We start from the raw sequence: 144179 nt of genomic DNA on the forward strand, positions 1-144179 counted from the left end.
TACCTACACCCCAGTACGTTCGAGTCGTACCCCCACCCCTGTATGTGTCATACCCCCGTGTACCTACACCCCAGTACGTTCGAGTCGTACCCCCACCCCTGTACGTGTCATACCACCGTGTACCCACACCCCAGTACGTTCGAGTCGCACCCCCACCCTTGTACGTGTCGTACCACCGTGTACCCACACCCCAGTACGTTCGAGTCGTACCCCCACCCCTGTATGTGTCGTACCACCGTGTACCCACACCCCAGTACGTTCGAGTCGTACCCCCACCCCTGTACGTGTCACACCCCCGTGTACCTACACCCCAGTACGTTCGAGTCGTACCCCCACCCCTGTACGTGTCGTACCACCATGTACCCACACCCCAGTACGTTCGAGTCGTACCCCCACCTCTGTACGTGTCGTACCACCGTCTAAGTACACCCCAGTACGTTCGAGTCGCACCCCCACCCCTGTACGTGTCGTACCACTGTGTACCCACACCCCAGTACGTTCGAGTCGTACCCCCACCCCTGTACGTGTCACACCCCCGTGTACCTACACCCAGTACGTTCGAGTCGTACCCCCACCCCTGTACGTGTAGTACCACCGTCTAAGTACACCCCAGTGCGTTCGAGTCGTACCCCCACCCCTGTACGTGTCATACCCCCGTGTACCTACACCCCAGTACGTTCGAGTCGTACCCCCACCCCTGTATGTGTCATACCCCCGTGTACCTACACCCCAGTACGTTCGAGTCGTACCCCCACCCCTGTACGTGTCGTACCACCGTGTACCCACACCCCAGTACGTTCGAGTCGCACCCCCACCCCTGTACGTGTCGTACCACCGTGTACCCACACCCCAGTACGTTCGAGTCGTACCCCCACCCCTGTACGTGTCGTACCACCGTGTACCCACACCCCAGTACGTTCGAGTCTCCCCCCACCCCTGTACGTGTCGTACCACCGTGTACCCACACCCCAGTACGTTCAAGTCGTACCCCCACCCCTGTACGTGTCGTACCACCATGTACCCACACCCCAGTACGTTCGAGTCTCCCCCCCACCCCTGTACGTGTCGTACCACCGTGTACCCACACCCCAGTACGTTCGAGTCGTACCCCCACCCCTGTACGTGTCGTACCCCCGTGTACCTACACCCCAGTACGTTCCAGTCGCACCCCCACCACAACCTCCTAAGTACGGAGCGCACCCCATGCCCCAACATCACAACCGCATGTACGAGTCGTGCCAAGCCACACACAAGGACAGCACCGTACAACCAAATGGCCCATCTACACACCGTACACACGCTCAAAACGCATGTACACAACCAGGACAAAACAATACAACACAAGAATACACTATACGAATGGCACAAAGCCACTAAACATGGCCAGCAAACACTCAAAAAACACACATTCACTGACCTGCAACTGCCAAAAACAAACAGAGGCCCTAAACACCACCACTCCTTATAACACACCCACCCAAACTTCAAACACAGCCACACCCACCAATGGACCAATAAAAAGGGCCCACACACACAAACCATGAGCCTTTGCAACAGACTCACTGCTGCCAGACACCACAGACAACTTACAGCACCTTACTACAAGCTTCACCACACCTTACACTTGCACATCTCCACACAACCACCTTCACAAACACACCCTCATCACATTCACACACACACCTGCACAACCACACCCACACACCCACAACCATCCACACCCCCCCCACCATCCACACCCCCCCCCACCATCCACACCCACACCCCTCACCATGCCCACTACCAAGAATCCAAAGTTCAGTAACCGAGAGTTGGAGGTTCTTGTCGATGAAATCCTCAGAGTCGAGCCACAGCTCTTTGGAACATTGGTCAGAAACACCAGCATGGCAGCTAAAACAGCCATGTGGCAGACCATCGTCGATGCTGTGAATGCTGTTGCGGACACCAGAAGGACCAGGCAGGAATGCCAGAACAGGTGGTACGATCTGCGGAGGAGGGTCCGAGCCAAGAGGCAGGAGGAACACAATCAGGCCAACGCCACAGGAGGAGGGCCCTCCCGCAGACCCGTACACTACCAGCCCTGGGAGGAGAGGGTGATGGCCATACTGCCGGTGGAGGCAGTCGAAGGATTAGAAGGACTCCGAGACCCGGGTGAGTACACAAACAACGCACCTCACATGGGGGGAACGGCATCCACAACCAAAATCACTAACAGGCACGCAACCACCCCAAGCCATCGCATGACTCAACCACACTCCATGAGCACGCACATGCCACTGCTGCCACCATGCCCCATGCACCCAGCTGGACAATGTCAAGTCACAGGCCACAGAAGACACCAACACATGACACGGTAACCCGGATGGCGGGAGGCTGGGCCCCAAAAATCACATAGTGCAACTCCGAAGCAGACAAAAATGCCCTCTGCCCATATGGCCTAGGTCACAGCCAGACAAACAGTGTGTCCCAACACAGGAATGACTTGCCAGCAAATGGCGGACGCCTTGCATCAACACATGGGGGTGAAGGCACTGTTTTGCACATGACAGCAGCTAATGAACAGCCAACATTGTGAAAGAGTGGCAGCACACACCACCACAGCAGCAGCGCACAGACACACATCACACCCAATGGGTGCCTGGAGATCAGAAACAAACTCACATCAACAAGCCAAGGGCCACTCAAAGATCTGCTAACAGTGTGTGCCCAGGAAGCTGGGCTGAGGTGACAGAGGGTGACACACAGAGAGAGGGAGAGGGGGACAGAGAGGGAGGGAGACGGACAGAGGGAGGAGGCTGACACACGGAGGGAGGGAGAGGGGGACAGAGAGGGAGGGAGAGGGGGACAGAGAGGGAGGGAGACACAGGGAGACGGACAGAGGGAGGAGGCTGACACACAGATGGAGGGAGAGGGGGACACAGAGGGAGGGAGACACAGGGAGACGGACAGAGGGAGGAGGCTGACTCACAGATGGAGGGAGAGGGGGACACAGAGGGAGGGAGACACAGGGAGACGGACAGAGGGAGGAGGCTGACACACGGAGGGAGGGAAAGGGGGACAGAGAGGGAGGGAGACGGACAGAGGGAGGAGGCTGACACACGGAGGGAGGGAGAGGGGGACAGAGAGGGAGGGAGAGGGGGACAGAGAGGGAGGGAGACAGACAGAGGGAGGAGGCTGACACACGGAGGGAGGGAGAGGGGGACAGAGAGGGAGGGAGAGGGGGACAGAGAGGGAGGGAGACGGACAGAGGGAGGAGGCTGACACACGGAGGGAGGGAGAGGGGGACAGAGAGGGAGGGAGAGGGGGACAGAGAGGGAGGGAGACACAGGGAGACGGACAGAGGGAGGAGGCTGACACACAGATGGAGGGAGAGGGGGACACAGAGGGAGGGAGACACAGGGAGACGGACAGAGGGAGGAGGCTGACACACAGATGGAGGGAGAGGGGGACACAGAGGGAGGGAGACACAGGGAGACGGTCAGAGGGAGGAGGCTGACACACGGAGGGAGGGAAAGGGGGACAGAGAGGGAGGGAGACGGACAGAGGGAGGAGGCTGACACACAGATGGAGGGAGAGGGGGACACAGAGGGAGGGAGACACAGGGAGACGGACAGAGGGAGGAGGCTGACACACGGAGGGAGGGAAAGGGGGACAGAGAGGGAGGGAGACGGACAGAGGGAGGAGGCTTACACACAGATGGAGGGAGAGGGGGACACAGAGGGAGGGAGACACAGGGAGACGGACAGAGGGAGGAGGCTGACACACGGAGGGAGGGAAAGGGGGACAGAGAGGGAGCGAGACACAGGGAGAGCAAATCAGCCGTGTGGCGTGTGCGAATGTCTGCTCGTCAGCAGGTAGACTGCGTGCATGTAGACAAGGGTGGCCAGTCCCAGAACCCCCCCTCTTCCCCATGGCAAAACACAGGGCCATGTCACAACCTGTTCACGAGCGCAACGACAGCTACCTGGATCATATAAGTGTGTGGATCCACTCCATGTGCACATGTACAGTGCTACACGGAAGGCGCCAATGCATGGCTCGCCACACCTGCCCACTCCACTGCTGACTGCAGTCACACTTGACGCAGCAAGTAAGACCATGCCACACATAGTTAAAGGGGCCAAAGTGGTGCCCAAGGGACACACCCATGCACAAGTGCACTGTGAGTGGAATGCAAGACAGATCCCAATTCCAAGAGGAAATGTCCCAACTTTGAAACAGATGAAACATGGATGTTGCATGGACCAAAATTAACATTGTTTCTCTCACACACAGGTCAACGTCGTGGTTCACCCCCCAACACTGGGGGGGAAGACTCACAGGACCCGGATCTGCGGGAGCCCGATCCCACCGGCAGCGACCACTCTCACCACTCTGTGGACGACCCCGACCGACCTGGCCCCTCTGGTGTCCAACCACCTGCAGCACCTGCGTCAGGTACAACTGTGCCAACCACCACCCCCACTCCTGCCACATCCCAGGAGACACTCAGGATCCCTGCCCCAACACCACAATGCAGCCAGGCTGGCCAGGAGGGACACGGTGTCCCGGGCACCCAGGAGGAGGCAGGCGACAACGCCAATGCCACCCCTCAGGGGTCCCGGAGACCCGATGTACCCACAAGGGCAGGCCAGGTGCAAGTGGGCAGGGGTGGTGGGAGTGGAGGACGGCGGAGGCGCGAGCCTGACCAGTTGGCTGGGGAACCGGTATTTGCCCATGTCCGAAACATCATGGACACATACCGGCAGGACACCACGGGCATGGCCCAGGTTGTGTCCACCCTCAATGAGATCAAGGGGACCCTCGATGAGATAAAGACCCAGCAGGCCCAGCAACATGCGGAGCAACATGCCTGTCTACTGCGACACCAACGGAGGATGGAGGACAGACAGGCTGAGCAAGTGACGGCGTTCCAGGGGATTCACGATACACTCCGTCAGATGGCCGACAACATGGCCGACCCTCCCTGTGCCAGAAGGCGGAGAACATCACCACCCACAGGGAGGGATCAGGAGGAGGAGGAGGAAACATCCGATGGAGCATCCCAGACGTCGTCACGGCCTGCTGCTGAGGGTCCCCGCAGGAGGCCGGGTCGTCCACGGAAAGGACCGTGAGGGTTGGCGCTACATCACCATCTCCCAGGACACCTGGCCTGGCACCTGGCCCACTGGAGCAACAGCATCACAGCATCAAGAGACATTCTCTGCCACATGGCCCTGCTGGTCACTGGCTGACCAATGTTGACAAAGACTGTGGCATGGACTCTGAGGATTTCAAATGGCAAGGACACCAACTCCCCTACTGAACTTTGGATTCCAAAATCCCGGAAAGCCCCTCACTTTGTCCCCCCCCCCCAATAATAAATCACACTATGAAGAGTAGATGCCTGCTGGTTGCATTATTACCTAACATGTGCCTTGTAAAGTCTAAACATGCCTGAGTCATCTTTTGTCTTCAACCATCCACACCCTGGGGCCTGAGTCTGGCACAGGACACATGGGTCACAGTGTATTAGGCAAGACAGACATGGAGCACCATACACACCCGTGATGGGCCCAACCAGCTGAGGGGGTGGCCGAACAACCGTGCTGACAGACACATTGAGTACAGCAACAGTCATGCGCAGAGTCAGGGATCCAGTCCAGTGTCCTGGGGGGCACCCAGGTATGTGTGGACAGGTGGCAGAACCATGTCCTGCAAGCTTGAGTCCGGTGGATGCAGAGAATGGGGTCCTGGACAACGTTGGATGCATGGGGATGGCACATGTCACAATACCCACACAGTCATGGACATCATGCCCAATACACAGTCTCAGCCCACACACACAGCTTGCATCTTGCTACTCGACACATTGACACATAGCCACAATCAGGGAATACCATGCCAGACATGCTGGATGCACCGTGGCAACACACCAGCATTGACTGAGAAGAGGCACCTTGGAGGCATAGGGACACCTTTATTAGTCATGTTTTCGGGATTGCAGAGGCAACTTGAAGTACACATGAACACATCATGTGGAGTAACATGTGGGTCCAACACTGGCACCCCCCTTCTGCAGCACAAATGCGTGTTCGCCATGGAACTGGCACACAAGCGTCGGCTAACAGCTAAACACCCACAGATGCTCACGGAGAGCCTGCCATACACCATAGATCCGCTGATGTGGAAGTCCCACACCATGTCAAGCCAATGCTAACCGTATGTGTCCGAGGGCAGTGTCACACACATTGATGCCATCATCACAATCCCCTATCCCATCACTGATGACTGTCAACCAGGCAGACCATCTATTCAGGTGTACACAGCTGCATGTCGTGTCCCATGGTGATGCTACATGGCTGCAGAGGAACCAAACATCGACAGGGGCAGTGTGCATACATCGTGAACAACTGCCACACCCAATACACCCCAGATGCATCCCTTACCCTATGGAGACTTCCAAACGTGTCCGTGCCTGTAACGCTGAGTCAGCCCACGATGTCATGTCCATGAGGAATAGCAGTGCCACAACAATGCAAGCAGCAGACGGCATGCGCAAGTACCTGGGTAAGAGAGACACACAAGAAGTCAGCCACAAAAAGCACAGCCACTTGCATGTGCATTTACTCGACACATGTATGGATGACAACATGCTAGGTCACAATTATGACTGGGGAAATACAACCATCACTGGCACCATCACTCCAGTGACACACCCACACACACCTCTGACTCACGTGCCATACATGCAGGTGGAGACACACATCACAACACATGCCACATGGGGACCAATGCGTGCACACTCAGACACTGGTACTCACCACTAAGCAAAGAAGTCGCGTATGAGCCGAGTCCGGATGTCCTCTTGCGGCTCCACATCCTCCACATCAATAGCCCCATTGCCAAGCCCTTCGTCCTCCACGGGTGGATGGTCCTCGTCATGTTGATCCAGGATGAGTGGCACAGCTCTTTCAACTGCCATGTTGTGCAGCATGCAGCAGACCATGAAGATCTTGCAGACCTTCGCCGGGGCATATGGGAGTGCGCCGCCGGTCTTGTGTAGGCACCTGAATCGGCTCTTCAGCAGGCCAAACGTCCTCTCTATCACTCGCCTTGTCCGGCCATGGGCGGTGTTGTAGCGGAGCTGGGCCGGCGTGATGGGGTTGCGGAGAGGTGTGAGCAGCCAAGGCATGTTGGGATAGCCAGCGTCCCCTACATGGGAAGCACATGGACATCGTTAGAAGTGGTGAAGCGGTCGTGCTGGTAGGCTATGCAAATACAGGACAGACAGACTGTACCCACCAACAACACATGCCCGTTCGTTGCGCAGCTGCATCATCATTTCAGGCATCCTGCTACGCCTCATGATGTAGGCATCGTGTGCTGATCCTGGAAAACGAGCACAGACATGTGAAATCACCATGTTGGACTGACACACCACAAGGGCATTGATGGAGTGGTAGTGCTTTCGATTGCGGTACGCCACCTCCCATGCGTGTGGTGGTACCAAAGCTACATGTGTCCCATCTATGGACCCAATGACATGGGGCATCCCTCCCAGGGCATAGAATTCACGCTTGACCGCAGTCATCTGTTCAGGGGTTGGGAACTTGATGAAGTCATCCAGGTGAATCAACATGGCCTCTAAGAAATCATGCAGCACACGGCAGAACATGCTCTGGGACATGCCACCAACATGAGCTATGGTATATTGAAAGGTACCCATGGCAAGAAAATGTAGGGCAGCCATTACCTTCAGCTGGGGTGTCAGTGCCGTAGGATACCTGTGCTGCGGTTGCAGGTGTGGTGCCAGTCTCGCCGTCAACTCCAGAATCAACGGTTGGGTGAAGCGGTAGAGCCGGATGCTGTCATTCTCCTGCATGGCAGCCAAGTCCGGAATTGGTCGGGCAAGAGGCGGCGCTCTGCAGTAATTTGGAAGTGACAAGGAAGAGTGAGTGCACTATGACAACAAATCATGTGTACTGAGCACATGTTAATCTGTCAATACACATATGCTATATAGGGAGTCAGGTATGTGCTACATGCCCAGGACATGTATGGATGCAAGGTGACACTCCTACCAAGACCCAGCTACACACGGAGATTGAGAACCTCCCCATGCCACGCCATGGGAATAGCTGTGTCCCAGTGCAAGTGAACAGCCAGACACAAGACAGGAGTGACATACGCCCACACATCAGCAGCAGTAGGATGCCGATTGCAGAGACTGGTAGCGGAACACTGGAGCCACAGGTCACATGACATTACACTAGGACAGCCCACACACCTTGCCATGAAGGTGCACATGTCATGACTCACCACACATTCCTTGTGAGGATGCTGACATGTCCTTGTCACGCTACTCCGTGTCCCATGCATACATGTGCACCTCACATCCGATACCACATGTGGCATGGTGTGCGGAACAGTGTGCAATGACAATCTACACACAGACACATGTTGGTTGCTGCAACGGCTGCAGCTTTTGAGGGTGCTCCAACATCAACCTGATGGGAAGCCCCCACACATACATGACATAGTCACATTGTGCACCGTGGGTAGTGACAAGTCAGGTGTGATAACCCCTGTACCGGGCATCAGGGGACACTTCCGTGTGTTGGTGTCCGTGCCATGCCAGTGATGCTCACCCCAAGTGTGCAGTACGACATGCACACATGTCAAAGGAGTCAAGGGCATGCCTGGCACACATTGCACCATCACACAGTACATCTGTACACATCTCATCATACATCTGGTGCCTTCTCGACTCAGGAGTAATGTTCCACATCACAGGCCGTCACACCTGTGCCCCACACATGTAGTAATGCACAGACGATGCCTTGATGTCAATTAATGGACAAGTATGTCCATTCATGGACAAGTATGTCCATCCATGGACAAGTATGTCCATCCATGGACAAGTATGTCCGCCCTATCCCTACCTGTGTGCCGCCTGTCACCACTGTGATGTGTGAAAACCGCTGTACTGCTGCGAAGAGGGCCTGTGTACGTTCCCATATCACTATGGGAGTGCTGCCGTATGTGTACCCATCGTGATTGCGAGCGTACAGGCATGTGTACGGCCCGTACCACTACGAGTAGGCATACGCAAGAACACCCATAGTGGTACGGGCCGTACACACGCCTGTACGCTCCCTATCACTACGACTACGCCTACGCGAGGCCACCCATAGTGATAGGGAGCGTACAGGCGTGTGTACGGCCCGTACCACTATGGGTGTTCTTGCGTATGCGTACACGTAGTGGTACGGGCCGTACACACGCCTGTACGCTCCCTATCACTATGGGTGGCCTCGCGTATGCGTACTCGTAGTGGTACGGGCCGTACACATGCCTGTACGCTCCCTATCACTATGGGTGGCCTCGCGTATGCGTACTCGTAGTGGTACGGGCCGTACACACGCCTGTACGCTCCCTATCACTATGGGTGTTCTTGCGTATGCGTACTCGTAGTGGTACAGGCCGTACACACGCCAGTACGCTCCCTATCACTATGGGTGTTCTTGCGTATGCGTACTCGTAGTGGTACGGGCCGTACACACGCCTGTACGCTCCCTATCACTATGGGTGGCCTCGCGTATGCGTACTCGTAGTGGTACGGGCCGTACACACGCCTGTACGCTCCCTATCACTATGGGTGTTCTTGCGTATGCGTACACGTAGTGGTACGGGCCGTACACACGCCTGTACGCTCCCTATCACTACGTGTACGCATCAGCGAGGCCACCCATAGTGATAGGGAGCGTACAGGCGTGTGTACGGCCCGTACCACTACGTGTACGCATACGCAAGAACACCCATAGTGATAGTGAGCGTACAGGTGTGTGTACGGCCCGTACCACTACGAGTACGCATACGCGAGGCCACCCATAGTGATAGGGAGCGTACAGGCGTGTGTACGGCCCGTACCACTACGAGTACGCATACGCGAGGCCAACCATAGTGATAGGGAGCGTACAGGCCTGTGTACGGCCCGTACCACTACGAGTACGCATACGCGAGGACACCCATAGTGATAGTGAACGTAGGCACGCGTGTACGGTCCGTTGCAATGCATTTGGGGTGCCCTAGGGCCCCGGAACACACCGTACCTGTGTGTGGAGCTCCAAATTACATAGGGGACACATGAGGGACAAGTATTAAGGCCTACATGCATGCTGGTTGTCATGGAGACCAAGTTCAAAATTTGAATGTGTTCTGGAAGGTGCACAGCAGTAGTCAGTTGGAATTCTTCTACTTTGTTGCAATGTGTTTGTGGGGCTGACATCATGCAGGAGAATGAAACCGATAGAGAACCCACAGACTGCTAGGTTTGAAGGGATTGGAGGAAACATAGGATGCAAATGTGAGTGACCAATCACTCTGTACTCCTGTGCATGAGATGGGCCAGCAAGGCAGATATAAGGCAGCCAGGTCCCATGAGGGAGCACTTAACTGCACATCTCTGTATTCCACGACCCAGCTGCTGCTACTGATTCCCTGGAACCATGTCAAGGGCTGTGGAGAGGTCACAGCCATTCACCCTGGAGGAGAACATGGCTTTGGTGGATGTGATCCTCCCACGGTACCCCATACTGTATGGGCGACCAGGTTATCAGGTGAGTGCAGTGTCCACTGGCACAGACTGTGTCCCTTTTTAGTGACTGTGACTTCTGCCATTGTGTCCAGGTGTGACACACATGCTTTGTACTGCAGGGGGGGTCCCAGGGGGGGAATGCCTGATGTCTCCCAGCAGTGCCCTGAGACAGGAGGGGTGGGGGGCTATCACTCCCAGCAGTGCCCTGAGACAGGAGGGGTGTGTGCAGAGTCCTCCCAGCAGTGCCCAGACACAGGAGGGGTGGGTGCAGAGTCCTCCCAGCAGTGCCCTGAGACAGGAGGGGTGTGTGCAGAGTCCTCCCAGCAGTGCCCTGAGACAGGAGGGGTGTGTGCAAAGTCCTCCCAGCAGTGCCCTGAGACAGGAGGGGTGTGTGCAGAGTCCTCCCAGCAGTGCCCTGAGACAGGAGGGGTGTGTGCAGAGTCCTCCCAGCAGTGCCCAGAGACAGGAGGGGTGGGTGCAGAGTCCTCCCAGCAGTGCCCTGAGACAGGAGGGGTGTGTGCAGAGTCCTCCCAGCAGTGCCCTGAGACAGGAGGGGTGTGTGCAGAGTCCTCCCAGCAGTGCCCTGAGACAGGAGGGGTGTGTGCAGAGTCCTCCCAGCAGTGCCCAGACACAGGAGGGGTGGGTGCAGAGTCCTCCCAGCAGTGCCCTGAGACAGGAGGGATGTGTGCAGAGTCCTCCCAGCAGTGCCCTGAGACAGGAGGGGTGTGTGCAGAGTCCTCCCAGCAGTGCCCTGAGATAGGAAGGGTGTGTGCAGAGTCCTCCCAGCAGTGCCCAGACACAGGAGGGGTGGGTGCAGAGTCCTCCCAGCAGTGCCCTGAGACAGGAGGGGTGTGTGCAGAGTCCTCCCAGCAGTGCCCTGAGACAGGAGGGGTGTGTGCAGAGTCCTCCCAGCTGTGCCCTGAGACAGGAGGGGTGTGTGCAGAGTCCTCCCAGCAGTGCCCAGACACAGGAGGGGTGGGTGCAGAGTCCTCCCAGCAGTGCCCTGAGACAGGAGGGGTGTGTGCAGAGTCCTCCCAGCAGTGCCCTGAGACAGGAGGGGTGGGTGCAGAGACCTCCCAGCAGGGCCCTGAGACAGGAGGGGTGTGTGCAAAGTCCTCCCAGCAGTGCCTTGAGACAGGAGGGGTGTGTGCAGAGTCCTCCCAGCAGTGCCCTGAGATAGGAGGGGTGTGTGCAGAGTCCTCCCAGCAGTGCCCAGACACAGGAGGGGTGGGTGCAGAGCCCTCCCAGCAGTGCCCTGAGACAGGAGGGGTGTGTGCAGAGTCCTCCCAGCAGTGCTCTGAGACAGGAGGGGGGTGTGCAGAGTCCTCCCAGCAGTGCCCTGAGACAGGAGGGGTGTGTGCAGAGTCCTCCGAGCAGTGCCCAGACACAGGAGGGGTGGGTGCAGAGTCCTCCCAGCAGTGCCCTGAGACAGGAGGGGTGTGTGCAGAGTCCTCCCAGCAGTGCCCTGAGACAGGAGGGGTGTGTGCAGAGTCCTCCCAGCAGAGCCCAGAGACAGGAGGGGTGGGTGCAGAGTCCTCCCAGCAGTGCCCTGAGACAGGAGGGGTGGGTGTGATGCACAGTGTGAGCCAGGATCATTGATTGTGTAGTTGCCCTCATTCCACCTGTGTCCTTCCAATGGCACGTACTGCTTTTGGCCTTCGACCACAGGATCATGTCCCTATGACAAAGTTGCAATGCGTTGGATGCATACTATGCCTTGTTGTAAACTGCAAATGTGTTCTAATCTGTGTCCCCGTGACATGTGCAAGGTGTATTGATGTAGTGTCACTTGTTCATCCTCACAGGTAGACGCCTCTGCCAAGGAGCAGATATGGCTGGACGCCGTCAGCGCCGTGAGGAGTGCGGATGGTCGGAGGCGGCACCTGTCCCAGGTGAGGAAACGCTGGCAGGATATCCGGTGCTGGACACGGAGGATCGCACGGCTCCTGCTGGGGGACTCACCTGAGAGCCACAAGAACCGCGGCGCCGCCGTCTCTCCCACATCCAGAAACGTGTGCTGGCGGTGGTCTTTCCTGACTTGGACAGGCGTCTACAGGACATGCAGCAGCCAGAAGGGGGTAGGTACATGTGTGTGTTTGTTGTGTTTCACCAGCATTTGTAAGTGCACTGTTCCATGGATACACTTCCAGGGTTTATGGTGTTGTGACGATCCTGTTACCCACAGTGTTGCAGGCCTCACCTGCCTCCCTTCCCAACCTTGCAATGTGTTCCCTGGTCTCTGTGTAGTCACTCCATCACAAAGTAATGTAGCCTGACACCTTCTCCAAGTGTACAATGCCTGCAGCGTCATGTGTGGGGGTGGTGTGTAAGAGGTTTAGTGACCTTGCCTGTGCCCTGTCCAGTTCTGGACTTGTGGGTTCCATGTCAGTTGGCACTAATGCTGATTTCAGACATGGGAGTTAATCTCTTGAGTGCGAGGCCTTCCAGCAGGCATGTCCCATGTGGTGGCCTGTGACATGATGTGCATGAGTGTGCGTTACGCATAGTGCAGGGATGTTAGCGTGTGTTGCAGTCATTTCCATTCAGGAGCATGGAGTTGTGTGGCCACTACTGTCCCCAGGGGAATCTTTTCCTAGGTATCATGTGTGTAATCCGAGAATGTCGACAATCTCTGTGTCTACAGCATCGCTTGTGCTCTGTGCCATTGTCCCCTGGCACCATGTTTATTGACGTGAGATGTATTACAAGTGTCCACTGTCCAGCCTGACATGATTTTCCAAGTTCATACTCACGGTGGCCATTGCCTGTGTGTCTTGTAGCAATCATCTGATGATGGCCATTTGTACATGATTCTTTGGACAGCCGCACCTTAGTTATTTTATGTGCAATCTTGAATTATTGCATCCCATGTGTATTTCACCCAGACTAAGAGATGTAAGTGCTTCCTGTGTCTCCACAGATGTGTCTCATGTAGGGGGTGGGTGGGGCGGCCATGGCCTACATGTCAAGACCTGTCATCTCCTTGCTCGGACTGGCCAGTGTGTGGTGTTTGTCTGGACATACACTCAAGGTGCAGCGTGCCAGTCAGGGTGGGCATGTTCTCAGTATTACCTATGCTGCATGTGCCTCTAGTTCCTGGATTTGGTCCCTGCTCATCCCAATTTCCTGCCACGCTGTGTGGTGCAGATGCAGTGCTGTATTGTCCCCAGGGCCTTGCTCCTCAGTCAGAATACCATGTCATCTCATTTGCTATTGTGTCATGCTCTCCATAGTTTTTCCATGCCATGGTGGGTCACACAACTGTGTCTTGCAGGGCCTACGTATGTACCTTGTTTTGTAGTTGTAACTCATCCTTTGTTTCAGGCTATGCACTGTAACCTACGTAGATTGTACTCATGTGACATATGTATACAGGTGTATGATTACTTTCTGTCTCTTCACCCTGCCCACAGCATCGTCGGGGGACACGGTGGGAGACATGGACACAGACGGCGCGGAGGGACCGAGCACCAGTGCCAGCGGTGACATCGGGACTGGCACTTCGAGTGGGACAGAGGCGGTGGAGAGTGACCCCGGGGACCTGTCGACTGGCACAACAGACTATGAAGTGGACGGGTCCGAGGATGATCACTCCGAGTGGGCGGTGGCTGCACCACCATCTGACAGCAGCCCTACATCTGGCACCGCCCCCTCCATTGGCATCAGCCGCCTCCCACGTGCTCGTGTCCCTTCCCAACGGGCCCGGTCACCACATGTCTCCTTCCTGCCAGGCACCGCACCCCCTGCCCCTGTCTCCACTGCTGCCGCCAATGCTGAGTCTGTGGACATCCAGTGGCAGTTGCAGATTGGTCAGACTGCGATCCTTAATGTCCTCCATGGCCACAGCCAGGTCCTCAACAACATGGAGGCATACTTGGAGGGCATTCATTCATCGCAGGCTGACCAACGCAACTTGCTGAGGTCCATAGACTCCACACTGACTGCAGCAGTGGGTCTCCTGCAGCGCTACGTCCCACCCCCTACCCCTGCTCCTTCCACACTTCCCACTCCCATGCCTGTCCAACATACACCCAGACGTAAGCATGCAACCACCACAACAGACACAGGCACCACACAAGCAGGGAAGATCCGCCGCACACCTCCTGACACGCACACACAGGGTGCAGTAGGCACACCCACTGGGTCGGGGGCAAACGTGTGACACGCAGCCAGAGTGGGAGTCCGCATTCCACCCAATCCACTCCCTCCAAATGCCCTCCCCTCAGCTCTCCTGGCCACATCTCCCCCAAAGACTCCTTCATGGCCGCTCTGTCCCTGAGCCCCACAGTGACACCACCCCGCAAGCGGTCAAGGAGGTCCCCGGTCATGGTGCTTGATTCCCCCCCCCTGTCCACACCCTCCCACAGTGGCGCTGCGACCCATCCCTCTGACTCCCCCCCTCCTTGGGGCCTGTGGTTCCTTCGGGTGCAGGGGAGTCCCTGGAGGACCTTGCTAAGGTGTGCAGCGAGATCCTGGCCTCCGCCTTTGGCCCTGCCCCACCCCCTGTGGTGGAGTCCTCCATCCCTGCACCCACGACACCTACCCTTCACCCTCCTGTCCCTGCGGTGCCTGTTTCTTCCCCCCCACATGATGCCCTGACCCCTGTGGAAGACGACGGATTGTAACTGTGCAGGCAAGCTAGGGGACACGCATCCCACTGTGTCCCCCATCCAGTTGGGACTCCTGGACTGCCCTATGGGCTTTGTTGAAATTGGACTCACGTCATACTAGTTTTTTTCTCATGCTGAATAAAGCTATTTATTTTTGCCCTTGGAACACTCCTGCATTGCGGGCCTTGCTGTTGGTGGGGCTGCTACATGGTTGTGGGTGTTGGTCATGTGTTGGGTGTGTGGGAAATGTAGTAGTGTGCTGCTCATAGGGGGGACCCTGGGATCTGTGTGCCATCACACGGTGTTAGCTACCTTTCTCCATTCATGTATGCAGTTGCTGCATGTTGCAATTGTCCCAAGGTGTATTCCTTCCTCTGTGTACCCTGACTTCTTCCCTGCAGGGTGTCCCCTGACTTTGGCACAGAGCTGTGTGTCCATTAGCTGGGTGTGTGACGTAGTCCTTCACCTTTGCACATGCATGCTGAGCGATGTCTCCACCTGCGTCATTCGTGGCATCCTTGGTAGTCATTGTACTTGTGTATGTGGCCTATTGACATGACTTCATGTGTACATGTTTTCTTTTCTGCGCTATGCATGCGTATACTCCCAGCCTCGAACACATGTGGTACATGTACTGCAGGGTCTTTGTGCACCTGACTGACATTTGTGGGCATGGTATCTGTGACTACTCCACCCTTTGCGTTCCATGGGCACTGCTGGGAGTGATAGGCACCCACCCCTCCTGTGTCTGGGCACTGCTGGGAGGACTTTGCACCCACCCCTCCTGTCTCAGGGCACTGCTGGGAGGACTCTGCACACACCCCTCCTGTCTCAGGGCACTGCTGGGAGGACTCTGCACACACCCCTCCTGTGTCAGGGCACTGCTGGGAGGACTCTGCACACACCCCTCCTGTCTCAGGGCACTGCTGGGAGGACTCTGCACACACCCCTCCTGTCTCAGGGCACTGCTGGGAGGACTCTGCACACACCCCTCCTGTGTCTGGGCACTGCTGGGAGGACTCTGCACCCACCCCTCCTGTCTCAGAGCACTGCTGGGAGTGATAGGCACCCACCCCTCCTGTCTCAGGGCACTGCTGGGAGGACTCTGCACCCACCCCTCCTGTCTCAGGGCACTGCTGGGAGGACTCTGCACACACCCCTCCTGTCTCAGGGCACTGCTGGGAGGACTCTGCACCCACCCCTCCTGTCTCAGGGCACTGCTGGGAGTGATAGGCACCCACCCCTCCTGTCTCAGGGCACTGCTGGGAGGACTCTGCACCCACCCCTCCTGTGTCAGGGCACTGCTGGGAGGACTCTGCACACACCCCTCCTGTCTCAGGGCACTGCTGGGAGGACTCTGCACACACCCCTCCTGTGTCTGGGCACTGCTGGGAGGACTCTGCACCCACCCCTCCTGTCTCAGGGCACTGCTGGGAGTGATAGGCACCCACCCCTCCTGTCTCAGGGCACTGCTGGGAGGACTCTGCACCTACCCCTCCTGTCTCAGGGCACTGCTGGGAGGACTCTGCAACCACCCCTCCTGTGTCAGGGCACTGCTGGGAGGACTCTGCACACACCCCTCCTGTCTCAGGGCACTGCTGGGAGGACTCTGCACACACCCCTCCTGTGTCTGGGCACTGCTGGGAGGACTCTGCACACACCCCTCCTGTGTCTGGGCACTGCTGGGAGGACTCTGCACCCACCCCTCCTGTCTCAGGGCACTGCTGGGAGTGATAGTCACCCACCCCTCCTGTCTCAGGGCACTGCTGGGAGGACTCTGCACACACCCCTCCTGTCTCAGGGCACTGCTGGGAGGACTCTGCACACACCCCTCCTGTCTCAGGGCACTGCTGGGAGGACTCTGCACACACCCCTCCTGTCTCAGGGCAATGCTGGGAGTGATAGGCTCCCACCCCTCCTGTCTCAGGGCACTGCTGGGAGGACTCTGCACCCACCCTTCCTGTCTCAGGGCACTGCTGGGAGGACTCTGCACCCACCCCTCCTGTGTAAGGGCACTGCTGGGAGGACTCTGCACACACCCCTCCTGTGTCAGGGCACTGCTGGGAGGACTCTGCACCGACCCCTCCTGTCTCAGGGCACTGCTGGGAGGACTCTGCACCCACCCCTCCTGTGTCTGGGCACTGCTGGGAGGACTTTGCACCCACCCCTCCTGTCTCAGGGCACTGCTGGGAGGACTCTGCACACACCCCTCCTGTCTCAGGGCACTGCTGGGAGGACTCTGCACACACCCCTCCTGTCTCAGGGCACTGCTGGGAGGACTCTGCACCCACCCCTCCTGTGTCTGGGCATTGCTGGGAGGACTCTGCACCCACCCCTCCTGTCTCAGGGCACTGCTGGGAGGACTCTGCACCCACCCCTCCTGTCTCAGGGCACTGCTGGGAGTGATAGGCACCCACCCCTCCTGTCTCAGGGCACTGCTGGGAGGACTCTGCACACACCCCTCCTGTCTCAGGGCACTGCTGGGAGGACTCTGCACCCACCCCTCCTGTGTCTGGGCACTGCTGGGAGGACTCTGCACACACCCCTCCTGTCTCAGGGCACTGCTGGTAGGACTCTGCACCCACCCCTCCTGTCTCAGGGCACTGCTGGGAGGACTCTGCACCCACCCCTCCTGTCTCAGGGCACTGCTGGGAGTGATAGGCACCCACCCCTCCTGTCTCAGGGCACTGCTGGGAGGACTCTGCACCCACCCCTCCTGTGTCTGGGCACTGCTGGGAGGACTTTGCACCCACCCCTCCTGTCTCAGGGCACTGCTGGGAGGACTCTGCACACACCCCTCCTGTCTCAGGGCACTGCTGGGAGGACTCTGCACACACCCCTCCTGTCTCGGGGCACTGCTGGGAGGACTCTGCACCCACCCCTCCTGTGTCTGGGCACTGCTGGGAGGACTCTGCACCCACCCCTCCTGTCTCAGGGCACTGCTGGGAGTGATAGGCACCCACCCCTCCTGTCTCAGGGCACTGCTGGGAGGACTCTCCACACACCCCTCCTGTCTCAGGGCACTGCTGGGAGGACTCTGCACCCACCCCTCCTGTCTCAGGGCACTGCTGGGAGTGATAGGCACCCACCCTCCTGTCTCAGGGCACTGCTGGGAGGACTCTGCACACACCCCTCCTGTCTCAGGGCACTGCTGGGAGGACTCTGCACCCACCCCTCCTGTGTCTGGGCACTGCTGGGAGTGATAGGCACACACCCCTCCTGTCTCAGGGCACTGCTGGGAGGACTCTGCACCCACCCCTCCTGTCTCAGGGCACTGCTGTGAGTGTTAGGCACCCACCCCTCCTGTCTCAGGGCACTGCTGGGAGGACTCTGCACCCACCCCTCCTGTGTCAGGGCACTGCTGGGAGGACTCTGCACACACCCCTCCTGTCTCAGGGCACTGCTGGGAGGACTCTGCACCCACCTCTCCAATTTCACAATATGTACGCTCATGACATACACGGATGTGGGTACGCTCCATGCATTCAAGGTGGGGGTACGTGTCGTACTTACACTGTTGTGGTGGGGCTACGCTCCATGCATTCGAGGTGAGGGTACGTGTCTTACTTACACTGTTGGGGTGGGGCTACGCTCCATGCATTCGAGGTGGGGGTACGTGTCGTACTTACTCTGTTGGGGTGGGGCTACGCTCCATGCATTCGAGGTGAGGGTACGTGTCTTACTTACACTGTTGGGGTGGGGTGGGGCTACGCTCCATGCATTCGAGGTGAGGGTACGTGTCTTACTTACACTGTTGGGGTGGGGGTACGCTCCATACATACGCGGGTGGGTACGGGTGGTACTTACACTGTTGGGGTGGGGGTACGCTCCATACGTACACGGGTGGGTACGGGTCGTACTTACACTGTTGGGGTGGGGGTACGCTCCATACGTACGCGGGTGTGGGTACGGGTCGTACTTACACTGTTGGGGTGGGGGTACGCTCCATACGTACGCGGGTGTGGGTACGGGTCGTACTTACACTGTTGGGGTGGGGGTACGCTCCATACGTACGCGGGTGTGGGTACGGGTCATACTTACACTGTTGGGGTGGGGGTACGCTCCATACGTACGCAGGTGTGGGTACGGGTCGTACTTACACTGTTGGGGTGGGGGTACGCTCCATACGTACGCGGGTGTGGGTACGGGTCGTACTTACACTGTTGGGGTGGGGGTACGCTCCATACGTACGCGGGTGTGGGTACGGGTCGTACTTACACTGTTGGGGTGGGGGTACGCTCCATATGTACGCGGGTGTGGGTACGGGTCGTACTTACACTGTTGGGGTGGGGGTACGCTCCATACGTACGCGGGTGTGGGTACGGGTCGTACTTACACTGTTGGGGTGGGGCTACGCTCCATACGTACGCGGGTGTGGGTACGGGTCGTACTTACACTGTTGGGGTGGGGCTACGCTCCATACGTACGCGGGTGTGGGTACGGGTCGTACTTACACTGTTGGGGTGGGGGTACGCTCCATACGTACGCGGGTGTGGGTACGGGTCGTACTTTGACTGTTGGGGTGGGGCTACGCTCCATACGTACGCGGGTGTGGGTACGGCTCGTACTTACACTGTTGGGGTGGGGCCACGCTCCATACGTACGCGGGTGTGGGTACGGGTCGTACTTACGCTGTTGGGGTGGGGGTACGCTCCATACGTACGCGGGTGTGGGTACGGGTCGTACTTATGCTGTTGGGGTGGGGGTACGCTCCATACGTACGCGGGTGGGTACGGGTCGTACTTACACTGTTGGGGTGGGGGTACGCTCCATGCATACGGGTGGGGGTAGGGTCCGTACATATCCATCCCCACGCTATGTGATGCTTGTGCGGGCCGTACCAAGGCCTTTGCCACGTGGGTACGAGCCGTCCCGCCATTGTTGGGGTGACGTGGGTGTGGGCGTGGTTCGACTCGTACCCACGCTCTTCAGGCGTGGGTACGGGACGTACCTGTCTGGTTGTGTTGCCTGTTCGCGTCGTGACGGACTTCCGTTGTGGCGGTCGCTGGCTTATCTGGACACGCCCCCACCCCCTCGTAGTGACCAGGGCATGGGAGTCAGGTATGTCCAGGGCATGTGTGCTGTGTGACTTTGGTGGGGGGTTTGTGGCCTGCCCTGGTCCTGCCACCGCCACCCCACCCCACTTTCCCCCCTCCCTTAGTTGTTCTGACCTTCTGCGGCGTCTGCGTCGGAACCTGTAGAGGAGGTCGACTGCTATGAGGGCCGGGATGACTTGTAGGTTCGGGTCCATGTCTGTCCGTCGCGTACTGGTCCACCTTGTTCGCGTCGTCCTGTCGCGTACTGGTCCTCCTTGTTCGCGTCGTCCTGTCTGTCCGTCGCGTACTGGTACTCCTTGTTCGCGTCGTCCTGTCGCGCACTGGTCCTCCTTGTTCGCGTCGTCCTGTCTGTCCGTCACGTACTGGTCCTCCTTGTTCGCGTCGTCCCGTCTGTCCGTCGCGTACTGGTAGTCCTTGTTCGCGTCGTCCTGATTTCCCGGCAGTTTTTGGCAGCCGGAAAATATTCACCGTGCGGGATGACGTCGGTGCGAATCGTAATTCCTGGTTCGTGAATGGCAGGCTGCGTGCGTCCCGACGTCAGGTCGGCGCTTTCCCGGTTCGCATTTGTATGTTTATTTTGTTTGGTCGGGGTTTTTTACGATTCGTACGGAAATGGTGTTCCCGTGCGAATCGTAATTCCATGTTTGTATTTTTGTACGACCGGGTACGCGTCGGACGGAGAATATGCACCGTCCGACGGATCGTACCCGGTTTTTACAGGATCGTAATCGGCACCTATGCGTTTTACCCACCGCCCAATTAGGATGGCGGTGGGTACCGCAGCAGACGCAAAGTCCGTCCGCCGCTTCACCGCCAAAGGCAATCGTACCGATCGGACGGTGCAGGGAGCATAAAATGGCGGTGGTGCCTAGCAGGCACAATTTACCAAATTAGGATGTGGGTAAAGAAAGGCCTTTACATGGCGGCAATGCCGCCATGGAAAGGCTGGCTGGGATTGGGTTTAGGGGCTCTTTGCGGGCCCCCCTTATTTGGGGGGGTGTTGCTGCACTGGGGGATACCCATGGTACCTCCATGCATTTCCCTGTACTCCATAGCAGGCACAGCATGGTGCCTGCCACACAGTGCAGGGAAATGCAGTGCATGCCATTTTGACATTGCAAACAGTGATCCAGCAGCACCGTCCTCAATGTTAAGGGCCCAGGATGCGCCCGCCATACTGGCGGGCGCATACTAATATGTGTGGTGGGACCACCGCATTACTGGCGGGCGGTCCCAACCACCGCAACGATGGCAGGCAGACTCATGTCTGCCCGCCATTGTAATGAGTCCCTAAGTGTTCCTAGCATGTATGTAGGTGTGAAGCCAATAATCCTCCTAGGAAACAGCCAACACCATTACCTGATGGGAAAGAACGAAGGACCCTGTCGTGGTCCAGTGTTGGACACCCCGCAAGGAATGTCAGACCACTGTGTGCTCGTGTTTCTGAGTGTAGGGACTCTAGCATCATGTGTCAGCATTGTAGCTTCCCCTCTGGTTTTCCCAGTGAAGATGTGGTGCTTATATACCCAAAAGGTACGCTCAGGGGTTCTATCTAGATGTGTAATGATACTGTGGGCCTGTCGTTCAAGGATGACGATAGCGGTGACTTTTGTACAGAGTTATTATACAGAAGATGGAAATCCTGCTGTGTGATACTAAGAATCCTCATGCATAATAAATGAGGCCAGTTTTCAAAGTAAAACCACACAACCTTCACATAACTAGTCAAAAGGTCAGTGCCAGAGCCGTTATGTAGAGCAAGGTAGGACAAATGTAGGTAAAAGGTCGCGCAGCGACCTAGGCCTATATTGGGGTACATTGGGGTTCATAACAATGGGCTAGTTATTGGCCAAAATCCAGGAAATGAAGGAGCTGCAGATGGACACAAATATCGGGGAGGTTGCAGACATACACACTGAGGTGGTTGGTATTTGAACTGAGGTGGCTTCCCTTGTTGGGGTGCTGCGGGACATTGACATCACCCTCTGGAGGACTTTTCCACATCTTTCAGAAAGGCTGGAAAGACTTGGATATTTAAATCAGTGTAACTCTTCTGGTAGTGTTTCATCTACACTCGCAGCTGAAACAAACAGCGCTCAGACGCCCCAGGACATTAATGCACTATATAAATAAAATTAACAAAACATAACCTGAATCTACCGCTTCCTGTGGTCCAAGTACAACCACACCATCTACACCTGGTACAGCTACAGGAAGGGAGGTCCTGCCAGAGGACAACATGCCTGGATGCGCCCTTCTCTCAGCAACTCCAGATCTCCCCTCTGTCAGAGGAAGGGGTAGTCTACGCAAAAACCAAGGAGCTCAGGATGGCAAGACACCCACCCCCACCATTAAGAGACCTCAATCCTAATGTCTTTCTGTGTTAGCTACACATTCGCTTTGTTGGACTAATCCTGCCCACTTTCCCATTTATGATGATAGGAGTATGTTGGACTGTAAACCTCTGACCATTTGGAGTCTACTACAATGGTTTAATCCACCATGGGTGAAGATTTCAGTTTTTGTTTGCAATGTTAAATTTAAGTTCATTCCATTATCCCATTATAGTTCACTTCATTAGAAACACACTTCACCGAAGCATTCTCCCTGTTGTAATTCTCACATATAACAATGGGAATTTTACTGTCAGATAACCTTTCAATGTCAAAACTAGGGACTTCTGGAAGCATATGTATTTTGTACGTAAACAATGTTCATCTCAGGATAATTACCAAGTCACAACACATACATACAATTGTCTGGTCTGAGAACATCTTTATTCCATTGTTCAAATCATAGGCTGACATGATGTCAGAACCATAACAAATAAGACATGACTCAGCTGTTCTGGTTCAGTAGTCACATAATCACTTCCAAATTTTCACAACATCGATACATCTCACTATATCCTATGCAATAGACAACAGTAAATTAGGTCTACGTCATCAGCTGGAGCCATAATGCCAACCTCACAAAAGTAATCCCACATCAAATAAACAAACAAAAAGACGCATGTCAGAACAACAGTTTCTGACCACAGAGTCATTTCAATCCAGTTAAATTTTTAGTAGTTATCAATCTTATTTGAATACAATATAGCGTTTTTTTGGTTCCGTGGTGGGTTATGGGTTTATAGGGGAATAGGGTGGGAAGTAATTTAATTATAATAAATCAATGATTATTTTTATTTCTTAATATTTATTTAATTGAGATTTCATAGCGTTAACTGTGGAAAGTAATTTATTATTAATTAATTATTCTTTGGTTGTTAATTTATATTAATTAATTGGTAATTAATTATGGTAATCACATAATTTTTTTAGGTGCAGGTTGTGGAGTTTATAGAAGTAAAGGAAGGGAAGTAATTTATTTTTAATTATTTGATAATCAGTTGTTAATTAATATTAATTAATTAGCTGAAAATCAAATATGGAAATTGTGTAATTAATTTTAGGAGTGGGTTGTGGGGTATATGGGGTAACGGGTGGGAAGTAATTTATGTTTATTAAATTACTAATTAGTTGATCATTACTATTAATTAATTAATTGATAGTTAATTAGTGTAATCGTTTATTTTTTGGTGTGTGGGTTTTGGTTTTATAGAGGTAGAGAATGGGAGTAAATTAATTTTACATACTTTATAATTGGTTGTTAAATACTATTAGTTTTTTAATTAAAAATCAATTTTAATTTTAGCTCTGGGTTGTGGGGGTTATCGTGGTAAAGGGTGGAAAGCTGATTAATTTTGATGTGTTGTTTTAATTTGTTTTTTAATTAATAATATTTCTTTCATTGATAATTAATTATTTTAATTAAGGAAGTAAATTATTTTTTTAATTTAGATGTGGGTTGTGAATTGTGGGGTGTTAAAGGGTAGGAAATTAAAAAAAAACTACATTTATGTAATACTGTCTAATTAAAAATACTTAGGTGCCGATTCCGATCCTGTAAAACCCGGGTACGATTGGTCGTACGGAGCGTATTCTCCGTACGACTCGTACCCGGGAAATCCACCTTACAAACCAGCAAGTACGATTCGTACAGAAATACCATTTCCGTACGAATCATAAAAAACACCGTACGGTTAAAAAATACCTACTATTCTGATCCTGGACAGCCGGTACGCGACGTCCGCACGGAGTCAGGCAGTGTTTATGGACCAGCAAGTACGATTCGTACCTACATCACTCCACACGGCTATTTTTTTACGGGAGCCAAAAAGTGAAGGAAAAGCTAAGTACGCTGCGATGCACGACGAAAAGGGGGCCCGGTACGCGACGTACACGCCATCAACCACATCGTACGTGTCATCATGTATGATGCGTACCCCAACATTGCATATGTACGGTGCGTACTTACGTGCTGTTGGGGTACGCACCGTACATAGGCCAACAGTGCGTATGTACGGTGCGTATGTCTGCACCGTACCCCCCACCCGCGTATGCCCGCCCCATACCCCCCACCCACGAATGTCCGCACCGTACCCCCCACCCGTGTATGTCCGCACCGTACCCCAGGTGTACCCCAATCCTCGCGTATGTATGGTCCGTACATACGCGAGGATTGGGGTACGCCTGGGGTACAGTGCAGACATACATGGATGGAGGGGTACGGTGCGGACATACACGGGTGGGGGGTACGGTGCGGACATATGCGGGTGGGGAGGAGGCTTGGGGGGCCGTACGACTCATACCCCGGGCGCAAGTGTACCCGGGGTAGGGGTCGTACAAAGTTCGCTCCATACGGGACGTTTTCCATACGCTTGTGTATTCGGAATGCCGGTACGGATCGGACTTGTGCGCTCGGACTTCAGTTTTACGACTCGTACGTAAAACTGTCCGGGGACGTCTCGTAGACCTTTTCCAGATATGATTTGTATGTATTTTTTTACGTACGAATCGTACTTCACCGGTTGTACGGGACTTGTACGATTCGTACGTAAAAAAATACAGATACGAGTCGTACGGTCATTTTTTTTAACGGATCGGAATCGGCAACTTAATTGTTTGAAAATTATTTCTTTATTTTATTTAATATAATATTTGTAGTTATTTGTCATATGTATTTAACATTATAATATGTTTGCATTTTTTTAATTTGCAATATTAAATATATTTTTATTTTAATTTTTAACATATTTATATATTTTTTATTGATTTTGTTTTTTAAATATTTTGTTGTTGATATTTTGTTTGTTTTCAATTTTGAACTGACTGGAGTGGGAATACAAATTTGTACCCCTCCCCATTCCAACACTTTCCTTACTGTTGCACTGACTGGAGTGGAAATATAAAATTGTATTCCTCTGCTATCCAACAGTTTCTCTACTGTTACATTGATTGGAGTGGGAATAGTAATTTTTACCCCTCCACTATCCAGCAAGTTTTCTAGTGTTGCACTCACTGGAGTGGGAATAGTAATTTTTACCCCTCCGCTAATCAAACAGTTTACCTACTGTTGCACTCATTGCAGTCGGAATAGCAATTTGTACCCCTCTGCTATCCAACACTTTCCCTACTGTTGCACTTATTGCAGTGAGAATAGTCATTTTTACCCCTCCACTATCCATCACTTTCCCTAAGGTTGCACTCATTAGTGTGAGAATAGTAATTTTCACCCCTCTGCTATCCGACACTTTCCCGACTGTTGCATTGACTGGATTGGGGATAGTACCTTTTATCCCTCCGCTATCTAACACTTTCCCTGCTGTTGCACTCACTGGAGTGGGAAGTCATCCCCCCCGCTATCCAACACTTTTCCTAATGGTGCACTGACTGGAGTGGGAAATTTAAGTTTAAAGATTTTCAAATAGATTAATGTTTTAATTTATAAAGAATGTTTTTTAACAGATTTTATGTTATCGGTATCTGTATATATGCATATATTTAGTTGTTACATTTTTATCTAATTTCAAAATTATAAAATAAATACATAATTATTAATTGTTTTAAAATATATATATATATTAATTATTAAGGTGCCGATTCCGATCCGTTAAAAAAAATTACCGTACAACTCGTATCCGTATTTTTTTACGTACGAATCGTACAAGTCCCGTACAACCGGTGAAGTACGTAAAAAAATACATACGAATTGTATCTGGAAAAGGTCTATGAGACGTCCCCGGACAGTTTTACGTACGAGTCGTAAAACTGAAGTCTGAGCGCACAAGTCCGATCCGTACCGGCGTTCCGAATACACAAGCGTATGGAAAACGTCCCGTACGGAGCGAACTTTGTACGACCCCCACCCCGGGGTACGAGTCGTATGGCCCCCCCAGCCTCTCCCCCACCCGCGTATGTCTGCACCGTACCCCCCACCCGCGTATGTCCACACCGTACCCCCCACCCATGTATGTCCGCACCGTACCCCCACCCACGTATGTCCGCACCGTACCCCAGGCATACCCCAATCCTCGCGTATGTACGGACCGTACATATGCAATGTTGGGGTACGCACCGTACATGATGACACGTAGGATGTGGTTGATGGCGTGTACGTCGCGTACCGGGCCCCCTTTTCATCATGCATCACAGCGTACTTAGCTTTTCCCGCACTTTTTTGCTCCCGTAAAAAAATAGCCATGCGGAGTGCTGTAGGTACGAATCGTACTTGCTGGTCCGTAAAACGCTGCCTGACTCCGTGCGGACGTCGCGTACGCGCTGTCCAGGATCAGAATAGTAGGTATTTTTTAGCCGTACGGTGTTTTTTACGATTCGTACGGAAATGGTATTTCTGTACGAATCGTACTTGCTGGTTTGTAAGATGGATTTCCCAGGTACGAGTCGTACGGAGAATACGCTCCGTACGACCATTCGTACCCGGGTTTTACAGGATCGGAATCGGCACCTATATGTGTGTTTAACTTTTTTAATTACGTTTCTTTGTTATATTTGTTCAAATGTATATTAAATCTCATTTCTTTTATCAATTAATTGTATTATTTTGCTTTATAATGGCAGTGCGTTGAGACAATACGGTTGTTGTGAATGCATCGCGGAGTAAAATCTGTGATGTAAAGACACATATTCACCCAACCAATTTTCCCTGTGAATTTCTCTAGTTTGACTTTAACCCTCTGTAACCTGCACCCCCAAAAGTCCCAGAAACTATCCCTTCCATTTATCACTCCATCCCTGAAAAACAGCCTCCCACCCTTTGTACCGGCCCAAAAAATAAAAACACTCTTAAAGTAAACCCAGCCTCAAAGACTTCAAACCCAAAAAGACACCTCCCAAGGACGAACCCACCCCTCCCTAAACCTCTGCCTCCCCTTTCCCAAATACCAACTTCAAGGTGACTGATGTGCCCAATGGATGCCCTTTTGTGAGGAGGTTTCCCGGCAGTGTCAGTAAGGGCAGGTTTGGTGGCACAACATTGTGCTATGGCACATAGACTATGAATTAACTGGCCATTTTTTGGATTGGTTTAAATCCATTCATTAAAAACTACAACAGTTTGAAAGACATTACTCTTGCTACTTTCTTCTTTATTTGATCTTATTGTTTAGTTAGTGATGTTAAAGTACAGTTGTGTTTGTCTGACCCCAAATTGCTGATCCATTTGAAGTGGTTAGTATGATGTGCCCTTGGAGCCAGTGCTGAATTTAGACAGAAAAAGGGGAAATGTTAGATGGATGTCTATGTGAGTTGACATCCAAATGGGGCATACATTACATTAGGTGACATGTGATGTGGTAAGTATTTCAGCTTGGCATAGCCCCTGTCAACGTCATTTAGGTTGCACTTCTCCCTATGATGTCAGTTGGATATGTGTCTGATGTGCTGAGGTTAGATATTTGCATATCCACACATGGAGGTTGTCAACTTGTCATACCTTTGTGGAGTTCTGCATGGACATGTGTCCATTTTGCCGTGTGTACTTTACAGCTACTTCATTTAGATGTGTGCCACATGTGCTCTCAGTGTTGTATTTGCTTTCATAAGTTGCACTTACTCATTGCCTACACATGCATGACACTTGGTTATGGTATTTGTTGTCCCTGATATATTTCAGTTTCCAGGTACAGTGCACATGGAGTATGTCAGACGTGCAAATTGTACTGAGCCCCAGGGACCCAGCAAAGCAACTTGCAATTGAAGAGGTGGTTTCACTGGTGGTCCGAGCCTCCCACAACCCCATAAGCCCACTCGGTGGCTGCTGAACTCAGAGTTGGCTGGCGCTGTCAGCGGTTCAGCAGCGTTCTTCGGAAAGCAAATCCTTCCAACTCGTAATATGGTGGTCGGACCGTGAGCTCACCGCGATCGCACCGCCACTGCCGGTACAGTGGTCCACAGTCCGCCAAACTCATAATAAGGCCCTAAATCTTGATATCTTCTAGGGACAGGTGGGGTATCGCTAGCGGATTTTTTAGTTCATGCAATTAATCTTTTCAAAGTAGGGATAAGTGGCAGTTGGCTTGTTATATGTTTGGGGACTCTAGGTAAAATATCCTTTAAGATTTTGCTTGTGGATTCAGGGAGCTAGTGCTTTCCTCTGCAATATCTTTTAATATTTCTTGCACTTTTATGTCTGTCACATTTGGGGGGTAGTTGTGCTCTCTTACATAAATTACTACATCATCTTTTGCAGCAACTCTCACTATGGCGGTGATTAGGATGGCGGGCGGACTTAAGTCTGCCCGCCATACCCAGGTGTTGGGACCGGCCACCAGACATGTAGCGGTCCCACACCGCGAATCTGGATGTGACCGCCACCCTGGCAGTCGCATTTCACAGTTTAACATTGCGACGGGGCTGCTTACGGCAGCACCCGCCGCAATGCCAAATTGCCATGTTGTGCATTCCCATGCATAACGTGGTAGGCACTGTGCGGTGCCTGCCTCCTTGTGCATGGGAATGGACGGGGGTACCATGGGTACCCCCCAAGTGCACCCCTTGACCCCCGATGTCCACAACGGGCCCTCATTGCAAATCCCCGCCAGCCTTTCCATGGCGGGGAAGCCACCATGGAAAGGCCTTTAAAACCCAGCATCCTAATATGGATGACACACACAGATTGGCCAATGCCCCTGTGTGTACAGGACTGTGCTACGTTTGCTGGCCCATGTTTATTTTGACGACAAGCGGCATGGTCCACACAATCTTACATGTAAGGCATCTGCCTTCGGAAGACCCTTTTCAAAGTCAAAATATGCACAGGGCATTGATTTAGATACTATGTATGAGTGTGAGGAAATTTGGCAACAACAATCTAGAAGGTATAGCTTTGGTAAAGGCTCAAATTACAAATGGAAAAGGGCGTACAATCTAAAATCTCCTCTCCTTTGCCTCCGAGGCAATGTTACAGTACCTGTGGGCAGTAACACCGGTTGCAACATCATTATTTTTAATTTGGACCTCCAGGACGGCACCTCCAACCTCATGGACATCTATTGGGCATGCGGAGAACGCCTTTATCTCCAGTTGCCTCCCCAATGGAATGGCCTATGCACCATGGTCACCGTGCACCAATTGTATCTGATTGTCCCGGCATCCAACATTTCCCACGTGCATACCCACCCGATGACAGGTGATGTCACCTTGCTCCACCACCACCGAAGGAGCGCTCAATATTTTGCCAACTACGCCTTTAGCAAAGTTCCTCAGGAATTTTGCCTTTTCAATGATGCCCAGGAGATCTTCGGGGGGTGGTGGCCAATATGGCAAACATCAGCTAATTCCCGATGGCTGCAGGTGACCCGCTACGAGCTTATGAGACTCGTCAACAACACCCGAGACGGGTTCCACGCCATAAAAGAGGAACTACGCCCATTGAGACTAATGGTTCTGGAACATCGCTAGATCAAGTGACTGCTATGGACGGTGGAGTCTGTGCTAAAATAGGAAAAAGCTGCTGCACATTCATTCCATCGAATGATGCAGACAACGGGACGCTCTCCAAGGCTATTGAGGACTTGGACAATCTGGGAAAGAAGATGCGTGAGGATGGAGGTGCTGATGCAGACGTCTTTAGCAATTGGTTTAACTTTGACTGGATGCCTTCATGGCTCTCTGCTATCCTGAAAATTTGTTTACCTATCTGTTGCGTGTTGATGCTAGTGTGTTGCTGTGTACAGGTCATATCTAAGTGTGTCGAGAAATTCAGCACCAAGGTAGTAGGTATGAATTATGCTAGAACAGGGATTTACCAGAAAACACAGTATGCGGACATAGACCGTGTCCCAGGGGATGGGAATGGGATGCAATTAGAAATTAGCTTACAGCACCTGACGTTCATTATGACATACATATCGCTCCCCCACTTCCCCCAGTTAGAAACACCCTGGACGAGGGCCCTGCAGCTGTTTGATATGAATGTCTGCTTAATAGCGCAAAAACCAAAGGAAATGATGGAAGGAGTGTTGAACATTGCAAGCACTCACCCCCAGTCAACTGATCTGGGTTTAATCCATCACCGTTCTTTAGCCCACTCTGCCACCCCAGTTCAGACATGGCCATATGCAAATCAGTCTGACCCTGTGCCTCATGAGAACAGTCCAGCCCGAACTGCCAAGCCATGTCTTCCCTGGACCGGAAACAAGCTTTCTAGGACCGGTTTCTGGCATTTCAGCCGTCTTCAGCCAGGATTGCTTGAATCCAGTGGCAAAGTGAGCAAGGGACTCACGTCTGAGCATACCCTGCCAACTTATGGCGAACAAAGCAAAAACCAAAGGAAATGATGGACGGAGTGTTGAACATTGCAAGCACTCACCCCCAGTCAACTGATCTGGGTTTAATCCATCACCGTTCTTTAGCCCACTCTGCCACCCCAGTTCAGACATGGCCATATGCAAATCAGTCTGACCCTGTGCCTCATGGGAACAGTCCAGCCCGAACTGCCAAGCCATGTCTTCCCTGGACCGGAAACAAGCTTCCTAGGACCGGTTTCTGGCATTTCAGCCGTCTTCAGCCAGGCTTGCTTGAATCCAGTGGCAAAGTGAGCAAGGGACTCACGTCTGAGCATACCCTGCCAACTTATGGCGAACAAAGCAAAAACCAAAGGAAATGATGGACGGAGTGTTGAACATTGCAAGCACTCACCCCCAGTCAACTGATCTGGGTTTAATCCATCACCGTTCTTTAGCCCACTCTGCCACCCCAGTTCAGACATGGCCATATGCAAATCAGTCTGACCCTGTGCCTCATGGAAACAGTCCAGCCCGAACTGCCAAGCCATGTCTTCCCTGGACCGGAAACAAGCTTCCTAGGACCGGTTTCTGGCATTTCAGCCGTCTTCAGCCAGGCTTGCTTGAATCCAGTGGCAAAGTGAGCAAGGGACTCACGTCTGAGCATACCCTGCCAACTTATGGCGAACAGAGCAAAAACCAAAGGAAATGATGGACGGAGTGTTGAACATTGCAAGCACTCACCCCCAGTCAACTGATCTGGGTTTAATCCATCACCGTTCTTTAGCCCACTCTGCCACCCCAGTTCAGACATGGCCATATGCAAATCAGTCTGACCCTGTGCCTCATGGGAACAGTCCAGCCCGAACTGCCAAGCCATGTCTTCCCTGGACCGGAAACAAGATTCCTAGGACCGGTTTCTGGCATTTCAGCCGTCTTCAGCCAGGCTTGCTTGAATCCAGTGGCAAAGTGAGCAAGGGACTCACGTCTGAGCATACCCTGCCAACTTATGGCGAACAAAGCAAAAACCAAAGGAAATGATGGACGGAGTGTTGAACATTGCAAGCACTCACCCCCAGTCAACTGATCTGGGTTTAATCCATCACCGTTCTTTAGCCCACTCTGCCACCCCAGTTCAGACATGGCCATATGCAAATCAGTCTGACCCTGTGCCTCATGGGAACAGTCCAGCCCGAACTGCCAAGCCATGTCTTCCCTGGACCGGAAACAAGCTTCCTAGGACCGGTTTCTGGCATTTCAGCCGTCTTCAGCCAGGCTTGCTTGAATCCAGTGGCAAAGTGAGCAAGGGACTCACGTCTGAGCATACCCTGCCAACTTATGGCGAACAAAGCAAAAACCAAAGGAAATGATGGACGGAGTGTTGAACATTGCAAGCACTCACCCCCAGTCAACTGATCTGGGTTTAATCCATCACCGTTCTTTAGCCCACTCTGCCACCCCAGTTCAGACATGGCCATATGCAAATCAGTCTAACCCTGTGCCTCATGGGAACAGTCCAGCCCGAACTGCCAAGCCATGTCTTCCCTGGACCGGAAACAAGCTTCCTAGGACCGGTTTCTGGCATTTCAGCCGTCTTCAGCCAGGCTTGCTTGAATCCAGTGGCAAAGTGAGCAAGGGACTCACGTCTGAGCATACCCTGCCAACTTATGGCGAACAAAGCAAAAACCAAAGGAAATGATGGACGGAGTGTTGAACATTGCAAGCACTCACCCCCAGTCAACTGATCTGGGTTTAATCCATCACCGTTCTTTAGCCCACTCTGCCACCCCAGTTCAGACATGGCCATATGCAAATCAGTCTGACCCTGTGCCTCATGGGAACAGTCCAGCCCGAACTGCCAAGCCATGTCTTCCCTGGACCGGAAACAAGCTTCCTAGGACCGGTTTCTGGCATTTCAGCCATCTTCAGCCAGGCTTCTTGAATCCAGTTGCAAAGTGAGCAAGGGACTCACGTCTGAGCATACCCTGCCAACTTATGGCGAACAAAGCAAAAACCAAAGGAAATGATGGACGGAGTGTTGAACATTGCAAGCACTCACCCCCAGTCAACTGATCTGGGTTTAATCCATCACCGTTCTTTAGCCCACTCTGCCACCCCAGTTCAGACATGGCCATATGCAAATCAGTCTGACCCTGTGCCTCATGGGAACAGTCCAGCCCGAACTGCCAAGCCATGTCTTCCCTGGACCGGAAACAAGCTTCCTAGGACCGGTTTCTGGCATTTCAGCCGTCTTCAGCCAGGCTTGCTTGAATCCAGTGGCAAAGTGAGCAAGGGACTCACGTCTGAGCATACCCTGCCAACTTATGGCGAACAAAGCAAAAACCAAAGGAAATGATGGACGGAGTGTTGAACATTGCAAGCACTCACCCCCAGTCAACTGATCTGGGTTTAATCCATCACCGAATGGTGATGGATTAAACCCAGATCAGTTGACTGGGGGTGAGTGCTTGCAATGTTCAACACTCCGTCCATCATTTCCTTTGGTTTTTGCTTTGTTCGCCATAAGTTGGCAGGGTATGCTCAGACGTGAGTCCCTTGCTCACTTTGCCATGGATTAAACCCAGATCAGTTGACTGGGGGTGAGTGCTTGCAATGTTCAACACTCCGTCCATCATTTCCTTTGCTTTTTGCTTTGTTCGCCATAAGTTGGCAGGGTATGCTCAGACGTGAGTCCCTTGCTCACTTTGCCACTGGATTCAAGCAAGCCTGGCTGAAGACGGCTGGAATGCCAGAAACCGGTCCTAGGAAGCTTGTTTCCGGTCCAGGGAAGACATGGCTTGGCAGTTCGGGCTGGACTGTTCCCATGAGGCACAGGGTCAGACTGATTTGCATATGGCCATGTCTGAACTGGGGTGGCAGAGTGGGCTAAAGAATGGTGATGGATTAAACCCAGATCAGTTGACTGGGGGTGAGTACTTGCAATGTTCAACACTCCGTCCATCATTTCCTTTGGTTTTTGCTTTGTTCGCCATAAGTTGGCAGGGTATGCTCAGACGTGAGTCCCTTGCTCACTTTGCCACTGGATTCAAGCAAGCCTGGCTGAAGACGGCTGAAATGCCAGAAACCGGTCCTAGGAAGCTTGTTTCCGGTCCAGGGAAGACATGGCTTGGCAGTTCGGGCTGGACTGTTCCCATGACGCACAGGGTCAGACTGATTTGCATATGGCCATGTCTGAACTGGGGTGGCAGAGTGGGCTAAAGAATGGTGATGGATTAAACCCAGATCAGTTGACTGGGGGTGAGTGCTTGCAATGTTCAACACTCCGTCCATCATTTCCTTTGGTTTTTGCGCTGTCTGCTTAATAGATCAGGTGCAGAATATGTCGAAATACTTATTAGGTCAGATGGAGAATATGTCGACCTAAGGGAACAACAACAGGTCGGATTCAAGTGCTACGTTAATGATACGTCCTGGATGCCCCCACTAGCAGAAGGATCACAAAGATACTCTGTAAGAAGTGTGTTAAAAAATGAACACGAGGAGAGAAATGATGGAGGGTCACATTTTACCATATAAATTCCCAACATAACATTCTGCTCGACTCATGCAGCATGAAGGTCCCTGTATAGGCCCACCAGGTAACACCTGGAAATGTGCTATCTTGACCAGTAAGTGATAGCCCACACATCCCTTGACACATCTGCATATAGGCCCAAGCCCAAAGCCCACTGCCTCATGTCATCATCTTCAATAATAAAGTCTACTAGGCCCCGATATTCTTGAACATACATTTCTCTTGCGCCCAACACTGCGAGGCAGCTCGGGCGACCATGGAAACTTTCCACAGTTACAAGAATAGCATATCTCACCCACACGCAGGACCAGCTGGTACATCCTCAACATTTCATAAGTATTGCTTGCTTCATTTTTATATTATGAAACTTTCCAAGCTTGCTTAATTGAAACCCAAGACAGCATCTTGCAATGATAGCACCTGTTTCAAGATCCGCTTTCATATATATTTTCCGAGAAACTTACTCTAAAAATGTTCCTTGTTTATAATTTGTGGTCAAGCTTTGCCGACCACCCGAACACATACTTGGCCCACTAGGATACCATTTCTATGTTGTCAGGGTTTTAGCAACACCACTGTAGGCGTGCGGTCAAGCACCTACGTCAATGTCGGTCTAGCACCCACGTCAATGTGGTTTAACAGTTCCACATTAAACAGGTATATAAGACCTGCACCCTAGTTTTGTCCCAGAACTCTTCTGCATTGCCATGCACGCTGTGGGTTCCCGGCCGGCTGTATATCTTCATTGGGTTTAGGAAGCCTACTCTCAGGTGGTAGAGCCCAATCTAGATTTAAAAAAATCCCTTTTTTAGCCTCTTCTCATATGCTAGGTTTCTCATTCTCACCCAATTCATTGCAATTAATTTACCTTAATACCTATGACTCTTGATGGTTAAGTTTTCTCATGTCAGGTTTGCCTTCTAGGCACTTGCACGTTTATTAAAATGTATTTTGTGTTGCTATTTCTGACGGATTGAAATTATGATTTTGATGTTATATCTGAGCTAATGAATTGATGAATATATTTCTTTCGCTGTGCTAATGACTTAATGAATAAAAGTGCCACTTCAACGTAAGACCTTTGTTTCACATCCGTGTTCATTATTTTCAGATAAGCAGTGTTTGACTGGCCCGTGACCACAACAGAAGGGAAACACTTACCCTTCATCAATTAAATCCCAGGACTAAAAATCAGTGCGATCAGCTCTTAGCGGAATTCCATGGAGCAGAACTCAGTGAACTCCACCTAGGCCTAGTTTCGACCTTGTGTAGATACACTCTGGCCAGTGGATAACGTATCTGGCAAGAAAAGCATGTGATCACTGTATGTGCTATGTCCCGATTGGCTATGTACTCCTACCTCATGTGACATCTGACTTTTTATGGTGTGTTAGGAGTGTGGTACCGTCTCTGGCCATGCATGCATTATTTGGGAAATCTGCCTTGACCATTCTAATGTTTCGGCGCCTATCCATGGAATTGATCAAGAGTTCCCTGCCCAAGTGTTTACCTGCTAGTGATGCACCCTCCCACCTGTGACCTATCAATCAGCAATCACGGGCCTATGTCTCAGGGCCTTCTCGACTACATATTTGCAAGTCAAGGTTGATGTGGAGTTCACAATAGGCTATTTTGTTAATAAGGACAAGATTTAATTTTTATCGATGAATGCATACATTTCCATTTTAACAATATTGTTCACAATATTGTGTGGATGGATATTTTTGACATATTCTGTATTATTTAAAGGTAAAGATATTTTTGTTTCCGATATTTTGTTTAATGTATATATATGTAAAACTCGATATTTTTAACAACAATATTTGTGTTCTCGATAATTGTGATTTTTATAGTGGAGGATATGTAGTCGATATTTTTGTTACCGATATTTAATTTGGTGTTTTGATATTTTTTGGATCAATATTATGTCATTGATACAATCCCATTCTATCAGATGGCCATGATAGCCCATTGTTTCAGGAGAAAACATGTAGTATTGACCAGCAGGAACAATGTTGCTGCCTGTTATTCCCCACATTACCAGGTCAGGAACTAAAGTCTGGGTATTGCTGCCATATTTGAAGCCTTTAAGCCTTTGTTTAGCAGTCAGGATACTCCGTCACAAATGTGCCAGATGTCCCATACGCCAAATTACAAGTGAGTTGTAGACTATGTCACTTGTAATAGAGCACACCTTTTGACGGAGTAACCCATCTGCCAAACTTTAAATAAGGTTCTTAGTGATGTGCTTCTAGTAGCACAATTTAGGTTTCTTTTACCGTTGTCATCTTGCACGAACCATATTATTTTAGTGCATTGTATGTTATTCAGTGCCCATGAAATAGAAACACTCTGCTGGGTGGCCTGCTACCCAATTAGCACTCATCTAATCTTGTCACTGTGATTAGAGAAGATAGAGGTTCATCCAAACAGGACATCAGAAGAGGAAAAATACCTGTAAATTCCCACAATTACGTCCATTTCCACTCGCTAATGTAGTCCTTAATGGTATCGTGCTCTGTGAAGAGGTAGAGAACATTAAACACTGTGGCAAGGTTATTCCAGTTTATGGGAATGGAACCCACAGCAACACCATGGCCTAGCACTCTTGTGTGCTTTTTGAGGAAAAGCAAAAGCGGAAAAGACAACAGAATCATGTGTGGCCTTTTATGGAATGCAAATTACCTCTGGTACTCCTCTTTAATAGAATATGATGCTTGGATGAGGGCATATAATATTTTGAGGTGCAGTGTGCAGTAGGGCCTATAGGTCAAAGCAGGCCCATGGAGTACCCAAACACCTGGTCAGATGTCTTCTTTAACTGTTAACCAACTGCAAGCTGCAGCTCTCTATAACTGCACCAGTAAGGACCACTGGTTTCTCAACGTGCATGCTGCGGAGCAATACATAGTGGCTGGTAGAATCTGTCTGTGTCTTTTATTGTCGTTGATTCAGACTGTTGAGGAATGAATCAATCATTGAGATAAAGGGGTCCTCTGATCCTACATCATGAAGGATATTCTGCAAATAGGCCAATGATTTAGTTGAAAGATTCCTTGTTAAAGACCTACATTTTCTAGCAGCTACCCTGGTCTGCAAACCTCATGTATTTATTATGCCTGGGATGGACAGAGATGGAAATATATATAGTGAAAGAGCCCATCATTTGTTCCTTTAGTGGATCCTGTGGGAAGATTTTTAGCATACTGTCCATTTTGAAGTGGGTAGTCTTGAATCACCCTTCAAGTCCATGGCTAGCAGACATTCCTTCACACCTTATAGACCAGGAGAAGAATCGCATCCAACCCTTGCTTCCAGCTGTGGCTTAACAAAACTTAAGGGTGCCCCCTTGCATTGTACATGGAGTAGCCCATCTCCAGACTTAATCAGGTGTTCTCAGGTAAGGGTACTATGCTGAGGGGGCCCCCTGGAACTCGGGCCAACCGAACCGTGGGGGCTACAGGGTCCTATATTACACCACTGGCTTCCTGCTACAAACAGATAAGAGGCGCAATGTTTTTTCTGAACCTTATGAAATGGCAGTTTTAACATCTGTTCTCTTCATCAGATTCCCAGCGAAGCATAGTAATGGCCTGCAAAACTGGATCAAAGGACAGTAAGGTGATGACATGACCATGTTTTCCTTGTCACACTAGTGAGTGGTGTAAACATTTAGGCCAGATTGTAGCTACACATATATAAGCAGTGCTCATGGACGTCATTTGGGAGTAGTCAGGGGTCACAGCTGTGACCTCTAGCTTGCTCCCTACTACCCCTGGCACTTTCTTTGGGACCCCTGGCCTCAGAGGAGGCAAAGGTGTCATCCCCTCTGAGGCCATTGGTTGCAAAGGAAGTGCCAGGAGTAGCAGCAAGCAAGCTAGAAGTCAGGGCTGAAACCCCTGACTACTCCCAAATGACATCCATGGCAGTGTTACATCAAAATGTTGGCTATTCTGCACGCCCTTGTAACATCTTGACTTCAGTGTCCTCACTCACCATAGGATGTATCGACACACTCGGGTATGTTTGGGCTATGAATTATATTTTTTCTAATATGGGTGACAGTATATAATTATTGTGTCACAACATTTGTCACAAATATAAACTTGGATATTCAATATTTTACGTGAAGCTCATCCGTTTTATATGCTCGGACTGACGGAATAAGCTTCTGCTCATAACTATATGTTTGTCAGCATGTTTGAGATGAGACGGAAAGGATTGAAATGTGATAAAATCTCTTTTGGGACCACAGCATGAAACTACAATGTGCCAATAGTGTGAATATGAATGTGGCTGTAGTTTTTGAGAGACGGGTGAAGGTGTACTTTTATCAGGAACATAATGTCCATTCAGTAACAATAAAACAACAATCAGCATATTTGGCCAAATTGGAAGTAAAACCACTCCTGTAGCAATCCTGAAGTAGGACTACAGTGGCATTAGATATCTGCCACAAAACCAATAGTAATCAAGAAGAGGAAACTGTGCTATCAAATTATCTATTTCAAAGTTAGAGATATTTTCATAAAGTGTTATTTTTTGGAAGGACATCATTTTAATTGATGTTGTCTCACTCAGGGTTCAAAGTAAAACATGGCAGTAGTTGCGACAGTCGGAATTGCCAAAATTACAACATCAGGAACCCCCATGAAATCTGACACTTGGGGGCCGATTCCCATCCTGGATAAAGGCTGTACGAATCGTTGTACGGAACGTTTTCTCCGTAAGACTCGTACCCGGTAAACTTTCCGTACAACCTAGGAAGTACAATTCGTACAGAAAGCCTATTTCCGTACGTTTCATACAAAAGACCGTACGGGTCAAAAAAAACAACGATTCTGATCCGGAACAGCTTGTACGCAACGTCCGGACGTATTCAAGCAGCGGTTTATGGCCCAGCAAGTACGATTCGTCCCTACGTCACTCCGTACGGCTCTTTTTTTACGGGAGCCAAACACAGCCGGAAAAGCAGAGTCCTACGCGAACCGCTATGCAACGGAGCCCCGGTACGCCACGTACACGCCATGAACCCCATCGTACGTGTCATACCGGTCCTCCTAGCCTACGACCTGGTGCACCGGACCCGACGCACACGCCGCAGAAGGTGAGAAGAACACCCAGGGGCCAGGGTGGGGGTGAGGGGCAGGAAACATACCCCATACCCAAATCCAAACCTATAATATGGAGCCCATACATTACCACCAGGGTCTGGTCACTTGGGGGGGGCATGTCCAGCAACCCCTGCGTACCGCAACTACGGAAGTGGACGTGTACGGTGCGTTGCACACGTACCCCTACGGCACCAGGAGAACAGTGATATGGACCGTACACACGCAATGAATGCGTAGGGACGGTGCGTTTCACACGTACCCGTACGGCACCAGTAGCACAGTGATACGGACCGTACACAAGCAATGAATGCGTGGGTACGGTGCGTTTCACACGTACCCCTACGGCACCAGTAGAACAGTGATACAGACCGTACACATGCAATGAATGCGTAGGTACGGTGCATTTCACACGTACCCCTACAGACACCAGTACAATAGTGATACGATGCGTACACACGCAATGAATGCGTGGGTACGGTGCGTTTCACCCATACCCCTACGGCACCAGTACATTTGGGATACGAGGCGTACACACGCCACGAATGTGGGGTTACGGTCTGGCCCTGCATGTTACCTTCATATTGGTGTGTGTGTAGGTCCAGGCCAGAAGTGTACTGCTCCAAGGGGGTGGGTGGGTGGGTGCAGAGGATTCCCAGCAGTGGCCAGCCATATGGGTGGGGCTGCAGATCAATACCAGCAGTGTCCAGACATGTAGGGGTGGCTGCAGAGGACTCCCAGCAGTGATCAGCCATATAGGGGTGGCTGTAGATGAATACCTGCAGTGTCCAGCCATATGGGGGTGGCTGCAGATGAATACCAGCAGTGGACAAACATATAGGGGTGGGTACAGATGAATACCAGTAGTGTCCAGACATATGGGGGTGGGTGCACAGGACTCCCAGCAGTAGACTGAGACATGGGGGTGGGTGCAGAGGACTCCCAGCAGTGGACAGAGACATGGGGGTGGGTGCATATGACAACCAGCAGTGGCCTGCAATATAAGGGGTGGGTGCAGAAGACTCTCAGCAGTGGGCAGATACATGGGGGTGGGTGCATATGACAACCAGCAGTGGCCTGCAATATGAGGGGTGGGTGCAGAGGACTCCCAGCAGTGGACAGAGACATGGGGGTGGGTGCAGAGGACTCCCAGCAGTGGGCAGAGACATGGGGGTGGGTGCAGAGGACTCCCAGCAGTGGACAGAGACATGGGGGTGGGTGCAGATGAATACCAGCAGTGTCCAGACATATGGGGGTGGGTGCAGAGGACTCCCAGCAGTGGACAGAGACATGGGGGTGGGTGCAGAGGACTCCCAGCAGTGGACAGAGACATGGGAGTGGGTGCAGAGGACTCCCAGCAGTGGACAGAGACATGGGGGTGGGTGAATATGACAACTAGCAGTGGCCTGCAATATGAGGGGTAGGTGCAGAGGACTCCCAGCAGTGGACAGAGACATGGGGGTGGGTGCAGAGGACTCCCAGCAGTGGACAGAGACATGGGGGTGGGTGCATATGACAACCAGCAGTGGCCTGCAATATGAGGGGTGGGTGCAGAGGACTTCCAGCAGTGGACAGAGACATAGGGTGGGTGCAGAGGACTCCCAGCAGTGGACAGAGACATGGGGGTGGGTGCAGAGGACTTCCAGCAGTGGACAGAGACATGGGGGTGGGTGCAGAGGACTCCCAGCAGTGGCCTGCAATATGAGGGGTGTGTGCAGATGAATACCAGCAGTGTCCAGACATATGGGGGTGGGTGCACAGGACTCCCAGCAGTGGACAGAGACATGGGGGGTGTGCTGATGAATACCAGCAGTGTCCAGACATATGGGGGTGGGTGCAGAGGACTCCCAGCAGTGGACAGAGACATGGGGCTGGGTGCAGAGGATTCCCAGCAGTGGACAGAGACATGGGGGTGGGTGCAGAGGACTCCCAGCAGTGGCCAGAGACATGGGGGTGGGTGAATATGACAACTAGCAGTGGCCTGCAATATGAGGGGTGGGTGCAGAGGACTCCCAGCAGTGGACAGAGACATGGGGGTGGGTGCAGAGGACTCCCAGCAGTGGACAGAGACATGGGGGTGGGTGCATATGACAACCAGCAGTGGCCTGCAATATGAGGGGTGGTTGCAGAGGACTCCCAGCAGTGGACAGAGACATGGGGGTGGGTGCATATGACAACCAGCAGTGGCCTGCAATATGAGGGGTGGGTGCAGAGGACTCCCAGCAGTGGACAGAGACATGGGGGTGGGTGCAGAGGACTCCCAGCAGTGGACAGAGACATGGGGGTGGGTGCAGAGGACTCCCAGCAGTGGACAGAGACATGGGGGTGGGTGCAGATGAATACCAGCAGTGTCCATACATATGGGGGTGGGTGCAGAGGACTCCCAGCAGTGGACAGAGACATGGGGGTGGGTGCAGAGGACTCCCAGCAATGGACAGAGACATGGGGGTGGGTGCAGAGGACTCCCAGCAGTGGACAGAGACATGGGGGTGGGTACAGAGGACTCCCAGCATTTGACGGAGACATGGGGGTGGGTGCAGAGGACTCCCAGCAGTGGCCTGCAATATTAGGGGTGTGCGCAGATGAATATCAGCAGTGTCCAGACATATGGGGGTGGGTGCACAGGACTCCCAGCATTGGACAGAAACATGGGGGTGGGTGGATATGACAACCAGCAGTGGACATAGACATGGGGTGGGTGCAGAGGACTCCCAGCAGTGGACAGAGACATGGGGGTGGGTGCATATGACAACCAGCAGTGGCCTGCAATATGATGGGTGGGTGCAGAGGACTCCCAGCAGTGGCCTGCAATATTAGGGGTGTGTGCAGATGAATACCAGTAGTGTCCAGACATATGGGGGTGGGTGCACAGGACTCCCAGCAGTGGACAGAGACATGGGGATGGGTGCAGAGGACTCCCAGCAGTGGACATAGACATGGGGTGGGTGCAGAGGACTCCCAGCAGTGGACACAGACATGGGGGTGGGTGCATATGACAACCAGCTGTGGCCTGCAATATGAGGGGTGGGTGCAGAGGACTCCCAGCAGTGGACAGAGACATGGGGGTGGGTGCAGAGGACTCCCAGCAGTGGACAGAGACATGGGGGTGGGTGCAGAGGACTCCCAGCAGTGGACAGAGACATGGGCGGGTGCAGAGGACTCCCAGCAGTGGACAGAGACATGGGGGTGGGTGCAGATGAATACCAGCAGTGTCCAGACATATGGGGGTGGGTGCAGAGGACTCCCAGCAGTGGACAGAGACATGGGGGTGGGTGCAGAGGACTCCGAGCAGTGGAGAGAGACACGGGGATGGGTGCAGAGGACTCCCAGCAGTGGATACAGACATGGGGGTTGGTGCAGAGGTCTCCCAGCAGTGGACGGAGACATGGGGGTGGCTGCAGAGGATTCCCAGCAGTGGCCTGCAATATGAGGGGTGTGTGCAGATGAATACCAGCAGTGTCCAGACATATGGGGGTGGGTGCACAGGACTCCCAGCAGTGGACAGAGACATGGGGGGTGTGCTGATGAATACCAGCAGTGTCCAGACATATGGGGGTGGGTGCAGAGGACTCCCAGCAGTGGACAGAGACATGGGGCTGGGTGCAGAGGATTCCCAGCAGTGGACAGAGACATGGGGGTGGGTGCAGAGGACTCCCAGCAGTGGACAGAGACATGGGGGTGGGTGAATATGACAACTAGCAGTGGCCTCCAATATGAGGGGTGGGTGCAGAGGACTCCCAGCAGTGGACAGAGACATGGGGGTGGGTGCAGAGGACTCCCAGCAGTGGACAGAGACATGGGGGTGGGTGCAGAGGACTCCCAGCAGCAGACAGAGACATGGGGGAGGGTGCATATGACAACCAGCAGTGGCCTGCAATATGAGGGGTGGGTGCAGAGGACTCCAAGCAGTGGACAGAGACATGGGGGTGGGATCAGAGGACTCCCAGCAGTGGACAGAGAAATGGGGGTGGGTGCAGATGAATACCAGCAGTGTCCAGACATATGGGGGTGGGTGCAGAGGACTCCCAGCAGTGGACAGAGACATGGGGGTGGGTGCAGAGGACTCCCAGCAGTGGGCAGAGACATGGGGGTGGGTGCAGAGGACTCCCAGCAGTGGACAGAGACATGGGGGTGGATGCAGAGGACTCCCAGCAGTGGACATAGACATGGGGGTGGGTGCAGAGGACTCCCAGCAGTGGACATAGACATGGGGGTGGGTGCATATGACAACCAGCAGTGGCCTGCAATATGAGGGGTGGGTGCAGAGGACTCCCAGCAGTGGACAGAGACATGGGGGTGGGTGCAGAGGACTCCCAGCAGTGGACAGAGACATGGGGGTGGGTGCAGAGGACTCCCAGCAGTGGACAGAGACATTGGGGGGGTGCATATGACAACCAGCAGTGACCTGCAATGTGAGCGGTGGGTGCAGAGGACTCCCAGCAGTGGGCAGGGACATGGGGGTGGGTGCATATGACAACCAGCAGTGGCCTGCAATATGATAGATGGGTGCAGAGGACTCCCAGCAGTGGACAGAGACATGGGGGTGGGTGCAGAGGACTCCCAGCAGTGGACAGAGACATGGGGGGTGGGTCCAGAGGACTCCCAGCAGTGGACAGAGACATGGGGGTGGGTGCATATGAATACCACCAGTGTCCAGACATATGGGGGTGGGTGCAGAGGACTCCCAGCAGTGGACAGAGACACGGGGTGGGTGCAGAGGACTCCCAGCAGTGGTCAGAGACATGGGGGTGGTTGCAGAGGACTCCCAGCAGTGGACAGAGACATGGGGGTGGGTGCAGAGGACTCCCAGCAGTGGCCTGCAATATGAGGGTATGTGCAGATGAATACCAGCAGTGGACAGAGACATGGGGGTGGGTGCATATGACAACCAGCAGTGGCCTGCAATATGAGGGGTGGGTGCACAGGACTCCCAGCAGTGGACAGAGACATGGGGGTGGGTGCATATGACAACCAGCAGTGGCCTGCAATATGAGGGGTGGGTGCAGAGGACTCCCAGCAGTGGACAGAGACATGGGGGTGGGTGTAGAGGACTCCAAGCAGTGGACAGAGACATGGGGGTGGGTACAGAGGACTCCCAGCAGTGGACAGAGACATGGGGGTGGGTGCATATGACAACCAGCAGTGGCCTGCAATATGAGGGGTGGGTGCAGAGGACTCCCAGCAGTGGACAGAGACATGGGGGTGGGTGCAGAGGACTCCAAGCAGTGGACAGAGACATGGGGGTGGGTACAGAGGACTCCCAGCAGTGGACAGAGACATGGGAGTTGGTGCATATGACAACCAGCAGTGGCCTGCAATATGAGGGGTGGGTGCAGAGGACTCCCAGCAGTGGACAGAGACATGGGGGTGGGTGCAGAGGACTCCCAGCAGTGGACAGAGACATGGGGGTGGGTGCATATGAAAACCAGCAGTGACCTGCAATATGAGGGGTGGGTGCAGAGGACTCCCAGCAGTGGACAGAGACATGGGGGTGGGTGCATATGACAACCAGCAGTGGCCTGCAATATGATGGATGGGTGCAAAGGACTCCCAGCAGTGGATAGAGACATGGGGGTGGGTGCAGAGGACTCCCAGCAGTGGACAGAGACATGGGGGTGGGTGCAGAGGACTCCCAGCAGTGGACAGAGACATGGGGGTGGGTGCATATGACAACCAGCAGTGGCCTGCAATATGATGGGTGGGTGCAGAGGACTCCCAGCAGTGGACAGAGACATGGGGGTGGGTGCAGAGGACTCCCAGCAGTGGACAGAGACATGGAGGTGGGTGCAGAGGACTCCCAGCAGTGGGCAGAGACATGGGGGTGGATGCAGAGGACTTCCAGCAGTGGACAGAGACATGGGGGTGGGTGCATATGACAACCAGCAGTGGCCTGCAATATGAGGGGTGGGTGCAGAGGACTCCCAGCAGTGGACAGAGACATGGGGGTGGGTGCAGAGGACTCCCAGCAGTGGACAGAGACATGGGGGTGGGTGCATATGACAACCAGCAGTGACCTGCAATATGAGGGGTGGGTGCAGAAGACTCCCAGCAGTGGACAGAGACATGGGGGTGGGTGCATATGACAACCAGCAGTGGCCTGCAATATGAGGGATGGGTGCAGAGGACTCCCAGAAGTGGACAGAGACATGGGGGTGGGTGCAGATGAATACCAGCAGTGTCCAGACATACGGGGGTGGGTGCAGAGGACTCCCAGCAGTGGACAGAGACATGGGGTGGGTGCAGAGGACTCCCAGCAGTGGCCTGCAACATGAGGGGTGTGTGCAGATGAATACCAGCAGTGTCCAGACATATGGGGGTGGGTGCACAGGACTCCCAGCAGTGGACAGAGACATGGGGGTATGTGCAGATGAATACCAGCAGTGTCCAGACATATGGGGGTGGGTGCAGAGGACTCCCAGCAGTGGACAGAGACATGGGGGTGGGTGCATATGACAACCAGCAGTGGCCTGCAATATGAGGGGTGGGTGCAGAGGACTCCCAGCAGTGGACAGAGACATGGGGGTGGGTGCAGAGGACTCCAAGCAGTGGACAGAGACATGGGGGTGGGGACAGAGGACTCCCAGCAGTGGACAGAGACATGGGGGTGGGTGCATATGACAACCAGCAGTGGCCTGCAATATGAGGGGTGGGTGCAGAGGACTCCCAGCAGTGGACAGAGACATGGGGGTGGGTGCAGAGGACTCCCAGCAGTGGACAGAGACATGGGGGTGGGTGCATATGAAAACCAGCAGTGACCTGCAATATGAGGGGTGGGTGCAGAGGACTCCCAGCAGTGGACAGAGACATGGGGGTGGGTGCATATGACAACCAGCAGTGGCCTGCAATATGAGGGATGGGTGCAAAGGACTCCCAGCAGTGGATAGAGACATGGGGGTGGGTGCAGAGGACTCCCAGCAGTGGACAGAGACATGGGGGTGGGTGCAGAGGACTCCCAGCAGTGGACAGAGACATGGGGGTGGGTGCATATGACAACCAGCAGTGGCCTGCAATATGATGGGTGGGTGCAGAGGACTCCCAGCAGTGGACAGAGACATGGGGGTGGGTGCAGAGGACTCCCAGCAGTGGACAGAGACATGGAGGTGGGTGCAGAGGACTCCCAGCAGTGGGCAGATACATGGGGGTGGATGCAGAGGACTTCCAGCAGTGGACAGAGACATGGGGGTGGGTGCATATGACAACCAGCAGTGGCCTGCAATATGAGGGGTGGGTGCAGAGGACTCCCAGCAGTGGACAGAGACATGGGGGTGGGTGCAGAGGACTCCCAGCAGTGGACAGAGACATGGGGGTGGGTGCATATGACAACCAGCAGTGACCTGCAATATGAGGGGTGGGTGCAGAGGACTCCCAGCGGTGGACAGAGACATGGGGGTGGGTGCATATGACAACCAGCAGTGGCCTGCAATATGAGGGATGGGTGCAGAGGACTCCCAGAAGTGGACAGAGACATGGGGGTGGGTGCAGATGAATACCAGCAGTGCCCAGTCATACGGGGTGGGTGCAGAGGACTCCCAGCAGTGGACAGAGACATGGGGTGGGTGCAGAGGACTCCCAGCAGTGGCCTGCAACATGAGGGGTGTGTGCAGATGAATACCAGCAGTGTCCAGACATATGGGGGTGGGTGCACAGGACTCCCAGCAGTGGACAGAGACATGGGGGTGTGTGCAGATGAATACCAGCAGTGTCCAGACATATGGGGGTGGGTGCAGAGGACTCCCAGCAGTGGACAGAGACATGGGGTGGGTGCATATGACAACCAGCAGTGGCCTGCAATATGAGGGGTGGGTGCAGAGGACTCCCAGCAGTGGACAGAGACATGGGGGTGGGTGCAGAGGACTCCAAGCAGTGGACAGAGAAATGGGGGTGGGTGCAGAGGACTCCCAGCAGTGGACAGAGACATGGGGGTGGGTGCATATGACAACCAGCAGTGGCCTGCAATATGAGGGGTGGGTGCAGAGGACTCCCAGCAGTGGACAGAGACATGGGGGTGGGTGCAGAGGACTCCCAGCAGTGGACAGAGACATGGGGGTGGGTGCATATGAAAACCAGCAGTGACCTGCAATATGAGGGGTGGGTGCAGAGGACTCCCAGCAGTGGACAGAGACATGGGGGTGGGTGCATATGACAACCAGCAGTGGCCTGCAATATGAGGGATGGGTGCAGAGGACTCCCAGCAGTGGACAGAGACATGGGGGTGGGTGCAGAGGACTCCCAGCAGTGGACAGAGACATGGGGCTGGGTGCAGAGGACTCCCAGCAGTGGACAGAGACATGGGGGTGGGTGCATATGACAACCAGCAGTGGCCTGCAATATGAGGGGTGGGTGCAGATGAATACCAGCAGTGTCCAGACATATGGGCGTGGGTGCACAGGACTCCCAGCAGTGGACAGAGACATGGGGGTGTGTGCAGGTGAATACCAGCAGTGTCTAGACATATGGGGTTGGGTGCAGATGACTCCCAGCAGTGGACAGAGACATGGGGGTGGGTGCAGAGGACTCCCAGCAGTGGACAGAGACATGGGGGTGGGTGCATATGACAACCAACAGTGGCCTGCAATATGAGGGGTGGGTTCAGAGGACTCCCAGCAGTGGACATAGATATGGGGGGTGTACATCATTTTTAGATGACCACACCTACATGGTGGTATGTACGCATCCCTAACTTTGGACTATGATGACAGTGCTATAACAAGACATTAGTGACAGCAGTGTCCCACTCCCAGTAGGATGGGTGTCTTTCACCCACTGCATGACACACCACATGTGGGTGTGAGGACAAATAACACATGCATACCCACCCATGGCGGATGCAGCACAATACACACCCTGATATCATGCCACAAGACTGTATAGTCATGTAACTGCCTACAAAACTAAGATGGCCAAACGGAACCCACACTGTCACGCACATCCCAGGACTGATAGGAATGTCCAGGTGCTGGTCCAGCCACCAAGATGTTGTCTCACATGGAAGGAATAGGGTGGAAGTCCCCTAGATACAATGCCCACTATTGTGAGTCAGGTGCCCAAACACCCTGCATAACAAGTACCATTTGTGTGGTAGGCTGTGATTACACACATGCATAGTGCTGAAAATGGTGAATTTGTCCCTGAAGGCATTTCGACATACTCAAAACACAAGTACAGTGACTAGCAAGGATGGCACAGACAATTCAGCAGGAGACATCGGTGAGCAGGGATGACCATTGTTGAAGGGATCCGTCACCAACAAAGGAAATTTTGACACAGGTCAGCACAACAATAGTGCAACTGTTTGCAGGGAAGATGTCAGGTGCCACAGAGGAAGGAACACTCCTTGGGACAATGTCTCAAAACAAAATGAACACACACTACCAATGATTCTTTGCAGAGACATTGTGATGGCACACAGATACCATGGTCCACCTCATGACCATCATACAAAAACATTTCTCAGAACCCTAACACATTACCAGAACACCAACTCCAGGAGCCTCATCACCAACATCAAGTACCTGGAATGCAATAGTGTTGAAAGTAAAAATAAAGGCTTTATTCAGCACTAAAAAAATATAAAAAATAGACTATTTACAGAGGCCAATGGCCAGTCCATACGTAAAGTCCAAGGGGGGACGTAGGGGACCGCGTCTACCCCTAGCTTGCCTGCACAAATGAACCTCCAGGTTCGTCGGACGGGGGGCATCATCTGTGGCAGTATCAGGCACCGCAGGGACAGGAGGGGGAAGGGTAGGTGTGGTGGGTGCAGGGGTGGACGTCTCCACCACAGGGGGTGGGGCAGTGCTGAAGGTGGAGGTGAGCTCAGCGCTGCACACTGCTGCCAGTACGTCCATCCGAACCCCTGCACCTGAGGATTCCCCAGGGTCAAGGGAGGGTGTGGCGGGCGAGGGATGGGGTGCAGCGCTCCTGAGCGAGGGGGTTGATGTGGTGGGGGACTCAACTCCCATGCCCGGGGACTTCCTCGCCCGCTTGTGGGGTGGTGGTTCAGCGGGGGCGAGGTCCAGCCCACCCAGAAAGAGCTGCTTGGGTGAGCGTTTGGCAGGGGAGCCAAGGGGAGTGGTTTTGAAGGGACAGGGTTGTGAGGACTGTGGACTGCGACTGTGGCTGCATGTATGTCGTCTGTCCCCAGACCCTGTGGGTGTGCCTACATCCACCTGAGTGTGCGTGCCAGGAGGTGTGCGCTTTGCCTTACTTGGGGGTGTGCTGCCTGTGTCTGGTGGGGTGCGTTATCGTGACTGTCTGGGTGTGCGTTGGACAGGTATGGGCGAGGGAAGTGTGGATGGGTCCAGGGTAGGGGGGGATGGAGCGCTGCAGGAGAGTAACTGCTGCCGTCAGTGAAGAGTCCATGGACTGCAGAATCCTGCGTTGGTGTTCTGCTTGGGTCTTCGGATCAGATAGAACCCGCTCAGTAGAGCCTCTCTAACCCAAACCAGAACGTTACCCCCTCCCTAGGGCCTGTTTACACCTAAATAACGACATATATGTACCACCTAAAGACAGGGAATTCCTACTATATATACCAAGACCTACAAGTCACAGCCTCGCGGTCCCAAACGGACCCAGGACTTCCTGCCCAGACGGCAGCCACAGACTTCCTGCCCAGACGGCAGTCACAGCCTCGCGGTCCCAAATGGACCCAGGACTTCCTGCCCAGACGGCAGCCACAGCCTCGCGGTCCCAAACGGACCCAGGACTTCCTGCCCAGACGGCAGCCACAGCCTCGCGGTCCCAAACGGACCCAGGACTTCCTGCCCAGACGGCAGCCACAGCCTCGCGGTCCCAAACGGACCCAGGACTTCCTGCCCAGACGGCAGCCACAGCCTCGCGGTCCCAAACGGACCCAGGACTTCCTGCCCAGACGGCAGCCTTAGACAAGTCACAGCCTCGCGGTCCCAAACGGACCCAGGACTTCCTGCCCAGACGGCAGCCACAGCCTCGCGGTCCCAAACGGACCCAGGACTTCCTGCCCAGACGGCAGCCTTAGCACGAGTTCATCCTATAATTACCACGGCATATAACAAGGGAATCAGTGTTACTATATATCAGATCACACAAAGACAGCTAGTTGAGCACAACTTGTTCCCCAGTTCGAAGGGCTCCCTTCTCCCTTATTCAGTTACCACCTACCTGATCAGGATTAACATCTGTTCATGTCAAGTCACAGCTGACTAGAAGAATAGGTTACCCTCTTACACAAGAACACGTAGCACATATCGCTTTAATACTTTATTTAGTTATTACATGCACACTCACGGAACATAATACATATCACATAACCTGCAAAGAAAAGTGAAAGATTAAGTTGTACACTCTAATAGTAAGGGGTTGACATCACCTTGGTCGTATGTAGCCTGCACTCAATGGTCATCTAGGTTCCCTTCTCGTCTGCGCCTCGGCTTCGCCTGGAAGTCACACCTCCGCAATCACGGGTTTACTCCCGTCTCCCTCTCCGAGTCACTGGGACCTCTTCCTCATCGGCTACTCTCTTCTCCTTGGAATATCTATTTCTCGGTTTTTCTCCACCTCCAAGTTTGTCATCTGTCTTCCCTGGAATAAGTAGCAGCTTTACTACTAACGGCCAGGTGCCGCCCATGGACTAGAAGCAAGTGCCCGCATCTGCCTCAGACTTTCACTAATATAGAGGTGCATTTTCTCATGGAAAATTCCAGCCCGTAACCTGCCGCCCACCAAATTCTTGTACCTCCCCGTGCCAAGGACACGTTCCCAGCCGGCCGGCCTGATGTAGTGTCTTCGGCATGAAGAAAAATACAATCCTTCGATAAGGGCCGGCCTGAACCGGTTCTCTCCAAGCGAATAACACCTCATAACTAAAACATCCCCTTTACCCTAGAAGCATCTCAAGCTGCCGGAGCAGAAAGAAAGATGGAGTCTCTCCCGTTTGAGGCCTACCAGGCCTGCATTCAGCACGGCTCCATGAAATACCCTCACTACAGGACAGGTTATCCCTAATACTAACGAATCTATCCCCTAGGCTATATGTGCAAGCCCTGATCTATGGGGAAGAGCACAGAATCATGTCGAAGTGCCTAGTAAATAGGCTCCATTCACTACTCTAACCCTTAGACTTGAATGGAAAGAGACTGAAGTCACCTAAATCACCCTTCAACACGATAAGACCGGAAAAAATCGAGCAGTACATTTCACCCTTGACTTCAGTCTATTATACATTCATTAAATGGAGCTAACATCTGTGGAAGAATAATATGAAACAAAGCTAACTGATCTATGTCTAGTACCAAGTGTGCAGAATTGAAATAATGAAGGAATACACTGAATAAAGCAACAGATAGAAATCAAAACAACAATAGTAATCAAAATACCACCTAATATTTGGCGTAGCAAGTGTATATCAGGTAACCAATTAAAGAGCCAGTCAAACCAGCCCTGGTCAATGTGTTTTCTAACTTCTTCCGTTAAGTCACGCAACTTGTCGATGTGAGCACGAATAGATTGTGTATGGTCAGACAAGTTAAAACAACAGAGACCTTCAAAGTCCGAGCAATCATGTCCATGTTTAAGCAAAAGATAATCAATGGCTGCTCTATTTTGCAAAATGGCCCTACGTTCACCCTGGGCGTCTAATAGCATGTCAGACAAAATTGTAGAAGTATGATTAATAGATTTCACCATCCAGCAGGCCATTTTCCCAATAGATTTGGCATTATAAACCGCCAAAGCAGGAACACCAATAATTGAAACAGCTAAGCTAAGGTATTCAGACTTGGAATATAAATGCAAAGATGGGTCACAATCCTCCTGTAACATTACAGTATCTCGAAGCACACGAGAGTTGGCATTCGGATGCGATGCGAACATCAACAAACTGAGTCTCGTAATGGCACAAGGGCCTCCGGAAATGTTTGCAGGGACAAATGGCCAGGAAGTATTACCACATGAGAAAAGCCATCCGGCAGGTAGTAACATCGTGCGATAGTGACTGGGGGTAACTACCAAACTATTACAAGTCATATTGTTCTGAACTGAAACACATGTGGTCGGTGTCCTTTGAAAGCACAAAGTCCGTTCGTGGGTTGTAAACGAAGTGGCGCCTTTTAGTTTTAGGCGCAGACATTCAGAGATCGCACTAGGATTACACGTAAGAAAGAAGCACAAATCACCTTGTGTGATATTATAAGTAAGTATTTGGGACTGGATGGGGGTTTGCTCGTTCGGCAATTCAATACATAGGGGGCAATATACATGGGTAGCAAAATCACCCAGGAGAATATTGGGACGGGCCTTCGAGACATTAAAAATATGAGTTAAAGTTTCCAATGAGGCGGGGACAGCAACCAGGCAGGTCGCCAGAATGTCATGAACAGATCTCATCGGTGTCAAACAGAAGTGAGGGGCGTCAGTCACCCTCTTAGCCAGTGCGGTCCAAAAGTTCGATGATGAATCCCATGCAGCGAAGGAACGCAACACTCGGGTTCCCAGTTCATCCCGGGTTGATAGGATCCCTCCTTTCTCGTCGTACCAGTCTGAAAACAGTCCGGCTCCGACACATCCTGCAGCAACAATCCAAAGAATGATCTGAAAGAAAACCAAATACAGGCATTAATCATTCTCGTAAATAACATTTATCAGCCGGGACCGCTTCCCAGCTATCTTTCCCTGGTCTCATAACCAAAATGGTATTATCCTGACCGGTGGCAATGACCTCTGCTTGTTCAGGGGGATTCTTAGGCGACTGCACCCAAACTCTGGCCCCAGGATTATCCGTGGAGCCAAAACCTTTCTGGCCACGTACAGTTAGCAACGTTGGAGCAGTGCCTTTCATTAATACACCACTGAAAACAGGCATTATGAGTAATTGAGCCACTCGGTCAGTGCGATGTATCAGTAAGTCAACCTCACTGCTATTCAGCAGGAGCACCTTAATCTCTCCCTGATAATCACTGTCGATAATTCCTCCAAGCACCTGAATGCCTTTTACAGCCAGCCCCGATCTAGGGGCGATCAATCCGAAATTTCCAGGTGGTATCTGAACACCAACACCGGTCTCTATGATGACTCGGTCTCTACTTTTTATAACAATGTCATTCATAGCATGCAAGTCTAAACCTGCCGACCCTGGGGTCGCTCTACATGGAGCCAAAGCTCCGGGAGTAATTTCCCAATACATCACAGTTTCTCTGATTTCATTAGGCATAGCCTCAGCATTCGGGGGAAACAGACGCATAAGTGGAGATTCAGCATTTAAAAAAGGACGATTATTCAAAATCAATAGTGCTTGGGGCAAAAAGTCTCGCCAATTTTTATACTTGTCATCCGTTAACTTACGCAGCTGGTCCTTTAGCAGGCCATTCAATCTCTCCACCAGGCCCGAGGCCTGTGGGTAGTAGGGGATATGGAATATCCATTCAATATTGTTTTCCGCACAGAATTCCTGTACCAATCTTCCACGAAAATGGGATGCGTTGTCAGATTGAATTTGGAATGGCACACCATAGTACATCATAATTAATTCTAATGTTTTAATGGTATTCAATTGGGTAGCTTGCTTACAGGGAAGGGCTACCAGCAGGCCACTGTATGTATCAACAATAGTGCAAACATATTGACAATTCCTACTCATGGGAAGTGGACCAATGTAATCGATCTGCCAAATTTGAGCGGGCAGTTTGCCGCGATGTAAATGACCTTTAACAATTTGAGGCACCTTACGCCGTCTGATATGCTGACAAACGGGGCAGTGTAAAATAACATTTTTGATTAAATCTAAGGGAATATAAATTCCTCGATCAGCAGCCCACCTGCTAGTGGCCTTCTCTCCAAAATGTCCTGCCTTCTGGTGTGCCCATTTCGCCAATCCCGCAATATCAGAATCTTGCCTGTCCACCACTGCCTCAGCAATTTTAGACTTCTCATCTGCAATGTTATGAAAAAATTTGTCAAGAGAATCTATCGGGGTGTGAGCGTCCACATGGAAGATTGTAACAGTACTCTGTGGGAGCATCTCCCAAATTTCTTGCCATAACTCTTTTCCCCATAATTCTTTGGAATGTAACTTCCAATTATGGGAATGCCAAGTTGGCAACCAAACAGCCAGTCCATTGGCAGTAGACCAAGAATCAGTGAAAATATGACATGTACCAGGTAACTCTTGTTTCAAGACTTGGTAAACAGCGTAAAGCTCGGCAAATTGGCTGCTTTTACCTTCACCAGTTGTGCTCAACAATTTCTGTGTGATCGGATTATAGGACACCGCCTTCCAGTGCCGTGTCATCCCTATAAACCTCGCTGAACCATCAGTGAACCAAACATGGTTTCTTTCCGCTGCGGACAAATCATCAAAAGGCTTACCCCACTTGACAGGAGACTCCTGTGCTAAAGGTACGGAACATTCACTCTCAGTCTCAGTCGATGGCGCTCGCGCCACCTGCTCATGTAAAGAAGCAACTCCTTTCGGGCCCACACGTGCCCTGTCTTGTATGTACCATTTCCATTTAATCACACTCGCCTCTTGAGCGTGTCCAATTCGGTGAGTTTTCGGCGAACTCAGGACCCACTGCATGATAGGAATTTCCGGACGCAGAACTATATCATGTTTCAAAGTCAATTGCTCGGTATCCACCAGAGCCCAATAACAAGCAAGTAACTGTTTCTCAAAGGGTGTGTAACGCTCACCAGCATCAGGTAACTTTTTGGTCCAAAAACCTAACGGTATTTTACTCCTGCCTTGTTTCTGCCACAAACTCCAATTTGCATAAAGGCCCTGTACAGACACATTCAAATCCACGTCACCATCACGTACAGGCCATAAATCCAGAGCATGTTGAATTGCCTCTTTTGCCAGACTAAACGCATCTTGCTGTGGTTTATCCCATTCAAATGCATTCTTTTTACGCGTGACCCGGTACAAGGGGGCCAATATTTGACTCAAATGAGGAATATGCTGGCGCCAAAAGCCAAACAGACCAATGAAGCTCTGGGCTTCTTTCCTATTTCTAGGAACTGCAAAATCAAGAATCTTCTGTTTAACCTGAGGGATCACTTCACGGTGCCCTTCATGCCAATTAATACCCAAAAATTTTACAGCCTGGGACGGACCTTGCAATTTATCTGGGTTGATTTCCCAACCTTTCTCACGCAGGCACTCAATGACTCTGTCTAATTGGGTCTGAACTTCCTCTTGTGTTTCACCTTGGATCAAAACATCATCAATATAATGACATATCTGAATTTGGGGATGAACCGGTACCTCAGCCAAATGCTCTGCCACCAGCCGGTGACATATCGTAGGACTATGCACATAGCCCTGGGGAAGACTTCTAAACGTCATCTGATGCCCGTTCCACGTAAAACTGAATTGTTCCTGACACTCTGGGGCAATCGGAATTGAAAAGAAAGCATTAGCAATATCAATGGACGCATACCATGTACCTGGATGCTTTTGGATTCTCTCAATTAGTGTAATAACATCCGGTACTGCAACAGTCAAAGAGGGTGTGTGCTTGTTCAATTCTCGATAATCAACGGTCATGCGCCAAGAGTTATCACTCTTACGCACCGGCCAAACAGGATTATTCCAAGCAGAAGTAACTGGGGTTATGACTCCTGCATCCACTAACTCCTGAATAGTGGTACTAATCTCCTCATGACCACCTGGAATACGATACTGCTTCTGACAAACCACTTTTGTCGCATGGGGAACTTGTATGGGGGGCATTCTTAAACGACCAACCCGTATAGGTCTGGACGATATATAATGCGTTGTTCCAAATTGGTAACATCCGTCATCTAGATGCAAAGTCATTCCTCTCAAAATATCAATCCCAATTATGAATTCTAGAAGTGGCACTACTAGTACAGAATACTCTTTTCTAGGAATTCTACCTATTCTCATTTCAAGCAAAGTTTGAACTGCAGGGGTTTCTTTTCCACCTAATCCGGTAATAGTAAAAGGCTGACCTGTAAACTTCTTCGATTTTCCATGAATAAGAGTGGCCTCCGCTCCTGTATCTACCAATGCTCGGGCCCTTTGGATATTACGATGTCTCCAATAAATGTCAATATCTACATAGGGTCTATTATCTCTGTGAACCCATCTGTGTACCGGAGCTTGACCTCTTTCCTAATCATTCTTACTGCATTCCGTATACCAGGATAAATCAGGATAAAGACTCTCACGCTTCTTAGGTATCGGTACCTCCTGTTCATATCCATTCCCAGTACGGAACGGATTTGTATCTTCTGCATTGTACTGCGGGTTACGATCGACCAAACTGTGACGATCCTCTCTCCTCCTCAACTCAGGGGATTGATCCCTATCATCTCTACGTCTGCTGTGAACATAGTCAGTTCTCCCCCTTTCTCTTTCCCCCTCTCTCTCCCTGTCTCTCTCTCGACGGGGGGAGACATCACGTGCAGAACGTCGATCATCACGATGAACAGAGCGCCCACGGCGGTCGTCATCACCGCTACCGTCAGAACCACCACGATCACACTCAGTGGTCCGAACACGCCGGGCACCCTCCTTTCGATCCAAGCCACGTTTGCGAAACAACTCCCACAAACGAGCGGTAGTCTCACCATCAATGTCCTCCCTTCGCACACCATCAGCCAGAAGACCAGAAAAAATATCACGTCTAGTAAGTTTATTTTCACCAGGAGTACGAGTGTCAGGCCGGGACTGACGTTCAGGTTTAAACCACTCACCCAACTCACCGAGTTGGCGCACCGATTCCAAAACCGTAGATAACACGTTACCAGTCTGATTAATCAATAAAGTCATCATGACCTGCTTATAGGCAACAGGGGAAGATCGAATGATACGGTTCCGCACAGAAGATGTCAACGAACCATCAAGCAACCTGTCAGCAGTACCTAGAAAAATTGCCGTTTTCATCACCTCCTCTTTGAGACGTTGTGCAGCGTCACGCAAAGTATACCACGGTTTGTCATTCACAGGCCAATCAGACTCAGTGGGATATTTTATATTACAACCCTCAGTCGCCAATTGAAGTAAAGAAATTTGACCACCACCATTATAGTTACGAAAATGATCCTGTACAGTAGAATCCGAACTCAAGGAACAAAACTTCAAACAATCGCCATTATCTAACATAATGCCAGCAGCGCCCAGTTCATAAAGGCGCACCATCCATGTGAGCAAGGTCTCACCAGCTCGCTGCCGAAATCGCTGCAAAATATCACTAATTTCTTGTTGAGTAAAGTCCTCTAAAGAGTCTAAAGAAACACCCTGCGGAGCAGCGGGAGACTGCTGCAACTTCCGACGAAAAACTGGATGCACCGAGACCGCGGGATGAGCATCACAAGGAGCTCGACCGGTACTCGTAGAGGGACAATCAGTGTAAGAAGCATTGATCCCACTCGAAGAACGAGCGTAATCACGGGGTGCACCATCAAAGGTGCGAGAAGCAGACTTACAATCATGGCGGGAGCGAGAAGACTCGCGCTTGGCAGACTCCTCACCCGAGGAACAAGAATCAGTCGAGTTCCAGATATTACCATCCCATTCATCAGGATTCCAATTCAGCCCGGCTGTCGCCACGACCAGACGCACCTTTCGCGTCGAAACCCGACCGCGCCTGTTCTTGTATTTATAACGAGCAATTCGCACAGCCGCCCGTTCGGCAATAGTTTGGTAAGTCTCAAGTTTATCAGCAAGCAACTTATTTTGACACCGCAACAAAGTATGAGAATTCTGAATCTCAACAAAGTGCGCTTCCACATCTTTAAGAGATATCTGTAACTTCAACAATCTCTCATGCAAAATCCTGTATGCAGACAAAAGAATCCAACCTCTGCGCCCCAAAATGGGAATCTCCTCACCCTTCGATACGGGTGCCTTCTGCAAACAAGCAATCACATTAGCCGGCTCCGCCAGCTCCAAAGAAGAATTCCAATTCTCACTCAAACCAGTAGAATCAGCCCACTCACGGGCCAAGGCTTCATAAGGCGTTGAATCCCATCCGGGAATATCAACGGGCAACTTAAAAGTAGATTTAGACTTTTTAGAAAACATCGTGAAAAAGGAAAAAGAAGAAAAGAAGAAAAAGAAAAGAAGGAAGAAAAATAAAAACTATACACAGAAATATACAAAAATAAAATACAAACAAAACCACGCACGCGCCGAAAGCAAACACAAGACAACCACAACGCACACAGGTTTCGTAAACGGTTCGTGACGCCAAATGTTCTGCTTGGGTCTTCGGATCAGATAGAACCCGCTCAGCAGAGCCTCTCTAACCCAAACCAGAACGTTACCCCCTCCCTAGGGCCTGTTTACACCTAAATAACCACATATATGTACCACCTAAAGACAGGGAATTCCTACTATATATACCAAGACCTACAAGTCACAGCCTCGCGGTCCCAAACGGACCCAGGACTTCCTGCCCAGACGGCAGCCACAGACTTCCTGCCCAGACGGCAGTCACAGCCTCGCGGTCCCAAATGGACCCAGGACTTCCTGCCCAGACGGCAGCCACAGCCTCGCGGTCCCAAACGGACCCAGGACTTCCTGCCCAGACGGCAGCCACAGCCTCGCGGTCCCAAACGGACCCAGGACTTCCTGCCCAGACGGCAGCCACAGCCTCGCGGTCCCAAACGGACCCAGGACTTCCTGCCCAGACGGCAGCCACAGCCTCGCGGTCCCAAACGGACCCAGGACTTCCTGCCCAGACGGCAGCCTTAGACAAGTCACAGCCTCGCGGTCCCAAACGGACCCAGGACTTCCTGCCCAGACGGCAGCCACAGCCTCGCGGTCCCAAACGGACCCAGGACTTCCTGCCCAGACGGCAGCCTTAGCACGAGTTCATCCTATAATTACCACGGCATATAACAAGGGAATCAGTGTTACTATATATCAGATCACACAAAGACAGCTAGTTGAGCACAACTTGTTCCCCAGTTCGAAGGGCTCCCTTCTCCCTTATTCAGTTACCACCTACCTGATCAGGATTAACATCTGTTCATGTCAAGTCACAGCTGACTAGAAGAATAGGTTACCCTCTTACACAAGAACACGTAGCACATATCGCTTTAATACTTTATTTAGTTATTACATGCACACTCACGGAACATAATACATATCACATAACCTGCAAAGAAAAGTGAAAGATTAAGTTGTACACTCTAATAGTAAGGGGTTGACATCACCTTGGTCGTATGTAGCCTGCACTCAATGGTCATCTAGGTTCCCTTCTCGTCTGCGCCTCGGCTTCGCCTGGAAGTCACACCTCCGCAATCACGGGTTTACTCCCGTCTCCCTCTCCGAGTCACTGGGACCTCTTCCTCATCGGCTACTCTCTTCTCTTTGGAATATCTATTTCTCGGTTTTTCTCCACCTCCAAGTTTGTCATCTGTCTTCCCTGGAATAAGTAGCAGCTTTACTACTAACGGCCAGGTGCCGCCCATGGACTAGAAGCAAGTGCCCGCATCTGCCTCAGACTTTCACTAATATAGAGGTGCATTTTCTCATGGAAAATTCCAGCCCGTAACCTGCCGCCCACCAAATTCTTGTACCTCCCCGTGCCAAGGACACGTTCCCAGCCGGCCGGCCTGATGTAGTGTCTTCGGCATGAAGAAAAATACAATCCTTCGATAAGGGCCGGCCTGAACCGGTTCTCTCCAAGCGAATAACACCTCATAACTAAAACATCCCCTTTACCCTAGAAGCATCTCAAGCTGCCGGAGCAGAAAGAAAGATGGAGTCTCTCCCGTTTGAGGCCTACCAGGCCTGCATTCAGCACGGCTCCATGAAATACCCTCACTACAGGACAGGTTATCCCTAATACTAACGAATCTATCCCCTAGGCTATATGTGCAAGCCCTGATCTATGGGGAAGAGCACAGAATCATGTCGAAGTGCCTAGTAAATAGGCTCCATTCACTACTCTAACCCTTAGACTTGAATGGAAAGAGACTGAAGTCACCTAAATCACCCTTCAACACGATAAGACCGGAAAAAATCGAGCAGTACAGTTGGTCAGACATCATTGCTGACATGCCCTCCATGAACGACACCATCTGTGTGAGCAGTTTAGTGTGGCCATGGAGGACATTCAGCACCGATGCCTGCCCAACCTGCAACTGCTGCGGTATATCCACAGACTCTTCACTGAGGGCAGCAGGGGTGACAGAGGCAGGGGTTGCGGTGCCTGGGCCGAAGGAGACATGGTGGGCCTCTGCACGGACAGAAGGGACGGGAGCAACTGGGAGGGCGGAGATGGTAACAGAGGAGGCGGGACTGATATGGGGATGCTGCCAGGTGGTGTAGCAGCCTCCACCTCCTCCAGGAAGTCAGCGTCGGACCCGTCGGCGTCGTAGGTGGTATCACCTCCAGACAGGTCCTCGGACTGACTCCCCTCGCCCACCGTGCCACTGGCTCCCTCAGACTCGCCAGCAATGGTGGCACTGTCGCTGGGTCCCTCCTCCAGGTCCGTGCAGGTGTCTCCTTCTGTTTTGGATGATGATGCTGTGGGCAAGGAGAAGAAACAGAAATGCATCAGTCACCTGTATACATCTGACACATGAGCACAAAAACAATAGGTCACAGTGCATATCAGGCAATGTATCATGAGTAACGTTAGACGGACCGGGAGGGTCGGCCGAGGTCAAGGGGAGAGGTCTCCGGGGAGAGCCGTCTCCAGTGATCGTACAGATGAATAACTTCCCCCCCACAGATATACACCACACAAGGATAGGATTTAGCGTTCTTTATAGGTGATTTCTTAAGGTACGATGAAATGGTACAAGGAGGTCTAGACTCAGGGGTCCCCTCGATTCTAGTCTCTTGGTTTGGGGAAAGGCGGTAGCGGGACAGTCTGGTTACCAATCTGGTAGCTGAAATGGTATGGTGGATGGCTCACAATCCTCGAGCTCGGTGTTCTAGCTTGGACGGGCCGCAGCAGCGCCAGCAGGTCCCGGTGAAGGTGGTCGTTACACGGTCCGCGGCAGCGCCAGCAGGTCCCGATGGAGGTGGTCGTTACACGGTCCGCGGCAGCGCCAGCAGGTCCCGATGAAGGTGGTCGTTACAACGGTCCGCGGCAGCGCCAGCAGGTCCCGGCGAGGATGGATGATGCAGAAGGCCGCGGCAGCGCCAGCAGGCAGGACGATAGTTCACAAGGCAGGGCTACGGCAGCGCCAGTAGTCCGTCAAGGCTGAGTTCTCTCAGTGTCCATCGACTCCAGGATACAACCGCCTTCCTGCTCTGGAGCTGCCCTAGTTATAGGTCTGGCGCCCTTTGATGTCCGGACCCTCGCACTTGGAGGTCGGGGGGTCCAGGATGAGGGAGTCCAGACACCCAGCAGGGGGTGGAGCCAGCACCTGGGGGAGCTGGAGGGTGATCGGCACCTGGCGGGGGAGAGCCATCGACACTTCTTTCTCCCATTGACCTGCCAAGTGGTCCGTTCACCTCCTGGGTGGATGGTGGTGCCGGGATGTCGGGGCCGGCCAGGCCCAGGGTTAGGGTCGAGCCGAGGCCACGCGGCCTCGTGGCGCAGCGCCCAAGATGGCGGCTGATCCGGCCGGGGGAGCCGGTAGTGGTTCGGCCCCATGATACATGGCTGTCCGGGGGCAGGAGTTCCGTTGGGAGACGGGGTGCGGGTTGCCCTTGTGGGTAACACCTGGGAGTCCGGGGCTTGGGCCCTGTCATGCGGGGAGGGAGCAAGCCCTTCATGTGGCCTGTCCAACAGCACTTGACTGCCGGTTGGTTCCCCTGTGCGCGCGGCGGGCAGGCGAGGAGGGCCTGTCTGCAGCACTTTCATAGGGGGCACTGCCTGTCTGCTCCGGCCCTGGTGGCCGCTTTGCCTCGCCGGACCATCGCCCCGTGGCCTGTGGATCTGCTCTTACTGTGAGGTGTGACGGAGGCAGCTGACGCTGGAGTCCGCGAGTGCTGCTGCTGGCGGTCTGCTGGTGCTTCGGTGGCGGCTGGCTGCTGGGCGGTGACTGTGGGGTACCGGCACTTCGAGGACCCACGGCTGAGCGGCGCCATGGGGAAGACAGACGGCCGGCAGTCTAAACTGCTCTTCGAGCAGAAGAAGGCTGCCACTCGCTCCTCCACAGACGAGACGGGCGAGCCTGGCCCGTCGCAGACGACCCCGATGGCGGCTGATCCGGCCAGGGGAGCCGGTAGTGGTTCGGCCCCATGATACATGGCTGTCCGGGGGCAGGAGTTCCGTTGGGAGACGGGGTGCGGGTTGCCCTTGTGGGTAACACCTGGGAGTCCGGGGCTTGGGCCCTGTCATGCGGGGAGGGAGCAAGCCCTTCATGTGGCCTGTCCAACAAGTAACAGCTAGATTACTCTGCACATATGTAAGCCCTGTACTGCCCAGTTTGTAGACCCACTATGCCACTTGGACACAAGGAAAAAAGAACACACCAGGCCACAACTTGACTGAGAAATACACTGAGAAGCTAGTGTCTGTGAACAGGTGAGCACAGCAATACAATGAAATCATGCCACCTCTTCTTTACCCTGAAAGAAACAGTAGTGGTGCACCCAAGGTAAACTAACACACCTCACTACTCAAGGTGTCACCACACTCAGAGACCTGTAAGTACTTTGGAACACAAAACGAAAAAATGTTGTTACCTTGGGACTCACAATACTTTACACAATCGACATGTATTGAATGTGGCAATTCGCCATTTCATGAAAAGAACACTCATGTGCCTGCATGAAAGATGTCTCCCAAGGAAGTGCACAGAAAACTACATTTACACTGTCATTGAAGAAGCTGGCACCTTTTTCAAAGAAGCCACTGTTAGAAAGAAATGGTGTTGCAGAAAGTACATATACATCTGCCCACGGAGGTCTTGATGTCTTGACACACGTTAGTTTGTATCACCAACAACAAAGGAGTGTCACAAAATCAAGACCACTGTGGGAACATGTACGTGGAGAATCTGCAACACCATTTAATTCTAACAGTGGCTTCTTTGAAAAGGTACCAGCGTGTTCAATGATAGTGGAAATGTCGTTTGGTGTGCACTTCCTTGGAAGACATCTTTCATGCAGGCACATTAGTGTTCTTAACACAAATCATCAAATTACCACATGTAAAACATGACGAACTGTCGACAAATGCTGTGAGTGCCAAGTTACAAACGTTTTTGACTAACAACTTGAATTATGTCAGTTGTCACATGGCCATCCGTTACCTGATGACACAGTTGGCTACACATATGACCCACTGCCTGTCATGTAGAGTGGCACACATGTCCAAACCCAGGACAATGCATAAGCTAATGGGCCTGCAATTGTGTTGGAAAAAAACATAGCTGTACTGTGGAGACACCCTCATGGCAAGCCAGAATGTCCACACAGATGTCAGCACACAAAGACCAAACTGTGTTGCATCTGAACCACACACATGTGCTAAAAATGTATGAGCAGCAATCATGTTTTTTTAAAAATCACACAGGCTGCAAAGCACGAACATTAAGCACTGGCCACCATCACAGGGGCACTGCACGGTGATTCTTTGTACAGCCAATTCTCACACACAGGTCAGACCTGGCAAGGAGAAATCAGGGGTGCCCATGTAGGCCTCAATCACACAACCCCCCCATACCTGAGTCAATGTGATTGATAAAGATCAAGAAGTGACACCTCTTAATCAGGGTTTCAAAAACTGTGCAGCAACAATTGCTAAATTTACACAACATCACCTCGTGGGGCTGGCAACACATATTTGTGACAAACAGCCATCAACAGATTGTTGTGAATAGCCACACAGGCACTGCCCAGTGTGAGTATGCACAAGCCAAATGGTGTATCCCTGTCCAGTGGAAACATGTAGCACACATTGGAAACATACAAACTAGGCCAGGGAACAATGCCACGGAGGCAGATCTATGCTGAACCCACAGAAAATGTGCACAATGTTGAATGACACACATGATTAGGAGGCCAGGGTGTCTCAGGGGATTGTAGTGGGCACACTGCTCTGTGTTCCTGGAATGAGCTGACTGTACCATGAGCAACCGTCATGGCACTATGCATATCTCCCACTCATGCACATCATGTCTGAGGCCACAACATTGGTCATGCATGGTGCAAGGGTGTTCAGTTGAAACCTCACACTCCTATGTTGAGACTCATCATCAGTGCCAACAAATATGGACCCCCAACATAGTGAACAGGTCATGGCACAGGCAAGGTACCAACACATGTCACAGACCACCCTCCCACATGATGCAGAAAGCGATGTGCACTTTGATTTTCTGGCACCCTAGATGACCATGTTTAAATGTGACTACACACAGACCAGGGGACACATGTCAAGGAGGGGAAGGGATGAAAAAGGGCACCAGGTGACATTGGGGAACAGAAAATGCACTGCACATATAAACTCTGGGAGTGTATCCAGGCTACAGAGCACTTCCAAAAGCTGGTGACACATAACACAACAAACAGCCATGTACCTACCCCCTCCTTGCTGCAGTCTCTCCTGTAACTGCCTATCAAGGTCAGGGAAGACCACCACCAGGACACGGGTCAAGTGGGAGGTCAGGCGTCGGTGCCCGCCATGGGGGCGAGGAGTGTCGAGCCCCAGCTGGACCCGGGTGATCCGCCGGGTCCAGCACCAGATGTCCTGCCACCACTTTCGGACCTGTGGTAGGCGCCGACTCCGATCCCAAGCCGATCTCACGGGCCTGACGATGTCCTGCCAGATCACCATCTTCTCGTAAGGAGTTACCTGTCAGGATGACTAAGTGAGACAACATCACTACACCTGCTCCATGTCCCAGAGACACACATTTGAACATCTTTGATATGTTGAACAGGACATAGGATGCTGACAGGAATGGAATCATTCTCAATGAGAAATTGGCTTGTGTGCAAGGCCCAATGCACTACATGCCATTGAAAGTCAACAGGCGGCATAAGGGGTGCAACACACTCACTGATCATGGCACACACTGTGCAGCACATGCAACAGCAGGCTGATGGACAACACGTGCCAAGCAGTCACATGTCCCACTCCACTGACGCACCCTCAGCAGACTAGACAGACACACCCGGGCACAGATCACTCACCTGTCAGTGACAACAGCGGATACAACGCTCACTCTGCACATGTGCCACTTGCCTGTGGGGTGTCACAGCTGTCGTGCTAGCTCTGCAAGTCAGACACACAGCACGGCTTACTTGTCACATCACATGGGTAGAGCTGTTGCCTCCTCCATGCAGCTGTGTAACACTTCACATAGACACTCACCCACATGACAAGGAACATTCACACACATCAATGTCCATGAGGTCGTACACATCATTTGGACACTCTCACCGCAGGTCCACTCAACTCATACACATCTGTGGGTACAGTCACCTGTCACACTGGGGGGACCACAGAATCACCTCAGGACAATAGGAAAAAAGCCACCAAGGATTTGCCAGGCTGAATGTGTCATGCACTATGCAGTGCATGTCACAGTAAGCACAATGCAAGTGAGGAGTGCACACAGGAATTACCTCATGCTCTGCATGAGAGACATAAGCATGCCCCCCCCCCCGGACCCACTCTAAGCAACTGTGCATGTCTGTCACACCTGGACACAATGCCGGAAGTGACAGTCACACAACAGGTGCATAGGGAAAGGTAGTGGAGTCAGCACTCACCAGCTCCCCTGGTCTCCCATACAGCTTGGGTTACTGTGGGAACAGGACATCCAGCAACGCCTCATTCTCCACTAGGGTGAATGGCTGGGCCCTCTCCACAATAAGCGACATGGTCCAGAGGAAGCAGAGACAGCAGCAGTGTGGTCGACTGGAAAGTTGTGCAGGTAAGTGCCCTCTCATGGGTTCTGGCTGCCTTATATCTGTCTTGCTGAGGGGCATTCATTTAGAGGAGTACATAGTGATTGGTCAGACTCATTCGCATCATACGTTTACTCCAATCCCTTTAAACATACACCAATGACACGCATTCGCATCGTTCAAATTTTGAGCATCATGTCAAGTCAACAACCACTTTGCAACATTGTATTATTTGGCCAACTGACTGTTCCAGGACACCTGATGGACAAATTGCAAATGAAAACTCTGTATCCATGACAACCAGCATGCATTTTGGGCCTAATACTTGTCCCCTATGTAATTTTGAAATCCACACACATGTACAGTGCGTTTCACACGTACCGGTACTGCACCAGTAGAATCGTGATACGGACCGTACACACGCAATGAATGCATGGGTACGGTGCGTTTCACGCGTACCCGTACGGCACCAGTAAAATAGTGATACGGACCGTACACACGCAATGAATGCGTGGGTACGGTGCGTTTCACAAGTACCCCTACAGCACCAGTAGAATAGTGATACGGACCGTACACACGCAATGAATGCGTGTGTACGGTGTGTTTCACACGTACCCGTACGGCACCAGTAGAACAGTGATACGGACTGTACACACGCAATGAATGTGGGGTTACGGTGCGTTTCACACGTACCCGTACGGCACCAGTAGAACAGTGATACTGACCGTACACACGCAATGAATGCGTGTGTATGGTGTGTTTCACACGTATCCGTACGGCACCAGTACAATAGTGATACGGACCGTACACACGCAATGAATGCGTGGGTACGGTGCGTTTCATACGTACCCGTATGGCACCAGTAGAATAGTGATATGGACCATACACACGCAATGAATGCGTGGGTACGGTGCGTTTCACAAGTTCCCGTATGGCACCAGTAGAACAGTGATACAGACCGTACACATGCAATGAATGCGTGTGTACGGTGCATTTCACACGTACCCGTACGGCACCAGTAGAATAGTGATACGGACCGTACACACGCAATGAATGCGGGGGTACGGTGCGTTTCACACGTACCCGTACGGCACCAGGAGAATTGTGATACGGACCGTACACACGCAATGAATGCGTGTGTACGGTGTGTTTCACACGTACCCCTACGGCACCAGGAGAACAGTGATACGGACCGTACACACGCAATGAATGCGTGTGTACGGTGCGTTTCACACGTACCCCTACGGACACCAGTAGAATAGTGATACGAGGCATACACACGCCAGGAATGGAGGGCTATGAGTCGCACAAGGATGTCCATCAAGTACTTGTCATTGTATACTTTCATGGGTAGGCCCTAGGTGTGTCAGCCAGTGATATTGCACAGGTCATCTCATCTAGTTGCACAATTGATGTGTGATGACCTGTGTACACATGTCATGTGTGATGGGGCACTATGTGGCACACATCACCTTGACACTTGCATGTGTCATACACAGCAGCAGTGGGATGGCACAGTCATCACCACCCACACCTGTCTCCTGAGGCCAGGGACAGGGACACTCTATCAACTGACATGCCACAATCAGCGTGCCCCTATGTGACTATGTCAGGTGTGTGTCATGTGTTCCCATGAGCTTGCTGTTAGTGTTCCTTCAACTGCATCTACAGTTGGTGCATCCAACATGGGTCTGTGTGGAGATGGGCATGGCACACATCTAAGCACACCATGCCACATGTGGATTCCCGCGGCTGTAGGGTCTGTGTGCATTGAACATCATATTTTCCCAGGCATACATGTCTGCGTCATCTCAATGGCTGTGTTTATTTGTTGTCATGTGTACCCCTTCATCGCAATGTGTTTCATATGTACATTTGACATTCCATGTGACCTGTGCGTGTGCCTTGCAGTCAACTGTCTGGATGAGATGACATCCTTCCAATGCAGCTATGTGGATGTGTGTCACTCCGGTGATATCTCTGGCTGTTCACTCAGACTTGCCCCCAGCTCATTTCAGGGCATGTCATGTAGACTTGACAATCAACAGGTGTATCTGGCTTTTCGTAGGAGTGCCAGCAAGCTGGCATATGTGTCCTGGATGTATTGTACACACCAGACTCCATAGTTACCGTATGTTTAGTAGCAGTTTAGCATGTGCTATGTTCATTGACATTGATGTTGGCAGACTCTCAATCTTCATTATTCCTAACTATGTCTTGCAGGGCACCGCCTGTCCCAAGACCAATGCCCGACTTAGCTACCATGAGGGAACGTGCCTGCATCCGATGTTAGATTCACTCGACAGTTGATTGAGGACTTGACCGACAAGCTGGCACCACACCTCCAACCGCGACACAGGTATCCTACTGCGCTGACCCCCAAGATGAAGGTGATGGCAGCCCTACATTTTTTTGCCAAAGGTACGTTTCAATTGACCATAGCTGATGTTGGTGGGATGTTGGAGCACCTTGATGAATTCATCAAATTTCCTACTCCTGAGGAGTTGACAGATGTCAAGGGTGATTTCTATGCCCTGGGGGGGATGCCCCATGTCATTGGGTTCATTGATGGCACACATGTGGCTTTGGTACCACCACAGGCACAGGAGCAAGCCTATCGCAACCGTAAACATTACCACTCAATAAATGCCCTTGTGGTGTGTCTTGCTAACATGCTGATTTCCCATGTCTGTGCACGTTTTCCAGGATCAGCACACGATGCCTACATCATGAGGCGTAGCAGGGTGCCACAAATGATGCTGCGGCTGCACAATGAATGAGCATGTCTTGTTGGTGGGTATACTCTGTTTGTCCTGTGTGTTGCGGTATCTTTGGCTCTTACGGCATCTCCTGACCCACTTATTTACATGATGTTTCCATGTAGGGGACTCTGGATATCCCAACATGCCATGGCTAATGACACCTCTCCGCAACCCAAGAACAGCTGCAGATCACCGGTACAACAATGCACATGGGCAAACCAGGCGAGTGATTGAGAAGACGTTTGGCCTCCTGAAGAGCCGATTCCGGTGCCTTGACAAGACAGGCGGATCCCTCCCATATGCACCGGAGAAGGTCTGCAAAATCTTCATTGTGTGCTGCATGCTGCACAACTTGGCCATTGAGAAGGCAGTGCCACTCATCTTGGATCCTGATGAGCAGCCACATCCACCCGTGGAGGATCCAGGGCTTGGTCACGAAGCAAGTGATGAGGAGGAGGAGGATGATATCCGGAGTCAGTTCATACGCAACTTCTTGTCATAATGGTGTGTCACTGGGTATGTCAGTCAGTCAGTCAATTTTTTATTGCATAATTAATAAAAATTATTACAATCCACATTTAATAAAAACAATTGTAAAGCTTGCGATCATAAATTACTTGTTTCGTCTTGTCTTTTTTTTTTTTTTTTTTTTTTTTTTTAAAACCAGGTCACAAGTCCCCGGAAGAATAACTTATAGATTTTGAATTCTTAGTCTAACACGTTTATGAGTATGCAAGCTTGTAGCATTGAGTGGAATGTGTTGCAATGTGTGTGTCCAGCTGACTAAATGCAAAGTGACTTTGATGTGTGTACTGATGTGTCACTCAAGTGATGATGTCATGCCACAGAGATTTGCGGAGAGACTTTCTTTGAAATTTGCATGTGTCCAACATTGTTCATGTTTCGTAACTGACCATGTGTGCAGCGAGATTTGTTTTAGGTGACTTCTTGTGTGTCTGTCACTCCCAGGTTTTTGCGCCTGTTGTCTGCTCGTGTCATCTTTGTCCTCCTGCTATTCCTCATGAGGATTGCAACGTGTGCTGAATCAGCGTTCCATGCACGGACATGTGGAAATGTCAGTTTGGGTAAGGATTGCAGCAAGGCTTTTTGGTGGTGGTACGGGTTGGGAATGTGTGGGGACTGCTTCTGTGCATGCTGTGGTACCATGCATACATGTCTTCTCACCATGGAGCATATAACATGTAGCATCACTCCCATGACATGATAGTCAACCTTCTTGACAGTCATCTGTAGTGGAGTGTGGAGTCTGATGAAGGCATCAATGTGCGTAAACCTTGCCTCTGAAACATTGCGGATGCTACGGGTGGACATAGTGTGGGACATCACAACAACAGGCTCTATGGTGAATTGCAGCCTCTCCGTGTGCAGCAGGATGTGTTTGGTTCATCCCCTTAACTTGTGTGCCAGTTCATTGGGATTTACAACATCCGTGTTGTGAAGGGGGGGGTCCAGCGTATGTCCCACATGTTCTGTCAACTGACTTGTGAGTCTGTTCGTATGGATGCATTTCCCTTTGTTTGTGTTTGTGCAATAAAGGTGTTCAGCATAATCCAAAGTGCCTCATCTCTGTCACTGCAGATCTCTTGCCAGTTTGCATGTGTCATCTATGGCATAATTGTCAAAGATTGAGCATATGAGTGTATGTGTACTTCGGCAACATGCATGCAGTTCTTCATGGCTAATAATCTCTATTGTGCATGAAGTACCTGGTTGTGTATGTATTTGTGCAGGTTGCTCCCCACAACGGGACGTCAACGCCTGCTGACGGTGTGCCTCCTGTGCACAGCTCCGCATTTTGTTGCCTGATCCTGTGGCCATTATTTTTGTTGATTCTTCATACATTTTCTCGGAGTGACCCATGAGTAACCTGACACTCCTTCCTTTACATACACCTGTTGCACTGTGCCTTTCTGACCTCCTTGTCTTTGTGTGCTACTTTTTGCCTAGTTTCTCACCCCTTCCACCTGCTGCAGCCTCACCTGCGGCACCGTCCCACCGAGTGCCCTGATTCTGCAACCCACACGCCTCCAAAATGCTCCTCCCTTCCCCCTCCACCCATTCTTAATGCAGCCAGCAGCTTGTCTGTGCCACTGTTGCGCCAACGCCGTGCCAAAGGCAGGACCGTCTGCGCCTGCAACCCTCTGGTCCTTGCCTGACCCACGTCACACAACAGGCTCGTGCTGCAGCCACCCTCCAAGCAATGTCCACCAGACAAGCAACCGCCTGCTATCAGGCAAACCCTAAGCGCACACACGACACCTTTGCATGCTGAGTGTGCAACTCCAACTGCCTACACAGCGCTGCCCCGCCTATCAGACCCTGTCAGAACAATCAGGTCATGTGCCTCCTACTCCACACCCGCTCCGTCCACCAGCACGCCATTGGACTCTGTTACCTCCTCAATACAACAGCCCCACACATCATCTTCATGACAGTAACCTGGATAAAAGCATCCTCAGCACACAACTTCTTCATTGCCATCTCTGACGGATACAAGATCACCCGCAGGGACAGCACCAACAATCCCGGTGGATGACTTGCAATTTATTCACAAGTACACCATCAGAGTCACAAATCCGGTTTCGCACCAAACCCCTGGCAACCCTCAGAGTAACACTCATCTACAGATCTCCAGGCCTACATCCACAAATCTGCAAAGCCATCAACACGTACATCTGCACGCATGCCCTCACCTCCACAGGCTACATGTGGCTGGGGGCCAGTAACTTCTTGCTGGAGGAGAACCACACCACCATCCATCATTGGTCGATCAACATTTGCATCCACGTCTCCGACAAGCAACACACTGCCCCACACCCTGCTACCGATCCCCCAAAGATGCTTGATGTAAGTCACCACAGACAAGCTGTGTGGGGCACTCGAACCAATACCCCCGCCACACCCTGCAACCTCACACACTGGATCAGCAACTGATCTGTTAGACCTGGCGGTTTCGGGTTGGCTAAGGCTTGCGCCAAAGCCAGGCAGAAACCACCACTCTAGTCAGGGCAAGGAAGTTACACGCCAAAGATAACCCCTGCTCACCCCCTTGGTAGCTTGGCACGAGCAGTCAGGCTTATCTCTGAGGCGATGTGTAAAGCGTTTGCGCGCGCACCCAGCAACAACACCCAAGGCCCACCACAAAGGAAACTCCACACAAGGTATTCTATAAAAATAACCTTTGTATTATACACAACACATTAGATAAAAATACACACTTTACAATGTGCCAACAGGCACGGGCAGAATTTACAAGGGATTATGTACAAGACAGGGCCACCTGGACCACTGTCAGGAATTAGCACTTTTTAGATATTTAGCACACAAAATATATAAAATCACTGTAGCACAAAAATAATCTGTATAGCACACAACCAGTACTTACTGGTATCGGGGAAGTACCACCTACGTAACCCTAACTACTTTAGGAGACTGTCACGCAGGGAACTAGAACCTCACTAGCACCACCTGTACTAGGAGAAAGCAACAACCACCTACGTATCACAATACCTGTAGGGGTAATAGAACGTTACACATGATGCCTAAAACATTCAGAGGTGTAGAGCAATGGCACATGACGCATCAAAACACATTCAGAGGTGCAAGTAAGGAACACACATGATGCATAAAACATTCAGAGGTGTAAAAGCAATGGCACGTGATGCATCAAAACACATTCAGAGGTGCAAGTAAGGAACACACATGATGCATAAAACATTCAGAGGTGTAAAAGCAATGGCACATGATGCATCAACACACATTCAGAGGTGCAAGGAAGGAACACAATTGCGCAAAACTCCTATGCCACCACCTGTGGCAGTCCCTGGGCCAACTGGCCTGGTAGGGGCTAGGACGCCCTGCGTTCAACAAGTCAGGGGCAAGGCTGCGCAGGAGGCACAGTCCAAAACTCCGAGGGCCCCAACCTAAACGATGCAGCTGCCCACTAAGTGCTGGGCAGCTGGAGACAAATGGGCGTGGGCACTGCTGTGCCTGTGGAGCCCCCTCTGGACCACAACACTAGGGGCGCCTCGTGGGCTCAACCAACAAATGCGCCGTCGTTGGAGTCCCTCTCGGGGGACTCGCGATTGCCAAATAATTGCCCCCGTAACGTTGGAGTCACACTGGACTCTGAGGAGATATAGTGCCCCTCGTTGGAGCCTCAACCGGCTCGGAAATCCATGCGCCTTATGGGAGCCTCACAGGCTCTACTACACCCAGCCCCCGTCGTTGGAGCCTCGGCGCGAGGCTCTCAGTGACATTGGCCCGTGCCGGAGGCTGGGGTTGCTCAAAAGAATAACCGGTCCGGGACCGGCACCCGCGTTACTCGTGCGGAGTCCCCAAGCCCTTCCCCACTCACCGGGCTGTCCTCGGGGGACTCCGCTCCTCGGGGCCGTACTTCCTGGTCGCCGGAGCGCGGGGTGGGCTCCCGCCTGCCCCCTTCCTCGGCACGTCGTCTCTCGGGGCCGGGAACACGTGGGTCACACCCCCTCCCGCTGAACCAATCACAGCGCGGCAGGGGGATGACGCGGCCGGGACTCCGGGCTGCGGCGGTGATCGTCTCGGTGATTAGAGGGGTGGGCTCCCTCGGTAACCACTACCCATAAGCGGGGTAGGCACCCGCCAACGATAGGATCAGATAAGCGGGGTGGGCACCCGCCAACGAACACACAATGCGGGGTGGGCTCCCGCTCGATCCGATGCCCAAGGGGGGAATCCCTACGCCGGGGATTCCCTCGGTTGTAACGGGGCGACACCGGAGCGCGCTGGCAGCGCTCGGGCCTCAAAATGAAGCGCTCCTAGCGCTATGCAGTAAATCACAGCGCTCCCAGGCGCTACAAGCAAAAGGGTCCAGCAATAAAGTTTTCAAAAGCCAGGGGGGCAAAGACTGGGCCCAGAGCCAGCTCACAGGGCCCTCCAGCAGGGAGGCAGTCCCCAGTGGCGGTCTCTCCTGGCGCCCAGCAGCAGCAGGCCCCCCCTCAAGTGGATCCTGCAAGAGAACAAACTGTAAGGGGACACAGCCCCTTTTTATACAGTACAAGGCTTTGTCTAAGGTGCAGGGAAGGGGCGAACCAGTTCCAACAGGTTCCTGAGCACTTTGTTTTGCTCAGCCCCTCTCCCTATTCACTGGCAGGGCTAGGGTCATTAGACGCACCACAGGGGCCGGCGCCAGCATTGTGTGGGGGAAGCCCTGTCCTATTCAGGACCCAGGTACACTCCTCCCCAGCCATCAACATGCTAACTCCCCATTCACCACTGGGTGACTCCTCCTGACTCTGGGGAATTCCCTAGTCCGTCACCTGACCTCACCAGCCAATCGCCAGACAAGCCACACATTTCAGACTGCACACTGAAGTGCCCACTTCTAGAAGTGGCACTTCCACACCAGGTACATGCACGCTGCACACATCAACGCGCAGCATTCACTCCCACGAGTCCGCACATACCAAACACGGGCCTGCACACCCCACGCATCAGGAACTACCGGGACACATACATTCCCCCATGCATTCCTATGGGAGGGCAGGCCAACCTCACAACACGCACGCACTTTACCCTGAGACACAGCGGTAAAGTGCGCAGAAACCAAAATCCATTACACCAAGTCACAATATTAAGCAAAAAGTCTCGGGGGTGAACCTGCCAGAAGGGCCAAGTCCAACACGACCCCCTTCCAGCCAAAACGCAGGGTAGACCAATCACCACCGTGATGGTCTTCCCTGCTTGGGGCGATAAAACACGGACGCAGGCCCGCCACGGCAGGGACACTCTCCGGTTTAACGCCACTCTGAACTCACAGGGTTTCCTCTGAAAAAACTCGGCGGACCAACTGGGCTACCCCCCTGGTACTCCTCAGCTGTCCGTGGCCAGGACCAGGCCCTAGACCACCTAGGCGCCACTCGTCCTGGCCTAACCACAGAGTGGGGGGTAGTAACCCCTGGCACATAGTGACCATTTTCCACTCTACCCCTCATCAGGGCAGTTCTAAACTGCCACTGATCCTCCAGCCTAGGGTCCGTACCCTCAGACTGACCAAAAGTCACGGGTGAGGCTCTCCTCCCCCTACCTCTTCTCCTAGGGTTCCGCCCTCTCTTCCTCTGAGAGGCGACCCCGTAACATAACTCACCAACCAGCTCAGGACCCCTCCCTGAGAACTGGTCTACCAACCTAGGGTTTAACCCCTCAGGTTGCACCGGGGTCAGAGGTGGGCTCTCCCACCCTCTGCACCCCCTTCCAGAGTCCTGCTCCCTACCAACTGGGGCGGTACCTCTGGAAGAAGAACCGGTCAGGACACTTGTTACAGTAGTCCTACCCTTCAGGTCAGGCTGCTCCTGAACCTGGCCTCCCAACCTCTGGTCTAGAACCTTCGGGGGAATAATTGCCTGGCACTCCAGGACTTCTGGGGATTTACACACCATCCCCCCGAGAGTAACATATGCCTCATATGTTGCATGACCGTCTGCCTGGCGCAGATCTCCCGTCCCCTGTCCACCTGACAGTGCGCGAAGATCCCCCAGGCCAGACGTGTAGTCGCCATGGTCACTTCTAGGGGACTCAGCCCTCCCGGCTGGTCCCTGACCCACTGGCTCCTCCACCGGGGAACACAGCCCCATGCCACTCCTCTCGCTGGACTTCTGTACCCTCCCTACTGGAGCGGTACTGCCAGACACTAGAACCACAGGAGCCCTGTTTACAGGCGCTCCCGGTCCTCTACTCACTAGGTGATCCTCCTCAAATGGGCTAACAGGACAGCCTAGGTCCCCAACTTGGTGTTCCCTCATGAAACCACCCAAGTCCTGAGGCAGGGTTTCGTACGTCTGGGGACCCTCAGTCACCCACTTACTCCCGCTCCACTGAGCCAGGCCGTAAGCCCCTACACCCTCCTCGCTATACTGGGACCTAGCTGGGCTACACGGAGCCTCTTCCACCACGCTGGGCTGGAAGATCCCTGAACCACTACTTTTGGAGTCACACCCTAATGACTCTAGCGAACCTTGGGCCCTTTCCCAACGGTCTGCTTCCTCTGCAAGGTCCCCTGGACTAGCAAACCCATACTCCAACAGGTGTTGGCGCAGCTCGGGACAACAACTCCTGAGCATCTGCTCTTTAACAACCAGACCATACACGGTGGAATAACTGCGTTTCGGGTTCAGACTCGCCCAATCGTCCAGTGCCTCCTCACATTCACCCAAAAACTCGTCCCAAGACTGGTGAGACAGCTTCCTACTGCTTCTGAATTTCAACCTACATTCCTCCTCTCGGGAACTAGGTACCAGACTGGGGGAACTGGGACTTCCTATACTGAAATCTATCTCGCTGCCACCACTGGACTCAACCCTCCCTGGGGAGCCCAGAAAACCAAGACTGCGCGCAGGGGATGGTCTACTCTCCAGCGCTGATTTCTCCCTGGTGAAGGCCCTCTCAGCCTCCTCTATCCTCTCCTGCGCTAAGACCCTCTCGGTCTCCAGCTTTTTCTCCTCTATGGTCAGCTGCGCCATCCCCCGGGCATGCTCTAACCTGAGCTTCTCCATGGCCAGCTGATGCTCCCTCTCTTCCCTCCTATCTACCCACTCCTCTGGGGACAGGGAAAGGGATGGGGTGCTGCTCCTGACACTGGACCCAGCAAGGGACTCCCTATCTATGGGGTCTTCACTCTCTACTGGCGTCCCTGTCAGGTAACCCTCCTCCTCTTCAGATTCCTCAGGGCTCCCCTCAGACCCACCACCCTCTCGGCGTGCGGCCCGGGCCCTATCTTCCTCGCTGCGCTCCCGCTCCCACTCCTTCTTTTGCCAAAGGATCAGGTTGTCCCTCAGTTTGGACTGGGTATCTGACTCACCCACCTCTATGTCCCTCTCCTCACAGAACCTTACCAGCTCCAACCTACTGTACCTAAACAGACTACAGAAGTTAAAAGCAGGCTCCATTTTGGCGGACGTTCCTGAGAAGAGTTTAACACAAGGAACCTGGGGGTCGGAGCTACACAGGAGTGCACAATTCACAAAAGGTTTCAGTGAGCTCTCTATCCTGGAGAACTCACACTCACTGTCTAGTGCCCCACACACCATCCACACACAACCCTCCCCTCGGACTGGTAAGGCAGTTTCTACCACCCCTGATCCCTCAACCTGACCACCACGTGACACAGGTACCAAACTCTGGGCGCAGGGCGGGGGACAAATGTACTGGACACAATTACACAATGATACCTTCAGGAGAAGAAATAAAGGAACTTCAAGACAATAATCCCTAAAATGTGATTTATCTAATGCAGAGTTTTGTGGTGTAGCCAGTCGCTGCTGCGGTACAGCGCAAACGCAAGTCCAAATCCCACCGCTGATCACCAATGTTAGACCTGGCGGTTTCGGGTTGGCTAAGGCTTGCGCCAAAGCCAGGCAGAAACCACCACTCTAGTCAGGGCAAGGAAGTTACACGCCAAAGATAACCCCTGCTCACCCCCTTGGTAGCTTGGCACGAGCAGTCAGGCTTATCTCTGAGGCGATGTGTAAAGCGTTTGCGCGCGCACCCAGCAACAACACCCAAGGCCCACCACAAAGGAAACTCCACACAAGGTATTCTATAAAAATAACCTTTGTATTATACACAACACATTAGATAAAAATACACACTTTACAATGTGCCAACAGGCACGGGCAGAATTTACAAGGGATTATGTACAAGACAGGGCCACCTGGACCACTGTCAGGAATTAGCACTTTTTAGATATTTAGCACACAAAATATATAAAATCACTGTAGCACAAAAATAATCTGTATAGCACACAACCAGTACTTACTGGTATCGGGGAAGTACCACCTACGTAACCCTAACTACTTTAGGAGACTGTCACGCAGGGAACTAGAACCTCACTAGCACCACCTGTACTAGGAGAAAGCAACAACCACCTACGTATCACAATACCTGTAGGGGTAATAGAACGTTACACATGATGCCTAAAACATTCAGAGGTGTAGAGCAATGGCACATGACGCATCAAAACACATTCAGAGGTGCAAGTAAGGAACACACATGATGCATAAAACATTCAGAGGTGTAAAAGCAATGGCACGTGATGCATCAAAACACATTCAGAGGTGCAAGTAAGGAACACACATGATGCATAAAACATTCAGAGGTGTAAAAGCAATGGCACATGATGCATCAACACACATTCAGAGGTGCAAGGAAGGAACACAATTGCGCAAAACTCCTATGCCACCACCTGTGGCAGTCCCTGGGCCAACTGGCCTGGTAGGGGCTAGGACGCCCTGCGTTCAACAAGTCAGGGGCAAGGCTGCGCAGGAGGCACAGTCCAAAACTCCGAGGGCCCCAACCTAAACGATGCAGCTGCCCACTAAGTGCTGGGCAGCTGGAGACAAATGGGCGTGGGCACTGCTGTGCCTGTGGAGCCCCCTCTGGACCACAACACTAGGGGCGCCTCGTGGGCTCAACCAACAAATGCGCCGTCGTTGGAGTCCCTCTCGGGGGACTCGCGATTGCCAAATAATTGCCCCCGTAACGTTGGAGTCACACTGGACTCTGAGGAGATATAGTGCCCCTCGTTGGAGCCTCAACCGGCTCGGAAATCCATGCGCCTTATGGGAGCCTCACAGGCTCTACTACACCCAGCCCCCGTCGTTGGAGCCTCGGCGCGAGGCTCTCAGTGACATTGGCCCGCGCCGGAGGCTGGGGTTGCTCAAAAGAATAACCGGTCCGGGACCGGCACCCGCGTTACTCGTGCGGAGTCCCCAAGCCCTTCCCCACTCACCGGGCTGTCCTCGGGGGACTCCGCTCCTCGGGGCCGTACTTCCTGGTCGCCGGAGCGCGGGGTGGGCTCCCGCCTGCCCCCTTCCTCAGCGCGTCGTCTCTCGGGGCCGGGAACACGTGGGTCACACCCCCTCCTGCTGAACCAATCACAGCGCTGCAGGGGGATGATGCGGCCGGGACTCCGGGCTGCGGCGGTGATCGTCTCGGTGATTAGAGGGGTGGGCTCCCTCGGTAACCACTACCCATAAGCGGGGTAGGCACCCGCCAACGATAGGATCAGATAAGCGGGGTGGGCACCCGCCAACGAACACACAATGCGGGGTGGGCTCCCGCTCGATCCGATGCCCAAGGGGGGAATCCCTACGCCGGGGATTCCCTCGGTTGTGACGGGGCGACACCGGAGCGCGCTGGCAGCGCTCGGGCCTCAAAATGAAGCGCTCCTAGGGCTATGCAGTAAATCACAGCGCTCCCAGGCGCTACAAGCAAAAGGGTCCAGCAATAAAGTTTTCAAAAGCCAGGGGGGCAAAGACTGGGCCCAGAGCCAGCTCAGAGGGCCCTCCAGCAGGGAGGCAGTCCCCAGTGGCGGTCTCTCCTGGCGCCCAGCAGCAGCAGGCCCCCCCTCAAGTGGATCCTGCAAGAGAACAAACTGTAAGGGGACACAGCCCCTTTTTATACAGTACAAGGCTTTGTCTAAGGTGCAGGGAAGGGGCGAACCAGTTCCAACAGGTTCCTGAGCACTTTGTTTTGCTCAGCCCCTCTCCCTATTCACTGGCAGGGCTAGGGTCATTAGACGCACCACAGGGGCCGGCGCCAGCATTGTGTGGGGGAAGCCCTGTCCTATTCAGGACCCAGGTACACTCCTCCCCAGCCATCAACATGCTAACTCCCCATTCACCACTGGGTGACTCCTCCTGACTCTGGGGAATTCCCTAGTCCGTCACCTGACCTCACCAGCCAATCGCCAGACAAGCCACACATTTCAGACTGCACACTGAAGTGCCCACTTCTAGAAGTGGCACTTCCACACCAGGTACATGCACGCCGCACACATCAACGCGCAGCATTCACTCCCACGAGTCCGCACATACCAAACACGGGCCTGCACACCCCACGCATCAGGAACTACCGGGACACATACATTCCCCCATGCATTCCTATGGGAGGGCAGGCCAACCTCACAACACGCACGCACTTTACCCTGAGACACAGCGGTAAAGTGCGCAGAAACCAAAATCCATTACACCAAGTCACAATATTAAGCAAAAAGTCTCGGGGGTGAACCTGCCAGAAGGGCCAAGTCCAACATGATCCAACAATCTTGCCACATTGACGGACTTTCCTGTGAAGCACAACAACAGTTAAGCCACCTGGGACAAAGCAGACCTACTGGACTCATACAGATCTAGCCGGACTCTTGTGCAAACCTTGCAACACAAAGAACCATCAGTTATCTTACAGCCCTGGAAAACGCCACACACAGCCATCACCATATCATCAGCAAGGACAAGTGGAGATCCTTCAGATAGGGCCGAGGCACCAAAATACACAACATAAAGGAGCTCATCAGCATTGTGAGTGGATTGACAGCAGCTCTCCATCCAAAAGACACCCCACCCTTGCAAGGCCGATCAAATCCCTTGCAACTTTCTACCACTGCAAGGGGGGCGCTAGGTGGCGCCGACTGCCCGACCTGCTTCTACTTTAATTATTTGCCCATGGACCCCTCGCTCGCTGCTTGAGAGCCCACGCATGCCTTGCGGATGCCAGACTGAACACTCGACGCGAGTTTCGCGCCGATCCCTGCACTACCGCTGAAGATATTGCGGTTGAGGTTGCCGGGGGGCGGGGCGGCCCTTCGTGCTGGAGGCCGGCGGCGGCTGCGGCAGAATACACTAGCCCAGTGTCGCCCATGAGGTACTGGGCCCGAGATCCTGCTGGACGTGCGGCGGACTGCTCTCGCTGGGGCGGGAGCGGAGGGAGCTGATCGGCGCTCCTGGCCGTCTGGCGGGTGCGGAGCCCCGCACGCATCTGCTGTCCCTGGCAGGCCCCATCGCGGGCGTGAGCTGCGGGGGGACCGCCCGTGAGCCTGGAGACTCCCGTCCCCCCCCCTCCGGTGAAGTCCCTGAGGTGCCTGCCCTGGATCGGCGCTGCTGCGCCTGCTGTGCGTGAGCCCGCAACTGAGAGGCTGGACTGGGGGCCCCGAGGTGCTGAGAGGCGGGAGACGATGCGGTGACCTGCGGAGCGGTGAGCACTTGTTAGACGGACCGGGAGGGTCGGCCGAGGACAAGGGGAGAAGTCTCCGGGGAGAGCCGTCTCCAGCGATCGTACAGATGAATAACTTCCCCCCCACAGATATACACCACACAAGGATAGGATTTAGCGTTCTTTATAGGTGGTTTCTTAAGGTACGATGAAATGGTACAAGGAGGTCTGGACTCAGGGGTCCCCTCGATTCGAGTCTCTTGGTTTGGGGAAAGGGGGTAGCGGGACAGTCTGGTTACCAATCTGGTAGCTGAAATGGTATGGTGGATAGCTCACAATCCTCGAGCTCGGTGTTCTAGCTTGGACGGGCCGCAGCAGCGCCAGCAGGTCCCGGTGAAGGTGGTCGTTACACGGTCCGCGGCAGCGCCAGCAGGTCCCGATGGAGGTGGTCGTTACACGGTCCGCGGCAGCGCCAGCAGGTCCCGATGAAGGTTGTCGTTACAACGGTCCGCGGCAGCGCCAGCAGGTCCCGATGAAGGTGGTCGTTACAACGGTCCGCGGCAGCGCCAGCAGGTCCCGACGAGGATGGATGATGCAGAAGGCCGCGGCAGCGCCAGCAGGCAGGACGATAGTTCACAAGGCAGGGCTACGGCAGCGCCAGTAGTCCGTCAAGGCTGAGTTCTCTCGGTGTCTCTCGACTCCAGGATACAACTGCCTTCCTGCTCTGGAGCTGCCCTAGTTATAGGTCTGGCGCCCTTTGATGTCCGGACCCTCGCACTTGGAGGTCGGGGGGTCCGGGATGAGGGAGTCCAGACACCTAGCAGGGGGTGGAGCCAGCGCCTGGGGGAGCTGGAGGGTGATCGGCACCTGGCGGGGGAGAGCCATCGACACTTCTTTCTCCCATTGACCTGCCAAGTGGTCCGTTCACCTCCTGGGTGGATGGTGGTGCCGGGATGTCGGGGCCGGCCAGGCCCAGGGTTAGGGTCGAGCCGAGGCCACGCGGCCTCGTGGCGCAGCGCCCAAGATGGCGGCTGATCCGGCCGGGGGAGCCGGTAGTGGTTCGGCCCCATGATACATGGCTGTCCGGGGGCAGGAGTTCCGTTGGGAGACGGGGTGCGGGTTGCCCTTGTGGGTAACACCTGGGAGTCCGGGGCTTGGGCCCTGTCATGCGGGGAGGGAGCAAGCCCTTCATGTGGCCTGTCCAACATGCGTCCCACCCAGCTGAAGGCGGGGAGAGTCACCCATCCTCTTGGGGACTCTCCTCGTCGAGGCGGAAAAAGCGTGACAGGCCATCTGCGTTGGCGTGGTCTTGGCCCGGTCGATGTTCCACAGTGAAGTCCATTCCCTGTAGGGAGATGGACCAGCGCAATAGTTTTGGGTTTTCCCCCCGCATCTGCATTAGCCACTGCAGGGGTCGATGATCGGTTTGCACCCAGAAGTGGGTACCGAAGAGATAGGGCCGAAGCTTTTTGAGGGCCCACACCACTGCGAAGGCCTCCCTCTCGATTGTGCTCCAGCGCTGTTCTCGGGCCAGGAGGCGTCTGCTGATGAAGGCCACCGGCTGGTCAAGACCCTCGGGGTTCAGCTGGGAAAGAACCGCCCCGATGCCGTGGTCGGAGGCGTCCGTTTGTACAATGAATTCCCGACTGTAATCGGGGGCCTGGAGCACAGGGGCGGTGCACAGGGCGGCTTTCAGCTTCTCGAAGGCCGCTTGACAGTCGCGGGTCCAGTTAATCTTCTTCGGGTGGTTTTTGGACGTGAGACCCGTGAGGGGCCCCACAATGCTGCCATAGTCCCTCACGAATCGCCGGTAGTAGCCGGTGAGTCCCAAGAAGGCTCGGACCTCGGTCTGCGTGACTGGGGGTTGCCAGGACTGGAGGGCAGCAATTTTGAGTTGCAGAGGGGCCACCAGACCGCTTCCCACCTGGTGTCCGAGGTAGGTCACGGACCCCTGACCAATTTGGCACTTGCCGGCCTTAATCGTGAGGCCGGCCCGCTGGAGGGCTTGCAGGACCTCTCGGAGGTGGTGGAGGTGGTCGGACCAGTGGCGGCTGTATACAGCGATGTCGTCCAGGTAGGCGGCGCTGAACTCTTCGAACCCCGCCAAGACCTGGTTCACTAGACGCTGAAAAGTAGCTGGGGCATTCTTCATGCCGAAGTGCATGACCTTGAAGTGGTAGTGGCCATCGGGGGTAGAAAAGGCGGACCGTTCTTGGCCCGGGGTGTGAGACCGATCTGCCAGTAGCCCGCTGTCAGGTCGAAGATGCTGAGGTAGCGGGCAGCCCCCGGGCGGTCGATCAATTCATCCGCTCGGGGGATAGGATGAGCGTCGGTCCTGGTGACAGCGTTCAAGCCCCGATAGTCGACGCAGAAACGGAGTTCAGGAGTGGTGCCGGGGGCAGCGGCTTTGGGGACCAGCACGACCGGGCTGGCCCAGGGGCTGTCCGAGGGCTCGATGACCCCGAGCGTGAGCATCTTGGATACTTCCTCTTGGATGCAGGCCCGCACCCGATCTGGTACGCGGTAGGCCCGGTGTCGGATAGGGGGACTGTCCCCAGTGTCCACGTCGTGCAAGCACCAAGGGGTGATCCCTGGGGTGAGGGAAAACAGAGTAGCAAACTGCAGCAGGAGGTCCCGGCAGCCCTGGCGTTGCTCTGGGGTGAGGGCATCGGAGAGCCGGACCCCGTCCACGGAACCGTCTTTCTCCTGAGTCTTCAGGAGATCAGGGAGGGGCTCAGAGTCTTCTTCCGCCCCACTGTCTGTAGCCATCAGGAGGCTGAGTTCCGAGCGCACAAAGTGGGGTTTGAGTCTGTTGGTGTGGAGGACCCGGAGGGGATTCCGGGGGGACTCCATGTCGATGAGATAGGTGACGGGGCTCTTGCGTTCGACCACTTTGAAGGGCCCCGTCCACTTATCTTGCAAGGCACATGGTTCGGTGGGGGACATCACCCACACTTGTTGACCAGGTTCGAATTCGACAGAGGAGGCATTCTGATCGTACCATTTTTTCATGTCCTCCTGACTGGCCTCAAGATTCGCTTTTGCCATTTCCCTGAAGCGCCGGGTCTGATTGCGTAGTGCCAGGAGGTACTTGAAGACGTCTGGAGGGGTCTTTAGGGGGGCCATCTCCCAACCTTCTTTGACTAGGCTGAGGGGCCCTCGCACAGGGTGCCCGTACAGGAGTTCGAAAGGGCTAAAGCCGAGGGACTTCTGGGAAACTTCTCGATAGGCGAAGAGGAGGCACGGAAGTAGTACATCCCACTGGCGACGGAGGGGCTCTTCCAATCCCCCAATCATTCCCTTGAGTGTGCGGTTGAATCGCTCAACTAGTCCGTTCCCTTGAGGGTGATAGGGGGTCGTGAATCGGTAGGTGACCCCGCACTGTTGCCAGAGGGACTTCATATATTTCGAGATAAAGTTTGTGCCTCGGTCGCTGACGACTTCTCGGGGGAAGCCCACCCGGGAGAAGATCCCCATTAGGGCCCGGCCGACCACCGGAGCTGTTACAGTTCGCAGGGGCACAGCCTCGGGGTAGCGGGTGGCGTGGTCCACCAGTACCAGGATGAACCGATGTCCTTGTGCTGTGCGGGGGTCCAGGGGCCCCACAATGTCTATTCCTACCCTCTCGAACGGGGTGGTGACCACTGGGAAGGGTTGCAGAGGTGCTTTGAGCTTGCGGCCGCTCTTCCCGCTGGCCTGGCACGTGGGGCAGGACCGGCAGTGGTTGAGGACGTCGTTTCGCATCCTCGGCCAGAAAAAGTGGGTCACCAGGCGACTGTAGGTTTTGTCCTGGCCCAGGTGTCCAGCCAGGGGGACATCATGGGCCAAATTTAGCAGGAAGTCTCTGAAACGGAGGGGCACCACCAGCACTCGACTGGCCCCTAACTACGCGATTCTTTGTTCACTGTATAGCAGGTCGTTATCCCAATAGACCCAATGGGCTCCGGTGGAGTCCCCTGCGCTCTGGGCGATGGCTTGCTGGCGGAGTCCCTCGAGGGAGGGGCAGGTCTTCTGCTCCTGGCGGAACTGTTCCTGGGTGGGCCCCCCTTCTTGACGCCACTGAGCCAGGCCGGGAAGGTCCTGGGGCTGGGCGACCCCTTCGGGGGTTGGCTCTGGGGGGTCGGTATAGTCGTTGTCCTCTACTGGAGCGACCGGGGGAGGAGGTGCTGGCCATTCTGGTTCTTCTGGTCGGGGGATGGCACGGGCGGCCATGGACCGGGGGGTTACGCACGCCCAGTCCGGGAGGCCCAGCATCCCCAGGTGCTCTCTTCTTTCGACGGCGGCCCACGGGGAACTCTCAAGGTCATTCCCCAGGAGACAGTCCACGGGGGCATCATCCCGGACCGTCACCTTCAACATGCCGGAGACCCCTCCCCATTCGAAGGGGACGCAGGCCATCCGACATAGACTTTCGGAATTGTCGGCTGAGCGGACGGGGCAGAGAATGTTCGGCAGGATCTGCTCTGGTTTTACCAGGTGACAGCGGACGGCCGTCACACTGGCCCCTGTGTCACGTAGGGCTTCGGCCCGGCGCCCATTAATGTTCACCCACTGGCCATATTTTCTGGTGTTGGCGGGTAGGGGAGCCCGCGGGACCATGTCTTTTCCCCCTAGGCACGCTAGAACCATGGCGGCCGGTTCCCACTCTTGTTGTGCCTGCTCATATTCTTCTTGTTCCTCGGAGATTTGTTCTCCCCCCAGGGCGGCGGCAGCTACCTGGCGGGGCTTTGGCGTTTGGTTCTGCGGACAGCTCGGGTCATTGGCGTAGTGGCCGACTCGCTGGCATCGGTGACACGTGACGTTGGCTCGGAACCCCGGGCGCATCGGGGGTTGCCCCGGCCGGCCGGGGGCGGGGTGCTGGCCGCGGGAGTGGCCGGGACGGTGTCTCTCCCTCGCCCCTGGCCTCCTCCTCCTCCTCGGGGACGGTGCTGACCTTGGTTGTTCCGGTTTTGCTCATGTGGCCCTCTCCGGCCCACTCGGGTGCTTTCCCACCGGTCAGCTTCGGCGGCGAGTTGCCGTGGGTCAGTCAATTTACTGTCGAGGAGGTGCTGCCTGAGCTCGACGAAGCAGTTGTTAGACAGGTGCTCCCACACCATGAGATTAAAGAGTTGCTCGTAGGTCGTTACGTGGCTTCCCTTGATCCAACCCTCGAAGGCTCGGCTGAAATAGTTGACATATTCCACCCAAGTTGTACCCGGGATCCGGGTGCAGTCTCGGAACCTCTGGCGGTACATTTCGGGTGTGAGCCCATATCGGGTGAGGAGGGCAGCCTTCATGTGGTCATAGGATGACATCTGATGGTCTGGGAGCTGCAGTAGGGCATCACGTCCTTCGTTGACGAACCTCCCCCATAGGCCGGCTCCCCAGTCACTCCGATCGATCCGGTGGGAGGTCATGGCGATCTCGTAGGCTTTGAACCACTGTTGTATGTCGTCCTCTCGGACATACTCTCGGACAACATCCTTGGGGATGTGGACTTTCTTCTCGGTTGCTCCCGGGGTGCGCGGTCGCTCAGGCACCTCCGGTTCTTTATTCTGTTTCTGAAGTTCTATTTCTGCCAGTTTGCGCTCATGTTCGAATGTTAGTCTTTTTTCTTCGAGCTCTCTCTGCCTCTGTTTTTCTTCCCGTTCTTCTCGGAGCCGCAGATGTTCTAGGTTCAGTTTTTGCTCGGCTAATTTTAGTTCACCGTCCATCTTGAGTCGTGCCATTTCCAACTCATGTAATCTGTTTCTTTCTCTTTCTTGGATCTCTTCCTGCGAGAGGCCCGTTCCTCGCTCCTCGGGAGCTGTGGCGTTCCCCTCCGATGCTGCACCGTTTTGGTCTGGGGATCCGGCGACCCCGGTTTCCGCCCACGACTCAATGGCGTGATTCAAATCGTCTTTGGTACTCAGGCCGGTGGTAGCAATGCCTAGTTCCATGCAGAATTGTTTAAGTTCACGATGGCTATACTCTTCCAATTTATCCATCTGGAATTTCTCGGTGGATCCGCTCTCTTTGGTTGACATCGTGGTTTTGTCGTGGGGTGAGCTACTCTCTGTACGATTACGCGTTGATTCGGATCGCGCCGCTGGCCACCAATGTTAGACGGACCGGGAGGGTCGGCCGAGGACAAGCGGAGAGGTCTCCGGGGAGAGCCGTCTCCAGCGATCGTACAGATGAATAACTTCCCCCCCACAGATATACACCACACAAGGATAGGATTTAGCGTTCTTTATAGGTGGTTTCTTAAGGTACGATGAAATGGTACAAGGAGGTCTGGACTCAGGGGTCCCCTCGATTCGAGTCTCTTGGTTTGGGGAAAGGGGGTAGCGGGACAGTCTGGTTACCAATCTGGTAGCTGAAATGGTATGGTGGATAGCTCACAATGCTCGAGCTCGGTGTTCTAGCTTGGACGGGCCGCGGCAGCGCCAGCAGGTCCCGGTGAAGGTGGTCGTTACACGGTCCGCGGCAGCGCCAGCAGGTCCCGATGGAGGTGGTCGTTACACGGTCCGCGGCAGCGCCAGCAGGTCCCGATGAAGGTGGTGGTTACAACGGTCCGCGGAAGCGCCAGCAGGTCCCGATGAAGGTGGTCGTTACAACGGTCCGCGGCAGCGCCAGCAGGTCCCGACGAGGATGGGTGATGCAGAAGGCCGCGGCAGCGCCAGCAGGCAGGACGATAGTTCACAAGGCAGGGCTACGGCAGCGCCAGTAGTCCGTCAAGGCTGAGTTTTCTCGGTGTCTCTCGACACCAGGATACAACTGCCTTCCTGCTCTGGAGCTGCCCTAGTTATAGGTCTGGCGCCCTTTGATGTCCGGACCCTCGCACTTGGAGGTCGGGGGGTCCGGGATGAGGGAGTCCAGACACCCAGCAGGGGGTGGAGCCAGCGCCTGGGGGAGCTGGAGGGTGATCGGCACCTGGCGGGGGAGAGCCATCGACACTTCTTTCTCCCATTGACCTGCCAAGTGGTCCGTTCACCTCCTGGGTGGATGGTGGTGCCGGGATGTCGGGGCCGGCCAGGCCCAGGGTTAGGGTCGAGCCGAGGCCACGCGGCCTCGTGGCACAGCGCCCAAGATGGCGGCTGATCCGGCCGGGGGAGCCGGTAGTGGTTCGGCCCCATGATACATGGCTGTCCGGGGGCAGGAGTTCCGTTGGGAGACGGGGTGCGGGTTGCCCTTGTGGGTAACACCTGGGAGTCCGGGGCTTGGGCCCTGTCATGCGGGGAGGGAGCAAGCCCTTCATGTGGCCTGTCCAACAGCACTTGACTGCCGGTTGGTTCCCCTGTGCGCGCGGCGGGCAGGCGAGGAGGGCCTGTCTGCAGCACTTTCATAGGGGGCACTGCCTGTCTGCTCCGGCCCTGGTGGCCGCTTTGCCTCGCCGGACCATCGCCCCGTGGCCTGTGGATCTGCTCTTACTGTGAGGTGTGACGGAGGCAGCTGACGCTGGAGTCCGCGAGTGCTGCTGCTGGCGGTCTGCTGGTGCTTCGGTGGCGGCTGGCTGCTGGGCGGTGACTGTGGGGTACCGGCACTTCGAGGACCCACGGCTGAGCGGCGCCATGGGGAAGACAGACGGCCGGCAGTCTAAACTGCTCTTCGAGCAGAAGAAGGCTGCCACTCGCTCCTCCACAGACGAGACGGGCGAGCCTGGCCCGTCGCAGACGACCCCGACTGCGCCCAGCCCCAGCGACGAGCTAAAAACTATGCTCATGGCGATGCAGCGGAGCCTCAATGCCCTCTCCGGGAAAATGGACACCATGAACTCCCGGCTAGACTTCTTGGTGCTGAAGGTGGACAAACACGAGGTGCAGCTCAAGGAGGCGGAGAAACGGATCTCGGCCACTGAGGACGCCTCTGCCGTGATGGCCTCGCAGATGTCGCAAATGGACAAGCTGCTAAAAGTGATTGCCGCCAAAAATGAAGACTTAGAAGCGCGTAGCCGCAGGAATAATATTCGCCTGATTGGTATCCCGGAGACCACGGCCACGGGGCGCATGGAGGACTACGTTGAGCGGCTGCTGGCCTCCACTCTGGGGGCGTCCTCCTTCTCGGCGCATCTCATCGTGGAACGCGCGCACAGGTCACTGGGTCCTCGGCCGCCGGTGGGTGCTCCGCCCCGGCCCATCGTGGCCAGACTGCTGAATTACCGCGACCGCGATGCAGCCTTGCGGAAGACCCTCGACATCGCAGATTTGCAATATGAGGCCAACTCATTCTCCATCTATCCCGACTTCACCATGGCGGTGCAGGAGGTGCTGCGGAAACACATTCAGGTGAAGCAAAAGTTGCGCAAAGAAAACATTGAATACGTCCTGCTCTACCCAGCTAAGCTACGGATTAAACACCGCGACCGCACGATACTCTGCACCAATCCACAGCAGGCGGAGGAGTTCCTGCGCTCTCTCCGCCGCGCCTCCCCCCGGCCGGCCCAGCGGGGGATCCCGCTCCGGCCCACGATCTCCCCCGGGGGACGGTTGACTAATGCGGCTCGCTACTGCGGGTGGCAGCGACCCTTGCTGAGGAACGTTGTTGGCACACTGCTGCGCTGCTGGGATGGATGGCCCCCTGGACATGCGCTGCTCTAGCTGCACGTCGCGCCTGTGGCGGAGGGGAGCCGGTTCCTGTCCCGGTGCAGCCACCGACAGATAAGTGACTATGCCTGGTGTCGAACTGTGTGATTTGTTTTGATCTGGTTGCGGCTGCGCTAGTGTGCAGCCTTTAATTGTTCGTGGGGTGGCTGCCCAGACTTGCGGGTACCCTTGGAGCCAGCTTGCAGGGGTCTTTCCTTGTTGGGTTGGGCACCCTCCACCCTGGGTCTCCTCCACCCTCGATCCACAGGAGAAGCCTAGGTGGTTCCGCGGCTCGGCGGAACGCGAGGGTTTGAGAGGGACGCCAGCGCCCCCCTAAGGGCGGTCCCGTGTTCCCACATTTTGTAAGGCTACAAAAGTTCGGTATTTGACCTGTTTGAAGGTCGCATATGTTTCAGGGTATCAGGGAGGAGGGAGGGTTCTGGGATTCCGACGCGATTGGGGTGCTGTTGTGGGAGGGGTGGGTGGAGGGGTTACTGCTGGGTCGACCTCACGGGGAATTGAGAGTTATCTGTTGTGAACAGTGCCCTGACATGTCTGGGGGGGATATGCTACGCTACCTTGCTGACATTACGCCCGACCCTCATTACTGGGCCCGGATGGTTGTTCTGCCATGGCCGCTGTCTGGGACGACATTCACCTCTGAAGTGCCTTATACCTTATGGGAGAGCCTCGCAATGCTGTGATCAAGCTCCTGTCGTGGAATGTGCGGGGGCTGCGTGATCCCAGAAAGAGGAGACAGATCCTTTCTTACCTCGATAGGCATGACATTAGTATTGCTGCCCTCCAGGAAACGCACACTGATCCCCGCTGCCCCCCGGCCTTCGGTAACAAATGGGCTGCTCACCGGGTGTTCTCGGCCTATTCCACATACGCTAGAGGTACGGCCATCCTGGTCAAGCGAGGGACGCCCTTCAGATGTGGAGGGATGAGGAGCGATGGCGCAGGCAGATACTGCATGATGTGGGGCATTCTGGGGTCGCACTCTGTGATCATTGTTTGCTATTATGGCCCCAACACGGACAGTCCTGACGTCCTGAACGCTGTGTGGGGGAAGATCTTGGAGGTGGGCGCCACTCATGTGCTTTGGGCGGGGGATTTCAACACGGTCAGTGATCCTGCTAACGACCGATCTACCCACTTGCCTCACCACTATACGCGTAGCCAGGGGGCGCTGCAAGGTCTGCTTGAGGGCGAGGGGCTGGTGGATCTGTGGAGACATAGGCATGCAGCGACAAGGGAGGGGACCTTCCACTCCACCATACATGCCTCATGGTCCAGGCTAGACTACTGGCTGGGGTCTAGGGGGTCTGCACCAGGGTGCGAGCGGTCGATCACCTGGCCCGCACATTATCTGACCACTCTCCGGTCTGCCTTACCCTGACTATCCCGGGCTCCTTGGCGGGCTCCAGAAACTGGCGACTAGCGCCGGAAGCTCTCCTAGATGAGGTCTTTAAGACGGAACTGGGTGAAGACATAACCGATTTCTTTGACAGGAACAAGGGGACAGTGCAGCAAGTAGGTACGCTTTGGGAAGCATTCAAGGTCACCATAAGGGGGGTCTGCATGGCCAAGAGCTTCGGGGTTTTGCGGGACATCCGTCGCCGGCTCCGCCGTCTGGAGGACGACCTTAAGAGGTTGGAGGCAGACATCTGGCGGCAGGACGACGGGGAGGGGAGAGCCAAACTGAGAGATCTGATGACGGAATACACTGCTGAAGCTGACAGGGAGATTCGGTTCTGGGGGAAATATGCCCAGGCTAGGCGATACGGGGAGGGTGGCAGGCCTGGCAGGGCCCTGGTACAGGACATCCGACTACCGAGACATGCCAACCACATCCTGGAGGTAGGGGATGGGGAGGGCAACACTCATAAAGATGGGGACTCGATTCTGCGGACCTTCACCGATTTCTATACTGACTTATACCGCTCCAAAGGCGTCAACGAGGCGAACCTCCCCCCTTTTTTAGTGATATTACTCTGGGGTACCTCTCTGATCGGCAGAGGGAATTTCTTTGCGAGCCATTCACCACTGACGAGCAGAGAGAGGCGGTTTTCCAATTGCGATCCGGGACGGCGCCTGGGCCCGACGGCCTCCCGAGCGACTTTTATAAGCAGTATTTTGATTTGCTTGGCCCCCATCCTGCAGGCGGTGTATGCGGAGGCCCTGGAGACATAGGAGCTACCGCCCACAATGAGAGAAGCCCTAATTATATCAATCCTGAAACCGGGCAAGCCGCCCGACAGATGTGACTCGTATCGGCCCCTGTCCCTTATTAACGTGGACAGCAAAATACTTACCAAGCTGCTAGCCAATCGGTTGAACCTCCTGATGGATGGGTTGATCCTGCCAGACCAAACGGGATTTATTCCTGGGAGATCTACGTCCCACAGCCTGCGTACCCTTTTCTCGATCATGCAGCAGGTGGACCCGCAGCTGCCCCTGGCGGCTGTGTTTCTGGACGCCACTAAGGCGTTTGACTCTATAGAATGGGCATATCTGCATGCCGTCCTGCGCAACATGGGATTCCCGGTGGGCTTCTCGGCTTGGATACAGCTCCTCTGCGCTGCGCCGGCGGCCAGGGTGCAAATCAACGGCCTTATCTCTCGACCTTTCCTGCTGTTGCGTGGCACTAGACAGGGCTGCCCGCTCTCGCCGCTGCTGTTCGCCCTAGCGATGGAGCCGCTGGCTGCGAGGGTGCGCCAATACCATTAGGACAAGGCGCTGCGGTGCCTGCTGCGCCCCATCTTAATCTCGCTTTATGCCGATGATGTCTCTCTCTAAGTCAAGGACCCGAAACATCATCTGAACCCGCTGCTGTGGGAGTTCGTCCGCTTTGGTGGGCTGTCTGGCTTACGGATCAACTGGGCGAAGTCTCAAATACTCCCGCTCACTCCGGCGGTGGTCCCCTTTGAGCTGGACTTTCTGCTGGAATGGTGCACTGACACTGTCTGATACCTTGGGGTGCACGTTGCCCTGGACCAAGAGGAGGTGCTCCGTGCCAACTATGGGCGTGCCATGGACTCGCTCTCCGACACGATCACTCGATGGATAGCCTTGCCTCTCTCAATTGCGGACCGAATTTCCTTAGTCAAGATGGTGGTATTACCCAAATTCCTTTACTTCTTCCTGAACATACCTTACTTCACGGGCCGCCCCTTCTTTTCTACGCTACACACGGCTCTATTGCGCCTTGTGTGGGGTGGCAAACAGCCACAGATATGGTGGGACACCCTTGCCAGTCCGTACTCGGACGGGGGCCTCAAACTGCCTAACTTTGAATTGTATTATATGTGCGCCCAGGCGCACTATGCCCACTACTGGTTCAAGGGGCCGAAGTACACGGCCCACATGGCTGTGGAGCACTGGCTGGCTGACCCGGTCCCGTTGGAGGGGGCGCTCCTGCAGCACGTCTCGACACGGGTGCGGGAACCCACAACCATAGACTGTACGGGCTTGGGGCTGGATCGCGAATAAACTGCAGGCCCCAGTGATCTACTCCCCCCGGATGCAGCTGGTATACCACCCCCAGCTGTCCCTCCTCCGGGAGGGCATCTTCCATAAACTTCAAAAACGGCGAGGGATCAGCACGTGGGGTGACATCTACCCGAACGGGACGTTCATCACCCTCCAGCAGCTATGTCGCGAACCCCCCATGATACTATGGAGACCTTCTTATATGCACACTTGCGGGAGGGAATGCGTGCCTGCACCCCGGAGTACCCGCAGGAGCCGCTGGTGCTCCCTCCGGTCCATCTCCTCTTGGGAGCACAGACTGCGTCCCACTTGGTCTCCATTCTTTATAAATCACTATACGCTGAGATCAGTGCGCCACAGGGTGCTGCCCGAGATCGTTGGTCCCAGGATATGGGACAGGAAAATTCGGACCAAGAATGGCACTATTGCTGTGCGCAGTGCTCGGCTGCGCATTACGCACTTCAAATACGTGCAGAGATACTATTATACGCCTGCTCGTCTGAAGCGGTTTGGGCTGCGGGCGGATGCCAGATGTGACAGGTGCCGAGCTGATGGGGCCGATATACTGCATTTGTCCTGGAGCTGTCCGGCTCTGTACGATTATTGGTCGCGGGTCTTTGAGGCCGTGGGCAAGATGCTGGGGATCCCGCTGCCGCCGTCGCCACTGTTGGGCGTGTTGGGTTACACTGAGAAGCTCCCCGTGGCCTATAGGAGGTTCGCCTCTGTCTGTTTCCTTCTCGCCAAATGGAGGGTGGCTTTGTGGTAAATAATTTAATTACCGGAACTTAATTTGATGCGGAAAATTAATAATAATAGCTCAGTAAAATAAGAGGCAGAATCCGTGGTATTAGAGGTTCGGAACGGGCTTTATTCCAAAATCAATTCGAATTGATGGACTCCATATTCCATCACCACGGAGGTTCAGGAAGTGAAGGACCAACTTTATTGACAAGTAATCATTTTTATACAGAGGCATTATAGTGAAACAGATGCAGGAGGCGTAACAGTTGATAACAAAGATAAAACATACATGCGTAACTAAATGGGTGTAACTAGGCGTAACTAAAGAACGTCATTTAGGTATGATGTCACAAATGGGTGGCACCATGAAAGAATTTCGCAATGTCAGCAGAAATACTTGGCAGAGATGCGCGCGCAGCAGCATGACGTGTGATTGACGTGCAACTAGGGGGTGAAGGGGACTTGACATTTAGCTCTACATGTGGAGACAGAAGTCTGGGGTTATGTCAACCTAATCCCAAATCATATCTAACATCCTATGTTTAAAGAACTATGTTATCCAAAAGGAAAGGTCTCTTAGGATAGAATCTTATTCTATACTGACTATACTGACTGTTAGTGCGTGTACAAGCGTCTAAGTGTCTACACTAGATGCGAGGGCATAAATCTTCCATAGTAACAGGGCTATGAATTACTTGCATAAAGACAGAGAAGCCGGGCCCTTTGCTCGGTAGCTGGAAGAATGTTTACTTAAACTGCTAGACAGGAATGCATTGGATGAGGAGCGGAGCAGAGCAGATAATCTTGAAGGTGAAATACAGTTTTTGGCAGGCAGATAGGCCGACAGGCCGAGTCAGGCACCGTTAGCCGCGCAGGGAGTAGGACAAAGTTCATGGATACAGATGCGAGCTCAGACTGGAGCTTTCAGAGGCAGAAGGCAAGAAAAGGCTTAATGGCAGAATCAGGGCCTACTCGCCTGGACTGTAAAATGGGATAAATGAACCATATAAAGCCGGTGGCCTTTCATACTTAGGAATAGAATATCCGGCCCATTCATGGCGGATCTGAAAGAGGACATGTTGACGGTGGACGCACATGTGTTTGCGTCTTCATAACTGGAACTGGAGGGAACATACATGTACTTGTGATTTATACATGAAACCGTTGGGGTCCAAGATAGGGGACATAACTGATCATAAAAATCCATATTTCCACATTCCCTCCTTGTCCCCTACTTGCCCTTTAAGAGATATCAATCTTCATCAATCCGTTGATCTGTTCATATAACATCATTTGTTCTTCTTTCTTCTTCCGGGATGAATGAAAACTTGGTGGTGGAATACACGATGTGGCACACAGACCACAAATCGCTGGTCCACATTGTAGGCATAAGCAGCAACTGAATAGTATGAGAAAGCCAATACCTAGGAAGGAGAGCATTCTCCATCCCCAGGCTGACAACACGCCCCAGAACCAACCGGACCAAGTCCAGGTGCCTGGATTCTGGTGTATCTGGCTTACAATCTTATGAAGGCGGGTTATGGCTTCATATACAGACGGCGAATTTTCTGGTATGAAAATGCAACAACTTGATCCGATGACCCTACAAGCTCCGCCCCTATCGGCCAGGATGACGTCAAGGACAAGACGATTTTGAAGCACAACAATCCGCATAGCAGACTGCTCTTCTGTTAAATTGCCTAAGGCGGAAATAGTTTCGTTCACTACTGCTTCAAGGGTTCTGGTTAATCTACGTATCAGCTTACTATTGGTAACTGTACCTATATAAGGAAAGAAACCTTTATTGAAATCTGTGTATTTTTCCCATGCTGTTTCAGTGTAATCGACAATTGGGAGATCTCTCTGCTGTCTATTGTGTACTAAATGAGTATTTCTATGATAATCAGGAGGAGCTAAGAAAACAGGTGGCAGAAGGAATCCGATGTAACAGGTACCATCCCAATCTAGAGGCAAACGTGTATATGCAGTCTGACCACATACGAAGTAGGAATGGCGAGAAGCTCTAAATGTAGATTTGCCTTGATCACTGAATTCTATTACAGTGGTGCATTTACTATGGCCCATGTGTATGGAGCCATTCTTTCTTATACACAATTCACCTTTAACTGGAAATACTGACATAGCAGGCAAAATTGGTGCAGCTTCGGATTCAACATTCAGGATCATGAGATTAAGCGTGAAATTACCTAATCCATATACTTCATTTTCTAGATCAGTTCCTGTTCTTTTGGGAAGTCCCTCCTTGTTAGGGTAGCAGACTTTAAGCAAAACTAAGTTCAGGTTTCCCCATACCCAGTTGTCTTGATAAACTGCGGAATTGGAATCTAGGGATTTAATTAAACTAAACCATGCTCCACAGGAGCCATTGTGTGTGAACGGATATGGAAAGAGAGGCAGAATTCCCTTATAGTTCTGATAGGGAGGGAGTCGGCCACATATCCAACAATTTGTAGCATTGCTAGCCTGATGGGAATGATGTAACATACTAATAAAAGTGTTATTGCGCAGCGCAAATCTATATGACAACTCATGCGGGGGTAATTCACTAAAAGAATGTTCAACAGTAACATTGTAAACATGTTTAGAAAAAGGATAATAAATGTGTAACAATATACTTGCAGTGATTATTAAAAGACTTAAGAAAAACAAAATTAATAACGTCACTGTGCAATGACTACGCAGTGATTTACAGTACGCATGTTGTTTCAACTGCATTTGATTATTTCTTTCTCTATTCCGGTCCAGAGGATACATGTCAGAGACAAATTCAACCGATTCACCTTGGAGAGGACTTAAACAATCAAATTGTCTGACTGACTGGACCTCAATTTTAGTTTATAGATTTCTGAGTTCGATTGCTCAACCAAGGGGAGCTTTGAGTCTGTCTTTGAGGAAATACAGGGTTTAGTCTCTATATCGGATGGTAGTCCATGAAATTTCTTGATATGACTCGAATGTAACCAGCCTTTGCGACCTTCGATCTTCACGGCGGTCCTCGTGGTGAGCAGTACTAGTTGAGGCGATTTCCACCTAGGATCCAGCTGAGACTTCCGGTCAAAATTCCTCACTAACACCAGGTCCCCGGGAACTACGTCATGGGGTTTCACCTCGGTGTTGTCGGGAAAGGCTGCAGCTACCTGTGAACGACAAGATTGTAGTGCAGACATCAAGGAAGCCAAGTAATCTGTCAGCATATTACAGTCAACATCAGTTATTTTGCGTGGTATTGGCGTCCCCCACATATTTGGTGGTCTACCGAAGATCACCTCATAAGGGGATAGCCCTGTTCGAGAGTGCGCTACCATTCTCATGTAAAAGAGTGCAACTGGTAAGGCTACTACCCAGTCGACACCTTTCTCCCTAAATATTTTGGACAATCTAATTTTCAGAGTTTGATTATGTCGTTCCACGAGACCTGCTGCCTCGGGGTGTCGGACACAGTGAAATCTCCATTGAAAGCCTAACAAAAGTGAAACGTGTTTCATTAGTTCGGATGAGAACGGCTGGCCGTTATCTGAGTAGACAACACGTGGTAAACCGTACCGTGGGAAGAATTCTCGAACTAACTGTTTGGCAGTAGTCGGGGCAGTGTAATCTGAAACCGGGTATGCTTCTGTCCAACGGGACAGAGCACAGACAACTACGAGAACATATTTGAATCCTCGACATCGTTCCATCTGGATATAATCCATCTGGAGGACTTCAAAAGGGTGATCAGGAGGCTGAAATCCACCCTGTTCTACGGGAATGCTTTTACCTGGGTTAAACTGACAACAGATCATACAGGTACGAACTTTTTGTTTAGCTGCTGCTCGTAAATGTTTGTTGAACCAAATGTGTTGAATGCTGTCTAGCATAGCTTTTTCTCCTAGGTGCGCTGGACTATGTATTGTATTAATGATAACTTGGACCATTGAATCAGGAAGGAACCATACAGATTTTTCCTTCGTCATCCATCCTTGATCCGTTTGGATCCCTCCTAATTCAGTCCATTTCTTTATTTCCTCTGGTGTAGCATGTGTCTGTATGTCAATTACGTCAAGAGCGGGATCCTTAACCATCATGCAATGTGTTGGTGTCGGAACTATTGTCTTTGTCATGTCAGATGTGTGAGTTTGAGCAGTCTGTTTAGCTGTTATGTCAGCTAGATCATTGCCTTGGGAAATGATATCAGTAACTTTCGTATGAGCTTTACATTTCATAATTGATATTGCAGTGGGTAGATGTATTGCATCTAATAAGGCATGAATGAGGGGTCCGTGCTGAATGTGGGCACCGTGAGAAGTTAAATAACCTCTCTCTCGCCACAGCACGCCGAAGTCATGTACAACTCCGAATGCATAACGTGAATCTGTGTATATGTTGACTTTCTTATTTGTGGCTTGAATACAGGCTTGTGTCAGAGCGATGAGCTCTGCTGCTTGAGCTGACAAGGTATTAATACGATTTGTTTCAATGACTTCAGTGTCTGTTGTGACTGCATACGCGGCCACTAGCTCTCCTGTACTTGTTCTCATACATGAACCATCTACATACAACGTCAGGTCTGGATCTGACAATGGGACGTCTGTCAAGTCTTGTCTGGGTTTCGTCGTGATAGTAATAACTTCAATACAATCATGTGCTAGTGGGTCTGTTCCGTTTACTGGCAAAAGTGTGGCAGGATTCAATGTACTACAACGTCTGATTTCTATGTGTGGCTGAAACAATGTCAGTTCGTAACCGGTGAGTCTCGCTATAGTCAAGTGTTGTGTTTGTGTGCGGTTCAAAAGAACCTCTACTGCGTGTGGTACTTGTACTGTCAATTGATGTCCTAACACTATGGCATCGCTTTGTCTGATTGCTAAAGCTGTCGCTGCCACTGATTTCAGGCACGCAGGCAGAGCCTGAGCTACGGGATCTAATGTACTAGAAAAATAAGCACATGGTTTGTGTGATCCTGCTTGTTCCTGTGTGAGTACTGACAAGGCAGTACCTTCGCGTTCTGTAACAAAGAGTGTAAACTGTTTACTGTAACATGGTGTTGCTAGGACAGGTGCTTGACATAAAGCTTTCTTTAAGCTTTCAAAGGCGTGTGTATGTTCCTGAGTCCAAGGGAGGACAGTCGATGTGGCCGCCTCCTGTGTTGTCAACTGAATGAGTGGTTTTGCTAGAAATGCATACTGAGGGATCCACTGCCTACAATATGAAGTGAGGCCTATAAAAGCCCGCACCTCCTTTTGTGTCTTGGGTATTGGCATGTTAGCAATTAATTGGATGCGATCGGGTGTAAGCTGCCTTCCCTCCTTGGACAGCGAGTGACCAAGGTAAACAACTCGCTGGACACAGAATTGCAGCTTAGAAGGGGACACCTTGTGCCCCTTTTCGGCCAAGAATTGTAAAACCGTCAGTGAGGCTTTTTCACATTCAGGTTCGCTTCTAGCGGTGATCAGCAGATCATCGACATATTGAAGCAGGGCAGTGTTGACTGGCATGTGTATACTGTCAAGTTCTTGTTTCAGTGCTTGGCTATAGATGCTGGGGCTTTCTGTGAATCCTTGAGGTGCGCGCGTGAATTTAAAGCTTCGTCCATTTAAACTAAATCCGAACAAGTATTGGCTTTCCGGATCTATTGGGACGCTGAAAAAGGCATTCTTGAGATCAATTACAGTAAAGAATGTTGCTTCGGAATCAATGGCTGTCAGTAATGAAGAAATGTCTGGGACTACGGGGTATTGTGGTACAATACATTTATTTAATTCGCGCAGATCAATAACCAATCGATATACTGGCGGGGCTTTTGGATCAGTTCGTTTAAGAATCGGAATTATCGGGGAATTACATACATTGGAGTCGGTTTCCACAACCACTCCTTGGGTAATAAGCTCGTCAATGATTTGCAGTAAAGCCACTACAGCATCTGGGGGTAACTTGTATTGTCGCATTCGTGGTAGTACCACTCCTGTCCTTAGTGTGACTCGATATGGTGTAATGTTCATGCAACCAACATCTGTAGGGCCTTGTGCCCATAAATGTGCGGGTAAAGTCTGCAGTCGGTGATCCATGTCTCGGGACACGTAGTGCCCTTTGAAATCACGTAAAAACAATCTTACTCCTTCCGGAGAACAACATATTATAGCTCCTAGAGCTTTCAATGTTTTTATACCTAACAGGTTTTCTGGACATGATTTAGTAAGCAATAAATCTGTAGTTCGTGTCAAAGGACCAATCGTAAGTGGAAGAGGCTGTGATACTTCGTTAATGATAGGTTTTCCTGAAAAACCAAGGGAAATATTCTGTGAGCCTGAGAGGGGTGCCCCTGGAACTTCACTACGTTTTATTGTTGTTCGGCTTGCCCCTGTATCAAGTAAAAATTTTCTGTCTTGGCCTAACAGTTCACTGTGTACATAAGGTCCTTCTTGATCTACAGGGACCTCAATAAGGGGTAAGCCAACTTCCCTCTCTAGGCTGTTTCATGAGTATCGTTGATAATCAGGATAGTCATACTGTGCGGTCTGGTACATCTGTTGTGTCGTTGTCTGTGTGGCAGCAATAGGCTGCGGTGGTGGAGCTGGCATAGACTGTTGCGGAGCTGGCATGGACTGTGCATGCTGCGGGGCTCCTTGTTGGTTCTGATCCTGTCTAAGTGGCCGTGGTCTTTCTTTTGTATTACCTATGGCGATATTATGTTTTAAAACTGGACAATCGTGTACATAATGACCTGGCTGTTTACAATAGTTGCATGTCCCTTTTACAGGACCTGCTGAAACACTGGACTGTGTCATACCCTTTTTATGACCGTCAGCTGGAACTGTCTGGGAAACTAGCATTTTCATTTTCGTGTCTTTCATGCGTCTTTGTTCATGTTCTTGTTCCTCTCTAATTCTATTGTGATGGTACTGTAACATTTGTAACATTTGTGACGGAGTGTTACCTTGCCAGGTACTCTCGAATTTCAATACTCTATTCTTAACTTGGGGCAAGGAATTTTCAACTAATTTTGTCACAAACAGATGTGGATACGATTCGCTACTTGCTTTTATTCCACTATTTATACCAAAACATTTTTCGAATCGGGCATAGAAATCACTAGTGTCTTCATCTTGCTTTTGTTTACAGGCTGAGATTGCACCCCAGTCTTCCTTTTTCGTAGTTAATAAACGTGGCAGTACCTGTACTAATAAACCTGGTAGTGTTTTGGTCTTGTCCCCAAGCCCTGAACCTGGACCTCGAGCTTTTTCTTCGTTTTCTAATGCTGTCCAATCTATCTTTTGGTCTCCCACCTCCCAATCCTTTTCCTTGAGTTTTTCGTAAATGCCCGCAGGCATTAATACCTTCAATATTTTCATAATGTCAGGATAGGTATACTCTCCCATGAGCAACATGTCTTTAATTTCACGGTGGAAACCCGCTGGGTCTTTGTCATGACTGGGTACCACTTTCTTCATTTCTAATAGTTCTATTTTAGATATGGGTGTGTATACAAACACACCTTTAAACTGATTGTCATCACCTTTTATCGGATGCACTTCGCGTAAGGGATTCTGTCTATCCATATAATACGTCGTTCTTTCCTTGATGGGCAGTGAGACATGTTCGGGGCATACAAAAAGAATGTACTGCTTTCTGGATTCTAGTATTTCTCTAATTAGCTCAGTACCTGAACCTCTCCATTTATTCGTGAGTAATTCAGTCAATATATCAGGTAAGGGGCCAGGATCGGAGTGTTGGCTTTTATATAGTATAAGGAGTTGTTGAATCATATAGATACCAGCTAAACGCTGTTCATCTGGGGTGAGATTCAAAAACGTATGTGCTAGTGTATCATCACTATGTTTTCCGGGACTGTCAACCCAGTGAACGGCTGACCTGGCTAATTCTTGTTCGTCCATAGAATCGAGTATATGATAACCCCTTCGTTCTCGGAGTAATTTGTCAGCGGCTTGGAACGCATGTTCGGGGGACCTTATATTTATTATAGGTGTTTGGAAATTTCTGTTATTATCTGGACGTATCGGACGTATCGGATCAGTAAAGCATCTAGTATTATTACAAAATCTCCCTCTACCTACATAGGCCATGGTTTCTAACTGTCCTGTGGGCAGTTCTAATTCTTCCTCCTCCTCGGTTTGTTCAGGCTGGTCTTCTGCTAATCTTTCTTCGTGTATTCGTTCTACTTCTTTGCGGATCTTTCGGCACATAGCTATTATACTTAATCGTTTATCATGTCTCCCCTCTGATATATTCCGACTCCATGTGGTAAGAATTTGCATTTCTTCCGGATTTACTCCTGGTCGGTCTTGATTTCTGATCACACAATTTATGAGGAAACGTAACAGTTCCCCCTGTATTTCCACTTTCTGGTACTCCATGGCTCTATTAATACTCTCAGAATCTCGTCCTGACTGGACAAAGTGATATATATTTTCTAAATGTGTGGTCATTCCTGGTAGCCTCCCTAAATATATTGCAGCTCGTCGGATACGTAATGATGCCAGCAGCATTTCGTCCTCTTTGCCGGGCACAGGATCATATCTACAATCTATTAGAAGTTCCTTAAGCGTGTCGGGAGTTACTAGTTTGGGCGTACGTTGGTGGGCTAATTCTTGAAAGGAAAGTTTATTTACTCTGGGTGGCGTGGAAAAAATGTTTGTTGTACCTCCTGTAGCACCGCCTGGGGTGCTGGATGTGAAAGGATTCGTAGAACGTGATATAGCAACCATAGGTGTGGATACAGCTGTGGAAACAGATGTGCTTGCCGGAACTTGCGTCGGAGTTTGTTGTTGCGGAGGTACAGACGGAGGAGGGTCTTGGCGTTGAACCCCCTCGGCAGGCGGTCTATGTGGCGCAGCATTAGCATACTCGGGAGCTGCGTCGTCTAAATAAGAGGAAAGAAAAACATCTTCTGCGGTTCTGGGATGCCCTTTGGGATGTGCTTTTATCGGAAACAATGGGGGTGGCAAGTCTTTTGGTATCTCCGGAGTAGCCTTAGGTAACCCTTCGGCCAGAAGAGGATACATACCATTCATAAGGGCATTTCTTCGTCTGTCTACTTGTTCTGATTTTACTCGGGTACCTTCTTCAATTAATAGATTTTCTCGGATTTTATTTGAATTCTCCTTACTTTTCTCTTCCTGTCTGAGTGCTTTTTCTGTACGTCTATATGATTCTTTACGCCATAATTCAATGGCATCTTTCTGTGATTGTCTAGCTTCCTTTTTCCATAATTCTTCCTCTACTTTCATGATGCAATCTGCATCCCAGGTCCCAGCTGCGGGCCACTTCTGACTTTCTGGTAATTCCTTGGTGTAGTCTACCCATAAATCAAGAAATAATATGGCGTCTAGGCCATGTTTATGATACATGAAGTACCCTGGAGTGTCCCTAGGAGGAATGGGAACAGCTTCTTCGAGTACCCCTTTTCTAGTTTTGATCTGTCTTAATTTCGAAAAGAGCGGCATATTGAGAACTGATCTGATACCTAATTCTGAACACGTTTAATACAACAAAACACAATAATGAACAGTCATTCACACCACAATATGCAGAACGTATTTAAAACATTTTTAACATTTAACATTTAATGAACAACAATGATGGCCATTTAGGGAACTAGTCACTAAGCATAATACTCGGCACTAACTAGGTAATTCTGAATTATATTCTAGACATACTTGATATACTGCTGAACAGTACAGATACACTGCTAAAACAGTGCAGACCGGATTTGTGTACCCAAACCCGTCTTGACCGGCACAACCTATGTGCACGTCAGAACGCCTCCCCGGCAATGGTACTCACCGGGTAGCTCGGAACGGAAGGCCTCGGAACTGAACTGGACTCGGACCGGACTGGACTCGACTCGAAACTTCGGAACTTCGGAATCTGGTGGGCCTCTGTATACCTCGGATCTTGCTCTCTCAGCTAGGCTCTGGTCGGGATACTTCGCACTTCTCACCGCCTCGTCTGGGTGTTGATCGCAGCCTCAGTTACCCCCGCTCGGCAGGAGGGAGATACAGGAAATCCTGTGGGTACGCGTTGTTGTCCGTCCAGCTGTGGCAGGAGACCGGGCCTGCAACGCACCTCCGGCGCGTGAGATGAGAAAGTGTCCCTGTTCGGGCGCCATATATGTGGTAAATAATTTAATTACCGGAACTTAATTTGATGCGGAAAATTAATAATAATAGCTCAGTAAAATAAGAGGCAGAATCCGTGGTATTAGAGGTTCGGAACGGGCTTTATTCCAAAATCAATTCGAATTGATGGACTCCATATTCCATCACCACGGATGTTCAGGAAGTGAAGGACCAACTTTATTGACAAGTAATCATTTTTATACAGAGGCATTATAGTGAAAACAGATGCAGGAGGCGTAACAGTTGATAACAAAGATAAAACATACATGCGTAACTAAATGGGTGTAACTAGGCGTAACTAAAGAACGTCATTTAGGTATGATGTCACAAATGGGTGGCACCATGAAAGAATTTCGCAATGTCAGCAGAAATACTTGGCAGAGATGCGCGCGCAGCAGCATGACGTGTGATTGACGTGCAACTAGGGGGTGAAGGGGACTTGACATTTAGCTCTACATGTGGAGACAGAAGTCTGGGGTTATGTCAACCTAATCCCAAATCATATCTAACATCCTATGTTTAAAGAACTATGTTATCCAAAAGGAAAGGTCTCTTAGGATAGAATCTTATTCTATACTGACTATACTGACTGTTAGTGCGTGTACAAGCGTCTAAGTGTCTACACTAGATGCGAGGGCAGAAATCTTCCATAGTAACAGGGCTATGAATTACTTGCATAAAGACAGAGAAGCCGAGCCCTTTGCTCTGTAGCTGGAAGAATGTTTACTTAAACTGCTAGACAGGAATGCATTGGATGAGGAGCGGAGCAGAGCAGATAATCTTGAAGGTGAAATACAGTTTTTGGCAGGCAGATAGGCCGACAGGCCGAGTCAGGCACCGTTAGCCGCGCAGTGAGTAGGACAAAGTTCATGGATACAGATGCGAGCTCAGACTGGAGCTTTCAGAGGCAGAAGGCAAGAAAAGGCTTAATGGCAGAATCAGGGCCTACTCGCCTGGACTGTAAAATGGGATAAATGAACCATATAAAGCCGGTGGCCTTTCATACTTAGGAATAGAATATCCGGCCCATTCATGGCGGATCTGAAAGAGGACATGTTGACGGTGGACGCACATGTGTTTGCGTCTTCATAACTGGAACTGGAGGGAACATACATGTACTTGTGATTTATACATGAAACCGTTGGGGTCCAAGATAGGGGACATAACTGATCATAAAAATCCATATTTCCACAGCTTGCCGGTGGGGCACGGGGGAGGCGCCGAGATTCAAGGATTGGTTACGGACCATGATTCTCTGGCAGGACCAGCTTGCTCTGTACTCTGATCTCCTGCCCTCGACCTCCCGGCCCCGGGACATATGGGGTCCCTTGAAGACATACTTGCTGTCTAACCCGCTGCTGCCGGATGTGCCTGCCCCCACTTCTCCCCCCGGTTAGGCATGGGCTCTTGCACCTTAGACACTTAGGGAGGCGATGCAGACTGTTGACTTTCTTGTAGATTGCTCTCATGGTGAGGTTGGCGGGGTGGGGGGTTGTTTGGGTGTTCTGTTCGGTTGTTAATTCTGCGATCCCTGACGGGCTATTATATTGAATGTGTTTGCTCATTGTGACGCGGCCGGCCCGTATCGGGTTGTAGGCAAATCGCTGTGTACACCATTGCCTTTCACCTCTTCTAACGTGCTGCCGGCCACTTGTGGTTGTAGGCATAAGGCTGTGTACTCGTATCATATGCTGAATAAAGGTTTTTGAAAATAAAAAAAAAAAAAAAAAAAAAACTTTCTACCACTGCAAGCTCATGGACATACACGGCAGCCCTGGCACACAGAGGCAGACAGCACTATTATCCACGGGACAAACCCCCCTCAGGTTATGGACTCCCGTCAGCAGCAAATACACCACCTGGCTCATGTGCAACATCCACTCTGGATCTCCATCAGGCCCCTTCCCACCTAACATCTCAACCACATCATTCCCCATCCTTGAAGCCCACGTCCAGCACGTCATGAATGTCTCCTTTGAGTTTTCCACATTCTATGGGAGCTGGAGGCATGCAGAGGCTCAGGCCCTTATTAAACAACGGACGGCAGTACCGCAGGATCTCCTGGAACATCACCCTGCTTCCCTATCCAGTAAATGTCATCAGGAAGACACTCAACGAGCAACTGACAAACTTACTCCACGCAAACAGCTCCAGGCAACCGGCACCAGACCATCTTCCACAGTAATCACACCACTGCAACCGTCATAATTGCCACCACCGCCAACTTTGCCCTGCTCAACAATGGTGAGACCCCCCCTTGACCTCTCAACGGCATTGTACACCATGTGCTACCCCACTGTTAGACCTGGCACCATTGGCGTGGGTCACCCTTCCATTTTTGTCTGTGCCTCAATGTATTTTTGTGCTGGTGTTAGCTGCTCAGGGCACTGTGCCACTGCCATCCAGTGCCACAGTGCAAGTGCTCCCTAGGGGAAAATGTATTATGTGAATTGACTTCCATGTTTGGCTTATTTGGTTTACTATCAGTCCCTAGTAGAGGGCACCAGGGGTGCCAAGGGCTTGTATATCCAAATGCTGCTAGTGGGCTTGCAGCACTGGTTGTGCCACCCACAGAAGCAGCGGGGTAAAATGTGTCTAAGGTCTGCCATTGCAGAACCTGCATACAGTCTGGTACTGTTATGCTGACTGGGCAAGTGTCCCCACTTGCCAGTCCCTAAACCTTCCCTTACCTTCATGTTAGTCACCCCTATGGTAGGCCCTAGGGCAGGGTGCATTGTAAGGATAAGGTAGGACATGCCCTGAAGTGTGTGGCATGTCCTAATAGTGAATTACAGCCATTTTCGTTTTTCACTATTGTAAGGCTACCTGCTCTCCATGGGCCAGAATGGGCTGCTAGATTATAACACTCTATAATCCTAGCAGACTCAGGAAGCATGGTAGAAATTAATGTTTAGTATGCCTGAACTCAGAATAATAAAATACATCTTTTAGCAAAGGTTATTTTGATATGCTACTTTTAGAAAGTTAGCCTTTGCGTGCTTAACCATTTCAGTCCGCCTCTGGAGGGGGGGGGCTAGCTTCTTTGTGTGTAGCTTGAGTGACAGGGCTGGGAAGTTCCAGGAGACAGGCTTGGGCTGCCAGGTGGTGAATAGAGAGATTACACCAGGATGGGTGGGAGGAGTGCACCTTGACTCTGAATAGGGCAGTGCTCCGCCACCACAATGCTGGCTCCACCCCCTGGGGAGCGTCTGATGTCTCTGCCCTGCCTGCTGAAAGAAGAAGCCAGAGTCCCAACAACAAAGTGCTCCTCACTGAAAAGAACTGGACTGGGATTATGCAAAGGCCCCCCTGGCCTGTAAAGACAAAAGAAACTTGGTATAAATGTAGGAGCCCTGCTCCTAAGAAATTAGATCCTGAGTGAACCACGAAGAAACTCTGCCTGACTAGAAGGACCTGGAAGAAGCTGAAGGAGGAGTAACTTTCCCTGACCTGGGGGATTGGCCTGCAGTTGGTGCCTTGCTGAGAAAGGAGAGGAAAAGACTAAGAGAGACTTTGCACTTTGTTTCAACAATCTCCAAGGGCTTGGAAGAAGAGCTTGCCCCCTGAACTGAGTCCCAGGACCATTGGACTCATCTGCCTTCCAAAACTGAGTTGCCTGGACAATTCTTGCTTGTTTCCCGCTGGATTTGGCCCCAGTACGACTCGTACTCCATCCGCCGCGAAGCCGTGTCTTTGCCGCACGGCACCGTGTGTCTATGCTGATTTAAAAGCGTTAGTACGCGCTGTATCCCTCCCGGCCGCATCGCACCTAACCTTCCCCGCCGATTTGAGTCGTACAGCCCTGGCTGCCGAACCCTGTACGCTGAACACAAGCTCCGTTCTCCCGCAGGTACGGTCCGTACGCTGCTAACGTACTGCACCGTGCCGTGCTCAGAGCCAAGACGCCGCATCGCACCGATCCTCCCCGTACGCTGTACGGCGCTGAGAAGTGTCGCCGCCTATCCGCACCGAAGTTACGGCTCGAACGCCACGGACTCTGCAAGCCGATCCGGGCCATCCGCACGTATCCCTGAAGGTCCTGTACCAACGCCGCGTCCCGACGCCACGACCCGACCAGCATCTGAATACGCTGCCGAGCTACGACCCGAACCAATCGACTTGTCCCGCACTGTCCGTCGCGGACCCCACAAAACCAAGGTACTTTGTTCTGTTCGCACCGCAGCGTGCACGCTACGGACCCCGGAGTCCGCAACGATTGTTTGACTCGTACTTTCCTTGTTTTTAATGCCACAAGTCGCACATCCAGGTACGAACCGTACAGAGCCTGAAAAGAAGCGTAATTGACTAAAAGAAGCCTATTTTTGTATTTTAAGCCTTTCTACAAGAACTGTGGTCATTTTATTCGTTATTCTGGTCTTGTGCTAAGCCTTATATAAAGAAAACTATTTTTGATAAAACCTTGACTGGTGTCCATTTGTGGTGTGTCATTGTATTACTGTATGTGTTCACAAATGCTTAACCTATGACGCCCTGAGAATAGTCTTGACTGCTTGCGCCACACTATCTAAAGGGTGAGCAGGGTTTATTTGAAAGGGTGATCCCCTTATCCTGACTTAGAAGTAAGAGTCCCTGCTTGTCACAAGTGCATACCTGTGCCAACCAGAGATTCTCAATTCTAACATTGGTGGTCAGCGGTGAGGATTTGAATTTGCATTTGTGATTCATGTCCAGTGATTGAGTGAACACCACGTAGTGAGTTCAGACCGATAACGCAGCCACACAGTATTGATTTTTGTTTTTGCTGAAGAATCTCCACTTTAAGAAACCATGCCTAGCTCAGTCAATGGAGGCAGGACGGCCTCTATATTCTCTGGGGTTGATGACATAGATTGGGAGGAGAAGGCACTGCTGAGGTGCACAAGTGAAGTCTTGAAAGGATACCTCTCCAAGTATAGAATTAACCAAACTGGATTGAAAAACAAGGAGCAGTATACCAAGGCGCTGAGGGCCTGGTACGAATCCAAGTTCCCAGAGAATGTGCTGGAGGTGATACCGCCAGAAGGTGCTTCTGAGCCTGGCAGAGGCCTGTCGCCAGAGGAGATGGCCGACAGGATTGCTGCAAGAGCACATGAAGTGGAGATGGCAAAACTGCAAATGGAAATGGAAAGACAAAGGCTGGCCATGGAGCATGAGGTAAAAATGAGGGAGTTGGATCTCAAGGCCAAGAGTTAAGACCGCTCTCCCTCTGGAGGCAGCAATTTAACAGAGTCAAGGGTGCACATTCCTAAAAATGTAGTGAAAGAGTATTACAAGCAGGATGATATTGGGCAGTGGTTCAGGGCCTATGAAGTAGCCATGTCCTCCCACCGGGTCCCTGAGAGAGATTGGGGAGCGGGGTTGTGGGGAAGGTTCCTGAGTGAGGGGCGGGACACACTGCTGGATCTCCCCTCTGATGTCACCACATCCTATCCACACATGAAGGAAGCTCTGATGACAAGGTATGGGTTAACTCCTGAATTGTACAGGCAGAGATTTAGGGAATGCACCAAGAAACCTGGTACCACTTATGTAGAATATGTGACTTTTTTTTCCAGAGCGCTAGATGGTTGGGTGAAGGGTAGCAAAGTAAATGATTACCAAGGGCTGTTTCATCTAATTGCATGGGAGAACTTGTCTGATAATTGTTTTCCTGAGCTACGCCAGCACCTGATCGATAGCAAGCTAACTAACCCTAGGTAACCCTGTTCAAAGAGGGCCCCCCAGATGTTACAAGTGTAACAACCTGGGGCACTATTCCATGGATCCCAAGTGCCCCATGTTTGGTAAACCAGCACCCCCTGGTGCTCCACCCCCCAAGCAGGTGGCTAGTGTAGCCTTTGGGAGGGAGGTAGATGTCCAAGGGGAGGGGGATCCCGTACAGATGACCCTAGTCTCATTAGGAGACAGTGAGATGGTCGCTGAGGCCCAACTGCCCCCCAATACTCAAAAGTATGGGCAGTGGGTGACCATAAATGGCCAAAGGGTGGGGGCTCTTAGAGATACAGGAGCCAGTGGGACTGCTGTCAAGCAACACCTGGTGTCTCAAGAGCAGGTTGTCCCACACGCATTCTGCCGTGTTGTCAACGCCGACAACACAGAGAGTCAGTGTCCAATGGCTCAGGTTCCCTTTGAGTGGAGGGGGTCTCTGGTACTCTGCAAGTGGCTGTGAGAGTGGCCATGCCTGTTGATTGTCTATTAGGTAATGATTTGAAAAGGTGGAGAAGACGACTCACCTGCGGATGGTGGGTTTACCTGATTGGGCGTGCATGACCACCCGGTCGATGGCAGTCAATAGGGGTGTTGAAGGGACCCTGGAGCCTGAAGGAGAGGGCCAGGAACCGGCCTTAGGGAGAGGGCGCAGGAGGCACGGGAAACTGGCTCCTAAAGTTCCCACGGCCCAGGAGGAAGCAGACCTTGAGGTGGATGCCCTGGAGCCTACCGGGGAACAGATAGCCGAACTGGGGGACCTGCCTGAGCTGACCCATTGGCAGCAAGAAGGAGACCCCACCAGGGAGGAATTCTGCAGGGAGCAGAAGGAGTGCCCCTCTCTAGTGGGTATGCGGCAGCAGGCCGCAGCCCAGGCCAATGGTGATCAGTCCGGTACTCACTTAATCTACTGGGAGAACGACCTCCTGTACTCAGAGCCCAAGGTTGCTGAACCTGGGTCAGCCCATGCGCTGGTGGTACCCCAGAAGTTCAGAGCCTTCCTACTGGGGCTGGCTCACGACGTTCCGTTAGCAGGGCATTTGGGGCAGGACAAGACCTTCGAAAGGCTTGTCACCCACTTTTATTGGCCTCAAATGCGCAGGAGTTCTGACACTCACTGCAGGACATGCCAAACTTGCCAGGCAAGTGGTAAGAGTGGAAGGAAGCTGAAGGCTCCACTCCAACCTTTCCCTGTGGTCAGTACCCCATTCCAGCGAGTGGGGATTGACATTGTGGAGCCACTGGACCCCAAGACAGCCATGGGCAACAGGTTTTTCCTGGTCTTGGTGGACCATGCCACCCGGTACCCTGAAGCCATCCCTCTGAGGACAGTGACGGCTCCCGTGGTGGGACGAGCACTGATGGGAATTTTCTCACGGGTAGGATTCCCTCTAGAGGTGGTGTCTGACAGGGGGACCAATTTCATATCGAAATATATGACATCCCTTTGGCAAGAGTGTGGTGTGACATACAAGTTCACCACCCCTTACCATCCCCAAGGAAACGGGTTGGTTGAGAGATTCAACCGAACCCTAAAGGGCATGATTATGGGCCTTGAGGAGCCCATGAGGCGTAAGTGGGACGTCCTTTTACCATGCCTTCTCTTTGCGTACCGTGAGGTGCCACAAAAGTCTCTGGGGTTCAGTCCCTTTGAGCTTTTGTATGGCCACCCAGTACGAGGACCTCTTAGTCTGGTCAAGGAAGGCTGGGAGCAATCTCCCAGGAAACCTTCCCAGAATGTATACAGTTACATGCTGGCTTTCCGGAACCAGACTAGGTGTTCCAGGCAACTTGCTGAGGGAAACCTGGAAGCCAGCCAGGAGGAAATGAAGCGGTGGTACGACCAGAATGCCACTCTGGTTGAGATTCAACCTGGTCAAAAGGTATGGGTCCTGGCCCCTGTGGAGCCTTGTTCACTCCAGGACAAGTGGACAGGACACTTTGAGATTGTGGAGCGCAAGAGTTCTGTCACCTACTTGGTGGACTTGCAGTCTCCTAGGAACCCTTAAAGGGTCCTACATGTCAATCGACTAAAGCCCCACTTGGAGAGGTCCGAAGTGGGCATGCTCTTGGCCACAGATGATGGGACAGAGGAGGAATCTGAGCCTCTTCCTGACCTCCTGGTAGCCTCAGAGCGAGACGGGTCAGTGGATGGAGTTAACCTCTCACCCACCCTGACCCCTGAGCAACAGGATGACTGCCGCCAGCTGCTGGGGCAGTTTCCTGACCTGTTCTCCCTGGTTCCTGGTATCACAGATTGGTGCGTCCATGATGTGGATACAGGAGACAGCTTACCTGTGAAGCACAAGGCTTACAGGGTAACTGACAGGGTCAGAGCCTGCATCAAAGAGGAGGTCTCAAAGATGCTTGCTCTTGGGGTGGTTGAGTCCTCCAGCAGTCCTTGGGCCAGCCCAGTGGTCTTGGTCCCAAAGGGTGCAGCGCCGGGTGCCACACCCGAACTCCGGTTCTGTGTGGACTACAGAGGACTCAATTCAAGTCAGTCAAAGCTTTTATTTCAGTAAAATACCATAAAAAGACATAAATAGTTATTTACAATAAAAATTGATTAAATATACATTGCATAGAGTACAATCCATCAACAATAATATTTTTTTGTAATAAAATTACAAAATACTGTTAAAAAGATTGATAAAAACAGAAAAAAACAGTATCCGTGTCCCAAAATAATCTCACAACTCCATGTACTACTACAAAAGAACTAATATCAATTCTAAAAGCAGAAAAATTATCTGACAATTTATATTTTTTTGGACCTGGAAAACCACATGGAAAGAAGAAATCTGGCCGTCGCAAACACTGTCATTGGAGTAGTGTCGTACTTCAGGATTCTAAACACCTCCTGATAGTCCCTATAACCCCTGGACTTACAGAGTTGAATAATCCACTTTTTCCTTGCCTTGGTGTAAAGCGGGCAAAAAAGAACAACGTGCAGCTCTGTCTCACAACTATCGATACATTCAGGACACGAGCTTGCGGAGAAAGACTCCTTGGACCACCTATGTGTGAGGGCCCTCAGTGGTAACGAGCCGTGTCTAAACTGAATGTATAGTTTTTTTGCCAAAGGGGGTTGAATAGCATCCAGGAAAGCTTCAAAATAGGGACTAAACTTAATATCCAGAAAGGTGTTAGTAAGCCTGCCCAAGGTCGAGTGGGATAAAGTTTCCTTCCGATACAACTGTAGAGCCTCAAGCAATGTTTTCTTGGTTAACGAACGGCTTGTCTCTTCCGGTGCAGACCAAAGGTCCCCCATAACTATAAGGTAGCAGAGGTTCTTTACATATGATAGCCATGGTATCTTTCCCAAATTCCCCCTTGACAGTAAATCACCGAGATCAAGCCTATAGCTTGCAAGCTCGGGTGTAGACCAGAGTCGTCTCCATGACAGGAGAGGGCGATTCAGGGCGATCTCTTCAATGGGAACTAAACCTAGATCCCATTTCAAGGGAATTAAGGGGGTACTCGTAGGTAATTTCAGGAGTCGCCTAATAAAAGAATTCTCGGTTGACGATAAAAAGGCAGTATTACAATATCCCCAGAGCTCAGCGCCATAAAGCGCGCCCCCTCTTGCTTGGGATTTGTATATTTCCATGGGGGGGCCGAGAGGTTTAAAAGAAGTGTTATTAAAAACCTTCAGGATAACCCCCACGGATTGAGTTAACTTCAAATTAGCCTTCGCCATATGGGACCCCCATTTCATTTTATCATTGAGAGTTACCCCCAAATAATCAAAAGTAGAAACCCTATCCAGCTCTTCGTCTCCCAACTTAGGATGAGGACAATTGGTTGAATTGGAGCTGAAAACCATAAATTTTGTTTTAGATAGGTTCAATTCCAAATCCCTTTTTTTACAGAAGGAGCAGAAAGCCTCTAAAGAACGCTGGATGCCCGTGTAAGATTTAGACAACAGGAGCGTATCATCCGCGAACATTATGGCCGGTATCTTACGCCCCGCTAGCATTGGGGAATCCAGATTGGTGGCACACAATAGGTGCTCAATCAACCCATTGATAAAAAGGGAGAAGAGTGTAGGGGCCAGAACACAACCCTGCCTCTCATCCTTTTCGACCGGGAAAGGGCCTGAGATTTCCCCACATCTCCCATATCTCACCCTAGCATAGGTGCCTTCATGCATACGTTTAAATAGGTGGCAGAGATAAGGGGGAGCACACATCTCCAATAATAAAACCCATAATTTATCCCTTTGGACCGTATCAAATGCGGACCGAAGGTCCACAAAAATCAGATAAAGATTACCAGCACCCAAACAAACTGTCTTCCAGTAAATTAGCTGTAACCTAAACAATTGATCAATGGTGGAAACCTCTGCTCTAAAACCCGCTTGGAGCGAGGATAAGATTTGATGGTCCTCCATCCAAGTCTGTAATCTTGTTAAAAGGACTCGGGCAAACAGTTTCTGAAGAACATCGATCAAACTTATGGGACGATAGTTGGCTGGATCCAAAGGGGAAGATTTTTTATGAATGGGTATGATTTCAGCTCCTAACCAGGTATCCGGGATCTCAAGGCCCTGCAAGATGGCATTAAAGTAAACCCGAATGTAGGGGGCCCATATTTTTGTTTCGCTTCGATACAAATCACCAAGGATCCTATCGAGCCCCGGGGCTTTCCCCACTGATAGGGTTCTAAGGGCCAGCTCTATTTCCAAAAGGGAACAGGATCGACTCTCCGGATCTTCATAATTGGTTTGAGCCACTTCAATGGCATTAGGCTGGGTTACTGGATCTAGTCTACCGTTGTAATTGCTAAGTGAGTAAAGAGGTTTGAAATGCGCAAGCCAAACCTCCTCGCTGAGATTAGGAATAATGGCAGGGGCACTTACTGCCGTACCTGTACGTACAATATTCCAAAAGGCCCTTAAATCACGATCTTCTAATGCTTGCTTCAAATTTTGCCACCTTAAATCCTCCCACTCAGATTTAGCCTCTTTGATCAAATTATTATAATAGGCCCTCGCAACTCTAATGCTTAACTGAGTACCCTCTTTTACTTCTTTAATCAAGGCAGACTTAGCCAACCTACAAGTTTTATTATACCAATGATCAGTCAATGGAATCCTTGGCCTTAGTGTAGAAGAGCTATAAAAAAAGCTACCCAAGCCACCAAGAAGTTCATTGTGAATGTCCTGCAGGTCTGAAAAGTGATTCTGCAAAATATCACCAATAGGGCTCAAAAGGTGGGAAACCTCCTCCAGGGAGCAGGCTACACTGCGATATAGTGCTGGAAGCTTTGCCTCGTCAGTCACAACCCTTGCCCACCTAATGCGTCTACCTCCTGCAGCTAACACCAAGTTCTCACCACTTGGTAATACTGGGCCCTGAGGAACTAAACTACCACCAATATTATTTGCCAGTTCCAATGACAATAAATTATGGTCACTATCGACCCTAGGTATAACAGAGAAGGCTGCTAAATAACCCCAAAATTCAACATTCACCAAAATATAGTCAATTGTCGAACAATTTCCGGGTCTATTAAAGGTAAAAAAACCCGGAACATCAGGAAGGAGTCTGCAATTACAAGCCCTCAAGGAATGTGAGATGACTAACTTATTAATCTCCAGGGCCAGAGGTTGAAGACGTTTTGCTGGGTACAGAGTAGAGTCTGGGATTTTGTAATTTTCATACTCATCACAAGTAACTAAGGGAATCCCAGGGAGAGGTTCAAAGTGACAATTAAAATCGACACCTATTATTTTATGGGACACAGGGGGAAGAGAGTGTAAAATATCATCTAAGGCACCCAGAATCAACAAGCCCAACTGTACCAGATAAGGACGCAGGTAGACGTTAAGTACAGCCAGCGAATATCCGGCAGAGAAGATAAGTAACAAACATAAAATATCAGGGGACTGTGAATCTATATGCTTGACTGAGCAACCTAGATGGGTTGCAACCCAGATGACTAACCCCCCCGAAGGTCTACCCCTGCCACCTTGAACCGCAGGAACAAAAAAGGACGCATAGCCCACCCTCACTGGAATGTGCCGTAGCCATGTTTCTTGAAATAGGCAAATATCATAATTGTCCATTAGCTCTCCCCACTCTGGGTTAGAGAGTTTGGACTCCAGTCCAGCCACATTCCAGGACCCTACTAGATGTCTGTGGAAGGCTGTATGGGGGGGGACTGGAAAAGACAGTACAACATTGAGGCACAATTTGATCAGGAGAACCCGGCTCGGGGAGCCCTTGAGTGGAGCTATTGCTTAGGGACGGAAAGGAAGTGGAAGAGGATCCTGTCCCAGTACCATATGCAACGTTGGAGAAAACCATCTCCCCACTTGGACCACTCCTTACCAAACTCCCTTTCATAAGCATGTGTCTTCCTTTGGTATACCTCAAAGATGGTGGTCAATCCACAGAACTAAGTGCGTCGAAACGATTAGCAACCGGGATATTGAAGTGGGAATTATAAGTGGCTTGGTGAAGATGGGGTAATTCCACAGGGTTCGGCGCACAAGGATGGGTATAAAAATATCCCAAATGGCAGGTGTCAATGGAACCTAGTTTGAACTTCCCTCCCAAATCCAATATGTGGCCAACTACTCTTGGGTCCCTAAAATTAATTAGGACACAGTCCCCACCAATATCCTTAGGTCTAGTCCCCAGCCAGCAAACCCTGCGAACAAAAAGGATCTACCCCTGACCTACTCCATTCAATGGTCTGTTTTTAGACAACCAGTGGATAACTTTATTTTTTAATTCGTAATATGTTTCCCCCTTATCATTAGTTAGGGGAGGAACTCCTGTAAGCACGGCCACATAAGGTGCAGCCTCGGGGGGGGGAGCTGTGGAAGGGAAGAGGAGTTAACCAAGCCCAGTGTATCTGAGTTCCCACCCAAGTTAGAAGGTAGCCTACCCACACCTAAGCTCCGTAAAGTATAATCCTTATTACTAGGATACTGTTCACAGGCTACTGGAACAATAGGAACTCGGGAATGTTGATAGGAATAGGAGGACCACCAGATGAGGGAAGAGGAACTGACAACACTGGGGGTGGCTGCACTAAAACAGATGGAATAGAATGGGAGGAGGAAATAGTGGGACCCTGTGAGGTGGATTAGCTGGTCATAGATTGGATACCAGCACCCTCCACGCTGCCAGAATCATGTGATAAATGATTTGGCTGCTTTTTCCAATTGCCTTTGGTATTGATCAAAGATACCAGTCTATCGATTTTAGACGACAGAGTTTTTAGAAAGACATTTAGGGACTGATCTATATGCGACTGTAAATCTATTAATAGATCAGTAGCCCAAACTGGCGTACTTGAAATAGATGGGCGTTGAGCCAAATCTAAAGGGACAGGCCTGGCTGGAGAAGGGGCAGAGTATTTACCCATTTTATTTGTTTTCTGTTTTTTTTTATTCCTTAGCTTTTTGGACACCACTATAGGTACCAGAGTGGATGGTAAAGGACCATCTTCCACTTGCTCAGGCTCATCTGATATCACCTGGGCGCAAGGTAGGTGAGTAAACGAAGGCAACATAGAGGACATTGCTTCAATATCCACCTGAATTAAAGAAGAATCAGCCAGACCATCGTCAAAAGGGGTTGCCAAAGAAAATGCAGGGGTGATAGACAGCCGTCTTTCCGTATTTTCAATGGCTGTGGCAACCACCCCAATTGTTTTCTGAAGCATTTTGTCAATGGCTGTAAGGCTCGGAAGCGGGGGATTTGAGTTAGCAAGTTGCCTAGTCATTGGGCGGCTCGATGAAGGCTTAGAGTGTTTCCCCATGATTGGAACAACAGTAATAGTTAAAAAGTGGAATACTAAAAGGGCAGCTCCACTTCTGGGAGTTAATTAAAAGCTAATCAAGGATTAAAAAAAATAGAACACTCTATGCACAGCTTATGACTGAATGTTTACATATAATAACATACAATATAATCACAAACAGCAAAGGGGGCAGGCAGCAGACTAACCCAAAGTCAGCGATCAAGAGATATGGCCCAGCCCGGCCTCCTTCGGCCTTTGACGGGCAAGGACGGGCCCGCCCTTGGCCCGGGCTTTGCCCGGGCGCGGCCCGCGCGCATCCCGCGCTGCGGGTTTGTTGTCAGCCTTTTAACCCCCCGGGCGCTGCCTGATGATGCAGATGGCAGGCGCCCGTAGCAAGGGATTCTGGGGATTTATGTTTTCGTGTGCCGTTCCCCTCACGGCTATACGATTCAAATAACAGCCCTCCAGGCGGGGATAGTCTTCAGAAACGCCGTTCCCCTCACGGCAGGACAGCAGACTCAGAACAGTGGCGTCAGGTACAAGGTAAGTGCTTCAGTCACGAAGACTGACGCGCACCCCATCCCCAGAGCTGATGAGCTCATCGATCGGTTAGGGGCTGCACGGTACCTCAGCACGTTTGATTTAACGTCTGGGTACTGGCAGATCGCCTTGACTGATGGGGCCAAAGAGAGGTCTGCATTCTCCGCACCAGATGGGCATTTCCAGTTCCGGGTTATGCCATTTGGGATGAAGAATGCCCCTGCCACCTTCCACAGGTTGGTCAACCAGGTGTTGGCTGGGCTGACCGAGTTCAGCGCAGCATACCTGGATGACATCGCAGTGTTCAGTGGCACATGGAAAGAAAACCTGCAACATCTCTGGGAAGTGTTGATGGCACTGCGCAAGGCAGGCCTCACGATCAAGGCAAGCAAGTGTCAGATCGATCAGGGTTCCGTGGTGTACTTGGGACACCAAGTAGGGAGCGGCCAGGTGGCGCCCCTACAATCCAAGATTAAAACCATTCTGGCTTGGGAGCCCCCAAAGACCCAGACGGAGGTGAGGGCCTTTTTAGGACTCACAGGGTACTACAGGAGGTTTGTCAAGGGGTATGACAGCATCATTGCCCCCTTGACAGAGCTGACTTCGAAGAAGCAGCCCAGAAAAGTGATATGGACTGACCCCTGTCAGAAGGCCTTTGACACCCTGAAAACTGCCATGTGCACGGCGCCCGTGCTCTTGGCTCCTGACTTCTCCAAAGAATTCCTGGTACAAACAGACGCTTCAGAGCATGGTGTAGGGGCTGTTCTCTCACAGATCACTGAGGAGGGCTTTGACCAACCCGTAGCCTTTATTAGTAGGAGGTTACTTCCCCGGGAAAAAAAGTGGAGTGCGATTGAGCGAGAAGCAATTGCTGTGGTCTGGGCATTGAGTAAGCTAAGACCCTACTTGTTTGGGTCTCACTTCCGGGTTCAAACAGACCGCAGGCCCCTCAGGTGGTTGACGCAGATGAGGGGTGAGAATCCTAAGTTGTTGAGGTGGTCCATTTCCCTACAGGGGATGGATTTCACGGTGGAACATCGCCACGGTACAGACCATGCCAACGCTGATGGTCTTTCCAGATTTTTCCGCCTTAGTGATGAGAACTCCCTGGGGTAGGGTAGTTCTCCCCACATTTCAGCTGGAGGGGACACGTGTTAGACCTGGCACCATTGGCGTGGGTCACCCTTCCATTTTTGTCTGTGCCTCAATGTATTTTTGTGCTGGTGTTAGCTGCTCAGGGCACTGTGCCACTGCCATCCAGTGCCACAGTGCAAGTGCTCCCTAGGGGAAAATGTATTATGTGAATTGACTTCCATGTTTGGCTTATTTGGTTTACTATCAGTCCCTAGTAGAGTGCACCAGGGGTGCCAAGGGCTTGTATATCCAAATGCTGCTAGTGGGCTTGCAGCACTGGTTGTGCCACCCACAGAAGCAGCGGGGTAAAATGTGTCTAAGGTCTGCCATTCCAGAACCTGCATACAGTCTGGTACTGTTATGCTGACTGGGCATTTGCCAGTCCCTAAACCTTCCCTTACCTTCATGTTAGTCACCCCTATGGTAGGCCCTAGGGCAGGGTGCATTGTAAGGATAAGGTAGGACATGCCCTGAAGCATGTGGCATGTCCTAATAGTGAATTACAGCCATTTTCGTTTTTTCACTATTGTAAGGCTACCTGCTCTCCATAGGCCAGAATGGGCTGCTAGATTATAACACTCTATAATCCTAGCAGACTCAGGAAGCATGGTAGAAATTAATGTTTAGTATGCCTGAACTCAGAATAATAAAATACATCTTTTAGCAAAGGTTATTTTAATATCCTGGGTTTGTAAATGCTACTTTTAGAAAGTTAGCCTTTGCGTGCTTAACCATTTCAGTCTGCCTCTGGAGGGGGGGGCTAGCTTCTTTGTGTGTAGCTTGAGTGACAGGGCTGGGAAGTTCCAGGAGACAGGCTGGGGCTGCCAGGTGGTGAATAGAGAGATTACACCAGGATGGGTGGGAGGAGTGCACCTTGACTCTGAATAGGGCAGTGCTCCGCCACCACAATGCTGGTTTCACCCCCTGGGGAGCGTCTGATGTCTCTGCCCTGCCTGCTGAAAGAAGAAGCCAGAGTCCCAACAACAAAGTGCTCCTCACTGAAAAGAACTGGACTGGGATTATGCAAAGGCCCCCCTGGCCTGTAAAGACAAATGAAACTTGGTATAAATGTAGGAGCCCTGCTCCTAAGAAATCAGATCCTGAGTGAACCACGAAAAAACTCTGCCTGACTAGAAGGACCTGGAAGAAGCTGAAGGAGGAGTAACTTTCCCTGACCTGGGGGATTGGCCTGCAGTTGGTGCCTTGCTGAGAAAGGAGAGGAAAAGACTTAGGGCCTCATGTAGGAAGCTAAATACCGGTTGGTAACGGCCGAAATTCGGTAAATATCCCGTTACCGACCGGTATTTAGGCATCTGCTATGTAGGGGCTGATTTCTGGATTCAGTATTTAACGATTCGGAAATTAAGAAATCGGTAAAATACCGATTCGGTAAATACCTGTTCTGCTCGATTTTCCTGGCCTTCTTGTGTTAACAAGTGATTGAATGTGACTTCAGTCTCTTACCATTCAAGCCTAAGGGTTAGAGTAGTGGATGGAGCCTATTTACTAGGCACTTCGACATGATTCTGTGCTCTTCCCCATAGATCAGGGCTTGCACAAATAGCCTAGGGGATAGATTCGTTAGTATTAGGGATAACCTGTCCTGTAGTGAGGGTATTTCATGGAGCCGTGCTGAATGCAGGCCTGGTAGGCCTCAAACGGGAGAGACTCCATCTTTCTTTCTGCTCCGGCAGCTTGGGATTCTTCTAGGTCAAACGTAATGTTTTAGTTATGAGGTGTTATTCGCTTGGAGAGAACCGGTTCAGGCCGGCCCTTATCGAAGGATTGTATTTTTCTTCATGCCGAAGACACTACATCAGGCCGGCCGGCTGGGAACGTGTCCTTGGTACGGGGAGGTACAAGAATTTGGTGGGCGGCAGGTTACGGGCCGGAATTTTCCATGAGGAAATGCACCTCTATAGTAGTGAAAGTCTGAGGCAGTTACAAGAGCAGTCCGTAGGCGGCATCTAGCCGTTAGCAGTAAAGCTACTACTTATTCCAGGGAAGACAGACGCCATCTTGACGGCGGAGAAGAACTGAGAGACAGATGCTTTCCTAACAGAATAACCAGAGAGGAGAGAGTAGCCGATAAGGAAGAGGTCCCAGTGACTCGGAGAAGGGTGATTCCAGGCGAGCCGAGGCACAGACGAGAAGGGAGCCTAGATGACCACTGAGTGCAGGCTACATACTACTAAGGTGATGTCGACCCTTTCTTATTAGAGTGTACAACTTAATCTTTCACTTTTCTTTGCAGGTTATGTGTTATATCGTAATGTTATGTGATTGTATGTGCAATGAGTAATAAAGTATCCAGTTTGTAGTGAACCAACATATGCTGTGTGTTCTTGTATAAGAGGGTAGCCTATTCTTCTAGTCAGCTGCGGCTACATGAACAGATGTTAACCCTGATCAGGTAAGTGGTAACTGAATAAGGGAAAGAGGAGCCCCTCAAACCTGAGAACAGGCTATGCCCGAACTGGCAATCCTTGTGTGATCTGATGAATAGTGAGACTGATTCCCTTTTTGCATGTTATGGTGATCATAGGATGAACTGTCGTATGAGACTGCCGTCTAGGTAGAGAGGTCTGGATTCGTAGGGGATCGCGAGGCCGCCAACTGTGCTGAGACTGCCGTCTGGGTAGAGAGGTCTGGGTTCGTATGGGACCGCGAGGCCGCCACTTGTGATACTGTCGTATGGACAGAGAGGTCTGGGTTCGTATGGGACCGCGAGGCCGCCACTTGTGATACTGTCGTATGGGCAGAGAGGTCTGGATCCGTATGGGATCGCGAGGCCGCCGATTGTGCTGAGACTGCCGTCTGGGTAGAGAGGTCTGGGTTCGTATGAGACCGCGAGGCCGCCACTTGTGATACTGTCGTATGGGCAGAGAGGTCTGGGTTCGTATGGGACCGCGAGGCCGCCACTTGTGATACTGTCGTATGGGCAGAGAGGTCTGGATCCGTATGGGATCGCGAGGCCGCCGATTGTGCTGAGACTGCCGTCTGGGTAGAGAGGTCTGGGTTCGTATGGGACCGCGAGGCCGCCACTTGTGATACTGTCGTATGTGCAGAGAGGTCTGGGTTCGTATGGGACCGCGAGGCCGCCACTTGTGATACTGTCGTATGGGCAGAGAGGTCTGGATTCGTAGGGGATCGCGAGGCCGCCGATTGTGCTGATACTGTCGTATGGGCAGAGAGGTCTGGGTTCGTATGGGACCGCGAGGCCGCCACTTGTGATACTGTCGTATGGGCAGAGAGGTCTGGGTTCGTATGGGACCGCGAGGCCGCCACTTATGAGATCTTGGTATGCATAGTAGGAATCCCCTGTCCTTAGGTGATAGATATATGTGGTTGTAGGATTGTAAATAGGTTCTAGGGAGGGGGTAACGTTCTGGCTGGGTTAGTGAGGCTCTGATGAGCGAGTTCTATCTGATCCGAAAACCCAAGCAGAACAATACCGAATCCTGAAATCAGATGTAGGGAGCACTTGAAATAGTGACAATTAGAAATAGAAATTCGTTATTTACCACCAAATACAGGTTGGTGATAAATAACGAATACCTTGCAAAAAGCAATATTTTGCTGATTTAAGAGTGCCATGTGGCAATGTATGTGCGCCACATGTGCACACATGCAAGATTCAGGGGTGCAACAGGGTGTCAATGTGACACCCTGCCACCCTTGTATATGCTCCCCCCATTACCGAATCGGTATTTACCGAATCGGTAATGAGGCATACCTTCCCATTGATTCCTATGGGCCTCCAGGCCCATAGGAATCAATGGGAAGGTATGCCTCATTACCGAATCGGTAAATACGATTCATAATTTCCGAATTTTTCCGATTCGGTAAACTTTACCGAATCCTTACCTACATCACATTTACCGATTCATAAATACCGAATCGGTAAAATTCGGTATTTATGAATCGGTAAATGTGAGGCTACCTACATATGGCCCTAAGAGAGACTTTGCACTTTGTTTCAACAATCTCCAAGGGCTTGGAAGAAGAGCTTGCCCCCTGAACTGAGTCCCAGGACCATTGGACTCATCTGCCTTCCAAAACTGAGTTGCCTGGACAATTCTTGCTTGTTTCCCGCTGGATTTGGCCCCAGTACGACTCGTACTCCATCCGCCGCGAAGCCGTGTCTTTGCCGCCTGGCACCGTGTGTCTACGCTGATTTAAAAGCTTTAGTATGCGCCGTATCCCTCCCGGCCGCATCGCACCTAACCTTCCCCGCCGATTTGAGTCGTACAGCCCTGGCTGCCGAACCCTGTACGCTGAACACAAGCTTCGTTGTCCCGCAGGTACGGTCCGTACGCTGCTAACCTACTGCACCGTGCCGTGCTCAGAGCTGAGACGCCGCATCGCACTGATCCTCCCCGTACGCTGTACGGCGCCGAGAAGTGTCGCCGCCTATCCGCACCGAAGGTACGGCTCGAACCCCGAACACCATGGACTCTGCAAACCGATCCGGGCCATCCGCACGTATCCCTGAAGGTCCCGTACCAACGCCGTGTCCCGACGCCGCGACCCGACCAGCATCTGCATACGCTGCCGAGCTACGACCCGGACCCATCGACTTGTCCCGCACTGTCCGTCGCGGACCCCACAAAACCAAGGTACTTTGTTCTGTTCGCACCGCAGTGTGCACGCTACGGACCCCGGAGTCCGCAACGATTGTTTGACTCGTACTTTCCTTGTTTTTAATGCCATGAGTCGCACATCCAGGTACGAACCGTACAGAGCCTGAAAAGAAGCGTAATTGACTAAAAGAAGCCTATTTTTGTATTTTAAGCCTTTCTACAAGAACATTGAACTGTAAAATAATACTGTGGTCATTTTATTCGTTATTCTGGTCTTGTGCTAAGCCTTATATAAAGAAAACTATTTTTGATACAACCTTGACTGGTGTCCATTTGTGGTGTGTCATTGTATTACTATATGTGTTCACAAATGCTTAACCTATGACGCCCTGAGAATAGTCTTGACTGCTTGCGCCACACTACCTAAAGAGTGAGCAGGGTTTATTTGAAAGGGTGATCCCCTTATCCTGACTTAGAAGTAAGAGTCCCTGCTTGTCACAAGTGCATACCTGTGCCAACCAGAGATTCCCAATTCTAACATTGGTGGTCAGCGGTGAGGATTTGAATTTGCATTTGTGATTCATGTACAGTGATTGAGTGAACACCACGTAGTGAGTTCAGACCGATAACGCAGCCACACAGTATTGATTTTTGTTTTGCTGAAGAATCTCCACTTTAAGAAACCATGCCTAGCTCAGTCAATGGAGGCAGGACGGCCTCTATATTCTTTGGGGTTGATGACATAGATTGGGAGGAGAAGGCACTGCTGAGGTGCACAAGTGAAGTCTTGAAAGGATACCTCTCCAAGTATATAATTAACCAAACTGGATTGAAAAACAAGGTGCAGTATACCAAGGCGCTGAGGGCCTGGTACGAATCCAAGTTCCCAGAGAATGTGCTGGAGGTGATACCCCCAGAAGGTGCTTCTGAGCCTGGCAGAGGCCTGTCGCCAGAGGAGATGGCCGACAGGATTGCTGCAAGAGCACATGAAGTGGAGATGGCAAAACTGCAAATGGAAATGGAAAGACAAAGGCTGGCCATGGAGCATGAGGTAAAAATGAGGGAGTTGGATCTCAAGGCCAAGAGTTAAGACCGCTCTCCCTCTGGAGGCAGCAATTTAACAGAGTCAAGGATGCACATTCCTAAAAATGTAGTGAAAGAGTCTTACAAGCAGGATGATATTGGGCAGTGGTTCAGGGCCTATGAAGTAGCCATGTCCTCCCACCGGGTCCCTGAGAGAGATTGGGGAGCGGGGTTGTGGGGAAGGTTCCTGAGTGAGGGGCGGGACACACTGCTGGATCTCCCCTCTGATGTCACCACATCCTATCCACACATGAAGGAAGCTCTGATGACAAGGTATGGGTTAACTCCTGAATTGTACAGGCAGAGATTTAGGGAATGCACCATGAAACCTGGTACCACTTATGTATAATATGTAACTTTTTTTTCCAGAGCGCTAGATGGTTGGGTGAAGGGTAGCAAAGTAAATGATTACCAAGGGCTGTTTGATCTAATTGCATGGGCGCACTTGTCTGATAATTGTTTTCCTGAGCTACGCCAGCACCTGATCGATAGCAAGCTAACTAACCCTAGGAAACCCTGTTCAAAGAGGGCCCCCCAGATGTTACAAGTGTAACAACCTGAGGCACTGTTCCATGGATCCCAAGTGCCCCATGTTTGGTAAACCAGCACCCCCTGGTGCTCCACCCCCCAAGCAGGTGGCTAGTGTAGCCTTTGGGAGGGAGGTAGATGTCCAATGGGAGGGGGATCCTGTACAGATGACCCTAGTCTCATTAGGAGACAGTGAGATGGTTGCTGAGGCCCAACTGCCCCCCAATACTCAAAAGTATGGGCAGTGGGTGACCATAAATGGCCAAAGGGTGGGGGCTCTTACAGATACAGGAGCCAGTGTGACTGCTGTCAAGCAACATCTGGTGTCTCAAGAGCAGGTTGTCCCACACGCATTCTGCCGTGTTGTCAACGCCGACAACACAGAGAGTCAGTGTCCAATGGCTCAGGTTCCCTTTGAGTGGGGGGGGTCTCTGGTACTCTGCAAGTGGCTGTGAGAGCGGCCATGACTGTTGATTGTCTATTAGGTAATGATTTGGAGAGCTCCCCTTGGGAAAAGGTGGAGAAGACGACTCACCTGCGGATGGTGGGTTTACCTGATTGGGCGTGCATGACCACCCGGTCGATGGCAGTCAGTAGGGGTGTTGAAGGGACCCTGGAGCCTGAAGGAGAGGCCCAGGAACCGGCCTTAGGGAGAGGGCGCAGGAGGCACGGGAAACCGGCTCCTAAAGTTCCCACGGCCCAGGAGGAAGCAGACCTTGAGGGGGATGCCCTGGAGCCTACCGGGAAACAGATAGCCGAACTGGAGGACCTGCCTGAGCTGACCCATTGGCAGCAAGAAGGAGACCCCACCAGGGAGGAATTCTGCAGGGAGCAGAAGGAGTGCCCCTCTCTAGTGGGTATGCGGCAGCAGGCTGCAGCCCAGGCCAATGGTGATCAGTCCAGTACTCACTTAATCTACTGGGAGAACGACCTCCTGTACTCAGAGCCTAAGGTTGCTGAACCTGGGTCAGCCCATGCGCTGGTGGTACCCCAGAAGTTCAGAGCCTTCCCACTGGGGCTGGCTCACGACGTTCCGTTAGCAGGGCATTTGGGGCAGGACAAGACCGTCGAAAGGCTTGTCACCCACTTTTATTGGCCTCAAATGCGCAGGAGTTCTGACACTCACTGCAGGACATGCCAAACTTGCCAGGCAAGTGGTAAGAGTGGAAGGAAGCTGAAGGCTACACTCCAACCTTTCCCTGTGGTCAGTACCCCATTCCAGCGAGTGGGGATTGACATTGTGGGGCCACTGGACCCCAAGACATCCATGGGCAACAGGTTTATCCTGGTCTTGGTGGACCATGCCACCCGGTACCCTGAAGCCATCCCTCTGAGGACAGTGACGGCTCCCGTGGTGGGACGAGCACTGATGGGAATTTTCTCACGGGTAGGATTCCCTCTAGAGGTGGTGTCTGACAGTGGGACCAATTTCATATCGAAATATATGACATCCCTTTGGCAAGAGTGTGGTGTGACATACAAGTTCACCACCCCTTACCATCCCCAAGGAAACGGGTTGGTTGAGAGATTCAAGCGAACCCTAAAGGGCATGATTATGGGCCTTGAGGAGCCCATGAGGCGTAAGTGGGACGTCCTTTTACCATGCCTTCTCTTTGAGTACCGTGAGGTGCCACAAAAGTCTCTGGGGTTCAGTCCCTTTGAGCTTTTGTATGGCCACCCAGTACGAGGACCTCTTAGTCTGGTCAAGGAAGGCTGGGAGCAATCTCCCAGGAAACCTCCCCAGAATGTATACAGTTACATGCTGGCTTTCCGGAACCAGACTAGGCGTTCCAGGCAACTTGCTGAGGCAAACCTGGAAGCCAGCCAGGAAGAAATGAAGCGGTGGTACGACCAGAATGCCACTCTGTTTGAGCTTCAACCTGGTCAAAAGGTATGGGTCCTGGCCCCTGTGGAGCCTTGTGCACTCCAGGACAAGTGGACAGGACCCTTTGAGATTGTGGAGCGCAAGAGTTCTGTCACCTACTTGGTGGACTTGCAGTCTCCTAGGAACCCCTTAAGGGTCCTACATGTCAATCGACTAAAGCCCCACTTGGAGAGGTCCGAAGTGGGCATGCTCTTGGCCACAGATGATGGGACAGAAGAGGAATCTGAGCCTCTTCCTGACCTCCTGGTAGCCTCAGAGCGAGACGGGTCAGTGGATGGAGTTAACCTCTCACCCACCCTGACCCCTGAGCAACAGGATGACTGCCGCCAGCTGCTGGGGCAGTTTCCTGACCTGTTCTCCCTGGTTCCTGGTATCACAGATTGGTGCGTCCATGATGTGGATACAGGAGACAGCTTACCTGTGAAGCACAAGGCTTACAGGGTAACTGACAGGGTCAGAGCCTGCATCAAAGAGGAGGTCTCAAAGATGCTTGCTCTTGGGGTGGTTGAGTCCTCCAGCAGTCCTTGGGCCAGCCCAGTGGTCTTGGTCCCAAAGGCTGCAGCGCCGGGTGCCACACCCGAACTCCGGTTCTGTGTGGACTACAGAGGACTCAATTCAAGTCAGTCAAAGCTTTTATTTCGGTAAAATACCATAAAAAGACATAAATAGTTATTTACAATAAAAATTGATTAAATATACATTGCATAGAGTACAATCCATCAACAATAATATTTTTTTGTAATAAAATTACAAAATACTGTTAAAAAGATTGATAAAAACAGAAAAAAACAGTATCCGTGTCCCAAAATAATCTCACAACTCCATGTACTACTACAAAAGAACTAATATCAATTCTAAAAGCAGAAAAATTATCTGACAATTTATATTTTTTTGGACCTGGAAAACCACATGGAAAGAAGAAATCTGGCCGTCGCAAACACTGTCATTGGAGTAGTGTCGTACTTCAGGATTCTAAACACCTCCTGATAGTCCCTATAACCCCTGGACTTACAGAGTTGAATAATCCACTTTTTCCTTGCCTTGGTGTAAAGCGGGCAAAAAAGAACAACGTGCAGCTCTGTCTCACAACTATCGATACATTCAGGACACGAGCTTGTGGAGAAAGACTCCTTGGACCACCTATGTGTGAGGGCCCTCAGTGGTAACGAGCCGTGTCTAAACTGAATGTATAGTTTTTTTTGCCAAAGGGGGTTGAATAGCATCCAGGAAAGCTTCAAAATAGGGACTAAACTTAATATCCAGAAAGGTGTTAGTAAGCCTGCCCATGGTCGAGTGGGATAAAGTTTCCTTCCGATACAACTGTAGAGCCTCAAGCAATGATTTCTTGGTTAACGAACGGCTTGTCTCTTCCGGTGCAGACCAAAGGTCCCCCATCCCTATAAGGTAGCAGAGGTTATTTACATATGATAGCCATGGTATCTTTCCCAAATTCCCCCTTGACAGTAAATCTCCGAGATCAAGCCTATAGCTTGCAAGCTCGGGTGTAGACCAGAGTCGTCTCCAGTACAGGAGAGGGCGATTCAGGGCGATCTCTTCAATGGGAACTAAACCGAGATCCCATCTCAAGGGAATTAAGGGGGTACTCGTAGGTAATTTCAGGAGTCGCCTAATAAAAGAATTCTCGGTTGATGATAAAAAGGCAGTATTACAATATCCCCAGAGCTCAGCGCCATACAGCGCGCCCCCTCTTGCTTGGGATTTGTATATTTCCATGGGGGGGCCGAGAGGTTTAAAAGAAGTGTTATTAAAAACCTTCAGGATACCCCCCACAGATTGAGTTAACTTCAAATTAGCCTTCGCCATATGGGACCCCCATTTAATTTTATCATTGAGAGTTACCCCCAAATAATCAAAAGTAGAAACCCTATCCAGCTCTTCGTCTCCCAACTTAGGATGAGGACAATTGGTTGAATTGGAGCTGAAAACCATAAATTTTGTTTTAGATAGATTCAATTCCAAATCCCTTTTTTTACAGAAGGAGCAGAAAGCCTCTAAAGAACGCTGGATGCCCGTGTAAGATTTAGACAACAGGAGCGTATCATCCGCGAACATTAGGGCCGGTATCTTACGCCCCGCTAGCATTGGGGAATCCAGATTGGTGGCACACAATAGGTGCTCAATCAACCCATTGATAAAAAGGGAGAAGAGTGTAGGGGCCAGAACACAACCCTGACTCACACCCTTTTCGACCGGGAAAGGGCCTGAGATTTCCCCACATCTCCCATATCTCACCCTAGCATAGGTGCCTTCATGCATATGTTTAAATAGGTGGCAGAGATAAAGGGGAGCACCCATCTCCAATAATAAAACCCATAATTTCTCCCTTTGGACCGTATCAAATGCGGACCGAAGGTCCACAAAAATCAGATAAAGATTACCAGCACCCAAACAAACTGTCTTCCAGTAAATTAGCTGTAACCTAAACAATTGATCAATGGTGGAAACCTTTGCTCGAAAACCCGCTTGGAGCGAGGATAAGATTTGATGGTCCTCCATCCAAGTCTGTAATCTTGTTAAAAGGACTCAGGCAAACAGTTTCTGAAGAACATCGATCAAACTTATGGGACGATAGTTGGCTGGATCCAAAGGGGAAGATTTTTTATGAATGGGTATGATTTCAGCTCCTAACCAGGTATCCGGGATCTCAAGGCCCTGCAAGATGGCATTAAAGTAAACCTGAATGTAGGGGGCCCATATTTTTGTTTTGATTCGATACAAATCACCAGGGATACTATCGAGCCCCGGGGCTTTCCCCACTGATAGGGTACTAAGGGCCAGCTCTATTTCCAAAAGGGAACAGGATCGACTCTCCGGATCTTCATAATCGGTTTGAGCCACTTCAATGGCATTAGGCTGGGTTACTGGATCTAGTCTACCGTTGTAATTGCTAAGTGAGTAAAGAGGTTTGAAATGCGCAAGCCAAACCTCCTCGCTGAGATTAGGAATAATGGCAGGGGCACTTACTGCCGTACCTGTACGTACAATATTCCAAAAGGCCCTCAAATCACGATCTTCTAATGCTTGCTTCAAATTTTGCCACCTTAAATCCTCCCACTCAGATTTAGCCTCTTTGATCAAATTATTATAATAGGCCCTCGCAACTCTAATGCTTAACTGAGTACCCTCTTTTACTTCTTTAATCAAGGCAGACTTAGCCAACCTACAAGTTTTATTATACCAATGATCGGTCAATGGAATCCTTGGCCTTAGTGTAGAAGAGCTATAAAAAAAAGCTACCCAAGCCACCAAGAAGTTTATTGTGAATGTCCTGCAGGTCTGAAAAGTGATTCTGCAAAATATCACCAATAGGGCTCAAAAGGTGGGAAACCTCCTCCAGGGAGCAGGCAACACTGCGATATAGCGCTGCAAGCTTTGCCTCGTCAGTCACAACGCTTGCCCACCTAATGCGTCTACCTCCTGCAGCTAACACCAAGTTCTCACCACTTGGTAATACTGGGCCCTGAGGAACTAAACTACCACCAATATTATTTGCCAGTTCCAATGACAATAAATTATGGTCACTATCGACCCTAGGTATAACAGAGAAGGCTGCTAAATAACCCCAAAATTCAACATTCACCAAAATATAGTCAATTGTCGAACAATTTCCGGGTCTATTAAAGGTAAAAGAACCCGGAACATCAGGAAGGAGTCTGCCATTACAAGCCCTCAAGGAATGTGAGATGACTAACTTATTAATCTCCAGGGCCAGAGGGTGAAGACGTTTTGCTGGGTACAGAGTAGAGTCTGGGATTTTGTAATTTTCATCCTCATCACAAGTAACTAAGGGAATCCCAGGGAGAGGTTCAAAGTGACAATTAAAATCGACACCTATTTTTTTATGGGACACAGGGGGAAGAGAGTGTAAAATATCATTTAAGGCACCCAGAATCAACAAGCCCAACTGTACCGGATAAGGACGCAGGTAGACGTTAAATACAGCCAGCGAATATCCGGCAGGGAAGGTAAGTAACAAACATAAAATATCAGGGGACTGTGAATCTATATGCTTGACTGAGCAACCTAGATGGGTTGCAACCCAGACGATTAACCCCCCCGAAGGTCTACCCCTGCCACCTTGAACCGCAGGAACAAAAAAGGACGCATAGCCCACCCTCACTGGAATGTGCCGTAGCCATGTTTCTTGAAATAGGCAAATATCATAATTGTCCATTAGCTCTCCCCACTCTGGGTTAGAGAGTTTGGACTCCAGTCCAGCCACATTCCAGGACCCTACTAAATGTCTGCGGGAGGCTGTATGGGGGGGACTGGAAAAGACAGTACAAGATTGAGGCGCAATTTGATCAGGAGAACCTGGCTCGGGGAGCCCTTGAGTGGAGCTATTGCTTAGGGACGGAAAGGAAGTGGAAGAGGATCCTGTCCCAGTACCATATGCAACGTTGGAGAAAACCATCTCCCCACTTGGACCACCCCTTACCAAACTCCCTTTCATAAGCATGTGTCTTCCTTTGGTATACCTCAAAGATGGTGGTCAATCCACAGAACTAAGTGCGTCGAAACGATTAGCAACCGGGATATTGAAGTGGGAATTATAAGTGGCTTGGTGAAGATGGGGTAATTCCACAGGGTTCGGCGCACAAGGATGGGTATAAAAATGTCCCAAATGGCAGGTGTCAATGGAACCTAGTTTGAACTTCCCTCCCAAATCCAATATGTGGCCAACTACTCTTGGGTCCCTAAAATTAATTAGGACACAGTCCCCACCAATATCCTTAGGTCTAGTCCCCAGCCAGCAAACCCTGCGAACAAAAAGGATCTCCCCCCGACCTACTCCATTCAATGGTCTGTTTTTAGACAACCAGTGGATAACTTTATTTTTTAATTCGTAATATGTTTCCCCCTTATCATTAGTTAGGGGAGGAACTCCTGTAAGCACGGCCACATAAGGTGCAGCCTCGGGGGGAAGCTGTGGAAGGGAAGAGGAGTTAACCAAGCCCAGTGTATCTGAGTTCCCACCCAAAGTTGGAAGGTAGCCTACCCACACCTAAGATCCGTAAAGTATAATGCTTATTACTAGGATACTGTTCACAGGCTACTGGAACAATAGGAATTTGGGGAATGTTGATAGGAATAGGAGGACCACCAGATGAGGGAAGAGGAACTGACAACACCGGGGATGGCTGCACTAAAACAGATGGAATAGAATGAGAGGAGGAAATAGTGGGACCCTGTGAGGTGGACTTGCTGGTCATAGATTGTATACCAGCACCCTCCACACTGCCAGAATCATGTGATAAATGATTTGGCTGCTTTTTCCCATTGCCTTTGGTATTGATCAAAGATACCAGTCTATCGATTTTAGACGACAGAGTTTTTAGAAAGACATTTAGGGACTGATCTATATGCGACTGTAAATCTATTAATAGATCAGTAGCCCAAACTGGCGGACTTGAAATAGATGGGCGTTGAGCCAAATCTAAAGGGACAGGCCTGGCTCGAGAAGGGGCAGAGTATTTAGCCATTTTATTTGTTTTCTGTTTTTTTTTATTCCTTAGCTTTGCCCGCTTCTTGGACACCACTATAGGTACCAGAGAGGATGATAAAGGACCATCTTCCACTTGCTCAGGCTCATCTGATATCACCTGGGCGCAAGGTAGGTGAGTAAACGAAGGCAACATAGAGGACATTGCTTCCATATCCACCTGAATTAAAGAAGAATCAGCCAGACCATCGTCAAAAGGGGGTGCCAAAGAAAATGCAGGGGTGATAGACAGCCGTCTTTCCGTATTTTCAATGGCTGTGGCAACCACCCCAATTGTTTTCTGAAGCATTTTGTCAATGGCTGTAAGGCTCGGAAGCGGGGGATTTGAGTTAGCAAGTTGCCTAGTCATTGGGCGGCTCGATGAAGGCTTAGAGTGTTTCCCCATGATTGGAACAACAGTAATAGTTAAAAAGAGGAATACTAAAAGGGCAGCTCCACTTCTGGGAGTTAATTAAAAGCTAAACAAGGATTAATAAAAATAGAACACTCTATGCACGGCTTATGACTGAATGTTTACATATAATAACATACAATATAATCACAAACAGCAAAGGGGGCAGGCAGCAGACTAACCCAAAGTCAGCGATCAAGAGATATGGCCCAGCCCGGCCTCCTTCGGCCTTTGACGGGTAAGGACGGGCCCGCCCTTGGCCCGGGCTTTGCCTGGGCGCGTCCCGCGCTGCAGGTTTGTTGTCAGCCTTTTAACCCCCCGGGCGCTGCCTGATGATGCAGATGGCAGGTGCCCGTAACAAGGGATTCTGGGGAATGATGTTTTTGTGTGCCGTTCCCCTCACGGCTATACGATTCAAATAACAGCCCTCCAGGCGGGGATAGTCTTCAGAAACGCCGTTTCCCTCACGGCAGGACAGCAGACTCAGAACAGTGGCGTCAGGTACAAGGTAAGTGCTTCAGTCACGAAGACTGACGCGCACCCCATCCCCAGAGCTGATGAGCTCATCGTTCGGTTAGGGGCTGCACGGTACCTCAGCACGTTTGATTTAACGTCTGGGTAATGGCAGATCGCCTTGACTGATGGGGCCAAAGAGAGGTCTGCATTCACCGCACCAGATGGGCATTTCCAGTTCCGGGTTATGCCATTTGGGATGAAGAATGCCCCTGCCACCTTCCAGAGGTTGGTCAACCAGGTGTTGGCTGGGCTGACCGAGTTCAGCGCAGCATACCTGGATGACATCGTAGTGTTCAGTGGCACATGGAAAGAACACCTGCAACATCTCTGGGAAGTGTTGATGGCACTGCGCAAGGCAGGCCTCACGATCAAGGGAAGCAAGTGTCAGATCGGGCAGGGTTCCGTGGTGTACTTGGGACACCAAGTAGGGAGCGGCCAGGTGGCGCCCCTACAATCCAAGATTAAAACCATTCTGGCTTGGGAGCCCCCAAAGACCCAAACGGAGGTGAGGGCCTTTTTAGGACTCACAGGGTACTACAGGAGGTTTGTCAAGGGGTATGGCAGCATCATTGCCCCCTTGACAGAGCTGACTTCGAAGAAGCAGCCCAGAAAAGTGATATGGACTGACCCCTGTCAGAAGGCCTTTGACACCCTGAAAACTGCCATGTGCACGGCGCCCGTGCTCTTGGCTCCTGACTTCTCCAAAGAATTCCTGGTACAAACAGGCACTTCAGAGCATGGTGTAGGGGCTGTTCTCTCACAGATCACTGAGGAGGGCTTTGACCAACCCGTAGCCTTTATTAGTAGGAGGTTACTTCCCCGGGAACAAAAGTGGAGTGCGATTGAGCGAGAAGCAATTGCTGTGGTCTGGGCATTGAGTAAGCTAAGACCCTACTTGTTTGGGTCTCACTTCCGGGTTTAAACAGACCGCAGGCCCCTCAGGTGGTTGACGCAGATGAGGGGTGAGAATCCTAAGTTGTTGAGGTGGTCCATTTCCCTACAGGGGATGGATTTCACGGTGGAACATCGCCCCGGTACAGACCATGCCAACGCTGATGGTCTTTCCAGATTTTTCCGCCTTAGTGATGAGAACTCCCTGGGGTAGGGTAGTTCTCCCCACATTTCAGCTGGAGGGGACACGTGTTAGACCTGGCACCATTGGCGTGGGTCACCCTTCCATTTTTGTCTGTGCCTCAATGTATTTTTGTGCTGGTGTTAGCTGCTCAGGGCACTGTGCCACTGCCATCCAGTGCCACAGTGCAAGTGCTCCCTAGGGGAAAATGTATTATGTGAATTTACTTCCATGTTTGGCTTATTTGGTTTACTATCAGTCCCTAGTAGAGTGCACCAGGGGTGCCAAGGGCTTGTATATCCAAATGCTGCTAGTGGGCTTGCAGCACTGGTTGTGCCACCCACAGAAGCAGCGGGGTAACATGTGTCTAAGGTCTGCCATTCCAGAACCTGCATACAGTCTGGTACTGTTATGCTGACTGGGCAAGTGTCCCCATTTGCCAGTCCCTAAACCTTCCCTTACCTTCATGTTAGTCACCCCTATGGTAGGCCCTAGGGCAGGGTGCATTGTAAGGATAAGGTAGGACATGCCCTGAAGCATGTGGCATGTCCTAATAGTGAATTACAGCCATTTTCATTTTTTCACTATTGTAAGGCTACCTGCTCTCCATAGGCCAGAATGGGCTGCTAGATTATAACACTCTATAATCCTAGAAGACTCAGGAAGCATGGTAGAAATTCATGTTTAGTATGCCTGAACTCAGAATAATAAAATACATCTTTTAGCAAAGGTTATTTTAATATCCTGGGTTTGTAAATGCTACTTTTAGAAAGTTAGCCTTTGCGTGCTTAACCATTTCAGTCTGCCTCTGGAGGGGGGGGCTAGCTTCTTTGTGTGTAGCTTGAGTGACAGGGCTGGGAAGTTCCAGGAGACAGGCTGGGGCTGCCAGGTGGTGAATAGAGAGATTACACCAGGATGGGTGGGAGGAGTGCACCTTGACTCTGAATAGGGCAGTGCTCCGCCACCACAATGCTGGTTCCACCCCCTGGGGAGCGTCTGATGTCTCTGCCCTGCCTGCTGAAAGAAGAAGCCAGAGTCCCAACAACAAAGTGCTCCTCACTGAAAAGAACTGGACTGGGATTATGCAAAGGCCCCCCTGGCCTGTAAAGACAAAAGAAACTTGGTATAAATGTAGGAGCCCTGCTCCTAAGAAATCAGATCCTGAGTGAACCATGAAAAAACTCTGCCTGACTAGAAGGACCTGGAAAAAGCTGAAGGAGGAGTAACTTTCCCTGACCTGGGGGATTGGCCTGCAGTTGGTGCCTTGCTGAGAAAGGAGAGGAAAAGACTTAGGGCCTCATGTAGGAAGCCAAATACCGGTCGGTAGGGGGGCGCTAGAGGGCGCGCATGCAGTATGGCCACACTTCGGTGAGGCTCCTGCTGCCTGGACACACTATCCTACAATTATCCTACTTAACTGATCGCCTGCCGGACCGTGACCGGGTGTACCTGTGGCTGCTGGTCCCCAGCGGCCCCGACGGAAGTTTGGGAGCCGAGAGACCCTCGAGGACTTTGTGTGAGGCGCTGCAAGTTCCGCCGGACCAGTGGCTGAGGCGTGGTGGTGGCGGCGGCAGGGATCTGGAGCTACGCGCTCCCGGTGATGTCCACGAGGCAGGTAGGCCCCGGCCTGCCCCTTGCTGATGCGGCGACCGTTGCTGTGGGGATCGAGGAGGCTGCACGGGGGACAGAGGCAGCGAAGAGCGGAGGGGCTCCGGACTCTTCTCGTACCTGGCTTGGCCCCCTCCCACCCCCCGCTGCCGTGTGACTTGCCTGTGCCCGGCGGCGGAGTGAAGTGATCCTGCGCTTTGGGGACGAGCGGTGCTGGTGGCTGGAGGGGTCTCTCTACGTGGCGCCGGAGGTGAACCGCCCCCCCCCCACCATCCTGGACTGGACGGACTGCTGTTTGGGGCTGTGATGGATGGATGCCCCCTCCCCCCCCCGTGCTTTACCTGGGCCCTGCTGACTCGCCGCCGAGGGTGCTCCGGACTCCCCGCATCCCTCCTGCTGAACTCGCTGCGACGGGACTCTGAGGCCTTACGGAGGTGGCGCTGAGCCGTGACTTCGTCGGGGCTGCTGGCGGAGGAGGGATACGCCACGATGGCCTAGTGCTGCACGGACCGAGCCTTCACTGCTGCTGGAGACCCCTGGGGCCTGCTCCTTACCGACTCCCCTCGCCTCCCCTCGCTGTGGCCTGGAGGCCCCCCTGCTGGTGCTTTGCTGGTGTCCTTGACGTGGGGGTTACTCTTCGTGGGCTTGCCTCCTTCCTGTGCACGGGCGGCCGGGGCCCGCAGCGGAGCGCTGACTAATTCCGCCCTTGGGACAGTGCGGGCTGTCGTGGGGCTCCCTTCCTGGGCTGCACCTGCGTTGCCGGGTGGGTCCGTCGTCTGCACCGGCGCCTACCGGGGCTGAACTGCCCTTTGCAAGCCCCTGTTTCTGACCTGCCGGCGACGGGGGCGACCTTGGCTACTCTGGGGTGTGAGGCGGCCCCCTACCACGAGCCCACGATGGGCAAGCATGACGCTAAACAGACGAAGCTGTCATTTGCTGCCCCAGCTGCGAAAACTGGGCTGCGGAGTGCGCCGGATGATGGAGGCGCACGGGCCCCCCCGGTGCTGGACGTGGACGCGGCCCCGCCGCCACTGGATCTGCAACAGATAATGCGGGAGATGAGGCAGGGCTTTGCCACCGTGGTGGATAAGGTGGACCGTCTTACTTCCCGTATGGATGCGTACGCACAGAAAATCGATGCCCATGAGGAGCGCCTTAATGAGACCGAACGGCGGATCTCGGAGAACGAAGATACGACTGCTTCCCACTCTACACAGCTCACAAAAATGGACAATGTCCTGCGCATTATAGCTGCTAAGAATGAGGAGTTAGAAGCCCGCAGCCGCCGTAATAATATTCGCGTGGTGGGTGTGCCAGAGTCCACCAACACAGGGCGCATGGAGGATTTTGTGAAGAGGATTCTCATTGCCTCTATTGGCGCGGACGCCTTCTCTAAACAGTTCATCGTGGAGAGGGCGCACCGTTCACTTGGCCCGCGACCGCGTCCCAGCGCCCCACCCCGGCCCATCATCGCGCGGCTTCTAAACTACCGCGACCGAGATGCTGCGCTGCGGGCTGCGCATATGAACCAGAATCTGTCCTGTGAAGGTGTCAGCTTCACCGTCTTCCCAGACTTCACGCCTGTTGTGCAGGAACAGCGTCGTAAATTTGTGGATGTTAAGAAAAAGCTGCGAGCTCTCCAAATCGACTATGCGTTGCTCTATCCGGCGAAGCTGCGTGTCACCCATCAAGCGAAGCAACATTTCTTCACGAACCCGCAGCAGGTGGAGGACTTTTTGAAATCCCTGCGGAAAACGCGCCGTGACCGGCCTGATGAGGAGGACGCGGCCCCAGAGAACGAACATTGACTGCTTGCCTGTGGGTTACCGGGATCACTCCCCTGCATTACTGTACGGCTTCTCTGTGCTTCTCCTGGTTGCCCGCCCCTGTGGGCCACTTGATGGGCTGTGTACTGACTGAGCGAGTCTGGCCTGGTCGCGTGCTGGACAAGGATCGGTAATGTATGCCAGGCACCACCCTTCTCCCTCCCTCTATGACTATGGTGGGCTACGGGCAGGCATGGGTGGATCTGTGTGCCCTCTGGATGACCCCTGTAGGGTGTACCCCCTTGACTCTATTGACTGAGTTGCTCCTGTTGAGCTTTCTGAGGGTTCTGACAGGTGGGGGGTGGATAGACGTTTCTGGCGAGTTGGGGTTGCTTCAGTGGGTGTGGGGTGGGGTGGTGGGACTCGGGGCTTTGTGGGACTCCTTAGCTCTGTGGCGTTGTGGGTCTGCTTTCGGGGCAGTAGGGTGGGATCTGAGGTCAAGGTTCTGGGGGACTGAGTGCCTCGCTTCTCCCCGTTGCTCGGCACTGGAGCCTGGTGCTGGGTATCTGCTGGGGCAGGCAGCCGGGTTGGTTTGGAGACCGGGGATGTTTCTTGATGTTGTTGCTATGTTTGATACAGCTGTGTTCGGGACGCTGCCGTCCATGGAATTATTTCACGCTTTTGATGTTTATTTGCGGCATGGTCCCCTGAGGGGACGTGGTGGGTACACATTTGTTGAGGGTAGATTCTGCCTAGGCTTGGCCGGTGTTGTAGACTGTGGAGCGCTGGTGGTTTGGAGCATGGTGTGTAGAGCAAATCGCACGCGCGACAGATGGGGGATGACTGAAAGAGGCCCCTTTGCCGCTGCACTTCCTGCCTGTTTTGGGTCGACCTGGCTATGGGGGACACTGATTTGAACATACTCACGTGGAATGTCAGAGGCCTGGGGGACCCTAGAAAGCGGAGACACATCCTCTCCTACTTAGATCGCCACGCCATACACATTGCGTTTCTTCAGGAGACCCACTTCCGGGCGCAGGCTGCACCTACCTTTGCTAATAGATGGGCGAAGTACTCTACCTTTTCTTCTTACTCCTCATACTCTCGTGGTGTTGCTATATTAGTTAAACGGAACACCCCCTTCGTGCTGGCGGGTACGAAAAGCGATGCCCAAGGCCGATACTGCCTGATGTGGGGGAGACTGGGACATAGAATGGTTACTCTGGCCTGCTGCTATGGTCCCAACGTGGACGACCCTGCCTCCTTCGTTGACCTTGGTGCGGATATAATAGGTGTGGGTACGCAGCACCTCATATGGGGGGGAGATTTCAACGTCACACTTGCCCCGGCGCTTGACAGGTCCCACCCGGCCTCGCATCATTATACACGGTCCCGGGAGATATTTCTGGACATCATTGCGGAGCACAGGCTGATTGACGCATGGAGACACCTCCATGCGGAGGGCCACGAGGGTACTCACTTCACGGCGCAGGCGCGCTCCTGGGCCAGGCTCGATTACGTTCTCCTGACCCCACAATTTCATGTGGCGCTGGTTGGAGCGCGACACCTTCCGCGTACATTCTCGGACCACGCGCCGGTGCGAGTCACACTGAGGGCGGCGGAGCTAGGCCCCCCTCTGGCGGCCTGGCGTCTGCAGCCCATGATGCTTCTCGATACCCTTTTTCAAGAGGAGCTGCGGGAGGAATGCTTGGCTTTCTTTGAGCGCAACAAGGACTCTGTGCAGGACGTTGAGACTATCTGGGATGCTTTCAAAGTGACCCTGCGGGGTATGTGTATTGCCAAGGGGTCCGGTGTCCTGAAGAGCATTATGGCGCGCCTGCGCACCTTGGAGGATGACCTTCGGGCGCTGGAAACGTCGCTGGCGGCCAGCCCTGATGATGCCAAGCTGGCGAGCATTCGGGACAAAATTTCTGAGTATACTGCGGAGGCCACCCGGGAGGCAAACTTTAGAGGCAAGTACTGGGTTGCCTGGAGTTACGGTGAGGGTGAGAGGCCGGGGAAAGCCCTGGCTGCAACGATGAGGCTAGCACGACCGCCTAATACGATCATGGAGATTGTCGGGGTGGATGGCACACGGTACAGTGAGACCGCACATATCCTCAACGCATTTGTAGCCCACTATAGTGTGCTCTATGCGTCCACTAGGGTTGGGGAGCTCCAACTGCATGATTACCTTGACGATGTGTCCCTGGGGTGGCTTAGCGATGCGCAACGGGAGTTTCTGAGCTCCCCTTTTGAGCTAGACGAGGTGAAGGAGGCCATTATGCAGATGAGGTCAGGTAAAACCGCCGGACTCGACGGGATACCCATTGAATTTTACAAAACTTATATTGACTTTATGGCCCCGGTGTTGAGAGAAGTCTACGAGGATGCATTGGAGGTGGGTCATCTCCCCCCATCGATGCGCATGGCCCTCATCACGTCGCTCCTTAAGCCGGGGAAGGAGGCCAGTGACTGCGACTTCTACAGACCTCTCTCCCTCCTCAATTGTGATGTGAAAATTTTAGCCAAGCTCATCGCCAATCGCATCAATCTGTTACTCCCCAACCTGATACTGCCCGACCAGGCCGGTTTTGTGCCAGGTAGGGCCACGACTCATAATCTACACACTTTCTTCTCGATCCTTGATTCTGTGCATGAAGATCTGCCCATGGCCGCCGTGTTCCTGGATGCCACGAAAGCCTTCGACTCCCTTGAATGGGACTATCTGTTCAAAGTTTTGGGGCGCGTGGGATTCCCGGCAGTATTCATCTTGTGGATTAAGTTATTATATACTGCCCCTATGGCCAAAGTATTAGTGAATGGGAGGTTGTCCTCTGACTTCCCTATTACCAGGGGCACCAGGTAGGGCTGCCCCCTTTCGCCCCTATTATTTGCTCTGGCCATGGAGCCTCTGGCGGCCAAACTGCGGCAACACCATCGTGACAAAGCATTGCGGTGCTTCCAGAGGCAGATACTCATATCCATGTATGCCGACGATATCACCCTCTATGTGCGGGAGCCGAAGGAAAATCTTAACCCGATCCTCCGTGAATTCATTCGGTTTGGCATGATTTCCGGTATCCAGATCAACTGGAGCAAGTCTTGTTTGTTTCCCCTGACAGCCTCCACTGGAAGATTTGTGCCTGACTTCCCCCTTGCCTGGTGTGAAGGGGACTTTAAATACCTGGGCATCCGCATTGCAAAAAACAGAGATGAACTCATGAGGGCTAACTATGGGACGGCACTGTCCCGCATTACGGATTCCATCACTCGATGGATCACCTTACCCCTTTCAATGGCTGGCAGGTCCTCACTGATTAAGATGGTGATCTTGCCGCAGCTGCTGTACCTCTTTTTGAATATCCCCTTTTATCCTGGTGCTTTTTTCTTTCGACAACTCCGCTCGGAACTTATTAGATTAGTCTGGGGCGGTAAGTCACCCCGGCTCCAGTGGGAAATCCTGATCAGGCCCTTTGAGCAGGGTGGTTTTGGCATTCTCAACTTTGAGCTCTACTATCAGGCAGCCCAGGCGCACTATGCTTACTATTGGATGCGGCAGCCTCGATATATGCCCCAACTAGCGGCTGAACATTGGTTGGCACACCCCATTCCCATAGAAGGCGCGCTGTACATACCGGCGACAGGCAGAGATAAGACGCCCACGACACTGGTCAGTACGGTGACTGCGTGGACTAAGTTGGCTACCACTCTAGAGCTGGATATGGTGTACGCGCCACTCCTGCCTCTTGTTTACCACCCAAGCATGCCCCTGCTGCAGGAGGCGGGGTTCCGAAAATTGCTTCAAGCTATTCACGTGAAGACGTGGGGCGACCTGTACCATAACGGCACGTTCCGGTCCATGGAGCACATGTATGCCACCATCCAGCCTACTCCCCTCGATGTTTTCCTATACCTCCGCCTCCGGCAGGGGCTGAGAGCCCTTATGCCCTGCTTCCCCCAGGAGCCCCCGCATTTGGCTCCGCTGCATCGTATACTGAGCGATGACACTCCAGCTAAGCTTGTCTCCAAAATATACCGATCGGTCCACTCCTCCACGCAGGCGCCACAGTTGGCAGCCAAGTAGAAGTGGGACCGAGAGTTACATGCCCCGTTGACGGATAAACAGTGGCAATACTGTCTGATGCAGACGGACCGCGTCTCCTCCAGTAGCCGCCTCAGGATTATCCATTACAAATACCTTCATAGGCTCTACTTCACGCCCGCCAGACTTTACAGATATCGGCTTCGCGACAATGATAGTTGCGACAGATGCCGGGCTCCAGGTGCGGACTTCCTTCACCTGGCGTGGACGTGTGATGCAGTTCACCGCTATTGGTGCCAGGTGTTTGAGGCGCTCTCAAAGATGATCGATACAATATTGTTGCCCTCCCCTCTCCCGGCCCTGCTGGGTTATGTAGAGCCTATACAGGCGGCGCACCGCAAATTCATCGCGCTTGCCTTTCTGCTTGCGAAAAGGAGAGTGGCGTGTCGATGGGGCAGGGGCAGGGCCCCAAAATTCAAGGACTGGATGCGAGATCTTGTTTACTGTCAAGATCAGATCCGAACGTACTCTGAGCTCATGCCGCCCACGTCGCGGCCCGCTGATATATGGGCCCCGCTACAATGTTATCTCCCTGCTGGGACGACGGCCCCGGATGGCAGTCAGGATGCTGAATGAGCTCGTACTGTGAACTGCGACGCCTGAGGGTAATTACCCGAGAATGCTTCCAGGGTGTGCTAGTACTGTTTGCGCTTAAGGTGTGGGTCTCCTTTCTGGCTTGCAGGAGGGTGTGTTGATGTGAGAGGTGTGGTGTGGGTGCTCCCCCCCCCCAAAAGGGTCGTTACCCCTTGCAGTGGCCTCTTGGATTCCGTATTATAGATAATGTTTTACACTGGGTTTGTATTGCTGTCCACGCCACCCATGCAAAGAATGTGTTTTCGTTGCATCCTACCGGCCTTCTATGTATCGCCCACATTGAGAAGTGTGCGCAATGGCGCTCCTTGTAACACAGCTGTATGTTTACTTTGTCTTAAAATGTCAAAATAAAGTTTAAAAAAAAAAAAAAAAAAAACTTGGCAAATACCGGTCGGTAACGGACGAAATTCGGTAAATATCCCGTTACCGACCGGTATTTAGGCATTTGCTATGTAGGGGGCTGATTTCTGGATTCAGTATTTACCGATTCGGAAATTAAGAAATCGGTAAAATACCGATTCGGTAAATACCGAATCCTGAAATCAGATGTAGGGAGCACTTGAAATAGTGACAATTAGAAATAGAAATTCGTTATTTACCACCAAATACAGGTTGGGGATAAATAATGAATACCTTGCACAAAGCAATATTTTGCTGATTTAAGAGTGCCATGTGGCAGACATACATGCCCTTAGGGCATGTATGTGCGCCACATGTGCACACATGCAAGATTCAGGGGTGCAACAGGGTGTCAATGTGACACCCTGCCACCCTTGTATATGCTCCCCCCATTACCGAATCGGTATTTACCGAATCGGTAATAAGGCATACCTTCCCATTGATTCCTATGGGCCTCCAGGAAAAATATTCGGTAAACTTTACCGAATCATTACCTACATCACATTTACCGATTCATAAATACCTAATCGGTAAAATTCGGTATTTATGAATCTGTAAATGTGAGGCTACCTACATATGGCCCTAAGAGAGACTTTGCACTTTGTTTCAACAATCTCCAAGGGCTTGGAAGAAGAGCTTGCCCCCTGAACTGAGTCCCAGGACCATTGGACTCATCTGCCTTCCAAAACTGAGTTGCCTGGACAATTCTTGCTTGTTTCCCGCTGGATTTGGCCCCAGTACGACTCGTACTCCATCCGCCGCGAAGCCGTGTCTTTGCCGCCCGGCACCCTGTGTCTACGCTGATTTGAAAGCTTTAGTACGCGCCGTATCCCTCCCGGCCGCATCGCACCTAACCTTCCCTGCCGATTTGAGTCGTACAGCCCTGGCTGCCGAACCCTGTACGCTGAACACAAGCTTCGTTGTCCCGCAGGTACGGTCCGTACGCTGCTAACCTACTGCACCGTGCCGTGCTCAGAGCTGAGACGCCGCATCGCACTGATCCTCCCCGTACGCTGTACGGCGCCGAGAAGTGTCG

Source organism: Triturus cristatus, chromosome 2_2, assembly GCF_964204655.1.
Source record: "Triturus cristatus chromosome 2_2, aTriCri1.1, whole genome shotgun sequence".
In the NCBI taxonomy this organism is placed as follows: Eukaryota; Metazoa; Chordata; class Amphibia; order Caudata; family Salamandridae; genus Triturus; species Triturus cristatus.